Genomic DNA, 144,179 nt, shown 5'->3' with positions numbered 1-144,179 from the left:
CACCGGTGGTAAGAGTAATGTCCATACGGCGCTTGGTAATTACCAAGATGTCGTCGCATTAGCAGCGGCATGCCGACTGTGCGGCGCACTAGGCTCTATTGACTTCGATCATGCGCTCGACAGGGTGGATCATATCATTTTGTACGCAGTGATAGGCAGATTGGGAATCCCATAGGCCTTCATTCTAGTGATCATGCGACTGTTACACGGCGTCCAATCAAAGGTCTCACTGAATGGGTGGGGCATGGACTACATTGTCAGTTCTCGGTCAGTTCGTCAAGGTTGCCCCCTTCCGATATTTTTGCATGCGATGTCGTTGTAACCCTGCCTATTTGGTCTCCGAAGACGGCTGGAGAGAGTGCCTTTGCCACAACTGGCCTTTCATTGCCACGCTTATGTTGACGATGTGATGCTGATGGTACGGATAGGCGACGAAGTACGTACGGCGTTGGCATGGATATAGCGATACGGGATGGCGGTGGGAAGCGTGCTTAATCCACACAAGTCACGCTGCATGAATGTCGATCGAGGATTACAACCAGGAAGGAAAGCCCACTCACGTTACTTAACACCATAAAATGTTTAGGTGTTACGTTCCACACGGATGTGGAGCGGACAGCACCGGTTAACTACCGGCGCATATTGAAGCTGATGCGGACAATGGTTCTGTTACAGAAATGAAGAGCGTTGGATATGTTTCAGAGGGTGACCTGTTGTTGTTGTGGTCTTCAGTCCTGAGACTGGTTTGATGCAGCTCTCCATGCTACCCTATCCTGTGCAAATTTCTTCATCTCCCAGTAACTACTGCAACCTACATCCTTCTGAATCTGCTTAGTGTATTCATCTCTTGGTCTCCCTCTACGATTTTTACCCCCCACACTGCCCTCCAATGCTAAATTTGTGATCCCTTGATGCCTCAACACATGTCCTACCAACCGGTCCCTTCTTCTCGTCAAGTTGTGCCACAAACTCCTCTTCTACCCTATTCTATTCAATACCTCCTCATTAGTTACGTGATCTACCCATCTAATCTTCAGCATTCTTCTGTAGCACCACATTTCGAAAGCTTCTATTCTCTTCTTGTCCAAACTATTTATTGTCCATGTTTCACTTCCATACATGGTTGCACTCCATACAAATACTTTGAGAAACGACTTCCTGACACTTAAATTTATACTCGATGTTAACAAATTTCTCTTCTTCAGAAACGCTTTCCTTGCCATTGCCAGTCTACATTTTATATCTTCTCTACTTCGACCATCATCAGTTATTTTGCTCCCCAAATAGCAATACTCCTTTACTACTTAAAGTGTCTCATTTCCTAATCTAATTCCCTCAGCATCACCCGACTTAATTCGACTACATTCCATTATCCTCGTTTTTCTTTTCTTGATGTTCATCTTATATCCTCCTTTCAAGACACTGTCCATTCCGTTCAACTGCTCTTCCAAGTCCTTTGCTGTCTCTGACAGAATTACAATGTCATCGGCGAACCTCAAAGTTTTTATTTCTTCTCCATGGATTTTAATACCTACTCCGAATTTTTTGTTTCCTTTACGGCTTGCTCAATATACAGATTGAATAACATCGGGGACAGGCTACAACCCTGTCTCACTCCCTTCCCAACCACTGCTTCCCTTTCATGCCCCTCTACTCTTATAACTGCCATCTGGTTTCTGTACAAATTGTAAACAGCCTTTCGCTCCCTGTATTTTACCCCTGCCACCTTTACAATCTGAAAGAGAGTATTCCAGTCAACATTGTCAAAAGCTTTCTCTAAGTCTACAAATGCTAGAAACGTAGGTTTGCCTTTCCTTAATCTTTCTTCTAAGATAAGTCGTAAGGTCAGTATTGCCTCACGTGTTCCAATATTTCTACGGAATCAAACTGATCTTCCCCGAGGTCGGCTTCTACCAGTTTTTCCATTCGTCTGTAAATAATTCGCGTTAGTATTTAGCAGGTGTGACTTATTAAACTGATAGTTCGGTAATTTTCACATCTGTCAACACCTGCTTTATTTTGGATTGGAATTATTATATTCTTCTTGAAGTCTGAGGGTACTTCGCCTGTCTCATACATCTTGCTCACCAGATGGTAGAGTTTTGTCAGGACTGGCTCTCCCAAGGCCGTCAGTAGTTCTAATGGAATATTGTCTACTCCCAGGGCCTTGTTTCGGCTCAGGTCATTCAGTGCTCTGTCAAACTCTTCACGTATCTCCCATTTCATCTTCATCTACATTCTCTTCCATTTGTATAATATTGTCCTCAAGTACATTGCCCTTGTATAGACCCTCTACATACTCCTTCCACCTTTCTGCTTTCCCTTCTTTGGTTAGGACTGGGTTTCCATCTGAGCTCTTGATATTCATACAAGTGGTTCTCTTCTCTCCAAAGGTCTCTTTAATTTTCCTGTAGGCAGTATCTATCTTACCCCTAGTGAGATAAGTCTCTACATCCTTACATTTGTCCCTGCTTAGCCATTTTGCACTTCCTGTCAATCTCATTTTTGAGACGTTTGTATTCCTTTTTGCCTGATTCATTTACTGCGTTTTTATGTTTCCTCCTTTCATCAATTAAATTCAATATATCTTCTGTTACCCAAGGATTTCTACTAGCCCTCGTCTTTTTACCTACTTGATCCTCTGCTGCCTTCACTACTTCATCCCTCAGAGCTACCCATTCTTCCTCTACTGTACTTCTTTCCCCCACTGCTGTCAATTGTTCCCTTATGCTCTCCCTGAAACTCTGCACAACCTCTGGTTTAGTCAGTTTATCCAGGTCTCATCTCCTTAAATTACCACCTTTTTGCAGTTTCTTCAATTTTAATCTGCAGTTCATAACCAATAGATTGTGGTCAGAGTCCACATCTGCCCCTGGAAATGTCTTACAATTTAAAACCTGGTTCCCTTAATCTCTGTCTTACCATTATATAATCTATCTGATACCTTTTAGTATCTCCGGGATTCTTCCATGTATACGACCTTCTTTTATGATTCTTGAACCAAGTGTTAGCTATGATTAAGTTATGCTCTGTGCAAAATTCTAACAGACGGGTTCTTCTTTCATTTCTTACCCCCAATCCATATTCACCTACTATGTTTCCTTCTCTCCCTTTTCCTACACTCGAATTCCAGACACCCATGACTATTAAATTTTCGTCTCCCTTCACTATCTGAATAATTTCTTTTATCCCATCATACATTTCATCAATTTCTTCATCATCTGCAGAGCTAGTTGGCATATAAACGTGTACTACTGTAGTAGGCGTGGGCTTCGTGTCTATCTTGGCCACAATAATGCGTTCACTATGCTGTTTGTAGTAGCTTACCAGTACTCCTATTTTTTTATTCATTATTAAACCTACTCCTGCATTACCCCTATTTGATTTTATATTTATAACCCTGTATTCACCTGACCAAAAGTCTTGTTCCTCCTGCCACCGAACTTCACTAATTCCCACTATATCTAACTTTAACCTATCCATTTCCCTTTTTAAATTTTCTAACCTACCTGCCCGATTAAGGGATCTGACATTCCACGCTCCGATCCGTAGAACGCCAGTTTTCTTTCTCCTGATAACAACGTCCTCTCGTGTAGTCCCCGCCCGGAGATTCGAATGTGGGACTATTTTACCTCCGCAATATTTTACCCAAGAGGACGCCTTCATCATTTAACCATACAGTAAAGCTGCCTGCCCTCGGGAAAAATTACGCCCGCATCTCGTGGTCGTGCGGTAGCGTTCTCGCTTCCCACGCCCGGGCTCCCGGGCTCGATTCCCGGCGGGGTCAGGGATTTTCTCTGCCTCGTGATGGCTGGGTGTTGTGTGATGTCCTTAGGTTAGTTGGGTTTAAGTAGTTCTAAGTTCTAGGGGACTGATGACCTAAGATGTTAAGTCCCATAGTGCTCAGAGCCATTTGAACCATTTTTTTTTTTTAAATTACGGCTGTAGTTTCCTCTTGCTTTCAGCCGTTCGCAGTACCAGCACAGCAAGGCCATTTTGGTGACCTATGTTAACTTGTACCTAGCACCGAGACTCAATGACGTAGCGCATATCCTGCCTTTAACGCGCACAATGGCAACACGGATACAAGCAACTTTCGGAACTTACTTGAGTGTGGGACACCTGTGTAAGATCCAATACACAACGCTTACGCTACCACCTGGAGAGGGTAGACTTGGTCTGGGGAACGTACATGAAAAGGCACGGGCGTTATTCGTCAGTCACTTCAATGGTGCCCCCAGTCAATGTGGGCCATATTTTACCGAAGATGTCACATTTCAAGTCTTTCTTTTTGGAGCTTAGCTATGTCAGAGAAGCCTTCCCAACAACACGACTACCTACGACGCGAGATGTATACCAAATCTTACTGCGCCGGTGCCCCAAGAATATTCTGGAAAAGAAGTACCCAGACAAGAACTGGCGACAGATATGGCGCGTTATACTGGACGTTTACCTCCCAACGTTGGGACGCTCAACATGGTATGTGGTGGTAAACAGGAAGTTCGCAACGAATCAACGGCGGCATGCGATTCATTTGGCAGACACTCCACTATGTTCAAGCTGTGCAACAGTGGACACAGATGAACATCTCCGTTGTGGCACTTCGCACGACAGATATTGGCGTTCCTGTTACGCTCCGCCCCTCACACAATTTCATCGGACACACTTTTTTCCCCCCAAGAATCTTGTTTTCCGGTCCAGAAAACCAATGCAGTGACATGGGTACGGGTAATGGTTAAGGGCTTCATCTACAATGAATCGGAAAAGGACAAAATGGATTTTTGTCATTTTCTCCTGGATGGACACGCGAAGCTGCAATAGCATAAGAAATATAGGCAAGACTTCACTAATTACCTGCGACGGACATTTACCGACCCGCCGGCCAGATGGGGTATGACGGGTGAGAGATGAGATACACGAAGTAAGCCGAGACAGACATCGATCACTCTTAACGAAACCTTAGTTATTTTCGAGAAGACGACCCAGCGTCACGCCTACGTCTGGAGAACGTCAGGTGGTGATCAGGTGTCGCCCCCGACATTAATTTCATTTCATTGCTAGAGGAGCATGTTTCTTTTGTATTTGTACTATCAACGATGTCTTCATGTCTTTTTCATTTGGAAATTTTCAATTTTATTCATTTCCTTACTTAATTAATTTTCTAATTAACCACTATTTGTCAACATTTGGACATTGTAGAAACTATTTATGCGGTAGTGTACAAAATGCATGTCAGCAAAGTTTGTAAGCGTGACCTTGTAAAACAATTATTCTTTGTAATATATATAAAGGAAATGTGATAGAGCACTTGCCTGCGAAAAAATGTGGTCAGCGCGGCGGAATGCCACGCCGTTGGGCCCGGGTTCGATTCTCGGCTGGGGCAGGAGACTTTTTCCGCTCGGGGACTGGGTGTTGTGTTGTCCTCACCATCATTTCAACTCCATCTCCGACGCGCAAGTCGCCCAGTGTGGCGTCGAATGCAATAAGTATTTGCCTTCGGCGGCCGAACTTCCCCGAATGGGGGACTCGCGGCCCACAATGCCGTACGCTCATTTCCATTTTTTTTTTTTTTTTCGAGAGGTCATCAGTTATAGTTGTTGACGAGCGGTGGCGTACTAGTAAAAGGTTGTAAAAGTATTTCTGAAACACCCTGAATATATATGTATAATACGTGCTGCTGCCCCTACCGATGGCTTTTATGCAATGCGTAGCGCCTTAAAATACCACACACAAGATTTTCATGTTCTCTCATTTACTACGTGCGAACTATTAGCCCTACAGAAAAAATGGGCAAGACCTTCTAGCAGGAAATGTAATACACTCAAGAAAGCCGTACAATAGTGACTATCAAACGCGTTTTTCTTGAATAACTCGGAATCCCTCGTCTCCAACGAAAAAGTATTCCAGTACAAAATTTACCTACATTAAATTTCCTACATAAAACTCCCATTCGTTTTTTCTGTGGGAATAATAGTTTCAGCTTAGCGAGCAAGAGAATATGAAAATCTCGAGCGTGGTTTTTGAAGGCGTTACAAGTTGAATAAAGCCCACAGGCTGGGGCAGCTGAAAATATTTTGTGCAATGCTATACGAAACATGGAAAAAGCTAACTAACTCCAAGGAAGGAACAAGTAGCACAGAACATTTATCGATTATTTATCTTCTATTAAGTACAGTAATGTATTTGATTGTGTGGTAGGACAAGTCTTATGGAAGACGTGGTGTACCGATTCTCAGGGATGTTGTTTCTGCTTTACTTTATTTGACTCTCCATCTGCTTACTTACTCTTGTCTCAGTTCTTTACAAGAAAATTAAGAACATATCTATTATTGACAATTTAAATGATGCTACAAATCGTCCTGAAAATTTGAGAAACAAGCTGTTATGATTCTGACACTGGTTGAAACATTGGCAGTTAATTGTCTACTGCCACAAAAAAAATTAAATTTCGTCCAAACAAGCCACAGAAGGCCCAACAGTACCGACAGACCGTCCTCTCATCCTCACCTGACAGGCGTCACTTGATGCGGATCTGGATTGGTATGTTGTCAGCACACCACTCTCCCAGCCATTGTTAATTTTCGTGACCAGAGCCGCTACTTCCCAGTCAAGCAGATCCTCAACTGGCCTCACAAGGGTTGAGTGCACTCCGCCTGCCAACAGTGCTTGGCAGACCCGGACAGTTACCCATTCAAGTACTCGCCAAGCCTGACAGCGCTTAACTTCAGAGGTCTGACGAGAACCGGAGTTACCACTGCGGCAAGGCCTTTGGGCATTCCATAATTACAGAAGGTAATAATGTGGAAAGTAGTCTCTCCTCACATCGAGAAATAATAAACTGCACAGCACGTAGCGGTGGAGAAATCTGATCGATTGCTAATGATACAAAATCACTTCTTCGGAGGCAGTTTGTACGCCGCCTGAGAGAGCTGCACCAGATTGTCTCATCATGACTCTTACATGTGGGGCTCTTCGCAGACTGTCCGCAGGCCTGCCCTGCCTTGCGTTCTTCTGCAGATGTAGCAGATAATACCATCCTCTGGGTACTAGTGGTCAGGTGACCAATATTTCCTGACGTTTCGTAATCTTCACTTTTCAACGGAAAAGGTGTTATTCGCAGTCCATTGTAAAAAATGGAAGAACGTTAAGGATTTGCCGCTCCAGAAACGGCGAAATCAATAGAGACGCATCACAAGATCGCTAGGGCAAGAGTGGGGAAGTAAATCGTATGTGTCCTTCTGAAAGTAAACATTTCAGCATTTGCCTTTTTCGATTTGAGGAAACCACAGAAAACATACATTAAGATGACACAGAGATTTGAATCCTGCTTCTCCCAGGTGTGAGTCAACCGATATCAGGTTTTAACATGTTTACTACCGGAGAAACTGTTAGATAGCTGGAAAGTGATTCACCTGGTATTAAGATCAGTCAGATAACTATTGTTTCTACCAATTTCAGTGTTCAACAAGTGGCCAGGTTTCCATGGGAGCATCTGATATTTGCAAATCAATCTTAGAGAAAAAATTATTAGAATTATGCAGGATAAAATTTATTTTAAGCGAGAATCGAATTATTTCCTTGTTTTATACTTATAACGGGGGGTGGGGGTGCATAATTAGGTAGACAGTAGTACTATTGTTGTTATTTCTTATAGAAAATATCTTGGTAATGAAAAGAGAATAAAAAATTTATTCTGGAAAATTACCGAAAACGGGTTTATGAACTCACAATAAGTGCAATATCTTAGGTGCTCAATGTCTTAAGTGGTCAAACTGCTGGAATTCAGTATTTACAGGTCCCTATAGTCTGGTCTGCACACTCAAGCACACTTTAGCACAGAGTTCTTTATGGTATTAGGAATGTCTTGGCATGCTTCTCTTATGAATTGACACATATCATCTACCTTTTACGCTACATTCTTGTTCCATAGCTCATGAATAGGACAATTCGTAGTGATGTGGAACATGTCAGTTTAACATAAGGCTTCTTAAGCGATATAACTGAGTTAATTTTTTCCACTACTACTTCATATCTAAAAATTAATTTATTCAGTAGACAGAGCTGTAACTCAGAAATTCTTTTAATTTGTTTTTAAATTCTGATTGCCTATATGTTAGATTTTAAAGCTATTTGGTAAATGACCAAAGACCCCTATCTGTGCCAGATACAGATTTAACCCAGAATAGCGAAGATCATCCTTCCTTTTAGTGTTGTAGCTATGCCCTTTGCTATTATTTTTTAACTGGGATGGGTTATTAATAACAAATTTCATAAGTGAATATATGTATTGTAAAGGTATTGTGAATATCCCGAGTTCCTTAAATAAAAGTCTTCAAGATGGTCTTCGGCGAGCTCCAGCTATTATTCTGATTACAGGCTTTTGTGCAATGAATACCTTTTCTCTTAATGATGAATTACCCCAAAATATGATGCCATACGAAACCAGTGAATGAAAAAAGGCGTAGTTGGCTAATGTACTCATGCTTATTTAGAACAATTTCATGATATACACAGTAAAAAGCCATTGAGATATCACAAAAAATTCCAGTGAGTGATGTTCAGATTTTCGGTGCGTTTAATATTTGATCAGTGAAAGCATACATGGCATTTTCTGTTGAAAATCCTTTCTGAAAACTAAATTGACATTCTGTTAGTACCTCATTTTCACAAGTATGTAAAGCTAGTGTTACTTTTCGAGAATTTTGGATAAGGCTGCCAGAATTGAAATTGGACTGTAGTTGTTTGCATCAGACCAGTCCTCCATTTTATGCAACTGTTTAACAATAGCATATTTCAGTCTGTCCAGAAAAATACCCTGTTTCGGTGAGCTACTACATATGTGGTTGAGAATCCTACTATCTGTTGGGAACAAGCTTTTAGTACTTTGTTGGAAATGCCATCAATTCCATGGAAGCTTTTGTTTTTGATTGAATTTGTTATTTTCCTAATCTCAGTAAAAGAGGTGGGGTGAGTTTCAGTGTTATCAAATTGCATAGGTATTCCCTCTTCCATATACAGCCTTGCATTGTCTAATGAATAGCTGGATCCTATTTTCTCTACAACACTTAAAAGGCGATTGCTTTTCATTGAGACATAGAAATACAGTCTTCCCGCGCTCTCTGTTGCTCTGTTTGCCTTTTAACAATATTCCAATTGCTTTAATTTTATTATCAGAGATACTAATCTCAGGCATAATGCACATACTGCTCGAGTTTTTAATAACTTTTCTTAATACAGCGCAGTAGTTTTTGTAATGCTTGACTGTTTCTGGATCGTTATTCCTTCTAGCTGCAAGATATATTTCTGTTTGCACGGAGCCTCATAAGTAAATAATTCTTTCTCCACAAAACTATTATCTTGCTGGCGAACCCACTTAGAACTTTTAAAACTATGTTGAAAATCGTTGTCGTGTGTTTATTGTTGTATATAAATGTATTTGTATGAAGAATATGCAGAACACTTCTTTGGGTGATCCCAACATGTCTTCGTATTTGACGACAACTAGAATGTGAATTTATTACAGCAGTTGCGAGAACCACTAGTTCTGCAGCTTCATTGACAGCAGTCCTCCTTCGTATACGTATTCTTGGAGTAAAACTTTCAGTCCCGGGAAGTATTTTAATAAAATCAATGATGGCAGGACGAGCTGGACAGTGTGTATTTGGTAACCGTTCTGCATATAGTTCTGCTGCTCTTGACGCATGCGATGACATTCGTTACAAATTAAGAGCGTGACGATAAGTTCCCCATTAGTAACTGACATTGTACAGCTGAAAGTGATTTATATATTACTAACGATTACAAGCGAATATACTGTAAATGAACTGCAGCATTCTTCATAACGAAGTTGATCTACCGAGACAGTGGTTGCATTACATTTCATTTAACTTCTCTGAAGGGCAACAAACGACAGAAGCCAATCGCTTGTATCGACGGAATAATTTCCGTCGTGAGTAGCGTAAACATCACGTACCTAGTGCCTCGGCGGCACAAGTTACCTCGGACAGTGGGGTAAACTTCCGGGCGGCAGGCCATTCAACGGCTGCACCAACAGCACAAAAAAACCTAGATTCAGCGTACTTTTACCCTGTGATTTCTTGTAAGATTCACAAACGAGTAATATCATTCATTTATTTAATCGTATGGCTAGGGCCCTCCGTCGAGCAGACCATTCGCTGGCTGCCGGTCTTTCAATTTGACGCCACTGCGGCGACCTGCAGTCGATGAAGATGATAGGATGATGATGAGGACAGCACAACACTCAGTCCCTGAGCGGAGAAAATTCCCCGACCCAGCCGGGAATCGAAACAGGGCCCAGAGGATTGACAATCCATCACGCTGACTGTTGTGTTGGCAGAAGAGCCAACACGGTGTTACTAGTGGAGGCCGAAATGCACGCGTTTTAGCTTACGCAGGCTGGCGTGAGGAGGGAAGAACTACACTGACGTGAGGTCTGGAACATGACAAGGAATCATAATTCAGAAAGCGGACGTAATTAGTTTGATACTTTAATCCATTAATGATGAACGTCGCTCTTGACGGTACATGATTCACAATATTATCAGTAATTACAGTATCTGAATATGGCGCGTTGCTAGGTCGTAGCAAATGACGCAGCTGAAGACTATGCTAAACTGTCGTCTCTGCAAATGAGAGCGTATGTAGACAGTGAACCATCGCTAGTAAAGTCGACTGTACAACTGGGGCGAGTGATAGGGAGTCTCTCTAGACTATACCAGCCGTGTGGCGGCGCTCGGTCTGCAATCACTGATAGTGGCGACACGTGGGTCCGACGTATACTAACGGACCGTGGCCGATTTAAAGGCTACCACCTAGCAAGTGTGGTGTCTGGCGGTGACACCACACTGACCATTTTTTTTCCGGTATTGTTCGATGCGTTAGGTCTGGGCGCACGTAACATGATATCTGTTCAAGTTGATTGTTGATTCCTTCACTCAGTTTTTTTTATATCATTGACTTTGTGTAGTTGTGATCTACTATTCTTGAGGCAAAAAAATTTTTGATGTCTGTATCTTGGTCGCTAATCAGCTGTGAGAACACGTTGCTCTTTATTTCGTGAAACACTGGACACTGTTTTCTAGGTGGAAAAAAATTACAAATATATTTAACAGGTCAAAAGTAATTTTAGACGACAAAGTTATGCGCCTCAGCCTATATATCCAGGGTGTAAACAAACTATATATAAAAATTTGTAGAGTTTTTAGGGGTGTTAAAAGAAACACCTTAGTCGTCCCTCCATTAGCCATCAACAGCCCGTAAACATCAGTAGAAACTTTGATGTAAACACTACATAACATAAGAGATAATAATTTTATTATTTTCATGGGTACGTGGGCACTGCTAGCATCAATGAAAACTTACCCTTCCTAGCAGTAATCCGTAACTATGTTGCAGATTAGCTTCTGATGTCAATGTTTTACGTATGAAACAGTCAAAACAACTGTGAACATTGGTGTAAGGGAATCCAGCGTCAAACCTTCAATAACCACTAGTATGGAAGCGGAGCACATGTGACATTTGTATCACATAGTGAAAGAGTCTCTCCTTTATCTCCTCTAATAACTCTACAAAATTGTAGAGGCCTACGTAGTTTTTACATGCTTGATATGTAGGTTGAGGCGCATAACTTTTTCACATCAAATTACTTTTGACCTGTTAAAGAGATCTGTAATTTGTTTTCACTCAGGCAGTGTCCAGTGCCTCGTGAAAAAAACAGCAATGCGTCCTCACAACTTCATTAATAACTACGTAACGCGCATCAGCTTTTCTTTAGGAGAATTATGCTATTTTTAGCAGTGTTCACGTGCGTGTGTGCACAATGACATCATTATTGTTCTGTTATGTTTTACTTACGTGGAAGTTTGTACTGACGTTTACAGGTTCTTGAAGGCTGATTACACTCTGACCGAGTTAGCTGACACGTAACTCATTTACAGGGAGGTACAATGCAGCAGTGTAGCAGCAAGGCGCCTGTATGCAGAATGATTTCCAGGGAGGGAGTTACCACATCACGTCATATATCAGCGACTTGGTGGCCGACTTCGCGAAACAGGGTCCCGTAGACCAGATCGATGGGAAACTGGTAGACCTCGCAGCGGGCGAACCGTTCAGTTTGAGGAAGCTTTGTTCAAATAGTTCAAATGGCTCTGAGCACTATGGGACTTAACTTCTGAGGTCATCCATCAGTCCCCTAGAACGTAGAACTACTTAAACCTAACTAATCTAAGGACATCACACACACCCATGCCCGAAGCAGGATTCGAACCTGCGACAGTAGCGGTCGCGTGGTTCCAGACTGTAGCGCCTAGAACCGCTCGGCCACTCCGGCCGGCAGTAGAAGCTTTGTTACAGCTACTTCAGGACAACCCACAATTTCCATAGCTAAAGAACTAAATACTACCAACGCCAATGACTGGAACCCCGTGCAAGAAACAGGCATACATCCACTCCAATATTACAACGTACAAGACCTTTCAGCTGACGACTTCCCCAGTACACGGAATTCTCCAAAGTATCTACAACAAACTATAAACATTCGTGACTTCCAGGCGCGTGTTTTGTTTACTGACGAGGTTGCTTTGAGGAGGTAAGAACAGCCAGAGGGATGGGAAATAATGAAGCTACTAATGTGTTCCACCATTATCAGACATTTATCATACATGTGTGGGCTGGTATTGTTCAGGCCCGTCTGACTGGGTCATTTCTGCTGTCCAACATACTCGTTAGCGAAAATTACCTTATCTTTGTCCGTGAAATGCTACTGGAAATGTTGCATAATGTGCCACTAGGAATCAACAATGACCTTGGTTTCAGCATGACGTGGACTCAAAACACTTTGACTTTGATGTCAGAGGACATTTAGACGAAGTTTACCCAGCTATTGGATTCAGAATGGCAGGCCAGAATCGTAGCCACCACATTCACACGACCTCACTCTTGTGGATTTCTTGTTGTGGGGCAAGATAAATAGTTTGGTGTATGAGACACAGACAGACGTTCGACGTTCCAGAAGAGCCGGCTGTCACTTTGACTAAGCTGCAGCCATTGTTCGTGTAACACCTGGATATTTTGAGCTTGTTGGGCAATCATTAGCACACAGACGCCAGTTGTGCCTTAATGCAAACGGACGACATTCCTAAAACAATATTCCTCACGTAGCAGTCTGAACACCGTCTCTGAACGCAAACAGTGTTAAAACCTTCGTAGACCCTTAGCGGAATAACTGTACACCTCTCATATTTTTGTCTCATAAAAAAGTGTCTCACCGATGAGAAAGAGAAACTTGGCTTATGGAAGGTTTGGACATAAGAGAAGCAGTAGTAATACTACAGTTTCTAATGCAAAACTGCTATGATCAGGACAAAAATCCATAACTTTGTTTTACTGAATATGAAAAATCGCCGCCGTGGAGCCAAATCAGTTGTAATAAGGCCTGCATGCGCTGTAACTGATACGGTTAGTGGCAGTAGTGCGACACGGTCGTCTGTCTTGTCTCATTCTGGCGGGCCAGTGTCTGGTGCTGATACCGGTGTCATTGTCAAAGATCTTTCATCTCCAATTTCAAGTTGGTGTACCTCCCTTGAGACACATTACCGGCCGTATCTCTGTTTGATCTTTTTTGCTCCTTTCAAATTAACTGGAGAGGCGGGGAGGGGTTTTTACAGTTTTGGTATTACTTCTTATATTGCATTGCATGATTGGTTTACTTCGAACCTACGATTTTCAACAAGAAATATAATGATAAGACAAACCACAATATACCGTAGTTCTCAGTGTAAGAACTAAGGAAGTACTGCTGTAGTTAGTTATCTTCGTGTGATATGTGTATCACTAATTTCTGTTAATGTATGTCGATATTTTATTCTGGATAATAGAGGGAGAAATAAGCGCCGATGGAAATGTAGTTGCATTTAATGCATTCAACGACCTACGGGGGAGGGGGAGGGGGCGTACATTAAGTAATCAAGACATTTTTTTCCGAGAGCTAGTTAGTTTTATTCAGGATCTGAATACACCATATTATTCCTCACTCTTTATGCTACAAAACCCTATTTTTCAGCATCATCTCTGTTCATTGCGCCAGCCATAACCACTTTACCGGGAGGCACTGCATATCTATTGAACATGGTACCACTCATGTGGTCGATGTCGGACGTAACACCTTGCTGCATAAATATCTTCTCCCTCATCGACGCCGGAAGCTATGGCCGAGCGGTTCTAGGCACTTCAGTCCGGACCACGCGGGTGCTACGGTCGCAGGTTCCAATTCTGCCTCGGTCATGGATGTGTGTGATGCCCTTAGGTTAGTTAGGTTTAAGTAGTTCTAAGTCTAGGGGATTGATGACCTCAGATGTTAAGTCTCATAGCGCTCAGAGCCATTTGAACCATTTGAACCCTCATCGACGTACTGCTTCCCGTGGAGTGCATCCTTCTTTGCGTCAGATAGATGAAATTCGAAAGTGCGAGATCCGGGCTGTAGGGCGCGTGGGGAGGAGCAGTGCAATGAAGCTTTACGAGCTCCTCTCGGGATCGTAGACTTAAATGAGTCCTCGAGTTGTTATGGAGAAGAAGAAGTCCCTTTACATTTTAGTAGCGACGAACACACTGAAGTCGTTTCTTCAATTTCCTGAGGGTAGCACAATACACTTCAGAGTCGATCGTTGCACCATGAGGGAGTACATCATACAGGATAACCCGTTCAGAATCCCCGAGGGTCGTCGCCATGACGTCAGTGGCTGAAGGTGTGGCTTTGCATTTTTTCTCCGGAGGAGAAGTGGTGTGGCGCCACTTCGTGGAGATCGATCAGGTTTGCGCGACCTTGTTGCGGTGATAACAGATACCTCGCTCAACGACTCACTGTGCGTTTGTTCACTGCCTGGTCTTCCTATACATTCTGGAAGCGCCTCTGCGTATCTGGGATGCTCTGGGTTTCCACCAAAAGAAACTCAATGACAGCTCTCTGCTTGGGACGTATCTCCGATACAGATGGCATTTTTAACAGCTACGTACAGCGCCGCCACCTATCTGTACTTCACGGACCTATAGAGGCTGAAGCGGGGATGGTCCACGATGTCACACAACAAATTACACATTTTTTCAACCGAAATTACCCGAGAGAAAAATGTATTTCATTACCTATTGAACGACCCTAGTATAACATGAACCTAGTTTCGTCTGAGATTAATTCTATGGTTTACTGAAATGAAGCTGTCAATTTTGATTGCAACAGCTATAAAACATTTGAAGTTTCTCTTCGGAATAGGCCCAATGATTATGCGATTTGTCCAATGAAACGAAAGTAGCGGTATTTTTGGTGTTTCTGAATACTTTCGGGGTGAAATCCTAAATTTCCTTACTAGTCTATTTGATTTACGACACGACGGCGCCTCAGGTGACGCGAAGAAAACTTGTAACAAACAGCAGGCCTCAAGCATAGTAATTTTCTGAAGTGAAAATTACTTGCGCGAGTTTTGTTCAAATGGTTCAAATGGCTCTGAGCACTATGGGACTTAAATTCTGAGGTCATCAGTCCCCTAGAACTTAGAACTAGTTAAACCTAACTAACCTAAGGGCAGCACACACATCCATGCCGGAGGCAGGATTCGAACCTGCGACCGTATCGGTCGCGCGGTTCCAGACTGTAGCGCCTAGAACCGTTCGGCCACTCCGGCCGGCGCGCGTTTTGTAATGGAACGTTTTATGACCACTTACGTAGAAGGCAGCAAAATGTCACATTGGACTTGTATTCATGAAAAGCAAAGCTCGAAACAAGTGGTTGTACGCTTACCATAAGTAATCCGCTGTTTAATAACATCTAAAGCCAGGAAAGCAAGTATTAATAAGCTCTGCTTTATTGCTCCGCTACTGCTGCCTGGCTCACGCTGCTTCCACGACAGCAGAATTTTCCCACAGGGGAACCTGCTCACCTGTCGATGAGTTACGTCCACAAATAAGTTGTGAACCCTAGGCGGCGTGTCAGGTGGTGTCAAGGACGAGGCTGTAATTGGTTTATTAAAATAATTCCCCGTACAGCTAACAGGACTTGGCGGCCGGATAGTACAGTAATTGCCCGGATGACAAACTGCTGCAGGGCACGACCGGCTCCCAGTGGTGCGTGTGGGATGGGGCGCCCCAAGGCCGGGCAGTCCTGGTGCTCAGGACCAAGGACTCTCCGCATCAAGAGGACTCGTCTGCTTGCGCCGCGTGGGCCTCTCCACTCTGGCAGCAGGCACCACAAAACTGTCAGAGACCAGCCCACCCGGGGCCGGCACTGCTATGTTCGGCGTAACAGGTCCCCAACCTAAGAGAGCTGGAGCCGCCTCTCTGGGATTCTGTGCTCCACAGTGAAGGATTTTTACAAACCAGCAAACCCTCTCCATCACTTCTGTTGTAACCAGGCGAAACCACTTTCATCTGGCTACAATTATGGGGTTGACACACACAGTGGTTACGGTTACCACAAGCCACACCACAATTTGGGAAACGGGGGCAAATTTCTAGTAGTTTACTGTCGAGTTGAGATTTTCACAAATGTTTTATTCGTATCTTACAGAAACTAGCAGTACAGCAATAAACAGCCTTTTAAAACACTCCGCTAAAGCCAATCAAAGTAACTTATAGCAATACAACAATTTTAAAAAAATTTAAAGAACATTAGCAAACAGGCTACTAAAGTAAATACAGAACTTTGTTAATAAAGTACGATGAGGTAGTGAAGCTACCAACACCGCCATTAAAAAAAATTAAACAGGTCTCAGCAAACACACGATTAATGGCAATAAAAGGAATTTACAAACTTGGAGGAATTTTTAAAAAAATTTTAAACAAAACTGTCTTGGAATATCATTAGAACATAACGGATATGACGGACCTGTGAAAGGCGGCCACAAATCACCCACTCAGGGTTTCTCAGGCTAGACAGAATACTGACCAATTTAAATACGCCCGTAATCACAATTGCCACTCTCAGGCTGGTCACTGAACCGGCTTTTAGCCAGCGAAAACTTGTTATAAGATGGTTTAACTTGCTGACAGAATTAGAGCTAACCTCGTGCAAGGAAACACTACACCACTCAGTCCTGCATGAGCGACCACATGATCAAGCAACAAGAAGCATGAATTTACTCATAACCCATGACAGAATAGCGAAACAATTAAACTGCCAAAACTACACCTCCCATCGGACAGTAAGGAGAGGAGGAGGAAAGATCACTGTCTTCAATCACACCGGTGCCAGAGACAGGAAACCCGGTCGCCGGAGACAACAAGGCAGAAGAGGCGCTGGTTACAAAAAATTATTACTTAATGATTAAACCTTCCACGAACTTAACTTGCAATTATGCTCGAACAGGCAGTACACGACCTCCGATGGCAAGGATCCACACATCCGACCGCGCACGCGTCGCCAGCGTACCCAACACGCCACGGTCACGCGACAACACGCTCTGTCACCGGAGTTCACGTGCTCTCTGCAACGTTGATGGGTAGTGACCGCTCCTTCATGTTAGGTGTCTCCTTTTAAACTCCAGTGTTGAAACGGAGGATTTAAAGAAGCTTGTTAACGTCCCACCAAGGCGAAATGAACAGCAACTACTCGTGGGGCGATTCTGTATACAATGAACACGCGGGGAGCTCTTCCGTCAACTCGACCCGCTCGTTACACAACCGACATACATCACGTGGCGACTCGGTACAACCGACCAGACCTGCTTCGCGCTGGAGAGCCACACACTCCCTCCCGTGTCCACCACACTCTCTGCGCGCAACGCCCCTACTTCCACGCCACGACACGAGCTTCCAACTGGTCAAAGATCTCACTTCCTCCATAGCAGTTTCCCGGAAGCAAAAACGCAGATATCGATAGCAGAGGGAAAAGACAACCAAGCAGTCACTTAATGACAGACAACATATCAACAAACAATTCAAGGGAAGAAAAGGAAAACCAATGCAATCTAAACACAAGGTGTGGCACGAGTCGATACACGGCTCAGGGCTCCTTGGTTGCTCAGTGAGGTGCCACATGAAACTAGAACACATGCAATATTAGTTCACTTTATTAAAGGAACGAACAAAACAGTAACTTAACTTCGACACATTTCTTTGCCACAGGAGTACTGGGACTGTGGTCTCGATAGTTCCGGTGCCGGAGCGTAGGTGCACGCTCATGGGTTGTCACTACCAGAGCGGACGAACTACGCCGACCACAGCGCCCTCTAGCCGACGCTGTGGAGCTCAACGAGCGCCGATCCGCTTTCTACCCAGTTGATCAAGAGCAGACTACCAAGCAACTTAGCTTCTACATCATAGGAGGCTAGCCATTACAGACTTTGCCTTTGTTACTTCAATGATAGTTTGTCCAACTACTAGTAACTGTTAGCTTTGATACATGGACAACGGCTTCGCGCCTACGTTCTCATCTCTACCAAAAGTTACGTATATGTCATTTACTACAAGGGTCACTCCAAAAGAATTGTTTTAAAAATCGCCAACTGTGCTTTTTTTTAACTTTCTGGTGACTTTTTTAACTGTCCCCCATGAACGTCTACATGTCCATGTCTTTTTACTTCCATTTTCTCCCCTTACTCTGTTTTATGTTCCCCTTTTTTATCTCCTTATGTATGTATTATTTTATTCTTGTCTTAGTTGCCGTGTCACTCGGCTGAAGAGCGGGTGATTGTGCTGCTGACAGCCCTCCCCTGCCCATATGGGGCAGGGGAATGAAATCACAATAGAGAAAAAAAATCCAAAAGAATTGAACACTATTTTTTTTAAAAGTCCATCTTTTATTCTACATATTTGAAAGTTTTACGGTGTGTAGATACATCCTTTAGTAACAATATTTTCATTTCTCCACATAGCCGGCCGGAATGGCCTTGCAGTTCTAGGCGCTGCAGTCTGGAACCGAGCGACCACTACGGTCGCAGGTTCCAATCCTGCCTCGGGCATGGATGTGTGTGATGTCCTTAGGTTAGTTAGGTTTAATTAGTTCTAAGTTCTAGGCGACTGATGACCTCAGAAGTTAAGTCGCATACTGCTCAGAGCCATTTGAACCATTTCTGCACATAATTTCCATCCCTCTCAACTGCCTTACGCCATCTTGGAACCAGCGCCTGTATACCCGCAAGGTAAAATTCTAGACCAACCTGTTGGAGCCACTGTTTGGCAGCGTGCACAAGGGAGTCATCATCTTCAAACCTTGTTCCACGAAGAGAATCTTTCAGTTTCCCAAAGAGATGATAGTCACATGGAGCCAGGTCAAGACTGTAAGGCAGGTGTTTCAGTGTTGTCCATCTGAGTTTTGTGATCGCTTCCATTCTTTTTTGACTGACATGTGGCCGTGCATTGTCGTGCAACAGCAAAACATCCTGCTTTTGCCGATGTGGTCGAACACGACTCAGTCGAGCTTGAAGTTTCTTCAGTGTCATCACATATGCATCAGAATTTATGATGGTTCCACTTGGAATGATGACCACAAGCAAGAGTCCTTCAGAATCGAAAAACACCGTAGCCATAACTTTTCCAGCAGAAGGTGTGGTTTTGAATATTTTTTTCGTTGGGTTAATTTGCATGATGGCACTCCATTGATTGCCTCTCCGTCTCTGGTGAAAAATGATGGGGCCATGTTTCATCACCTGTCACAATTCTTCCAAGAAATTCATCTCCACCATTCATGACTGTTCCAAAAGTTCGCTGCATACCGGTTTTCTTCTTTCGTTGTGAGCCACTGTCAATATCCTGGAAACCCACCTGGCACAAACCTTTTTTAACTCCAACACTTTTAGTATTCTGCAAACACTTCCTTCCCCTATCCCAACGTAGCGTGACGATTCGTTCACTGTGATGCGTCTGTCAGCAGTCACCAATTCCTTAACTCTCTGCACAGTGTCTGGAGTGTGTGCAGTACGAGGCCTGCCGCTGCGAGGACAATCCTCAATATTGCCGTGCCCGCTTTCATCACGTAAACTCGTTGCCCACCGACTAACTGTACTGCGATCGACAGCAGCATCTCCATACACCTTTTTCAACTTCTTGTGGATATTTCCCACAATCTCGTTTTCACAGCAGAGGAATTCTATAACAGCACGTTGCTTCTGACGAACGTCAAGTGTAGCAGCCACCTTGAAGACATGCTGTGACGCCGCCACTCACGGGAACAGGTTGGGCTAAGTTTGAAAACAAGATGATGATGATGATGATTAGTGTTTTAGGGCGCACAACAGCGAGGTTATCAGCGCCCGTTGAAAACAAGCAGGAAGAATGTATCTACACACTGTAAAACATTCACACATGCAGAATGAAAACTGTATTTTTACAAAAATAGTGTGCATTTCTTTTGGAGTGACCCTCGTAATATTCTCTATTAAATGTGTTTTTACTTTACATGCAGTACGAAGTGCTTTACCTCTCCGGCTCCTACTCGTTTCCTTCATTCGGCCTATTTTGCAGATCACAGGAGCAGACCCACGCGCCGCCTTCCAGGCGGGATACAAAAGGGATAATTTACAACTGTTGTGGACTAGCAAAGCATCACTTGATGCACTAATCAACAAACAGTTCACTTGAGGTACAATGTTCAACATTAACAACACCACAGGTTCATCTGAGACTTTAACTACACGTTGGTGCTAGACGATGATGCTGACAGCTGTAGCTGAGTTCTCGAATTGGACTGAGGACAGAGCTCTTTGCATCCTCGACACTATATATACCTCAGTGCGAGGGGGCTGCTGTTCCTGAGAGGGAGGAGTGCTCTTCTGGAGTGCCTCCCATACATCGATGGGCATTACCTCGCTAACGTGTCTGTGTTATCGATTCGCGTTGCCGACTTTAGTATGGGACCACCAGCTCTGGATGAAACCAAAGGTTCTTTAAAGAATCTAACTGCCATATATATAAAGCTCCTTGAAACGTCAGATTACTTCACAAATGCGTCAATGCGTTAAATACACTCCTGGAAATTGAAATAAGAACACCGTGAATTCATTGTCCCAGGAAGGGGAAACTTTATTGACACATTCCTGGGGTCAGATACATCACATGATCACACTGACAGAACCACAGGCACATAGACACAGGCAACAGAGCATGCACAATGTCGGCACTAGTACAGTGTATATCCACCTTTCGCAGCAATGCAGGCTGCTATTCTCCCATGGAGACGATCGTAGAGATGCTGGATGTAGTCCTGTGGAACGGCTTGCCATGCCATTTCCACCTGGCGCCTCAGTTGGACCAGCGTTCGTGCTGGACGTGCAGACCGCGTGAGACGACGCTTCATCCAGTCCCAAACATGCTCAATGGGGGACAGATCCGGAGATCTTGCTGGCCAGGGTAGTTGACTTACACCTTCTAGAGCACGTTGGGTGGCACGGGATACATGCGGACGTGCATTGTCCTGTTGGAACAGCAAGTTCCCTTGCCGGTCTAGGAACGGTAGAACGATGGGTTCGATGACGGTTTGGATGTACCGTGCACTATTCAGTGTCCCCTCGACGATCACCAGTGGTGTACGGCCAGTATAGGAGATCGCTCCCCACACCATGATGCCGGATGTTGGCCCTGTGTGCCTCGGTCGTATGCAGTCCTGATTGTGGCGCTCACCTGCACGGCGCCAAACACGCATACGACCATCATTGGCACCAAGGCAGAAGCGAATCTCATCGCTGAAGACGACACGTCTCCATTCGTCCCTCCATTCACGCCTATCGCGACACCACTGGAGGCGGGCTGCACGATGTTGGGACGTGAGCGGAAGACGGCCTAACGGTGTGCGGGACCGTAGCCCAGCTTCATGGAGACGGTTGCGAATGGTCCTCGCCGATACCCCAGGAGCAACAGTGTCCCTAATTTGCTGGGAAGTGGCGGAGCGGTCCCCTACGGCACTGCGTAGGATCCTACGGTCTTGGCGTGCATCCGTGCGTCGCTGCGGTCCGGTCCCAGGTCGACGGGCACGTGCACCTTCCGCCGACCACTGGCGACAACATCGATGTACTGTGGAGACCTCACGCCCCACGTGTTGAGCAATTCGGCGGTACGTCCACCCGGCCTCCCGCATGCCCACTATACGCCCTCGCTCAAAGTCCGTCAACTGCACATACGGTTCACGTCCACGCTGTCGCGGCATGCTACCAGTGTTAAAGACTGCGATGGAGCTCCGTATGCCACGGCAAACTGGCTGACACTGACGGCGGCGGTGCACAATTGCTGCGCAGCTAGCGCCATTCGACGGCCAACACCGCGGTTCCTGGTGTGTCCGCTGTGCCGTGCGTGTGATCATTGCTTGTACAGCCCTCTCGCAGTGTCCGGAGCAAGTATGGTGGGTCTGACACACCGGTGTCAATGTGTTCTTTTTTCCATTTCCAGGAGTGTATTTGACGTTAAGTGCGTATGCGAGTAAAAGTTTGGAAAAGGTTTGAAATATGTGAAAAGTTCAGAGTTTCGCTGCCTCAGTTTTAACTTTAATACTTGCCTTAGTGTGTTAAAACTTCAACGTAAGACTATATCTCTTAATGAGAAGATCATGACATAACTTTAAATTTTTAAATTCGGTTCCTTATTAAATGGAATACCAAAAATCAAATTTTTGTTGACCCTGGAAGCCGTTAGATGTGCAACCTGCAACTGGAACTGTGCATCATGAACCAGATGAGCTGTTTAGTGATGTAGATGGCCGAAGAGGTTTCAAGAAGGTGCCGTAGAAACGTGAGGAACAGGAACAGTTTTATTTTATTTCAGTAGTTTCTGCTTTCTTCCATAGGAACACGGTACTTTTCCAGTCAATAAGGATGACAACAGTCACTGATAAATCTTAAGTTGTGCCTGAATTTCATTGGCACCCCTCTGTTACAATAGTGAAATGTCATTCCTAAAGGAAATTTCACTAATATGCATTGAGTACAGCCAAATTTGGCGACGGCATGCACAATTTATGAATAAGGATGCTTATGTACAGGGGTATAAATGGTCTACTAGTTGTAGTCTGCATAAGTCGAGAAACAGAGTAAGAAGAGAGATCCTTTCAACCGCACCTCAACGACTTCACTTCTCATCATAAGTGGTACTTCCCAATCAACCCTGCAAGAATCAGGCACTAATTACTGGAGAAACCACCAGTACTTTCCGTCACCGGGACATTTACTTTGCAATACGCTACCGCCCAATCAACCTAAATGAAATACTAAAATAGTCAGACTATCACTCGATCGTAAACCAATTGGGAATCTCTACCTACTAACAATCCAAAAGAAACCTGCAATACACTCAAATTATGGAAACTGGCTGAACACGGAGACTAGACTCCACAATCATTATCCATACATACAAAACCCTTACCTTCCCATCCTCACTGATCTATGTCTTACATGGACGTTAACTTCTCGAAGTTTTGCTGCTCCCTCGAAATCCTTGGACGATATGCACGCCATTTTTCTTTCAACTTCCGACTACCTTCTCCCATACCAGCTTACGAAGCTGTCTCGTAACCTTAAACACCTGTACCGTATCACCTTTGCCTGTTCTGTGCCCCAACACCTCATTTTGCGTGGAGGAAAGTTTCTAAATGTAGTAGATGCAGCGAAGTTTTAAGTGTATAGGTATTTTGACGATCAAGGGATGACCTTCCAAACACGTTAAATTGGTACTTTACATTATATGTGACTGAATTTACATTTTAGCTTTAGGAGAACGGCCACGGCCTCATATCCAACATGGATAAATTCAAAACTCACTTTACCTCCAGCTATTGACAACCCTGGCCTGTTATGTGGCCAATATCAGCATATTCCACTTCCGATCTTTTTCCAAACACTCCATCTTTCCTCCCAGAGCAATTACTCATAGAGTAACATGTGTCTTATAGACTATGAGATAATCGTTGAGATCTACCGGCCTACTATACGTAATCTACCCACCTGACCCAACACAAATTAAGGCTCCCATGTAGCGGCAATTCTACTACCCTCAATCCCTACATTCAAAATATCACTTGATTCCTCCATACATGTCTCACATCCTTTTTCATAACCACCCTTTCTAAATTTCCTACTAGGTAGTTACCAGGATGCCCTACCATGTTAAATGCCCTATGAGATGCCCTATCATATTAAAGATAAATTTTATTTTCCATTTTGAAACCCGAAGGCTGAAGAGAGATAAACTGGCCGTAAACAACTAATAATTTTTTAAGTATGTAGAGAACAAATAATTTTAAACCATTCGTTAGAAAGGTCTTAAGGAAACTATAACAAAAGAAACATTTTGTGATACAATTACTACATATACCACATACCTGAGGTCCGAGTACATAGTTTAATTCCCACATGAAGCAGGATAGTTTACGTGAGCGATTAGTTTTTTTTTTTTTAATTGAAAAAAAAATTGCCATAACTGTGAACAATCATAATGTGTGAAACTGTATACGAAAGCTCTCTGTACTACCGTAACACACATTCGCAACTCAGCAAAAGTTAAAGTTAAATGTTATGGAACTCTTCATTCAATGAAACTGTCCAACAGACGACATGTGTTGCAGGAAATTCTCATTACGACAGCGTGAACTTCATGTACCAACAACTGCATGTTCCACCCTAATTCCTTATTTCCGTTCGTGAATTGAATTCTGTAAGACAGCAGTGGGAAAGTGATGGATCGATCGAGGTGACGACTGTGACAAGAAATTTCTGTCGTCGCTTCCATTTTCTCCCAACTTAACGTAATGTGTTTTGTGTATTTCGGATTATGTGAAGTAACGAAGCTCTTGTTCCGTACATCAGCAACCTACCAGAAGTATGAGCTCTCATCAAAACCGTGTTAGCTATATTACTCATACTCCATGGACCCAACTGAAAGAGATCTCTGAAACATGGAAAAAAGTCTAAACTTTATTTAAATACGCTACCATGATATGACTTAACATTACGAAATATTATAGAATTACAGTGCTAATATTTATATATGTTTCAACCTGATACATTTTAAGAGTTTCTTTGACGGTACTTTTCAATGAAGTGAAAGGAGTTGCCAAACAGAAAGTTCCTTGATTTAGTTTTAAACTACACCTCTTTACCCATGAAACATTTAGTATGCCCTGGGAGGTTGTTTAATACATGTCTGTCGCTGTGTATCTGTTCTCTGTCTATACTAATATGAAGTCTTTCATGCTAGTACTATAATAATGGTTTGTTCTACGTCTTGAAAAACAAGAAATATTGGTATATCACCTCAAAACCCATCCTGTTGGTGTTTTGTTTTTTATAAGGCCACAAAAGCACTCTAGATGTCACCAAGTCCAGGCAATAAGATTTAAAATTTCGTAATAATCAAACAACTGAAACTGTATCTTCTTGATTACGTGAGATAGACGAACGTAGACGCCTTACAGAGAGAAATATTACCAAAGACTTTGTCTCATTAACTTCTCTCGCCATCAGCGTACCGAATGAGTGCGCCCTCATTTATGAAATTCATATTAAAAATAAGGCATAGACAAACTGGGAGATATTACAGGAAACAAGAATGGACGTAACTGAATATATACATGACGAAACAATTGTCGACATAGCAAGTCTTTCAGTCAGTTACTTGAGGCCACCAATTTCGGCAAAACTTGTCATAGGCCCTTTGCAGTTCATCATGTTGATGTTTCAGAGCAATATCGTCATCAAAAGCTTGGCAGTTTACGTCCAATCTGCATACCTTCGTCATTGTTTGACGACTTCATTCAAAACCAAGTGGAACAGAATCGTCTATCTCCTAGGTAAAATTCTGCAATTATTCCAAAGTAATCGGATACTTGGTTTCGGTACCTGAACCAAGCAGTTCTACCTTTCAAAGTTTCCCTCCCTATTCCAAGAGTGAGAAGGAATTTATTATCAAATTTTCCAACGGGTATGAAAGTTCCTGATGTGAGATCTTCTGTGTACGTTGGCAGAAGACGGTGACGTACAGCATCTGAAAGGAGACTAACAGGTGTTACACATTTAAACACGCCGAGGTTGCTGCTAAGCCCGAATTTTTGTGACACAGCTCTAGGGGGCAGCTTCCTGGTCATTAGAGGTTTTACTGTGGAGGAAGAACGCACTGTTACACTATGTACATACAACACGACTCTGGTTTCCTGGTGGGATTCTATGGAGACACCGAGACGATTCTTTTCCTCTTCAGGTGAAGAGAAGCATAGACATATGACTCGGCTTCTGTTAATGAGAAGTTAGGCACGTCAGAACATGAGTCCTGAATATGCTAAAACCCTAAATGAATGCTTTTCAGCCCTTTTAAGTTGCAGATCATGGTAAGCTCCTTGTCAGGAAACACGTCGGTAAATTCATCAGCTTTTTCTCCATGGTATTGATTCGTTGCGATGTTATCCTCAGTGGCTGAGCTATCAGCGTGCCTAATCGAAATACGGCAGACTCGGGATCGATTTCAGGTACCTGTAGGGATTTTTCCTTGGTAGGACAATTGAAATGGTGTGCAGTCGATCTTGTGATTTGAACCGAGTGAAAAACAGGTGCTCCAAAGTCTGCGAAGGCGATAACGGCTGGGAGAGCGTTGTGCCGGGCCCAAATTGGCAGACAATGACGTGGTGGCAGGTCGAAACTGAATTGTTCGTCAGGGCCGGAACGCTAAGCTATGGTCAACCATCGTGATAAGACGCTTCATTGTTATGAAATACAACTATCTCTTTACTCATTAAAAATATTCAGTGCTATTGACAAGGGATTTCAAATTCATTCCGTATTTGTAGATTTCCAGAAGGCTATTGACCCTGTACCACACAAGCACCTAGTAGTGAAGTTGCGTGCTTATGAAATATCGTCTCCACTATGTGACTGGATTCGTGACTTCCTGTCAGAGAGGTCACAGTTCGAAGTAACCGACGGAGAGTCATAGAGTAAAACAGAAGTGATTTCTGGCGTCCCCCAAGGTACTGTTATAGGCCCTTTGCAGTTGCTCATCTACATACACGATTTAGGAGACAATATGAGCAGCCATCTTAGGTTGTTTGTAGATCACGCTGTCCTTTATCGACTAATAAAGTCATCAGAAGATCAAAACAAACTGCAAAAGGATTTAAAAGCGATATCTGTGTGATGCGAAAATTGGCAATTGACCCTTAATAACGAAAAGTGTGCAGTCATCCGCATGAGGGTTATAAGGAATCCGTTTGACTTCGGTTATACGATAAATCAGTCAAATTTAAAGGCCGTAAATTCAATTAAATACCTAGGAATTACAGTTACGATCAACTTAAATTGGAAGGAACGCATAGAAAATGTTATGGGGAAGGATAACCAAAGACTGCGTTTTATTGGCAGGACACTTAGAAAATGTAACAGATGTACTAAAGAGACTGCCTACATTACGCTTGCCCGTCCTCTTTTAGAAAAAATACTGCTTCGCGTGTGGGATCCTTATCGAAAAATTGGGGAGAGAGTGTCACTGAGATGATACAGGATTTGGGCTGGACATCACTAAAACAAAGGCGCCTTTCGTTGTGGCGGAATCTTCTCACGAAATTTCAATCATCAACTTTCTCCTCCGAATGCGAAAATATTTTGTTGTCGCCAACCTACGTAGGGAGAAATGATCATCATAATGAAATAAGGGAAATCAGAGCTCGCACGGAAAGATATAGGTGTTCCTTTTCTTTCACGTGCTGTACGAGATTGGATTAATATAGACTTATTGTGAAGGTGGTTCGATGAACGCTCTGCCAGGCACTTATGTGTGATTCGCAGAGATGTAGATGTAGTTGTGGATGTAGGACTGTGTCTCGTTACGAGAATATGTGCGCTGCCTGTTGCGCTCCCGCTTCAGAGCTTCAACGTGTCGCAAATTTACATCTCCCAAACCCCACAGGGGCTCTTCCGTGGTATACGGGACTAACTGCTCTTGGAGAAGGATAAAGCGGAATTCTGAGTCTGCAGGTATCCGAATTCGAGTACCACTTCGGGTTACAGTTCAACGCAGTGACTGAAGAGTAAAAATAAGAGTTCCTCATTTCAGTAACAGCCTTGTCGCAGCCTTTAAGTGGAAGTCTCCGCTCTTTTTTCTCCCAAGATTGCTAATTCCTTCGAATCGCGGAAGAGCCTGTGTGGAGTATGGAAGGTTTGAAGACGAACCAACGGCAAATGAAAAGTTTGCGTCGATTTATAAGACTTTCACGACTAGCACTGACCACGAAAGGAATGAAACTCGGCTGGAATCTTCATCACGATCTGCTTTTAATATTTCCTCTTGCAGTAGGGTCTACCCGAAATGATAATGGAGATAATAAATAATAATCTGAACTCAATTAAAAGTAACTTCCGTTAACCATTCCACGTTACTGATCTCTCTCAGCAATATTCAACTGCATCTACGTGACTCTCAGTTAATATAATGGATATTCTATAATATATTTCCTGCCTCTGCTTATTACCTTCTTTTCCGTCCTGCTTGTCTTCTTGCTTTACTGCTGATGCATCTGGTCTGTTTCCATCACTATATAGTCCAGCTGGCCCAGCATACAGATTGCTTTTGTACTTTAAGCTACTTTGCCTAGGGGTGCCATGTTAAGAGTAACAGTGGCTTTGTGATATAATAGCATGAATCATCTACAAATCACTAATGAAACAGGCAGTTTTACTTACATAGTTACCATAGATCAAGAAATTTATAATTTATAATCTTCATCAAAATATACTGGTTATGTTAGGCTAATGTCTCTCACATATGTCTACACAGTGTACGTCACTCAGTTCATTATATATGACATTTTTGACGTCGTACCGCTCGCACTATCATCTTTGTCAACCTACAGATGATGCCACATGTAGATTGGCGTGGAGCGAGGATTTAGGTTGAGCGGTAAGCGCCTAAGCCACGAAAATGTTTAACAGAATTAAACAGTCTCTTTATTAATCCTTGAGAACATCCAGCACAAGTGAATAATGAACAAAGAAGACTACATCACATTACCAAATTCAGGATTTCATTATAGGAAGAGCACTTCAAATTTAATTTTACAATGATGCAGTTCCGACGCACAGGGAACGGATTCTCAGATTGCCCCCTTGGACAGTTAAGGCACAACTTACTTACCTACATACTTACTCACTGGTCATTCCGGACTCGAGAGTCCATTACCGCAGCGAAACAGAGAAAAAGTGGATAGTAAAAGATGCAAAACATTAAATCTTAAGGCAAGCCGGAATATGCCACGATGACTTAGATCGGGAAATTCTAAGGATTCCTTTTCACAAAAGAGCAAAAAGAACTTAAATAATTAAACTTTTAAGTTTAGCTGTAATAGTAAAAATTTTTAACACAAGGGACCTTAAAAATTAAGCAACAAGTAAAATTTAAGACCTGAGATCTCTACTGTAGATAATGCACTGTTTCAGAACATTTAAATAACACTGACCTACTGGAAAACTTCAGTTTTATAAATTTAACTAATCTAAACTTTAGTGGAAAGTCAGTAACTCTGTTGCTACACCACAGCGGACAAATAATTTATAGCAAACAGGTTACGTGGTAATGACCAACAATCATGAAATGAAGCTGTGATAGTGCACAACAGTTCATAATGAGATTAACAAGAAATTTGAGTCCCACAACTTACGGTTCGTGCTGAGATTAGTGTTCAACAACTTCAGTTAAGCAAAGATCACAATGGTCATCAGAAACTGATAATTGAAATCACAATAAAATATGCAAATGGTATTTCTCGTGAAACGTTAGAACAATAACACGCGGATATAGTGGCTGAGGCAAACAGCTCGTTCTCAGGCGAATGGCTCCTGCATCGAACACACGCTATGTTCACCTTTTGCAAACAGCACCCTGCCGAACGATGCGTCCAGCAGTTTGGGTCAACAGTTTCCGCAAACGACCTACTCACCTGCGGCCACCATATTGTATAGTGGCCGGCCGAAGTGGCCGTGCGGTTAAAGGCGATGCAGTCTGGAACCGCAAGACCGCTACGGTCGCAGGTTCGAATCCTGCCTCGGGCATGGATGTTTGTGATGTCCTTAGGTTAGTTAGGTTTAACTAGTTCTAAGTTCTAGGGGACTAATGACCTCAGCAGTTGAGTCCCATAGTGCTCAGAGCCATTTATTGTATAGTGTACCAGGTCACACCTTTTCCCAAAATGACGAAGTACGTTCGGTATACATCAAACATATTCGAATATGGACAACCATCAGCTGTATAAACGAATGACAATGAAAATTTGTGCCGAATTGAGATTCGAACCCGGATTTCCCCCTTATCGCGAGCGGGCGCCTCACCATTTGGCTATTCGAGCCCAAGTCACGGCCAGACCCAAACTCCCATATGTAGTCAACCATGTGTCCACATCCTGTACTCGTACATCCATTATGTATGTTCCCGTACAGAGGAGACATTTTACTTGGAAGTCGCTTGCCCAGAGACGGCGGATAAATACGACCGTGTGGTGCCTGTGTTATTCCTAATCACGTAGCTTGCATGTCCGAAGGAACTTTGCATCGTAATTCGGAGTAACAGAAGCACTGTAATATTGTATCGTAAGTACAGTCGACGTCGAACAAATGACTCAGCTCTACCAGACACTATCGCGTCACGTAAATCACAAGTGGTGCCGGATACGGGGACACACAGGCTACCCACAGCTGCGTGAGAATCAGGTTTGCCCCTGGCACTTAGCAGACTCTGACATCAGCGTTACCACAGCTGCGCCTACACTCCTTACGGACGCTGCGAGCAACTCCACAGATTAAACGTTTACTGATGCCGCCCACGAGTTACAGTTATGGGGCAAAATTTCACTATTTAGCTTCGCCGGTCGACCCCCTTTGCAAGGGCCTCAGCTCACTGCTGGAAGAAGCCTCGCCAAAACCCTACAGCGGCGCCACCAGAGCAGTTGCTGGCTACTTTAGGCGAACGATAGCACACGTAAAATCAAGTCGAGCTGTTGCACTCGTGACTGAGCAACCAGCAAAGTGGCTCTTCCTGCCCCACTTAAACAAGGCCACGGTAATGGGGAAGTGAGTGGGGTGAGGGAGGGGGGGGGGGCTTTACCTCACGGTGGAGCCTTGATCTGGCTTACATGAACCCGAGCTTGCTGCCCTATAGCCACATTCTAAACTAAAAACGAGACTGGGGTGGGTGTCTTAACAGTTCGGAATGTCTCAACAAATTTTAGGGGCATCTTAGCTTTAATCTTGCGTGTAGCTCTACTACACATTTAAAAGTTTTTAACAAGGACCTAGTCGCCAATTTTAAGAGAGATAGGACGCCTCCCACGATTTTACCCTTCTGCTTGCCAGTGGTGAACCAATTGAATGTTGTTGAAGGCCCTATTCCAGTTATTTCTGATGTTGGTGGCATCCACCATCTCAGGGAGGAGGCCGTTTACTCCCTACAGATTGGAAATGGGAGAATTAATGGGATAGGCTGAAACCAAGTTTGCTGGAACGGCATTATGTGGTTCGTGCACTGGTGTATCGAACGCAAAATTTAGCCAGTTAAGTTGTGACTGCCTCGCTCGGCAAAAGAAAAAAAAAATAGGCTGTGGATAATGGGGAATCGTGGTGCATGTTTAACAGCATTATGAAAGCAAAAATGCCTGAATTACCTAGGAACAACAGCAGGTGCATTATCACTAATGAAAACCCTTGGTGGACCAAAACGTGCAGGAATGCTTCCCAAATAGTCTAATGTGAGCCCACATTCATAGCCTTACTGGGGATCAGCCATGAAAAATGACTAAATGCGGCGACGACCACAAACACATATTTGCTACCATTCCTAGTACGTGGTAACGGACCCAAATAATCAGTAAATAACTTATTCATAGGCTTATCATCCCCATAAAGACTGAAACAAGCCTTGCCTGGTATTTGGATTGGGTTTCACACATTGACATTCCTGTAACTTTAACTTGCAGATGCCAGAATAGAGAATTGGCCAAGTTAATGCTCCTTAATCTTAGATATAGTCTTAAAGACGCCCAGATAGCCCATGCAGACTGACAGATGGAAACAGCGGCAAACGGTAGGCACTAAATTAGCCGGCAGACATATTTTCAATTTATCATCCCCTCTCGCGTGGTAGCAAAGCCATACTTTACAAAAGCTATAGGCTGCTAACTCGACCCTCTGCATAAACTGTTTGCCAGTACTAATAAGCTTGGGATCCTTTGCCTATTGTTCGACCAAATACAGAAATAACTCAAGGATTTCGCTGAGAACAGCCAAGTTGCACTCTGCTGGCTGCTTCATGTACTTCGCAACCTGCTCACTGTCACTAAACATTCTACTCAGGGCATCAGCCAGCTGATTCTCTGTACCATGAATAAGCCTAACAGGGAAGCAGACTGTGGGAATAAGGATGGCCCAGCATTCTGAGTTGTGCTTGGATCGCTCAGTCGGTAGACCACTTGCCCGTGAAAGGCAAAGGTCACAGGTTCAAGACCCGCTTCGGTAAAAAGTTTTCATTTGTTATGAAATATGAAATCAGCACACACCCCGCTGCAGAGTGAAAATTAATTCTGGAGAAGATCAGGAGAATTAATGTGAAATAAAGTAGCTAAAAGCAGAAAACAATTGTTTCTTTTTCTTTTGGCTACATCATATTAACGTACTTTTTGTTCTTTATTATTAACATTCATGAATATATCAAGAAATGACTTTCGATAATATGATGTTCTGAAACAAGTCATATGAAATAAAAGACTAAGTAAATAAAATTTATTTTCTGTGGTGCAATCGAAGAAACACGTTTAAAATTATACAAGACATTCTCCCTATGCACTTTTCCGATTTCTCGTTTTCCTCTATTTCTTACCGCCTCTGTATCTTGTCTACAAATGTTCGGGCGCATGGCTTATGTGAGACTGACTACGCCCTGCTGTTTCTTGTTATGTTCTGTGGTGATGTCATTTCGCACTTTGTAGATGGAACGTAACCAAGAACTAAATCACATCGTCAGTTGTCAACAAGCAAAATCTAAACAACATAATTAATTTAATGTTACATCTCTGTTAAGAAACACAAAGAACTGTGCCAGTTTCCTTGTAGAGACCTCATGTGAAATAAGATAACATTATAAATACAGGGAATAAACCTGATCTGAATTCGTGAGAATCGACAATAGTATTATCAGAACAAATGTCTGTTTATATGGCGTAGAATCAGGGTTCTGTCGCTAAAGTGATGTACTTAACCAAATTTCCCATTTTCCTTTCCGTTTTCAGCTTCTCTTTTACTATTTCCTCCTTTCCTACGTCCTCTTTGTGCTCTGGTGTCACGGACCATAGCCCCAAATTCCATAGCCTAGTTACACCCTATACTATCGCTGGATAGTTTTCCTAATTATGCGCTGATTATTTTCCGCGTGTCCTCTAAGAGTAAATAACACGTATCGCGATGGGACGCAGTTTCCGCGTGTCCTCTAAGAGTAAATAACACGTATCGCGATGGGACACAGTTCTCAACAATATAGGAGTCCCTGTGGCTACTCTTATCGTTGCTGAGCAACAGTTCGAGACGAGGCGATCGGCGAGCAACATGAATATGTCCATCCCATCTTAAGAAATTCGTGAAATGCAGTACGAGCACGGAGCAATGGCGGTAAGTCATCGACAATAAGGGCGTCTAACCAATTCTACGCTTCTTCTGAGGCACAATATCAATTCTCACAGGGTAAATTGTGCAATGATTATGGAGATCTTTGATACGGCAGTTATATTCAGAGTAATCTGATTTTGTAAAACAGTCATCTAGACTGTTTACCACTCCTTGTCTATAGCTGTTTGTATTGGAAGATCCTGAACGTTAGGCATATTGTATTTAACGAATAATAGATTAACTACAATTTACGTGATTTCTTGCGAAGTTTTTGTGTCAAGTGCTCTCCTGCATCCACTCGTTAAGATTATGTTAAGCAATCGAGTGTATCATCCTGAAGTCTAGAAACATGTATTTTCCATGCATTATCGTAACAAATAATACATTTTTTACAAGAATTCTAAAGCGTTATTGACGGATTTCATGCATTAGGCTGTTTTTATCAGAAAACTAAATTGCCAGTTCAATCAACTGATACTTGAAAGTGTAGGTATTAACAGAATAAAATTCGGTTTGAAGCTATTGTTTATTATGGGGTATAACCAAATAAGGTGGTTCAGCTCATCACCTCTGTTCCAGTGCAGTCCGCATGTCCGTATGCTCAATACAGGTGCAGCGGGCCCAAACTTTCATGGCTTCTCGATTCCCTAGAATCGGTAGAGGTCGCTGTAATAAGAATTAATAACATTTTAATTTCTCTCGGTGCCAACTTTGTCGATCAAAGGATATTGTGCTCAGTAGATCTAACACTGTAGTCGCCAACGTTCAATGCTGTGCTGCATTTATGTGACAATTTATAACAGTAAGCATCATTTGTTTTATATTCTTTTTTTTTTCAAGTCATCAGTCTTCTGACTGGTTTGGTACGGCCCGCCACGAATTTCTCTCCTCTGGCAACCTGTTCATCTCAGAGCAGCACTTACAACCTAAATCCTCAATTATCTGCTGGATACGGTCCAATCTCTGTCTTCCTCTACGGTTTTTGCCCTCTAAAACTCCCTCTAGTATCATGGAGGTCAGCCCTGATGTCTTAACAGATGCCCTGTCATCGTGTCCCTTCTCCTTCTCAGTGTTTTACACATATTCCTTTCCTCTCCGATTCTGCGCTGAACCTCCTCATTCCTTACCTTGTCAGTCGGCCGGCCGGTGTGGCCGATCGGTTCTAGGCGCTTCAGACTGGAACCACGCGACCGCTACTGTCGCAGGTTCGAATCCTGCCTCGGGCATGGATGTGTGTGATGTCCTTAGGTTATGTAAGTGTAAACAGTTCTAAGTTATAGGCGACTGATGACCTCAGCTGTTAAGTCCCATAGTGCTCAGAGCCATTTCAACCATTTTTTAACCTTATCAGTCCACCTAATTTTCAACATTCGTCGTGTAACAATTATATCGATTAGGAGTAGATTTATTTTAAGTAACTGTGTATCTGCAACTTATGCAGTGTGCATTCTGTGTTGTCTAAACTCCTTGATATATGGCAAAAAAATTAGAGTTTTGTAATTTACATACGAAAAAAGCAAAATAATATGTTGAAATTTTAAATTATTATAATATGAATATGTTTATGAAGAAAAGTATGTTTGTTAAAAGCTGGTTCATGCTTAGGGCACTTGTATTTGTAACATGTAGACGCTGTAGGGAAATCCCTCCGCAACGAAAGTGGCACGGCGCGATGTAAAAGGTGGGTTTGGCGGTCGAACTGAGCGGCTCCTTTGTGTGAACGGCGCACATTGTGTGGCTAGCCTTAGTACGGTACACCTCGAAGGTGCTAAGAGAGGCAATTGGAGGCTGCATTAGAAGGGATTTACCTCGGATGCGGATCTGGCTATTAGTTGGTATTCACGGAATAATAAATGGCTCTAATATGTTGAAAATCCGACGCCAAGAAGAGATAGAGCATTCCCACATCAAGAGCCGTGAGTACAGTTAGCCGCCATTCCGCCTGACACCAAACTTCGACACTGCTTCACAGACATCATAGATTCAGTTAAGTACTGTATATGGGCATGGACGAGTTAATTTGTATGTTGTTTAAATAATAATCAATTCGTGTTCGAAACCATAACATCAATCCTGACCACGATCCTACGCAGGTCCTTATCTAAGTGCTATTAAAACAGAGTATCCTGATTTAAGTGAACAATTCATGTGTTTAAAAGTGATATTTTTGTCTAAAGTAAAAGGAGTAGCAAAAGTCAAAGTAAGAGTAACATTTGGATGCTTTATTAAGGAACTACTCCAAGTGAAATTTTTAAGGTAGGAAGTTGAAGTAAAAAATTTAAAGATCAATTTACAGGAACATGAAAACCTTTATTATTTAAAAGCTAAAACCACAAAAGTGAAGTTGGATAGGCTTTTGCTAAATTATTCTTAGTTTATTATAAAATATAGTTTTGTAGGATTACAGTGTAATATTGTGTAAACATTATTGCCAAGAATACCTGCTTCACAGGTGATTAAAAGTTCAAGTACATATAAATGTTTAATGAACAGATTTACGGTGGTACTCTTAGAGGTGAAGATAGCACATTTTCAGAGATAGTGTAGTTTTGGTACCTATCATGAATGGTTCCTTTTCAAGTTACTTAAGCCCAGTGTTGTATTTTATTACCTTGCAAAGTAATTTAAGAGAATGATTAGCTTCTAGAGTTAGTATTTTCTATTGCAACGATCAAAGATCCTTGGTTAGTGAAACTATACCAGTTTATGGGTCTCCATCATATTCTCCACCTATTAAAAAAATTGAACTATAACTGTTACTAAGGAAATCTGCTACATGCAGAGGAGCTTAAGCAGTATATTTAAGATGTTCTTCATCTTTATTTGTGTTTTCCAAGTCAGTCAAGATAGAAGCCCCTCATGTCCAAAATTATGTCTGCACTTCATGCAGTGATGTTTCAGCATTTGATTAAATAATGCTCTTGAGTGTGGCTGTCATTAGTATGAGCTCGGTGCAGTTTTGCTCCGCATAATTTACTGGTGTGTGTTTTATTGGTAACTGCTGCTACACACAGTACAGAGTGCACTGTGTCAGTTTGTATCCTATGTGCTATTCAAAGGGAATTCTCAACAGAACTAACTTCAATAGCTAATATCCAATTTTCTCATATATATATTTCCAAATTAATGTGCCTAATTAGGCTGGCGACAGTTTATTTTTTTCATTCATTTACGATTTTTAACACTTCGTTAATTCCCAAAGTTAAAGCCCGTTTGGTTTTTCTGTTAACTTCAAAAATTTTAAATTATAGTCCGATACCCTTTTCCTTTAGACACACGCAGGTCGAAGTCTGAAATTCTCTCAGTGGGTAACATTAGCGTGTTTCACGGCATAGTAGTGTTATAGTCTGTAGAAGCACATCTCAGATGCTTAGATTCTCTTCTGTTCCGACTTTCCCAGAGTCCGTTTTACACTACCGAACAATGCTGTGCTCCAAACGGTTATTCTCAGAAATTTATTCCTCAATTTATGGTATATGTTTGATACTAGTAGACATCTCTTGGCGAGGAATGCCCTTTTTGCTAGTGCTAGTCTGATTTTGATGCCCTCCTTGCCCCGTCCGTCATTGGTTATTTAGCTGCCTAGGTAGCAGACTTCCTTAACTTCATCTACTTCGTGACTATCAACCCTGATGTTAAGTTTCTCGCTGTTCTCATTTCTGCTGCTTCACATTTCTTCGATTTACTCTCAATCAATATTCTGTACTCATTAGACTGTCCATTCCATTCAGCAGTTATGTAATTCTTCTCACTTTCACTCAGGATAGGAATGATGTACGGATTGAAAAGTAGGGGCGAAAGGCTACATCCCCGTCTTACACCCTTTTTAATGCGAGCATTTAGTTTTTGGCCATCCACTCTTATTACTCTTGGTTCTTGTATACACTCCTGGAAATGGAAAAAAGAACACATTGACACCGGTGTGTCAGACCCACCATACTTGCTCCGGACACTGCGAGAGGGCTGTACAAGCAATGATCACACGCACGGCACAGCGGACACACCAGGAACCGCGGTGTTAGCCGTCGAATGGCGCTAGCTGCACAGCATTTGTGCACCGCCGCCGTCAGTGTCAGCCAGTTGGCCGTGGCATACGGAGCTCCATCGCAGTCTTTAACACTGGTAGCATGCCGCGACAGCGTGGACGTGAACCGTATGTGCAGTTGACGGACTTTGAGCGAGGGCGTATAGTGGGCATGCGGGAGGCCAGGTGGACGTACCGCCGAATTGCTCAACACGTGGGGCGTGAGGTCTCCACAGTACATCGATGTTGTCGCCAGTGGTCGGCGGAAGGTGCACGTGCCCGTCGACCTGGGACCGGACCGCAGCGACGCACGGATGCACGCCAAGACCGTAGGATCCTACGCAGTGCCGTAGGGGACCGCTCCGCCACTTCCCAGCAAATTAGGGACACTGTTGCTCCTGGGGTATCGGCGAGGACCATTCGCAACCGTCTCCATGAAGCTAGGCTACGGTCCCGCACACCGTTAGGCCGTCTTCCGCTCACGCCCCAACATCGTGCAGCCCGCCTCCAGTGGTGTCGCGACAGGCGTGAATGGAGGGACGAATGGAGACGTGTCGTCTTCAGCGATGAGAGTCGCTTCTGCCTTGGTGCCAATGATGGTCGTCTGCGTGTTTGGCGCCGTGCAGGTGAGCGCCACAATCAGGACTGCATACGACCGAGGCACACAGGGCCAACACCCGGCATCATGGTGTGGGGAGCGATCTCCTACACTGGCCGTACACCACTGGTGATCGTCGAGGGGACACTGAATAGTGCACGGTACATCCAAACCGTCATCGAACCCATCGTTCTACCATTCCTAGACCGGCAAGGGAAATTGCTGTTCCAACAGGACAATGCACGTCCGCATGTATCCCGTGCCACCCAACGTGTTCTAGAAGGTGTAAGTCAACTACCCTGGCCAGCAAGATCTCCGGATCTGTCCCCCATTGAGCATGTTTGGGACTGGATGAAGCGTCGTCTCATGCGGTCTGCACGTCCAGCAGGAACGCGGGTCCAACTGAGGCGCCAGGTGGAAATGGCATGGCAAGCCGTTCCACAGGACTACATCCAGCATCTCTACGATCGTCTCCAAGGGAGAATAGCAGCCTGTATTGCTGCGTAAGGTGGATATACACTGTACTAGTGCCGACATTGTGCATGCTCTGTTGCCTGTGTCTATGTGCCTGTGGTTCTGTCAGTGTGATCATGTGATGTATCTGACCCCAGGAATGTGTCAATAAAGTTTCCCCTTCCTGGGACAATGAATTCACGGTGTTCTTATTTCAATTTCCAGGAGTGTATATTGTATATTACCCGTCTCTCTCTATAGCGCACCCCTATTTTTCTCAGCATTCCGAACATGTTGAACCATATTACATTGCCGAACGCTTTTTCTAGGTCGACAAATCCTACGAACGTGTCTTGGTTTTTCTTTAGTCTTGCTTCCATTATCATCCGCAACGTCAGAATTGCCTTTACCTTTACTAAATCCAAACTGATCGTCATCTAACACATACTAAATTTCCTTTTTCATTCTTGTGTATATTATTCTTGTCAACAACTTGGATGCATAAGCAATTAAACCGATTGTGCAATAATTCTCGCGCTTGTCAGCTTTTACAGTTTTCGGAATTGTGGGGATGATACTTTTCCAAAAGTCAGACGGTGCATGTGGGCTTAATTAAATGTAATGGAAATAATTTTAATTTTCAGTCGCTGTACTGTCCGATTACGCAAGTCTCGTAAACGGTTGGCCCTGACTGTTATTATTACGCTATCTGACTGCATAGAACAACAACAAAGAATGAAATGAAAATTTTCATTAACACAATTAATTAATTAAGTCCCCAGCAACTATAAAACCTACGAAACCAAAGCACAAGTGTAACTGTTCTGCGTGTGGAAGTATGACTCAACGTACGCATCTGGCACGGTTCTTCTTCAATAACACAAGAATTTTTAAATAACATTTATACTGAATTAGTTAAAGAAAATAAAAATACCATAATTACTCAAGAAAACCAGAATTACACTCTAACACAAGAACATAAGCCAGATGCTTCGTTGACTGAACCTGTAATGACGCATTATTTAAAACATGGAAATAATGAAAAATAAATCAAGTTTCGTTACCTTCATATATTGATGACAAGCACTCAAATTATTACAATATATCTCCACACCGACTCGCTATTACAACATCTCAACAAGAATTTTTCAGTATCACATCTCAGCAAGCACTCCCTACTAGCACATCTCAACACGAACTGACTACCACGAGTCCTGGACAAGCACTGACTTCTAGCACATCTCAATAATCACTGTGCCAGTGGAGGCGGCGGAACAATGCTCTCTAGCGATCTCTGGCGCTGTGGCTCAGTGTAGCCACCTTTCATATGCCCTTCCTCCACGGCTAGAATTTGATGGTATTTTTGCCAGCATTGGTGGTGAAAATACCACCAAATTCGTCAAAAAAATATAGACAAAAATAAAAGATAATATTAATACGTAAATATCATATAACTAGATAAAATTTTGGCTTTGCACTGACCTTTCAATAACCTATTATATAGAATACAGTAAGCAATACAAATTCTTTCATACATGTGACTTTACATAACAGTTTATACAAGTATTATGTGGTTAAACAGTTCAATCAATAGCGTCAGCAATGACGAATATGTGCAGGTAAGAGTCTCATAACTTTCCACAAACAGTAATACACAAAAAATCAGTTTATACAAATATTCACATAAACGCTTTCCATAGCCCAAGAATAAGCAGTTGACAGTTCCAGCAGTAGCACCCAGCAATGGTCAACAGGTGCAAATACCAATAAGTAACATTTTTTCAATAGAAGCAGTCCATCAGTGGTACCCAGCAATGTTGAGTAGGTGAAGACATCAACAGGTGACATCTTTTCAGTAGAAGCAGTCCATCAGTGGCACCCAGTAATGTTGGATAGGTGCAGACATCAACAAGTAACATCATTTCAGTAGGAGCAGTCCATCAGTGGCACCCAGCAATGTTGAGCAGGTGCAGACATCAACAGGTGACACCATTTCAGTGGAAGCAGTCCATCAGTGGCACCAGCAATGTTGATCAGGTGCACACAGTAACAGGTGACTTCATTTCAGTAGAAGCAATCCATCAGTGGCACCCAGCAATGTTGAGCAGGTGCAGACACCAACAAGTAACACCATTTCAGTAGAAGCAGTCCATTAGTGGCACCAGCAATGTTGATCAGGTGCACACAGCAACAAGTCACATTTCTCAGCAGAAGCAGTTCCATAAAATACACTGCCACTGATCACACTGTTCATCAGAGTTTATAAGCAGAAATTAAACATGTCCTAGTGGCACCAATATTATAGAAAAGGTACAAGTAACAGTCCATAATTTTTTACAATCACTGATCACACAGTTCATCAGCAGAAATTAAACATATCCTTGTAGCACCAATCATGTAGAAAAGGTGCAAGTAACAGTCCATACTATTCACCATAACTACTGAGACAGTTCAGTCATGAACAATAGTTTGAATGCACATACAATTTCTTTAACAAAATATAATCAATGCTCTTACACTAAACATACAAATCATAATAAACACACAAATGATATCAGGTAATTGTCACATTAACTATTACAGTACACAATAACAGTTAACCTATAATATTTATGGATGTCAGTGCAAGCCACAACAAACAAGTGAAATAATATTTAGGAGATAGGTTGGGATCACTTCTCTGGGATTATAAACGGAAAACACACAAAACACACTCACTCATCTTTCATCCACATTAGTGCTACTGTGTAATTGAATAGTGTTAACTGTGTAAATGCAATTCTGTCAAAATTTTATGTTCATCATGTGTATGAAGTAGTAGTGGCAGCAATGTATAACAGTCAATAATAGTTAGTCAATGTCATAGTCATCATGTCAAGACCAATGTTTGCCAAGCCAGATCAAAATGTACTGTTGCTGAACAACTGTCAGTGAGCCAATATATGCAAATACTTCCTCTCTCAAAAAAAAAGTATATACTGCTTAGCGATTTGACAAAGTGTGTGTGTAGGCAATCTTCTTTCTACTTGAGTGTTCTAGTCCGCCATCTTCATCCTCCTTGTTCCATATAAACCAACAAAAACAATATGCTCCTCATTTACTTTACCTCTTATCCACCAAAACTCCAATAATCATCAACTTCACCTAATCTCAATACCTCAATAATACGTCGATACATATAAACCTCAGCACCAATATCATTTCACTTCCATAACAACTCTTTCCTCTAGTCAGTCTCCTCGAACAAGTACAGACAAAATCCAAGTGCAACTTCAATTCATCATCCCATACAATCCGAAGACACAGTGTCCACACACAACCTCTGTGTAATCCATCTGACCCAAATTTTCTACTCATTATAAATTATAAGATACATTTTGGTTCCTTGTCCATCATTAAATAAAAGAAATGCATACATGACCTCTAACAGACTTCAGTTCGATTAACTCTCAGTAATTAACTACGATTACGGAGTGTGAATGATCATAATATTTCACAGTGTGTACACCACTTCAAGAATCATAGCAGAAGCAAACATGTGGAGTATTTTTTGTGTCAAGTGTCACTTCCTATTTCAATTGCTCACGAAAATGCAGTGTAATACTGTCAATGGTCTAAACCTAGTTTTGGTCTGTCATGTCGTTAGCTTCCTTCCTATTAGCATAAATTTATACAGATTCCATAAAACCTCAGCTCATGTGACTTCTATGACTTTCTTGTACTAATGTCGTTCGTCGAATTATAGCAGTTCATTTTCTTATCTTAAAAATATAAGGCACTGAGCGTAAGCAAAACATGCAATAGCGAGTAAATATACCAGTAGAGAACAGAATGTCAACAAGTGGATGCAGCACAATTCTTACAACGAGGCTCTGCCAAGCGAACAATCTATAATTAATACAATAGTGTGACCTAAACTCTATGTACGTACACAGTATATCAGCATTTCTATATTCTAAATTGAAGAGTAGTTATGACAACAAAACAGAAACGTGTAAATATGCAATCCATACGCACAGCAGCAAACATGCCTTACACAATAAACAGGTCATTAGCATCACATCGACATAAGCAAATAAATGTTCATATGTAATCTTAATAAGTACACATGAAGGCGCAAGCAGATAAATCACAAAGTGTAACCTACATACATAACAGCACAACTAATCAGGTGACAATTATAATTTAAATAAATAAGCACAGCAGGCACATAATAAAAAAAAATATGACATCAGTGAAAAAGCATAGCAGCCAAGCGATGCATAATATACACAAGTAATCACTGTTCATTAATCAATAATTGTCAAAATCAGTAAATGTGCGTAAGCACGTCGCTTCACTAGTAAATTCATAGAACATGAAATTAGCACAAAGTATGAATCACGTAATCGCGAGCAGCAAATTACGTCTAAAGTACGTACCTAAGTGGAATTATGTTACCTGAAAAATAAACTCAATTAACCGTTACCTTTTTTTTGTCTATTACTTTCTTCTTCGAAATGACATTCTTCCTGAAAATTTTCTCCAAAGCAAGTCGTCTTAACGTCGGACACGCACAGAATTTACCTGAAGGTCTTAAATACTTTATACAACCTTATCCTGAAAAATACTGAACGTTAATAACATAATTTATAAAGTCACCATAGCTTTATACTGAATTTAATCCGAGAAATTAGACTGTGTATTTGTTTACGTCTGTCAGTGCATTCGCACTGAGCGCTCGATCAGCTGTAGGCGCGTGACGTTGGAAGTAATTGTTTGCGGTCAACGACTGCCTTGTGCGGCGCGCAGACTGACTGTTGCTTTGAGTATGTGCCGCCGCCAAAACACAGCGCGGTATCCTTGTACTCTCTCCATGTTTACGTAAACTGTTGGTTTCTCACAAGTATGTCATTCCACAAGAATTTTTACGTTAGATATATGATGTATTCCTTTAGAGCGTCGTGATTTAAGAGTTTCTACTTCAACAGTGTTATCATGAATAATTTTGCGAACTCTATTTGTACCGTTATAAAGCAGAAAAAATTTGCGACACAAGCCTTTTCCTTTATGAGACAAACGATGAGACTTAATTAACACCTTCTGACCAACTGACAAGATTTTTAAACGACCAGGACGTTTAGCTGATTTCTCTCTTCTTGCAGCCGCAGATGCAATATTTCGTAGAGCCAGGTTGACAACTTCAGAATGCCGCAGTTTCCGTGAAGGCGGAAAAGGAACTATTTCAGAAATGCGATTTATCGGTGCTTTATTTTTAATATCAATAGAGGCGGTAAAGAAGTTGAGTCATTTGGAAGTTCATTCAGAATGTTTTGAAAAATATGAAGATACTGATCCCAAGTTCTGTGATTCTGATGACAATAAAGACGGCACAATTTATTGATTTCCTTCATCCATCTCTCTGAAGCATTAGACTGAGGGTGAAAAAGTGAAATGAAGATTGGTTTAATTTTCCGACGCCGTAGAGTACGAAGCCAAATTTTAGAGCGAAACTGTGATCCATTATCTGATATAACCTTAACAACATGACCAACTTCTTTAAGAAAATGTTTGATGAAAGCATTAGATACTGAACGAGCTGTTGCTTTGCGTAAAGGTGTAAAACACACATATTTTGATGTCAATTCCACTGCTACGAAAATGTACGCAAAACCATTAGTAGATCGAACCACTGGACCGAACAAATCAACTGCAGCCATCTCCTTTAATTTCGCTGGAATGATAGGAAACAACGGTGCTCTGTGAGAAACAGTTGGCGGTTTAGCCTTTTGACATAATTTGCATTTGGCTAGAACAGATCGAATACGTTTTTCCATATTACTGAAGTAGCAATTTTCTCGTAATTTATAAAAGCATTTTCTGGGACCAAAGTGCGCATAACTGAAATGTGTAAATGAGGTGTGGCCAAATCATCCAATCTAACAAAGCGTCTAAGAAAATTACAGACACCAAGGAAACTACGAATATCACGTTTTGTGGTAGGAACAGCATAATTACGAATAGCGTCTAGTTTTTCTGAATCAGGAAGAATACCTTCTGTAAAAATAATGTGACCGAGAAATTTCACCTGAGAACGACCGAATTCAGATTTTTCCAAGTTCACTGTCATGCCAACTCGTGCAAAAATACGTAATAATGAATCCAAAATTTTGTTATGCTCACTCCAAGAACGTTTAGCAATAAGAATGTCGTCAACGTGTGAAGTAATATTGTCACGAAGATAAACAGGTAAAATTTCATTTAAATTACGAATGAATGCTGCAGCAAATATAGTAAGTCGAAACGGTAATTTCCAAAGTCACTTTTGGGTAAAATCGTCATATCCGGTTAATCTTTACCTACTTTCTAGATAGATGGATAGTAGAAGAATTGTTTTTTATAGATGCAAAGAATAGTGAAAGAGTAAGCAGCGGTGCAGAAAACTAAAAGGGAAATAGCACCACTACAGCTCGGGGCCCTGTGATCGCTACGGCACATATTCACTTAGTGTAGTGAATCCCATGAGGACTTTAATAGCTGCACATAAATTTCAGTTTGCGACCTAGTGGCAAATTTGGCGGAAGTACGTACGTAAACCGATCCAACCATGAACATGGACGTATGTCATTCCTAGAATTGCAAAAGATCTGAAATTTCCGAACAGTCAAGAAGTGTTTACAGTCAAAGCTTCCGCCTCGCGGCGACAAAGACCTACCGCGTCTGTCCCAGTTTGAATGTCGATTATTGTCAAGTTCGCGCGCCTGGCGCTCTCTTGTTGCATCCCGTAAATGAAACAAATTATTTTCTTCAAACCCCTCTGGTATCTGTGATTCTAAATCTCTTTTGCCGTCTTTTCCTACGATTTCGCCTTCAATTTGTTTGACTTGCTTTTTTAATGCCTCAAATTCCCTTTTCACGCGTTCATTAAATTTTCCCTGATTTTCAACATGCTTATTTATGTCCTGATACTCTTCGGTTTCTGCAAATGGCAATGGTGCTGTATCATCTGAATCTCTGTCCCCATGTAAACTAAGATTTGTCAATTTATCTGAAATCTCCTCAACTCTTTCCGATAAGTCACCTATTTTTTCTTTCTGTTTACCTACGTCTTCCGTAAGTATCGCGACTCGGGTTTCAGTGTTGACACATTTGGTAGTTAACTGTTCATATTGTTGTGTTAGGTTATTTAATCTGTCATTTGGTACGGATTCCTCGATTCTCTCAAATATTTCTTCCTTATCGTGTGCACGTTGTAAATTTAACTCTGAAAATTTCTGCACTATCACGCGATCTCTTTCCTCCTGTTCTCTATCCTGTTCCCTTTGTCTAATCTCTACTGCAATTAATCTATTATTGTGAGCATTCAAAATCGGTTGTACTTCTTCTCTAATTTCTTTCTTTAATTCATCTTTCATGTTTTTGAAACATGTCCCTAGTCGTGAATCTAACCGTGTTTCCATTGTTCCCATCTCAGTTGTAATTGTTCCTATCTCTGTTTTAATTGTTCCTATCTCTGTTTTAATTGTTCCCATATCAGTTGTAATTGTTCCTATTTGTGATCCCAAGTTTAATATTGCACCCATCAACTGCTCCATATTAAATGGTTCAAAATTCTTTTCGCCCCTAACATTTCCCGCAAAACCAGTTTCCTTCGTCATGGCTGTAAAGCTATTTGTGTTCGATACTATTTCAGAATCTTCTGTCGTTAATCTCGAATTCTGAAAATTTTCTGATTGAGAAAAATTTTGAAATGGTTCTGGACTATTTTCCCGACTTATTACATTGTTTTCCACTTCATTATTCATCACACTGTTTTCCTCTGTTGGCGAGTTCGCCATGTTAACAATTTCGTCATTCTCACTATTCATCATTTTTGCCTTTTTCATTGATCGCGTAATCATTTACAAAATATACAAAACTCGTCACTATATGAAAATTACACACAATGACACTTTATCTCCAACAATACCATTCACACGAAATGTTTCCCTCAAACACGATTAATCGAACAATTGAAATAATTGCACTAAATTGTCAAACGCGTATACAAGACAACAAAATTAAATTCTGAAAAAAAAACCATTATAAGAATGACAATTACCAAATCTACACATGCAAAACAGACTATAATTACTAAACTACAAATTGCTACAACAATGCTACTGTCTACTATTTTTACAATCAGAAGATTCCAAGGGACGATCCGAAGCAGTGGTCGCCACGTGCATGTGGGCTTAATTAAATGTAATGGAAATAATTTTAATTTTCAGTCGCTGTACTGTCCGATTACGCAAGTCTCGTAAACGGTTGGCCCTGACTGTTATTATTACGCTATCTGACTGCATAGAACAACAACAAAGAATGAAATGAAAATTTTCATTAACACAATTAATTAATTAAGTCCCCAGCAACTATAAAACCTACGAAACCAAAGCACAAGTGTAACTGTTCTGCGTGTGGAAGTATGACTCAACGTACGCATCTGGCACGGTTCTTCTTCAATAACACAAGAATTTTTAAATAACATTTATACTGAATTAGTTAAAGAAAATAAAAATACCATAATTACTCAAGAAAACCAGAATTACACTCTAATACAAGAACACAAGCCAGATGCTTTGTTGACTGAACCTGTAATGACGCATTATTTAAAACATGGAAATAATGAAAAATAAATCAAGTTTCGTTACCTTCATATATTGATGACAAGCACTCAAATTATTACAATATATCTCCACACCGACTCGCTATTACAACATCTCAACAAGAATTTTTCAGTATCACATCTCAGCAAGCACTCCCTACTAGCACATCTCAACACGAACTGACTACCACGAGTCCTGGACAAGCACTGACTTCTAGCACATCTCAATAATCACTGTGCCAGTGGAGGCGGCGGAACAATGCTCTCTAGCGATCTCTGGCGCTGTGGCTCAGTGTAGCCACCTTTCAACGGTATATTGCCGGACTCATACATTCTACACACCAAAGAGCGTAGTCGTTTTGTTGCCATTTCCCCTAATGATTTTAGAAATGCTGATGGAATGTTATCGATCCCTTATGCCTTATTTGATCTTAAGTCCTTCAAAGCTCTCTTAAATTCTGATTCTAATAGTGGCTCCCCTGTCTCTTCTAAATCTACCCATGTTTCTTTTTCTATCACCTCAGACAAATCTTCCCCTCCCCCCCCCCCCCCCCATACAGCCCATCAATGTATTTTTTCCACCTATCCACTATCTCCTCTGCATTTAACAATGGAATTCCGGTTACACTCTTAATGTTACCACTCTTGCTTCTAATTTCACCGAAGGTTCCTTTAACTTTCCTACATGCTGAATCAATCCTTCCGACTATCATTTCTTTTTCGATTGCTTCACATTTCTTATGCAGCCATTTGGTCTTAACTTCCCTGCACTTCCTATTTATTTCATCCCTCAGCGACTTGTATTTTTGTATTCCTGAATTTTCCTGATCTTTCTAGTACTTCCTTCTTTTATCAATCAACTGAAATATTTCTTCTGTTACCCATGGTTTCTTTGAAATTAACTTCTTTGCACGAATGTTTTCCTTTCCAACTTCTGTGGTTGCTCTTTTTATAGATGTCCATTCCTATTCAACTGTACTGCCTACTAAGCTATTCGTTATTGCTGTATGTATAGCCTTATAGAACTTCAAGCGCATCTCGTCATTCCTTAGTACTTCCGTATCCCACTTCTTTGCTTATCGATTTTTTTCTGACTTATCTCTTAAACATCAGCCTACTCTTCGTCACTACTAAATTGGGATCTGAATCTATATCTGCTCCTGGGTACGCCTTACGTAACGGGCGTCCACAAGTTCAGCCACAGCGCCTCACACCACCCTCCACTGGCAATGCCATATGGTCCACAGGCTCCGTCAGCCAGCGTGGGAACTGAAATCTTACTCCTGATAGTGTGTGTTCTGCATTACCGCTTTATTCACTGAATGCTACATGATATCTACAGATGCGATACATTAGTATAACAGGATAACTAGGAACTAAAATGTGGCTTGATCTTACACTCCCAGGTCTTGCCAAGCAGTCCAATATCGGGTGTGGCTCTGAGCACTATGCGACTCAACTTCTGAGGTCATCAGTCGCCTAGAACTTAGAACTAATTAAACCTAACTTACCTAAGGACATCACACACATCCATGCCCGATGCAGGATTCGAACCTGCGACCGTAGCGGTCACGCGGTTCCAGACTGAAGCGCCCTTAACCGCACGGCCACACCGGCCGGCCCAATATCGGGTGTCTGTTACACCCTAGCGCCTAATAAATTTGGAAGTTACACGATTCGTCCAGCCGGCCAAATGGAGACCCCACAGTGGGGTGTTTTCAAAACGTGTTTTGTGCTGATAACGGTGGCCGCGCGGGATTAGCCGAGCGGTCTAGGGCGCTGCAGTCATGGACTGTGCGGCTGGTCCCGGAGAAGGTTCGAGTCCTCCCTCGGCCATGGGTGTGTGTGTTTGTGATAATTTAGGTTAAGTAATGTGTACACTTAGGGACTGAAGACCTTAGCAGTTAACTCTCATAAGACTTCACACACATTTGAATGTTCTTTTAATTTTTTTTTTTTTTATAACGATGTCTCACACGCCTGTGCGACATCTCCGTCTCCTTCACAGTAGTCACCTACCATCTTACCCTTATGCACTCTACCAGGCCCGGCAGCAACACTAAACACGAACAACACTAATGGTGACTGACGTTTCTACCTGTCACAGATAACTGCAACTCCTATGACACCTTGTATGTGTACTAGGTTACAGTGACATTCGACCATGTTTTCCCTGTGCTACACATTCTTTGTCGTTCAGTGTACACACAACTGTAACGTTCTGGACTCCTATTCTGGGAAATGATACATCATATCCGCAGAAATTTAGGTTTATTGCGAGTTTCCTAAATAGGTTAAGGCCAAAATAAGAGTAGTTGTTCTGAAAGGACCTGTTGATTTTAATCCAAATCCGAGCTCTTGTTCCGTCTGTAATAACCACGTAGTGGTCGCTAAATTCAGCCTTAATCTTCTTTGGTTGTCTGACGATTTTCATTAAAATTTTACAGCTCAGTACTAAAGTGATTTTACCCTTGTCCGTTGATTCTTATTCTGCGTGGTTTTCTGACTGTTTGGAGTCATTTAATCTACTTACACGGGTTAATTCTTTAAGACAACTATTTTCGTAAATTCTATGCTGCAGACTATATTATATTTTTCATTAACACCCAGTATGTTGCGTCCATAGTGCCAATTTTCGGAAATATATTTCGATGTCCTTAATTCCTTTTTCATTTATTAGTCTTGTGATTTAACTACATATAGTTACAGCATGCCTCCGAACTCTTGATGTGTCTATAAAAATATTATCAAAAGAAGTACCCCTGGTTCCCACAACTCTTGTTATGATTTGGACTTGGAATTTCCCCGTTCTGCTTTCCATTTTAATTTTTCCTTAGTTCTCATTTTTCTTCCTATCTACTAGGTTCCAGGAGCCACTTGTCGTCAAGGATTTTTTCCCGGTTGTCCAAGGCTAGTTATCCCCTTGTCCGGCCGGCCTAGGTGGTCGAGCGGTTCTAGGCGCTACAGTCTGGAACCGTGCGACCACTACGGTCGCAGGTTCGAATCATACCTCGGGCATGGATGTGTGTGATGTCCTTAGGTTAGTTAGGTTTAAGTAGTTCTAAGTTTCAGGGGACTGATGACCTCAGAAGTTAAGTCCCATAGTGCTCAGAACCATTTGAACCATTTTATCCCCTTGTCCTTAATAGAAAACTCATCAGCTGCTTCTACGAGTACATTCCCAATTTTTACTGTTTCATTTCATGTATCTTTGCTATATATCACACATGCTTTGCACACATATTTTCGAACTTGTGCTGTTCAGTTCTTCGAATCGCCGCCGAAGCTTACGACGCTGCAGGCATATTTGTTAATATAGGACGGTAAAAATTGTTGAGGGAGACACTCTTTGACTATCGTAAGCAGCGTTTTAATATTAAAACGCCGTGTTTACCTGCCGCGCCTAATGAGCTCAGAGCCTCTCCATACCGCACAGAGCTCTGCTAAGCACCGACGACGGGACGAGCCCCCAAGGCCTGAGGCCCGGCTGCTGCCCACGTAACTCCTGAATACATAAACAACGAGGGCGACCTTGGGTGCATTTATCATATTCGCAAGGCTGTGCGGCACTCTGCAGGGCGGTGGAGGAGGAGGAGGAGGAGGAGGAGGAGCAGCAGCAGGCTGGGACGGGACGGCAGGAATAACAGAACCTCTGCGCGGAGATCCCGTCACGTGACCATTCCGTCATCGTAAATCGACTGCACAGTATTCGCCAGTTGATGCCGCTTCCTCGAAGCTGGCCTTGAGTGCTGTACACGTCCTTCCAGGTAGCGCATGAATTATGAATTAGTGTGCTCAGTTATTGCCAGCTTAGATATGCAAGCGCCGCTTCTCGTGGGGAAATTCCCATTTCATGCGAAAATTAGCGTGGAAAACCATTTGCGTGATTCGAAGTAAGCATAGAGTATTATTGGTTTTCACTGAATCGTATTTTTCAGAAGTATAACAAACGTCATGAAGAGTACTGTGTTCAACGAGAAAATATTCTTCACGTTCCTTACAACAGGTGACATCACGGAAAACGTTATTTTATGTGTTGGAATACCCATCACGACAGTTGCTCACTGGAGAGGCACGTGCAATGAGAATAGAATGCAAGTAACAGTCAATAAGCTCTAGAGTTTTAGATGACACCATTAGTTGAAGAATATACACTGCTTGACAAAAAAAAAGTGAGGCATCGGGTAGACGTGGTCGCTTGTCGGTGGAACTTCACACACGTCATCACCATCACCGGATATGTAGTCCGCCCCCGGTAGCTGAGTGGTCAGCGTGAGAGAATGTCAGTCCTAAAGCCGTCGGCACACGGACCGTGCTGTCGAACGTTAATGTTGATCGTGCCAAGTTCAACGTGCTGCTGAACGCTCAGGAACGATGCGACTTGTGCATACGGTACGTGGGCCCTAATGTGGTATACGCGATCGCAACGCACTCCAGCGGCAGCTGAGGCGTGTTTCTAGTTCATAAATCACACTGTTTACTCAACGGGGGCGCGTAAAATTCCCACGTTAGCTCTATTAAAACGCACATTTCCTCCATCGTCCACGAAGAAAAGGAAAGTACCTTGTCCAATCAATAAGGACACAGACTTACAGAAGTTCCATTACAAACAGTGCGGTACACATTTGGAATACTTCTCCGCATAAGATAAACATTATTTTATCATTCCCACATTTTAGAAAAAACCCAAGATTAGACTTACTTCCTACCCAGTAGCAGAATCTTTGCAACATGTGAAGTACGAAGCGTAAAAGAAAAAGGAGCAAAACATCTTTATAAAAGTAGCGTAAGCTGTCCTGTAGATTAAGCCAATCGAACAAAGTCACCCCTCAAAAAAAGGTGAACTTATATTTACATAACATCAGATATTACAGCATATACCTATATTAAACTAATAATAATGTATCAGAACCTAATAAAAACGCGAATGTTAGGAAAAAGATTTGGAAGTGTTAAAACGCGAACAACGGTCCCAACAAAAGCTCATGAGTGGACAGAGACACTACTCAGTACGCTAAGCCAACAAGACGTTCCTTGCACATAATCATATTGTATTACGACTTGCTAAAAACGTTAATTGTAGATAATTATGTTACTAATTGAAATTTAATTATAGCAAATTGTACCAAGAACAATGCGTTTTTGGTGGATCTTCAGTGTGTCGCTCCCTTCAAACAGCCTACTCTCATAATACCCAAGTTACAATATCAGTCTTCTGACTGGTTCGATACGGCCCGCCACGAGCAGAGCAGCACCTACAACCTCATTCCTCAATTATCTGCCGGATGTATTCCAATATCTGTCTTCCTCTACGGTTTTTGCTCTCTACAGCTCCCTCTAGTACCATGGAGGTCAGCTCTGATGTCTTAACAGATGCCCTATCATCTCGTCCCTTCTCCTTGTCAGTGTTTTACACATATTCCTTTTCTTTCCGATTCTGCGCAGAACGTCCTCATTCCTTACCTTATCAGTCGGCCGGCCGTTCTGGCTGAGCGGTTCTAGGCGCATCAGTCTGGAACCGCGTGACCGCCACGGTCGCAGGTTCGAGTCCTGCCTCGGGAATGGATGTGTGTGATGTCCTTAAGTTAGTTACGTTAAAGCAGCTATACGTTCTAGGGGACTCATGACCTCAAGCTGTTAAGTCCCATGGTGCTCAGAGTCATTTGAACCATTTTTGAACCTTATCAGTCCACCTAATTTTCAACATTCGTCGTGTAACAATTATATCGATTAGGAGTAGATTTATTTTAAGTAACTGTGTGTCTGCAACTTATGCAGAGTGCATTCTGTGTTGTCTGAACTCCTTGTTGTATGGCAAAAAAATTAGAGATTTGTAATTTACATATGCAAAAAGCAAAAGAATATGTTGAAATTTAAAAAAAAAAAATGGTTCAAATGGCTCTGAGCACTATGGGACTTAACATCTGAGGTCATCAGTCCCCTAGAACTTAGAACTACTTAAACCTAACTAACCTAAGGACATCACACACATCCATGCCGAGGCAGGATTCGAACCTGCGACCGTATCGGCCGCGCGGTTCCAGACTGTAGCGCCTAGAGCCGCTCGGCCACTCCGGCCGGCCATCTAATTGGTCAACGCTCAGACGCACACTCAGAATATCTGACATGCCAGATATTGCTCTGCACGTTCGGAAAGACTCCCGAACGTGCTATTCCACGCTATGACGTCAGAAACTCGGCACGCTCAACGTTCGGATGCACGGTCCGTGTGCCGACGGCTTAAGAGCCCGGGTTCGATTCCCGGCTGGGTCGGAGATTTTCTCCGTTCAGGGGCTGGGTGTTGCGTTGTCCTAATCATCATGATTTCATCCCCATCGATGCTCAAGTCGCCGAAGTGGCGTCAAATCGAAAGACTTGCACCCGGCGAAAGGTCTACGCGACGGGGGGCCCTAGTCACACGACATTTACATTTACCAGTCATGTAAATGATTAAAATTGCAGTTCTCTGTGACGGAAAGAACGGCTGTGAATAGCGAGCCGAGTACTCGAATGAGACAGCGTTATTAACAGCTGACTGACACGGAAAGTGTCTCTGTTTAGTCGGCTGGTCCAAGAGTGCAGTGCCCAGGTTTGTGGAGCATTCGAATGTCATATGAATGCTTAGTGTCTGTTCTGAAAATGTGTACCGGACCAGGATTCGAACTCGAGATTTCCTGCTTAACTAGGCAGACGCGATTTTCACTGCGCCATCCATGACACGGCGTTAAGGCGACTGCGCAGGCTACCTCGGCACGCTTCACTGCCGATCCACATTCCAACCGAGTGCCGCCTATCCGAATTCCCTGTCCATTTTACTCCCGTTCGCTACTCTGAGATTCCAGAGGAGGTCGGGCGTATTTGTGCATCCTCACTGAAGAAGGTGGATCCATTGGCCAGCTAGGCGTATCAGCTATATGAATACTCTTCGCCGCTGATTCTGTATAATGTACCGCTGCAGCTGACAGCAGTGATCCTCTTCAATTTACATCTAGAGCATTCAGATGTGACAGGCGGCATCGGATTTTGAGGACAAGCATAATCATCGTCAAGATTCCGGTCGACCAGATCTGACCTCAACATGGAAGGATCGCCGAATTGCGCACCAGACACATAGTAATCCCTTCGCATCTGCACCCGACTTCCTAGACCCAGCAATGTACTCACTCACGCATTCCGTGTCAACTTGCACCACTGGTCGCGGACTAAGAGCAGCCCGACTAGAGAATTACCGATCTATGCGCAGGCTGTCGTTAACACCACAACACAAACGGCTCCGTTTGGAGTAGCGTTTTATCCGGGTTGAGCGGACTGCTCATGAATGACATCGTACTATGTTCCATGATGAATCGCGGTTCTGCACCACGCAGGATGATATTTGTCAACGAGTATGGCGGCAACCTTGGGAGAGGTCCCTTTATTCCAGTATTTTGGGGAGGCACAGGGGTGTTATCGTGATGTTAGGGGTTGGGGTAAAATAGAATATCTACATCTACATTCTCCGCAAGATACTGTACGGTGCGTGGCGGAAAGTATCTTGTACCACTACTTGTCATTTCTTTCCTGTTCCACGCGCAAATTGAGCGAGGGAGAAACGACTGTCTATCTGCCTCTGTATGAGCCCTATTTTCTAGTATCTTATCTTCTTGGTCCTGACGCGCAATGTATGTTAGCGGTAGCAGACGCGTTTGGCAGCCAGCCTAAAATTTTCTCAATAGTTTTTCTCGAAAAGAAAGTCGCCTTCTCTCCAGGGATTCCCATTTGAGATCCCGAAGCATCTCCATAACACTTACGTGTTGTTCGAACCCATGTGTAACAAATCTAGCAGCCCGCCTCTCAATTGCTTCGATGTCTTCCTTCAGTCCGACCCGGTACGGATCCCGAACACTCGAGCAGTACTCAAAAATAGGTCGCACCAGCGTCCTATACACGGTCTTCTTCAGAGGTCAACCACACTTTCCTAAAATTCTCCCAATAATTCGAAGTCGACCATTCGTCTTCCCTGCCACAGTTCTCACATGCTGATTGGAATCGCTTTGCAACGTTACGCCTAGATACTTCAAAGACTTGATTGTGTCGAGCAGGGCATTAGTGATACTGTATCCGAATATTACAGATTTGCTCTTCCTACTCATCCACATTAACGTTCATTTTTCCACATTTAAGAGCTACCTGCAATTCATCACACGAACTGGATATTTTGTCCAAGCCGTCTTGTATGTTCCTACAGTCACTAAACTTTGACGCCTTATCATACATCACAGCATCATCAGGAACCACCGCAGAGCACTGTCCACTCTGTCCGCCAAATCATTTATGTTTACAGAGAACAACAGCGGTCCTATGGCACTTCCCTTGGGCACTCCTGACGATACCCTTGTCTCCGATAAACACTCGCTGTCGGGGACAACACACTGGGTTCCATTACCTAAGAAGTCTTCCAGCCACTCACGTATCTGAGAACTTGTTCTATTTGATCGTACCTTCGTTAACAGCCTGCAATGGGGCACCCTGTGAAATGCTTTTTAGAAATCTAGAAATGTGGACTGCGCCTGTTGCCCTTCATCTTTGTTGTATAGCCTCAGATCATGGCTGGTAGTATTGAGGTAACTCTTGAGTGCACATCGGCACCTCTTGGACATCCTGGTCCTCATGCGTTACCTCTGACGCGATACTATCGAGGTATTTCAACAGAATAATGCTTGTCCTCTCATGGCATGTACTTCCTACAAACTGTCTGCGTGATGCTGAGGTACTTCCGTCGCTCCCGTGGCCAGCAAGATAGCTATATACGTCCGCGACAGAAGATGTGTAGGACCAGCTCGGACGTCAAATCCGTTCCATTGCCTGTTTCCAGCATGTCAAGGACTGGTTGCAACACGTTGCCAACGGAAATCAGTGAGTGCATTCAGGCCACAATGTTCGCAATGTCGTACTGATATGTGGGACCATACTCCCAAGTGCTTTGTAAATTTGACTCGAATTTGTATACAATGAAATAACATCACATATGCTCTAAAGCACAACTGAGTCAATGGCGTCGGACAAAACGTTGGACGAAGTGTAGCATAGTTAAGTGGATAATGCACAAAAACTGCAATCCGCATGTATGGCAAAAAAGAATGCAGAAGATGTTACGATGGTTACTATAGTTCTTCCTATACCCTCTAAAGCTCTTGCAACAATTGAAGCCGAGAGATCATGGTCGCTCAATGCTATTTTGCATCGCAATAACGAATACAGGCTGAAGAAATGTCACACTGTTGATGATGACCTGTCCGACGGATAGCTCGTTGAGCTTGTAAGTGGAACGGAGCTGTCTTTCATGTTAATTTCACTCCATATTTTTTCATGCTCATTGTTATAGTTAAACGTATGGTATAGTCACATCTAAGTCTTCATACATCCCCGTCAATCCAGGTGAGACTGGATTAATAAAATTTAGAGAAGAGGTAAAACAGCGATTTTAATGTTTCAGTTGCTCCAGATATGAGTACAATGCGCGTCACATTCACACCTTCTTCAGTTTTGATGTACGATCAGATACTCATTCCAGACTATGTCGTTCGTGGTAGGTTCGTGTTGATTACAACAAATCTCGTAATCCGTGACTTTTTTCTTTTTTTTTCATATCACTCAAGTCGCAGCAGGAGTCCACGCATGGTTAATTTGTTCGGCAGTCAAGACGTGCAGGACAAACTGTGCACACATATCTCTCTTTTTCAAAATATTGTGGAGAAAATCTTGAAAACTCGATTTAGAGATGTTCATTTCGTTCTCCCATTGCCGTTTGTGACATAATGAAGTTGACACACTACGGTCGCGTGTCCACTAAAACCTACCTCATAATGCCTACTCACAACTGAAGGTCGAAAGCACATCTTGTTAACAGTTGTCATTTCAAGCTGTCGTTGTAGTTACTGCGCTTACGTCGCGTGCATTCCAGTAAGCAAACCACTACTCGTAAATAAGCAAGGGAAAAACAACTACCTATATACTTCTAAAATATCCGGAGCTTCAAGTCCCCCAGTAGGTTCTCCGGGGCGGACAGGATTGGGAGAAGTCATTAGACCAACATCACAGTGCACATTATCCCTGCGCAGTGTAAGAAAGATTGCAACATGGAATGTGTGTGGGCTAATTCAGACAGTAAAACTTGCCATAGTAGAAAGAGAAATGGACCTGCATGGCCTGAATATTCTTGGGCTTAGTGAGACTCACTGGAGAGGAAGTGGCCATTTCGTGACTTAAGGAAGGAACAATGTGTACTATTCAGGGAGTAGTGACCAAAGTAAGAACTGTGCTGTGATAGTTGTTCCTAGAAATCTGACCAGCTGTGTTGTAGGTTACGAACCCATTAATGACAGGATCATCTCTATCAAACTGAATGTTTCTCCGTGCAGACTCAACATAATTCAGATCAATGCTCCTACAGCTACACCATCAGATGAGGAGACGGAGAAGTCCTGTGACCAACTGGAGCAAGTCCTTAGTAAGATCCCTGCCAAAGAACAGACAATAATCCAAGGGGACTTCAATGCTAAAGTTTGAGATACTACCCAAGACTCGCACTTACGATCCATCATTGGACTTTGTGGTCTTGGTGAGAGAAATGAACGAGGCTGGATTTCTGTGTGAGTGACGACATGTCCATCTGTAACACAATGTTCCAACATCACCCAAGACGACTGTACACTTGGATATTACCTGGTGATAGATTTAGAAATCAAATTGACTTCATCCTAGTGCGAAGACGTTAGAAGACTTCAGTCTTAGATTGTAAAACCTTTCCTGCAGCTGACTGTGGTACTGATCACATTCTGCTATCCATGAAAATGCGCATTAAGCTTAAATCTACCAAGAAGAGTGAAGAAAGACAGCTAAGACTGACACACAAGTAATCTATTCGCAAATCTGGTGAGCTTGCAAGACCAAAACTTCACTAGATCAGTTTTGATAGGGAACCACCAGCATCACAGATATGGAACCGAATGAAGAATGTTGTTTCCTCGTCACTTCCGACACAAAAACAATCACAGGGTGCAAAACATCCCTGGATATTGCAGTCCACACTACAGTTAATTGAAGAGAGAAGCCATCTGAAGAAAACTGGTATCCACACTACCCAGGATCAAGACAGATACAAGGACCTGTGCAGAGTAATGCAATGGAAATGTAGAAAGGACAAAGCACATTTCATTAATGGTATCTGCAATGAAATAGAACAGCATCATAATCGCAATCAGGTACGTGATCTCTTCAGCAAAATCAGCAGCATCACCGGTGAATTTAATCCTCGTACGTGGGTGATAGATGACGAGAAGGGTAACACTATCGAAGACGAGGATGACGTCGTTGCGAGGTGGAAACAGTACTGTGAAAAGGTGTACTCTGGAATTAAAAACAGTACGGACAATCAATCAGTTGAGCAACTTACTTTGGAACCTACAATTTTACGCAGTGAAATAGAGAATTCGATTAAACATCTCAAGAATTATAAAATCCCTGGTGTAGACGCTATATCTGGAGAAATGATCAAAGAAATGGGACAGGAAGGTATTAATGTGCAGCATTCATTGTTTAAAACAACATGGGACGCTGGGGAGTGGCCGGATGACTGGTCAAAATCTCTCTTCATCCCCTTAAACAACAAAGGGTCTATCAAGAACTGCTTCAACTACCGAACCATTGCCCTCATATCTCGCGCAAGTAAAATTTTGCTCTACATCCTGAACTAACGTTGAAGCCGCACATTCAGCCTCACATATCCACATAACAAGCAGGTTTTGTTGAAGGGAAAGGAACTCGTGAACAGATCCTCAACATAAGACAAATAATAGAAAAATTGTGAGAGTTCTGTGTTCCTGTTTTCATGTGCTTCCTTGACTATAGGAAAGCCTTTGACTGTGTTGTCTGGGAAAAGTTGTGGCAGGTGCTTGATAGCACTGATCAAAGTCTATACAATAATCACTTCGCAGTTATAAAGACAAGTGCTGGCACGTCTGATGGCTTCAGAGTATCAAACGGTGTGAGACAGGGTTGTGTCCTATCCCCACAACTGTACAACATCTATGCAGAACATATCATTAGGCCGGCCGTTGTGACCGAGCGGTTCTAGGTGCCTCAGTCCGGAACCGTGCGACTGCTACGGCCGCAGTTTCGAATCCTGCCTCGGGCGTGGATGTGTGTGATATCTTAGGTTAGTTAGGTTCAAGTAGTTCTAAGTCTAGGGGACTCATGACCTCAGATGTTAAGTCCCATAGAGCTCAGAGCCATTTGAACCATGTTATTAGGAAAGCTCTTGATGATTGGAACAAAGGCATCTCAATTGGTGGGAGAAATATCAGCTACCTACGTTTTGCTGATGACACTGGTTTTAGCCAACAGCGAAGATGAAATTGCTGAGCTACAAACAAAAATAAAGGACATTAGTCCAGCATATGGATTAGACATCAACTTCAGCAAGTCCAAACTCATGACAATTTATCGAGAAGAACAGATCCAGCTCACAGGTCGTTTAAAGGAACTGGAAGTCGTGTATTCCTTCATCTGTCTTGGGTGAACCATCTGCAGCACGGGAAGTTGTGAAGATGAGATAAGAAGACGGATCGCCCTAGGGCGAATGGCTATGAAGAAGCTCACCCAGATCTGTCAGAGCAGAGCAATAGCAAATAGCACAAAGATGCGGCTAGTTGAAACACTCGTGTTTTCTGTCTTCTTTCATGGTTGCGCAACATGGACACTCAAGGCCAGAGACAAACAGCGCAATGATGCGTCTGAGCTTTGGTGCTTGCGTAAGATGCTATGCATAAAATGGACCGAAAGAAGTACAAATGTGTCCATTATTGAACAACTCGATGTCTAGAGACGCCTTTCTTTTCGAGTCACCGAAAAAATTCTCCAGTTCTTTGGCCATATTGAGAGAAGAGACGGAGAAAATCTAGAGAAAATAATCTTGCAAGGAAAGATCGAGGGCACGAGACCAAGAGGAAGATCAGCGAGCAGATGGATAGATCAAATCAAGACCTCCGGTCTACCTCTTCAGCAGGCACTAAGAGAAGCAGGCAACCGTCCGGGATGTAGACGCTTGGTTCATGGGGTCACGACGCTCAGCAATGAGCACAACGACTTATGATGATATACTGCCGTACGAGCCGTAATGTATCTTATCTTCTCTTCGCACCATTTGCTCGAAACCTACGGTGACGGTAGTTCAATAGTACTGAAAATACCGGTTCTATAAAGTTTCTCAGTAGTGCTTCTTATCATCAACAAAAAATGGTTCAAATGGCTCTGAGCACTATGGGACTTAACATCTGAGGTTATCAGTCCCCTAGAACTTAGAACTACTTAAACCTACCCAACCTAAGGACATCACACACATCCATGCCCGACGCAGGATTCGAACCTGCGACCGTAGCGGTCGCGCGGTTCCAGACCGAAGCGCCTAGAACCTCTCGGCCACCGCGGCCGGCTATCATGAAGAGATTCCCATTTGCGATATTCAAACATTAGAGTACTGTTTTTTCTACTCGTTTGCATTAACTTAGCCGGCCGCGGTGGTCTCGCGGTTCTAGGCGCGCAGTCCGGAACCGTGGGACTGCTACGGTCGCAGGTTCGAATCCTGCCTCGGGCATGGATGTGTGTGATGTCCTTAGGTTAGTTAGGTTTAAGTAGGTCTAAGTTCTAGGGGACTGATAACCACAGCAGTTGAGTCCCATAGTGCTCAGAGCCATTTGAACCATTTTTTTGCATTAACTTACGTTTTTCTACGTTTAAAGCAAGCTGCCATCCAACAAACCAAACAGTAATTTTTTCTAATTCCTCTGGTATCGTCTTACAGTCACTCAACGACGACACTACTGCGCCATCAATAAGCAGTCATAAATGGCTGCTCATCCTCTTTGTCAGATCGCTTATGTGAATAGAGAGGAGTAAGCGTCCTATCACACTTCCCTGAGGCACTCCTGATGGTATCCTTGTCTCTAATGGACATTCGCTGGCCAGAACAACGTACGGGGTTCTATTACTGATGAACTCTTCTAGCCACTCTCATATCTGAGAACCAACTCCGTATCCTCAGACCTTTATTAACAGTTTGCAGTGGGGCACTGAGTCAAAGAATTTTGCAAATCTAGGAATATGGAATCTGGACGTTGCCCTTCATCCATGCTTCGCTGGATATCGTGTGGGAGAAAGACAAATCTGAGTTTCGCAGGAATGATGCTTTCTAAATCCGTGTTGATTTGTGAACAGAAGCTATTTTGTCTCGAGGAAATTTATAATATACTATAATCCCATATGCTAAAGACAGACTGATGAATGGTGGATAAGTATGAGACCAGTGACTATTGTACACCCATCTGTAGCTCCCCTTGTAGAACTTCAGTAAGCACTCTGTATCCGACACGTACACTTATGCTGTGAAACGCACTTTTTCTTGTCGAGTGCCGAGTGGCCCCCAAAATGACATCGTATATCGTGTTTATTCTTCAAGCGGTTTTTATAAAATAGGCTTCACCGTTCACAATCTTTTAGATAGCCTGTTACTGGTTGTCAAATGGGAGTGCTAATTCTTCACAGTGTTCGCTAACCATTATAGTTAGTGTGCTGCGGAGTGCTAATTTTTCACAGCGTTCACTGAGCATCGCAGTTAGTGTGCTGCGGTGCCTTCATTAATAGTTGACCCACTTGTATGACAGACAATAACGCGACCCATTTGCACACCTTACTCTGTAATTATTTCACAATTAATTCTTCTGCAGACTTGTTGCAACCAGTTGAGCAATAATCCGTGGTGTGCCTAGCCGCTAATGCTCGTCATCTTCCACGCGGTGTAATTTAAGTCCTCGATTTAACGCTCATGTTTGTATGAAACAACGCTTTGGACGACACCCATTCTTTTGGTCAAAATTGTCGTTCTTTAATAATGATTTATATCAAAGAACTATTCACATCATGGTCGAACCTGTACAGACTTCAAACCTACTGCTGCAGACAGCAGCTGCTGTCTCTTTCCCGCTTGCCTATATACTGTAATACATAACAATATCAGCGAAACGTGGAGAGTCTTACAGGCTGGGTAGGAACCACGATGCCATTCAGATGGAGCAGGTTATGCTCCAGCGCAAGGATTCACCTTGTTTCCCTTGATTCCATACTTCTCCGTAAGAACACAAACAAAACGTTAAACTACGCCAAAATCTATCCTTAGTGATCCGCACGATGCATTTCACGCCGCACATGAGTTAGCAGGAAGGCACCGTCAAATGACCATCATTAAAACCTTTCAAATACTGGAAAGTGTGAGTTGTGTACGGTAGTCAACCCTCATTGCCTGAGTATGATATTAATTTTTGACTCAATTAACGGCTTATTCAAAAATCTACGCCGTATCTATTGACCTAGTTGCCATGGGACGTTAATCTCTTTCTCCTAAAAAATGTGCGTCTTGATCGCATATAACAATATAATTCAGAATGACCGGTTTCGCCTTGCTGCCTTTATCAGATTGTTAGAAAATTGAAAAAAAACACTAATTTGAAAACAATAACCTCAAATGGCTGAAGGGAAAATTTACAGAAAGTCTAAGAACACATATAAAAAATAAAATCTAAAACTCCATTCCATTAAAAGTATCCCAGTACAGATTGTTGTTGTTGTTGTGGTCTTCAGTTCGAAGACTGGTTTCATGCAGGTCTCCATGCTACTCCATCCTCTGCAAGCTCCGAAAAACTATTGCCACCTACATCCATGTAGATCTGCTTACTGTACTCATCTCTTGGTCTCCCTCTACGATTTTTACCCCCTACACTTCCCTCCTATACTACATTGGTGATCCATTTATCTCTCAGAATGTGTCCTATCTAGCGTTGTTCACAAAGTATCGATACATTGACATTATCTCAAAAATATTGTTATATATCGTCAATAATTTCCCCAGATATATTTATATCAAAAAGGTAGATCAAATGCCGATATTTGTATTTTATATTTTATTTTTTTAGAATTTTCTGATAATATTTGAAGTTGTTCGTTTGAAATTGTAGTAGGCCATAATTTTACTTTCACTGTGTGAAGGAGTCTTACTACTTTTTGAGCTTTCATCACGTCCAGTGTTTCTGTTTGACTGTGTGAGGCAAGTATATGTGGCACAAAAGAACAACTCAGATTGCACCGCTAAGCTAGCGGTGTGAATGGATAAGGAGGTTCCCGATGTGAAGAAAACGCACACCAGTTGCGTTAGAAAACAATTTTTAACGCAATTAGTGTGCTATTTCTTCACATCGACATTCTTCAAAAACAGCTGCTGAAAATGAGGAACAAAAATCCAAACGACAAGATCGGTCGTTGCGGTTGGCGGAGGCGTGTGAGGAGAAATCTTGACGTTTCGCCGCTCGCGGCTACCAAAAGAAACTGATACATTCAGCTTCACCACGCACCACGCAATTTTGATACTAGAGCTGCTCGGTCGCTGGCGTTGGCGGAAATGAAAAAAACAGGGAAGTCGACATGAAGTCTTCCGGCCAAATCCGATATGTGACTTAACTGAATTATGGACCCATCAGACACTTTTTATTGTGCCGCTTACATGCAATTCCCATTGTTAGCACGGTGGTTATCGGCAAGCGTAAACGCGCATCGTTTTCCTTTCAATTCTTGCTCTAAGGGGAAAGAGAGGCTGCTAACTTGTTGATTTACAGAATATCTAATAATAGATCAATACTTAAACGTATAGCTCTAACATCGGTAGTATATTTACAATGTGCAACAGATACGTTTGTAGGCAGGTACGTCGACACATTTTCCACAGATATATCGATACCACATTATGATACTTCTTTAAATATCGATATATAGGAAACCCGATAAATATCAACTGTCCTAGTCCTATCAACCGGTCCCTTTTGTTCGTCAACTTGTGCCACAAAGTTCTTGCCTCCCCATTTCTATTCAGTACCTCCTCAATAGTCGTCTTCCCATCTAATCTTCAGCATTCGCCTATAGCATCACCTTTCAAAATCTTCTATTTTCTTCTTACCTAAACTGTTTGTCGTCCATGTTTCACTTCCATACATGGTACATGGTATGTGTATCAATGTCAAATAATGTATGCACTCTGGTACACAGCAAGTGCTGAAACGTCCCCTGAGAAAAATTATACATGACTGTGCTTAAACTGACACACAATATTTTTTGGCGCAACGCAATCTGACTTTCAAAAATCCCTACAAAAGAATGGCCCTGACTAACATTAACCTATACCTTTCACAAATCATTTACCTCACAAAAATCTTGGTTACTCGAACTACTGCAATACAGCGAGCGCCACTACTGCCAGCTAAATAAAAGATTCAAACTACGGAAGGCACTAACTACTGATAGGCATAGTTAGCAAATGAAAGATTTTAATAGAGAACAAACAATGTATTTACCTTAATAGTCATAATATATATAGCAGTTCATGACATCCAGTCTTACAAATTTCAAAACTCCGCCATTTCTCTCCCCACATCCACCACTGCTGGCGGTTCACCTCCAACTGCGCAACGCTACGCGCTGATTGCATCCAGTTGTCCAACACTACAATGGCAGACAACAATGCAAACTAGCCACAGACTGCACACAGCACAGCCAGTGATTTTCATACAGAGCGCTACGTAACGTCGCCAATAAGAAAACATAAACAGCCTACTTACAGCGCTAGCGATGGCTTGAAGGCGTCCCGTACTCACACTTTTACAAGCTACAGCCGTAGAGGGCGCTGATGCTGAGGAGGGCACCGGCAGCACGAAGAGTGGACCTCCTCCAACAAGCGCCATCACAGGAAATAATATTCCACAGAGAGAGCGCGTGTGGCGCCAGATAGACAGTGTTCTGAGGAGTGCACCATTCCACCACCGAGGTTTTCTTTTACTGTATTATGTACCAGGTTTTACATGTTCTACTCTGATTTTAAGTATGGATGTTATTTCTGTATATTGTATTCTATTTTATGTTTATTGCTAGACACACACGTTAGCAGTAAGAATCCATTTTCATTAATGACTATGAATGATCTATTTTAAGCTATTGATGTTAAGCCGAAACTGGCCATTGTGAATAGTATTGTAAATGCGATCTAGATGGACACTTATTAATAAAGTGCTAAGCGTGATCACGGATCTTTTACAGACGCTGTGTCTGCTATAGTAACAGGTGACACTAGACGACTGACATTGGGGCTACGATGGACTATTCATTTATCAAGCGTATTTTTCGTGAAAAATAAATTGTTGGCATGTCAGGGTATAGCACAGCAAGCCAACAAGGGCCGTCTTATTGAGCTCCGCTGGATCCCTTCTTTGTCATGTCATTGGCTGAATGAATAAACTGACATGTAACCTATGCCTTAACCAACACCATTCTGCATTCAAAATGAGGCTAAAATCTTATCTCTTATCATCAACACAGTTTCCCCCGCGGCGCATCCGAGCTGTTCTTCTTCTGTCCAACATCGAATCAGTATCTCTCCCCCATTTTCAACGCTGTCTTTGCTTTTCCCATCCCCATCTACATCTGTTATCTTCCTTCTGTCTCATCCTAATGTTTTTTGCACTTTCTCTGACCATTCAACTTCTTCTTCTCACTTGGCTCCTTCTGTACTGCGGTCGTACAGTTCCACTAAGCGTCACTACTCACATTCGGCAAGGATATGACGTCACTGCTTAATACAATGTTAATGAGAGTGAAATTTCTCAAATTCCACATACTCATTACGGTACCTATGATTATTATTACTATTATTATTATTAATAGTAGCAGTAGTAGTAGTAGTAGTATGTACTTACGTGCTGCTCATGTACTAGCATATTCTAACGTTGACTCACTGACGACGTCTGGTTAAATGTTAGGGAAGGCCTGAAGAGCCTAATCTTGCACGGTGAAGCTAATGCATAAATATATAAATAAGTTGTTTAGGTACCGTCCTTCGAAAATTTCCGTACGAGTGCTTTGTTTGAGAATCAAAAGTGTTTCTTGGAGTTCCTTTTTGAACACGTTGTCGACCAAACATACGCCATACATTTTCGGCAGGCGACACGTCTTGTCAACGATGTGTCCGAGAGAAACACAAATACCTGAAGCTGTTCGAAGAGAATTCCAGATTTCGTAACTCTGTCAGCCGCATATTGTATCACTGAAATTGGTCTGTACGTCTGACCCCGTTCCTCCCTGTTTTGAGGATTGATGACAGTATTGTTCTCAATAATTAAGAGTCCAAATCGCATTTGTTATATCCAATGGAACGACAATCAATACTACCCAGCACTTTCCTGTTGTCCCACTGAAGAATGCAGGTCGACAGACTGCTGTTACCACTGTAATACCTATGTGACCGTTACTATTACACAAGGTATAGTGATAAACACGGCATTTTGCCATTCTGGCCCGCAATGTGTCGATTTCACACTGAGGCGATTTTGGATTCGCAACAATGTAACTCAATGCAATGAGTGTGTACCACCAAGGAAGGAAAACAGGTTTTAACGTCCCCGTTGTCTGTAAGGTCATTAGAGACGAAGCACTGTCTAGAAGGGTAGGAGGTTGTGGATGGAAATCGGCCGTGTTCTTTTTAAAGAAACCATCAGAGCATTTGCCTTCAGCTAGCATGGAGCACTTAAATATGAATGGTCAGACGAAGATGTGAACCCTCACAATCCGGGCTGCGAATACACTATCTTGCCACCGCGCCATCTCTCTGGGTATGTACCAATAGTCCAGCCATCCATCCAGTGGCATCGAGAGGCAGAACACACCGTGGACGAAGTCACACAGTGCGTTACGGCCATATGGACAAGAGGGCGGTCATTGCTTTGGCCACTATCCTCTGTCGCCGTAGAGAAGTTGTTTTCTGTCTACTGATTCCAGACGTTTATCACTGGCACAGCGGCATGCCATGTACGAAAACGACTACTCTGCCCCCACGGCCGCGCGGGGTAGCCACCCCGTCTAGGGCGTCTTGTCACGGCCCGCGCGGCTTCCCCCGTCGGAGGTCCGAATCCTCCTTGGAGCATGGGTGTGTGTGTCGTCCTTAGTGTGCGTTAGTTAAGTTAGATTAAAATAGTATGTAAGCTTAGGGACCAATGACCTCAGCAGTTTGGTTCCATAAGACCTTACCACAAATTTCCAGTCACATGTTGATGTCGAAAACTTGCGGGCGAGACACACTGGAAGTTGTGCTATTTATATTTCGAAAGACGACTCCTCACTGAATGAGTGATGTCACAAAGAAGCTACGCAGGAGGACAGCAGCTCTCCTTTATGTTTCAGACTACGACTAGAGACATGTCTAGAGCATATTCCTTATGAAGGCCAGATGGACTTCCCAAGGTCCGCTCGAGGTATAGGTACGTAACGCGGAGTAGCGTTGTCAACAAATTGGGACCTCAGTATATCATCTAGCTTGATATATGTAGACTACTTAGTCTATGCGTTCGGAAAGTTGAGAACTATAACACGAACTCGAAGTCAATTGCTTGAACAGCTTGGGGCCTCAATTTATAATCTAGCTTAGTACAAGAAGACTGCTTAGTCTGCGCGTTTAGATCGCTAGATGATAAGCTGAGGCTCCTAGCTGCCGTAGAAGTGGACTTTTTGCAGTGAATTCAAAACCCTATTCTTCAAGATCAGAATATCACGGTCAGTTTTGATATGGTGTCTGTTGAGCAGGGAGCCACTGAAGAGGTCTATTTATTTTTATAAGCTAGAAATTTGACTAAGTGAATCTTTTCAAACATGTTCTGTCTTCAAATTGCTTCGTGTTCCAAGTACAACTTTACCTGCAGGGGGCAGATGTAGCCACAGCCAGCTTCCTCACACCAACGGTGGCCAACTCGTACATGTGGTACTTTCAGGAACAAGCAGTCAACCAGAATGAGCTGCTTTTTCCAACATGGAAATGAGAGAGACTGGCGATTTTTAGAAGCTCTCAAATCACTACATCCCAACATTATACTCACCATAAATTGGAGCGGGAGTGCCAATTGCCTTTCAGAGATGTCTCGTTTAGGCAGAAAGTAAATGGTTTTCTCTGAAATAACATCTATTCGAAATCAATCCGTCGATTTCTGCCCGCATTCTTCAATCTACCGTTATGCAGAGTAGGGCAGAGGGGCACTGTATTAACAATTATGGTTCACCGGACATACATTCTGTCAAATCAAGAGAACGTCACTAGTTAGTTCCAACATCCCATCAAAGATACTCATGGACAAAGCGAACTCCAGTCGGCAGATTCAACGTTCAGTCCGACGCGGCAGAACACAGCACACAGAGTATCCAGAAGGACAGTCACTAAAATCCGTAGCCTGCCTACCTTTGCCTGGCCCACTGTATGACAAGATGTCCACGATCAAAGAGCCCATTCAGACTACATCAGTATTCTCCACCTGCCCGACAACTCACTAGCATCAGTAGCAGCTGATGATGGCAGCAGGCTACGTCACTGAAAAGTTACATCAGTTAAATACTCACCCAGTTGCAAGTCTGCGAAACGGTTTCGTAGCTGCAGTGCCAGGAGATACTGATGCTGATAATTCACAGACAAAATAATGCTTTATCACAAGGAGACACAGAACAATGAAACATTGCTTGTAGATGTGAGATTAATGTATTTCAAGATGTGAAGGTCGTTACTCAGTGAGGTTTGTAGACTGAGAAAACACTGAAGTACAAAACACGTAATACTTAAAATATGGATCACTATAATTATGAAAAGTTGAAGAATTTACCAAGAAACTTCTGGAAACGAAAAATGTAGCAAAACAATCATCATCCAAAATGCAAAAAGAGCTCATGACCCACATGAATGCGCACACACAAGCTTGAAAGGGTCCTGTAGCCACCTTTCATTAGTCTGGTAGCCCATTTTCACTAGCATTTCTCTTTCTTTTCCTTGTTTATCTGTTCTCATAACTCTCATAGTGGTGTGATTGAATGAATGTGCTTGTGTGTCACGCTGCTAGACAGTGGCGTAGTCTGCTGCAGAAAGTCTGCGATAGTGATACAGATTCAGCAGCAATTGTACAGAATAGCCAACTCTCGTAGTGGTCAAGTAGGCAAAGAGGTTTGCACTACTTGTGAGAAATCCACCTGCGTTAGGTTGATGGCGGAAATGGCATCTTTGGGTTTTCCGGGCCACGCAGAGCTTGGAGGAGGCTGGAGAAGAAAAAGGGAGGCAGTCTGCCACCGGTACGGGAAGCGTCCACAGCTGTGCTCCAGTTGAAGAAGGGTGAGTTAGAGTGACCGCGTGGCACGTTGTTACTTGGCGAGGGGAGAGCTGTTAGCTTTTGGTCTCGCTTTTCAACTCTGAAAGATTTCTTTGCCTTGTCACAGCAAGGAATCCAAAACTTTGGCAGATTTTTGTTTTAGTAAATTTCTATAGCAGACTTGGATCCACCGGAAGAGCGCCACACAAAGGTGTCGATAAGAAGTGAGCACTAGCTTCTGTATGAATGTCTGTTTGCCTTCAGCTGTGCCTGTATAAGCTTTCATTTTTCTAAATATTAATAGCTTTGCCTTCTCGTAAATTTGCCTTGTTTTATGTATCTTTCGTCCGTGGGGAGCCGACCACGTGGTTGAACATTAAAGTTTGTTGGGCTACCGTCATCACTAACTGTCCGGTCTCATGTTTGTTTTAAAGAATGTTAACTGTTCATGACTGTGTGATGAGATATTGTTGCAACTTGGCCACGATACCTAGAAATTGCATCTCCACAAACAAAACTATGAAAGTTGTTCCTTCTGTATTCTCCACCATGCTTTAATGTTCGTTAGTGCATTTGTGTTTTTATCTATTCCCAAAATTAGGTGCTTATAGCCCTTGCATGAATTGGATTTATAGAGGTTAACTCATTAAAGTTGTTTATTTCTTGTTGTTTAGATATGGAGATGTTTTGCCCTCTCTCAACACTTTATTGATTGACTATCCGCCCTATGGACATTATGATTGTAACTAAGAAGGTTGGGCCTCATATATTCTTCGCCATGTTATTTGCTATGTGTTAATATTTGTAAGTATATTTGTGTTTTTATCTGTTCTCGTAATTAGGTGCTCATGGTCCTACGCGGGCTTGAACCGGCGTCCTGGCGAGTCCAGAGTGCTAACCACTGCGCCACCTCACTCGATAAGTAACGGGTGAAACACTACCAGCGGCAGCACACGACTGTTTGCGGCCGTTCTGCTTCATCCTAATGCAATGTATAAGCTTCCAGTAGAACTCTACTAGTACGTGGATCAGTGCAAATTTTAACTGGGTCAGTATGTTTATTGAAAGTGAATTTTGTAATACAGAACTTCATTTACATGAGTTACTGAATCTATAACAGGCCCCTTTAATTCTTCCTAAGTGGACCGTTGTCGTTTGACAAAAATAACTAACTCAGGAAATTAGAGCTTAAAGTTTCCCAGTAACTTTTGTTACTGCTATTTACAAAGAAGCACATTAGTTCATTATTTTTCAGTAATTTTTTTTTAATTTCAAAATTTTATTTTTCTTTCAGAAGTTATATGTTAATGCAATTCTTGCATTTATTATTTTCTTTCTTATGTTATCAGAAACGGCGATGTTCTGTTCGTTCTTACATGATAGGCATGAATACTGAAATATTGGTAAATAAAGCAATTGATCGAGGTGCGCTTGATTGTAGATAATCGCGACTTGTATAATAATTAGCTGACAAACCCGGCATTACCCGAGTATTCATTTTGCTAATTCTCTATTAGAAACGAAAACAATCAATGAATTGTGTTTTACTGGAGCATAAGAAAAAATTCATTTTCAGCTGTTTGTGAAAATACCCTTGAAATTATGAAACAGTCGTACAAAGATATACGCATAATGTACAAATATGTAAATGCGGTATTCGCATTAAGAAACGCGATTCGGTACAGCTTCTGTATGTCGGTTACAGCTGCTTCGCGTGCCCACAACGCGATTTTATAAAAGTCTCTATGGCAACGCCTCTTCATAGCCCTATAGACAGCTATCGAGTTTGCTTAGAGCGTTGTCAGGTGTCAGGGATTTCCTTCAGATGACTCGACTGTACGTGTTTTAGCAGTAAAGAATAAACGCGTTAAAACTTCATGCATGATGTGCCTTTTTTCATATATCTCAGTGTTTATGATGTCATATCTCTTGAATTATGTGTCGTATAATGACATATTTGTGTAGATACATTCAGTGGCACATGTGGAAACTGCCGAACGAAGTATATTAGCTATGTTAGTAGAAAAGAAATAATATATTTAAACAGAAGTTTCTCACGAATCTCAGTCTTTATGACGTGATATCTTCTGAATTATATGTGGTACCATGATATACTTTTGTAGGTGCATTTAGCGGCATGTGTGGATATTGTTCGCGAAATTTATTTCGAATACAGTTAGTTGCACAGAAGTAATACATTTAAACGTCATGCATGATGCGGACATTCTCACGCATCTCATTGTTTGTGACTCCATGTCTCCTGAAGTAAGACAGGTACGCGGTTCTTACCCCCAAAGCGATGGTTGCCTGACAGTAAGGGATATGTGTACCTAGTGGGTTAAAATCGGTCCCGACGACAGTGTGAAATAATCCAACCTGTCCACACTTTTCGATGACTAATTTACCTTCGATGACAAGTTATAAACAAGTTTTGAAATTTCAAAGCGTTTACCTCATTGCTTGTAGTAATTCAGGACAGAAACCTTGCTACAGAAGTAAATAAAATTTGCGGTTATAACCAAGTAGTTCAACTCAACGTGGTCCTTTCGAATTGACGACTGTTTATATTCCATATAAATTAAAATCATACAAAGTACCACTATTACAGATACCCTGTCGTAGCTCTCAGCCTATGTGTACTGTTATAGCACTAAAAGAACCTCCTCGTTTCGTTAGGCATCCCATTCAAGGTCAGTTTCAAAGAAAATTCAGACGTTTAGTAGCGTGTAGTAAGATTTGTTTAACGCGTATCAAAACAAGGTACGAATGTTGTAACATGCCCCAGGTGAAGCATCCCAAAACCAGAGGTTTATATTACATGATTGCTCTTCATAATACAAACGTACGAAAAGTTATACATTTCATGTGATTTTTTTAACTGATTGGACGTTAGTTGATTGTCACACCCCATTTTCCTTGCATGTTTTCGGAAACACCAACTTGCCGCTGTTATTGTTTCAAGAAAACCCAACCTCTGTATAATCAATAGAAATTGGTTAATTTTCAGTAGCAACCACCCCAATCCTGTGGCCTCGAATCTTTTTTCATCACAGTAACAAATAACACTTTTTGGGGTAAATATCAAAAGCTGAAGAGGAGTAATTACTTGAAGATACTGCCAAATGGAACATCATCAGCATGTTATGGTCTTAGAATCCTGTCATAAGTATGTAATATCCAATTGTAATAACTACATACTGCTTCTCAGCACACTCAGTGCTAAGTAATGAAAAAAATTTTGGTGAAATTTAAACACAATTTTCGAACTATATAAAAAGGCTATAAAAATAACAAAAAATTATGAATAAGCCAATCGTATAGCCCTTCAACTTGTGATGCCATTCACCAATCCATTATCTATGTCATGAAAAACTTATGCAATTATTACGCTAACATTTCTACCCGTTTTCAATCAACAACAGCCAGACTTAATTTATTTTCTTAGTAAGAAATAATAAATTAAAAAGCTTTCAAAGCTGCGTTTTCTACATAAAGTAAGGTTGTACAGTAAATTGCTAAGGACATAAGAGAGACAAATCAAACTACCATATTTAAATGACAGTTAATTCACATCCTTTCAGCAATAAGTACGAGAGAGTGTTGCATCTGGAAAAACACGATGTTTCCTGGTCGGTGTTTCGACGCAGTATCAAGTGAAGTAAAGCACACTAGAGAGTGCCATAAACAGTTTCTGTTTTTTTCTATTTTTTCTAATGTTGTGAGACATAAGGTTGTGTTTTGCGAAGCGTTTGTGTGTATAATGAGTTCTACACATTTAATTGCTCTATGACATTGCTAATTTGAGCATATTGTTAATTCTTCAGTTCTGGACTTTGAATAAAATTCTGTATATTTTTGGAACTAGTTACATAACGTGTGGACGGTTAAGCCATACTTCGTCAGTCGTGCACCATCTTGTAGCTTGAAACGGAAGGTCTTCTACCATGTGGAGACGTCACATTTGCAAGTGAACTGAATTTCTTTGACGTCTTAACAATTTTACCTGTCTTTAAAATAGAATTTTCTGTTAGTTGCAATAGTTTCTAATTCAAAGTATTTTTAACTTGTAACTAGTTTCTGATAATATGTCTTATTAATTTGATTCCACTTACCGATTAGTGTGTAGTAGAGTAATTATGTAACAGATAGAGTATTAAGTATGATGATGACAAGATTTTCCGATTGGCCCTCTTCTAAACTTGAATAGAATATTTGTTCTCAGGTATATGACCATGCTAAACCTCGGAACAGTTTCTCACATTTGGAAAAACTTTTCGTCTCTGGGGTAATTTTTGTAACTGATAAACCTGCTGCGCATATGATTTCAATATGGAATAAGAAAATGTATTAAGCTATTATTGCCGGACTGGCTACAGCCGAAAGCCTAAAAAGTACTTTCCCCTACTGCGTAGACAAAGGTAACTGGTATAGCACTAATTAGTACAAATAAAAATGTAATATAAACTGGTCAGCTATTTCATAATATAAGTAGGCTGTTTATGTTTTCTTATTGGCAACGCCACGTAGCGCTCTGATGAAAATCACTGGCTGTGCTGTGTGCAGTCAGTGGCTGGTTGGCATTGTTGTAATACTCGCCATTGTAGTGTTGGGCAGCTGGATGTGAACAGCGCGTAGCGTTGCGCAGTTGGAGGTGAACCGCCAGCAGTGGTGGATGTGGGGAGAGAAATGGCGGAGTTTTGAAATTTGTAAGACTGGATGTCATGAACTGCTATGTATATTATGATTTTTCAACACTATTAAGGTAAATACATTGTTTGTTCTCTATTAAAATCTGTCATTTGCTAACTATGCCTATCAGTAGTTAGTGCCTTCCGTAGTTTGAATCTTTTATTTAGCTGGCAGTAGTGGCGCTCGCTGTATTGCAGTAGTTCGAGTAACCAAGATTTTTGGTGAGGTAAGTGATTTGTGAAACGTATAGGTTAATGTTAGTCAGGGCCATTCTTTTGTAGGGATTTTTGAAAGTCAGATTGCGTTGCGCCAATAATATTGTGTGTCAGTTGAAGCACAGTCTTGTATAATTGTTCTAAGGGGAAGTTTCATATGTCGACCCTTAGATGACGATACCTCACTGGAATCTTCTGATTTTTTTCTTGTAGTTTGTGTAATTAGTGTAGCTTTTGTTTATTGCTAGCGCGTAATTATAGAGAGAATTTCCTTTGTAGTTGTAGTTTTTCATTGTTGTACAGTAAAACAGTTGTGGCATGCATGTAGATTTGCAGCAAGTATTTCGCAGCTGCGCTTGCAATTAACGAGATATTATTTTCAGTGCTATGTTAATGTGTTTTCTTATTTTACTCTTCCAATTGTGTTTTCTGTGTTATTGTGACAATAATGGCGTGTGAAAAACGTAATACTAGGCTGCAAAGTAAACTGAGAAATGACAGTGAAGACGAAAGCAGTGTGTTAGCGCCACCGAGTAATGAATTAACTAATGTTCAAAGTAGTAATTTGCTATTTGTGCATAGGGAAATAGAGCGGGCGGCAAATAATGGCGTAGACAGTGAAACAATTAGTGAATGGGGAAGCATTATCGATCGATCGGTCGGCAATAGCTCGCCTCAGGAATCCGAAATGACAGGACACAATCTCGCAAATACTGTAGATTCAGGTTTTGGGTCCTCACCGTTTTCTCAAATAAGTCAAGATACATTTTCTGCTTGTCAAAATGTGAATGTTGCCGGTGCAACTTCACTGTCGAAAAGCACTGAGGAACATGTTTCAGACACCAGTGCATTGTTATTACAGTTAATGCAACAAATGGGACAAAGGCTATAAAAGTTAGACACAACGCTTAAACAAAATCAGAATCAAATTAATACGCAACACCAAAGAGAAATCCGGGAAGTACAAGATCAGCTGACACAGGTAATACAGGAATTACGTATTTCAGAGGACACTTGCGCCCCAATACGGGAAGAGGGACATAGAAATACGGAACAGCCACAAAATAATAACACAGCGCATTTCGGAAATTATGAAAGAAATTGGCAAGGTGCACCGAATTTTGAAATGGAACCGCCGAAACGACGTAACAATGACCGACATGCGACTCGCCGACATGATGATTTTGACTATAAGCTGTTCATTACTACACGTAAATTCAAAACATTTCAGAATTATGGCAACGACATTCATCCACAAGCATGGCTCCATCAATTCTCTCATTGTTTTCCTCCCAACTGGTCGTTAGAACACAGATTAGAATTTATGTGTGGCTACTTAGAGAATGAACCAGCTGTAAGAATGCGATCGGTCATTCACGATTGTCACAGTGAAGGAGAATTTTATCATGCCTTCCTCTCAGCATATTGGTCTCAAGCTACACAAGACCGAGTAAAACATAGCATCATAATGATGAAACATTTCGAACAATCTGAATTTTCCAGTCTTGTGAAATATTTTGAAGACATGTTGCACATGAAACAGTACCTGTCAAACCCATACAGCCCCTCAGAACTCATCCGCATTTGCTTAATCAAATTACCTGAACATTTACGACATATTATTTTGGCAGGACGTTGCTAAGATGACATTGAAGCTTTTCAGGGACTCTTACAAGAATTAGAAATTGACACTGACAATCGCGGAACGCGAAAACAGGAACACAACAATTACAGGTCACATCCTTCGCAATTCCGCGATGAAAGAAATAATAACTGGACACGACAAGTCTATTCTTACAACGCAAATCGTGACCAAAACAGACACCACCCATATGACAACCACTGGCAGAGTAATAACAGTTACAGAGAAAGATCGCATTTCCGTAGTAATGAATATGACAGAGATTACCATAGAAACAGACAATATGGGAACCAAAATAATTATTATCAAGGGAGACAGAATAACTTTAGATGCAACGGTCCAGCGCGCAGTTACGATTCAGGGAGAAATTCTCCACCACATGACCGACAAGAATGAAACTACAGGAACTACCGACATGACGACAGACGATATAATCGTAACGACAGACGTGAATTTCATCAGAACTGGCGGGATTCTAACAGAGCTGGACCCTCTCGGCAAGGCGAATTTGTAGAAGTTAGGTCTCCTAATCCCAATAACAACGCGCGCCAACAAAGAGAAAGACAATGACTCGCGTCGCAGGCAGCCACGTGCGCCGGCTGACTTAGAGAAAAATAACATAGAAGCTAACCTTGAGAAAAATTCCAGTGTTCTTTACCGACGTATACTGCATGATAATTGCGTTCAAGCTGAAACTCTGAGTACTATGAAGAGTAAAAGATTGTACCACATTTCACATGTAAAACCATTTATTGAAAGATAATCTGCTTTTTAACTTTGTCTTTGCCATATAACTTTTCACTTTACATTACTAGTATGCTTTGTCAGACTTAGAATCTGTTAATATGCAACAATTTTTGAAGTTAAATATCCAGTCAAGAACCAAGAGAACTTATTTAAACAGAAATTACGAATGCATTGTTATTGTGAACAGACGACACAGTGTTATTGTGTGTCTACATTCTTGCTTGTTAGTTGCACGATTACGTAACGACTATAAGGTTCACATACTTAGAACATTTACCAGTACTGCTAATGAGATTTTAATGCAACATGTTGGTTTACTTGAAAATACATTCTGGATTTAAAGTACTTTCTGTGAGATACCAGATGACACAGTGGTTAGTTTATGTGACAGCTACACGATTTTATCACGACGCTACTAATGAGAGACAATTTACAATGTTGCTTTTGCGCTGTATCTGTTTTATATCTGCACAGTTTTTCTGTATTATTCTGGAAAGTAAAACATGTTTTAGTAGTAACTTTTGTGGTATAGCTACAATGAGACAGCCTTTCTTCGTAGCACAACAATACGTTACATTATAGTACTTTCTTGATCACGGTAAGGTACGTAATAACTACGATATCTATACGCAAAGCATTTCACTTTGGTTTATGATGAGGTAAGTACATTGACTTCAGCAGAACTTTGCTTACAGAGGACGATAACTACGACAGTTACACAGAATTATCTTACAGCAAGACACACATTTAGTGCTACAGGACACGCATTTGAGTGATTAATTTTGTACTTAAACCATTTATTTTTCAAGATTTTTGAATTACAAAGAAAGTTTTCCATGATACATTTCATTCCATTGCTGTAATCTGTAACACCTGAGTGTATAATTATATCCTCAGGGGGGTACACGCTTACTTTGTGTACCATGTGTTTGGAAAAGCACAAGGAGCCCTAGCTAATATGTTATTTGCTTATACAACTTTACACATCGGTACCATATTTCTCTAACACACAAATTACACAGCTATCTGATCATTTAACTGAGAGATAAACATTTTTTTTACTACATCAGTGACACATGTTTACGCAATTACACAGTTGGGTAACTTCACACTTATTATAATGTATTTTGTCTGTACTTTGTGAACTGTTCATATTTTTCGGAACGATTGTGATACTATGAGAGCTTTGAATGATGTATTTGGTAAGGGAGCATGATTTTAAAGTACGTTTGAGGTAGATAACGCTTTTGAAATGAGCAGAGAATTTTTTTTAGGTTTTAAAATATTCAGAAAGCTACGACGATTTTGAGATGTGATTGATCTGTTATGATGTTATTATTACGACGACGATGTGTATTATGCCGTTGAGGTATGTTTATGATCAATGAGATGATGCTATATGAGGAATCTGATTATGCTATGTATTTATTATGATGAAATATTGAAAACGTGTTGATGAATATATATATATGTTTAATAAGGTAAGGAATAAGGAGGAGTGGTTAGGGACTCTGACTTGTGAAAAAGGATGTTGGAAACCAAGAATCGTACTTTAAGAGTTATGAAATGTGTGTAAATGTGTGAATGTATCACAACGCCGGCGAAAATTTTTGGACACTGTTATATTTACAGGATTTTGTTTCTACACATTTGTAACGCAAATTCTCGACCTGTGAAATTTCTATATGAGACTGTCACTGCTGTCGTAAATATTTCGGTAAGAAAGTTAAGTGACCTTCACGTAATGCGTCGTGGATGCCCAGCTGTACCACCTGCCTGGAAAAAAGCCCTTAGTGTGTGCCTTTCAGAGGCACAGGTGGAGAAAAAAAAGAGGCCATTATCCTCGCTATTGACATTTCTTTGCAGAAAGCTTCGAAAATACGACACGCTTATTACTTGGAAACATGATTACTCGTACTTTGTGCTACTTACTGAAATGCTTATGAATTGATGGGAAATATTCGTACATCTGCACACCTGATTATGACAAGTGTCTTTCTACGAGAATTGAGAGAATTTCTACTGACTTATGAAATGCCTCATGACTACTGAATGATTATTTTATGCTTTACTTTGTACATAGTTGCGTATTTCATTTGATATCTGTTTTCCAGCTGTGTTGCAGCATTGGTTTTATAAAATAAACTTAAATGCATTTGATAATGTGAACACTTTCTGTCAACAGATCTATTAAATAATTATTTTATGATCCATATTCTTCGAAAAAGGAGCACTTGGAATGGAAAGAACAATAAGAAGGGATTAATAACAGTAACTGCATACATAATTTTGTTTTCAAGTACTTGGTAATTTCTTTTGTAGAATAAATTGTGATGCATCACTCTAGTATTAAGATGTGACATAGGTATTAAACATGGCCATTTGTACTGTAATATTTTTTCCGCTTGAGCTTTGTCATGTTTAGATATAAGTTATTGCATTTGCTGCTGCTGTTTGCCAGGCATAGTGCTACTGAATTTTAATTTGTGTTACTCTGCTAAGCCAGTTTACTACTGATTTATTTTTCTTGTTTGCTGCACATTGCCTTATATTAGTTGTAATATTGCAATTGCTTTGCTAATTTCTATAATGCTGCTTGCTTTGGAAATCTGAATTTCTTTTCATTGCTGTTTGTATTAATTATTTTGTGCTGCTGCATTACCTCGTCCCTTAGTTTAGCATCTGAGCTCAGTAGATTGAAGTTAGCTTAAGATGGGGTAGGCAATGTAAGAGAACAAGTTGTGATGAATTGGAAGAAATGCATTGAGAATCTATAAGCAAATGGTTTGGCCAAAAAAAGTATTTTGAAAGAGGATATGAACCAAAAAAGTAGGGTTTAGGGACAACAGGTTTAGGTAGGATTTTCTTGGAAATATTTTTTTTTATTTATTGATTTATTTAACCTGGCAAGATTAGGGCCATCAGGCCCTCTCTTACATCTAACCAGGCATTCTACTTATTTTACATTCATATGTTTTAGTAGGCATGTTAAACTACATCTAGTACAAAAAGTTAAATAAACAATTTGAAAGGTACACCTGGAAAAATACATACATATAGAGTTTATATTCTTAGATCACAAGTACTGTTATAATTAGACATTATTGAACAGACAGATTTGAGATAGGAGTGCTGGCAGCAGGGAGTATGAGGGAGACTCATGGTGAAGGGAGGAGAAGAATAGAGACATGATGAAAACATAATTAAGGAAATATAAAGGAAAAGAAGATTGCGTGGCTAATAGAGATAGATGAAGAGAAAGTCATATCAGGAGCAAGATAGGAGACGCTAGCTTTGCTATTTGACAGATGAGGGGATTGCCCTTGTACATTAATTTTGTGGAGAACTTTATGAGGATGATAGTAGGAAATGCTTCAACTTCCTCTTAAAAGCAGCAGGAGATTGAATTTTGCGCAAGGTAAGGGGCAGTTTGTTCCAGAGGCGGACAGCGGCAACTGAGAAGGAGTTTGCAAAAGTTTTTGTTTTGTGAGTGGGCACAGTTAGTATACCAAATAAGAGTGACCTCGTGTTTCGATTATGATGATATGACAGGTTTTTAATCTCTGAAGCAAGGTACTGGGGTGCCTGCGCGACGAGCAGTCGGTGGAGTAGACATAGAGTGTGGTAGTCACGCAATTTGTCCGGCCGCAGCCACCCTAGCTCGGAGTATGAAGCACTAACATGATCGTATCGGCGAATGTTGCAGGTGTAACGCACACAGGCATTCATGGTTAGCTCTAGCCGTCTTTTGTTTTCACTACTCATGCCTTGTTGAATCACATCACAATAGTGGAGGTTCGGTAGAACGAGTGCTTGCACGAGCTGGCGTTTCAAGTCCTGTGGAAATATGTTCCGAAACTTTTTGAGAGCATAGAGACAAGCAGACGTCTTTCGACACACTGCGACTGTATTCTCCGCCCAGTTGAGATGCTCATCCAAAGTTACACCCAAGTTCTTCACTGTTTTCTGATATGGTATTGGAGTACCGTCGAGCAGAATAGGAGGTAGCCGTTCGCGGAAATCTGAACTTATTAATTTCTGATGGGCTATTAAGATTACTTGCGTCTTTTTTGCATTTAGTTTAAGCCCCAGGTTTTTCGCCCAGGTCACTACTGAAGACAGATCATCATTCATCTGAGCGATTGCAGTGTTTACATCTTCAGGTCTGACGCTTAGGTAGAGCTGGAGGTCGTCGGCATAGAAATGATATTTACAGGAGGACAGAACCGACGAAATATCGTTTACATATAAAGAAAACGAAAGTGGTCCTAAGACTGATCCTTGTGGCACTCCCGAGGAAACATGTTTCCAGGAAGATTTTTCATTTACGCAGACAACACATTGCTGTCTGTCTTTTAAGTAGCTTTCAAACCATCTCATTGCACTATCAGAGAAATTAAGCTGTTGCATTTTTCTGAGCAATATGTCAAAGTTAACAGTGTCAAAAGCTTTGCTGAAGTCCAGTAGCGTCAATATTGTTGCCTTTCGATTGTCGATGGCATATTTCAGGTCATCAGTTACTTTAATTAGAGCAGTGTTTGTGCTGTGATGTTTACGGAAACCGGATTGAAATGTGTCATATAGGCTGAATTCATGCAAGTGTTCAGTGATTTGGTCATGAACAATATATTCAAGTGCTTTGGAAACAGCAGGCAGTATGCTAATTGGTCGGTAATCACTAGGCAGTTGCGGGTTTTCGATCTTAGGGATGGGTCGAATTAGGCTTCTTTTCCATGCAGTGGGATATATTCCGTTCACGAGGGAAAAATTAAATATGTCAGTTAAGACAGGTACTAAGATATCGGCAACATTCTTAATCATGGTTATACCGATACTGTCGTTGCCTATTGCATCAGAAGAGATTCTCATTATTGCTTTTCTTGCCGTATTTGTTGTTACATGTTTTAGATGGAAGCTATCGTTGTTAGTTATCCTGTTTGGGGATTCTTGTGGACGGTAATTATCAGCTGTGCTGGTATTCAGAAGTGCAGAGAAGAAATCATTTAATTTGTTAGCTGACACATGAAAAGTAGTTTCCGATTTTGTCTTTCCGACCCCCAAGCTACGGAGATTCTTCCATAGAGTCGTGGGCGTCAGGTCGCTGCATACAAGGGAGCGAGCGTGCCTGATTTTAGCATTGCGAATGCATTGTTTCACTCTGTTCCGTAGCTTTCTATATTCTTCGAAACGCTCGGGTTTCGGATCTGCCTTGAAACGCCTGTGGGCAGCATCCCTATTAGTCATCATTTGACGTAATTCAGCTGTCAGCCATGGAGCAGGAGATTTTCTTACACGGATTGTGCGCACAGGTGCATGTTTGTCATAGAGGGAAGTGAGTTTATCACCAAGTTCATTAATTTTGCCGTCGATTGTGGGTTTTCTGATTATTTGATGCCATGAGATTTCTGAGCAATCGGCTGTTAGAGCGTCAAGGTCAATACGTTTCATGTTCCTACAAGTTATGTAACGCGATTTGATCCTTGGGGGCTGCACAGAGTAGGCCAGGAATATTACATCATGTGCTGAGAGGCCAGGGGCCGATGTTTGACCAACATCTCTTACTTTGTCAGACTGTTTCGTTGCGATTACGTCTATAAGAGTATGACTGTGCGCCGTATGGTGTGTCGGTTGTAATGGAAGAATGTTCATGCTATTGCAACTAAACAGTCTTCTTAGGTTTATTGCGGAGGGAGTGTCTCTTAGCAGGTCTATGTTCAAGTCACCCATTACGATGACATGTTCGTATTGACACTGAAGTGAATGTAATTCCGACTGGAAGGAACTCATTGAGCTTATTTTTGGCGGTTTGTACACGACGCCAGTCAAGAATTTCCGACTTTGTATATTTCAATGAACATGAATTCAGCCTCTTTTTCTTCAGCAGGATTTGACGTACATAAGACTTTCGCTTTGAGATCTGTTCGTATATACGCGCCGACCCCGCCACCACGCTTTTTTGATCTGTCTGCCCTAAGAAATGTGTACCCTGGGAGATGAAGAGATGCAGAGGATATGTGTGGTTTCAACCACGTTTCGGATAAGAGGATTACGTGGTAGTTTAGTTGGTTGAAGAGGAGGCTAAGTTCTTCGTAATGTGCAGGTAAAGACTGGATGTTGCAGTGAGCTGCTAAAAGCTCTGACGCGTTCCGCTGAGCAGCCTGGAGTAGGGTGGCAGACTGGTTTGTCCCTTTGTTAGGCACTACCTGCCTCGAGGGGCACTGGCCGCTGCTTCCGCCAAGTGACATAACACAGGGGTGTCCGAGATTTTGCGCGCCCTGTTTGTGACACCGCGAGTGCCGAAAGAAAGGCGACTGCTAGAGATTTCCTGAGGTTGCGGGAGTATAGAAAATGGATTAGTGGTATTTGGTGCAAGGAGAATATGACCAAAATAGTGACGGCTGTGTGTCACTGTGTATCCTCTGTCGTAAGAGGAGAAATGTAATTAGCGTATTTGAAACAACTTAGGGTGGAAATAAGGGAAAAGGGAGTGATTTAAGAGGCCTATGCTGCCAGCAGAGAGAAGTAAATGATGAGGTAAGATAATGGAAAATAAATAATGAGGTAATAAATGTGTGAACATATAAATGCAGAAAGCATGCTTGGATAGGATTTTTTGGCTGGAGCAAATGTTGAAATAAGAGGGATGATCTATGGAATGAAGTTTTGGGTTGGACTGCAGTACCAAATGTTACACTCAAAACAAACCCTGTCCTTTCCTTCTGTGTTTATGTGTTTATGTACCCTTGTTTATTTGTCTTTTTCCTGTCTTTATGTGTTTAGCTAATAAGATTTACGTTGTTGAATTTTTCTAATACTCAGCTACATTCATTATGATGAGGAATACTGTTATCCTCAAATATAATTTGCATTGATAATATGTTATTTTCTTTGTAAAGATGTTTAGACATTATTTATTCTGTTTTGTTTTAATGCTCATGTGTGAAGTTGATGTTTCAAAAGTTATTCTGATCTTTTATGTATGTACTTATGTCATAATTCCTGTAACACTGAGGTATCTGTTTATTTCTATTCTTTTGTAAAGCCTGTACTACTACAAATTTATCTGAATTGTTATGTTCTTTAATGATGTATTTTGTACCTTTGTTATTGTATTCTTATGTTATAAAATTGTAATTGACACCAGTTCATCAAATTAAGTAACTTGTAAGTTACATTTCACTGCACACGTTTCTGTTGGTCATAGTATATGGACAATATGTGAGAAGTAGGGACTGATAGTGTTTGCACGTGTGTTAATAATTCAGCAAGGGACTGGATAACACCATTGCTGGTTCTAAGGACATTTCAAACAAATTTTTTGTGAGTGGACATGTGGTGGTTTATGGACTTGCTATATTCTCCGCAAGACTCTTCGATGGTGATTGTGCACCTGCACAGTCGCAACAGATGGCTGATGGCCATCTCTACAAGGACTACAGTGGGTCTGCATCTTTGATGGCCCACCAGCACCATTATTTCTACAAGGACTACAGTGGGTCTGCACGTTTGATGGCCCACCAATCCCATACTTTCTACCAAGACTATAGTGGGTCTGCTCTGTAATGACCTACCTACCAGTATTCTCAAAACTTCGACTGACTCTGCTGTGGGTCTGCTCTGTTGTGGCCCAGTACCTGTCTGCATGTCAAGAGTCAGCACTGTCTTTCCGTTGGGAGGACAACACTACTTCTTCAAGACTGCATGGAATTCCACTACTTCCGTGTGCATTCTCTTTTACTGCTCAGACTTTGAAAAAAAAAACACTGCAATTTTACTGTGATGAATGATCAGGACTGTCTTTATGGACTGTGAGAAAATTTTAGCTTTTGACCAACATTGTATCAATAAGTGTGTGCATTTGATTTCTTTGTTATTGCAATTATGAAAAATTTTATCAAATCATTATTGGCCACTGCCCAAAACAATTTGTAAAATTTTTTGTGGGGAGCATGGGTGCTATGTAAGTAGGCTGTTTATGTTTTCTTATTGGCAACGCCATGTAGCGCTCTGATGAAAATCACTGGCTGTGCTGTGTGCAGTCAGTGGCTGGTTGGCACTGTTGTAATACTCGCCATTGTAGTGTTGGGCAGCTGGATGTGAACAGCGCGTAGCGTTGCGCAGTTGGAGGTGAGCCGCCAGCAGTGGTGGATGTGGGGAGAGAAATGGCGGAGTTTTGAAATTTGTAAGACTGGATGTCATGAACTGCTATGTATATTATGATTTTTCAACACTATTAAGGTAAATACATTGTTTGTTCTCTATTAAAATCTGTCATTTGCTAACTATGCCTATCAGTAGTTAGTGCCTTCCGTAGTTTGAATCTTTTATTTAGCTGGCAGTAGTGGCGCTCGCTGTATTGCAGTAGTTCGAGTAACCAAGATTTTTGGTGAGGTAAATGATTTGTGAAACGTATAGGTTAATGTTAGTCAGGGCCATTCTTTTGTAGGGATTTTTGAAAGTCAGATTGCGTTGCGCCAATAATATTGTGTGTCAGTTGAAGCACAGTCGTGTATAATTGTTCAAAGGGGACGTTTCAATAACATATAGCAGCCCTCTCCATCCTAATGGCGACGCATCGTAGTAAGGGTTCGCGGGACACTGAAAAGCTTGGGGGAACCATCCTGATCCTCCATTCAACCATTGCCCAGCTAGAGATAGTTCAGAGTCGCTCCGAAGCGATTACATCTCGGTCGATGTCCGTCGAGTGACCTCGAATCATTCTGACACACTTCTGATGCGATAAGGCGGTGCATTATCTTGCTTCAGGTACAGACTTCCCATGAGGTGCTACAAGTGATCAAGAGAAATCCCACACAGTGCCTTGTAAACATCGCCCACACGAGAGTATCTCCACCACCACTCAGGGGAGTGTTCTGTTGACAAACGGAATGCATCTTCGCTATCTCATGCGTTTCGAGACATACAAGTACTGTGCCACAGGCAAAATGTAGGATATGGCCTAAAGGGATCCGGGAGGGGAGAGGGGGTAGGGTGGACAGGGGGGAGGACAACAACATTCCTGACATGGTTTGTCCAGGGTAGAGTCCCAACGTGAACACAATGGCACACCTTTGGGATGAGAAAGTCGACTTCGCTCCAGACCCAAGCATCTGATACCTTCTCAGGTTTCGTCTCTTGAGAAATAATGGGCTCCCATTCCTGTACAGACATTCAGACAGCTCACTGAAAGTTTCCTCAGCAGAGTTCAAGCCGTCATAAACGCGAAGAGTGGACACACCCTACCTTAAAGACTACTAATAGATGTCCGGAAACCTATAATCAGATACAGTACAAGTACTTTTAGTAAAAAAGCAAAATTGTGGGCAGAATGAGGGAGGCTACCGATACTTCCACTTCAGTACGCCCCCTGCCACCCCTCCTTCGTCCCCTCCTCACTACCTCCGATCCGTGCCTGCCCAGCAGGTGATGTGTACTGTGGTCTAACGAGGAAGGTCAGCTCGGGTGAGCTTTTCACAAGCTTCTGATATTCAGTAGCAGTGTTTCCGTGCAGCTGAATCTGATTTTTACCGGATCTGCCAGCTCACGACACATCCTTGACACGGTAGCACCTGAACAGCGAAATCCCTGCCCGACTTCCAGATAGTGTTTCAGTGCCAGTCCGGCAGACGATACAAATTTTGATAATACCCCATTCACATGAGACGCCGAGCTATTGCAAAAAATGGTTCAAATGGCTCTGAGCACTATGGGACTCAACTGCTGAGGTCATTAGTCCCCTAGAACTTAGAACTAGTTAAACCTAACTAACCTAAGGACATCACAAACATCCATGCCCGAGGCAGGATTCGAACCTGCGACCGTAGCGGTCTTGCGGTTCCAGACTGCAGCGCCTTTAACCGCACGGCCACTTCAGCCGGCGCTATTGCAATATATATATATATATATATATATATATATATATATATATATATATATATATATATATATATATATATCGGAGGTGACATGTATGCCTGTTCTCAGGCACGAGTTTAGCGGCGGGAGAAGGGGCGTCCCCATTTATAAGCACGCATAACGATGTTCTGCAAACTTGTGTTCACAAACATGGTGCGCAGTGAATTACATATAGTGATAAATGCAAATTTCAATTTTATATCGTATTAAGTATGACGTTTAAACATTGCGAGAGTTTGTTGATATTGCAATTCTTAATTCGACTGCACGACACATTTAATTCTCACATTTTTGGATGATTGCTTGCAAATGATGTATTTCTCTTCATTGCAATTTCTTGGAGGTTATACTAAAGTTGTGTACTTCCTACTGAAATAGACAAATTATTATTATCATATTAAGCACACCATAAATTTTAATTTTGGTTTTATTAAAATTTTATGTGTCTCTGGCATGCTATAAACGAGGGACGTTCAATAAGTAATGCAACACCTTTTTTTCCTGAGACTAGGTTGCTTTTATTGAGGATTCCAGTAGACCGTATTATCCAGTACACCATATTATTCACAAATCTTTTGGCTACAAAACACTATTTTTCAAAATAATCTCCGTTCAATGCGACGGCTTTACACCATCGTACTAGGAAGGCCTGTATGCCCCTAAGGTACCATTCTACTATTCGAGGTCGCATCCAACGTCTTTCCGCATCGATAACCTCTCCCATCACCCACGTACTGCTTCCGCGGAATCCATCCTTTTTTGGGCCAGACATATGGAGGTCTCAAGGTGCGAGATCCAGGCTGTACGGTTAATAAGGAAGAACAATCCAATGAAGTTTTGTGAGCTGCTCACACTTGTACACTTGTGTGAAGCCCTGCGTTGTCATAGAGAAGAAGTTCATCTCTATTTTTGTGGCGATGAACACTCTTTAGTCGTTTCTCCAATTTCCTGTGGTTAGCACAATACACTTCCGAGTTGATCGTTGCACGATAAGGAAGAACATCAAACAGAATACCACTTCAAAAGTTCCAGAAGACTGTTTCCATGACTTCACCGACTGAAGGTGTGGCTTTGAACTTTTTCTTCGGATGAGAGGTGGTGTGGCGCAACTCCATGGACTGCCGTTTTGTTAAACCCATATTTCATCGTTTGTGACAATGGTCTGCAAAAAGTTGTCACGATCAGCCACATAACACGCAAGCAATTCCTCACAGATGGTCCTTCGCTGCTCTTTATGATCTTCTACTTGGCGATGAGGCATACAGAGGGTACACACCTTAACTATCCCAACTAGTGAACGAGTGTGCCAGCCCTACAAACAGGCACGTCCAGTTAAGCAGCGAGATGTTTGATTGTGATCCGTCGATTACTTCGAACGAGAGTGTCCGCATGTTCCAACATTACAGTAGCCACATCTGTGCCGCTGCCCGGCACGTGGGAGGTGAGACAGGTTTGCACGACTTTATTGCGATGATGACAGACGCCTTGCTCAACGACTCGTCATGCTTTTGTTCATTACAAAGTCTCCGTAGACATTCTGCAAACGCCTATGAATATCTGCGATTCTCTGATTTTCCGCGTAAAGAAATTCAGTGACAGCTCTCTACTTGGATTGCACATCCATTACAGATGTCATTTTGAAGGCTACCTATCGAAACTTCATGAAACTAGAGGGCTGAAGCGAGAATATACCGTGATGTCCCACAGCAAATACCGCATTTCTTGAACTGAAGTCGGCCAAGATAAAAACTGTGTTGCATTACTTATTGAACGCTCCTGGTGCTTGGTTCGACGTCTCAATCGTTTTGGAGCGATGCAACTAAGATTTCATACACAAAAGTGGGAAAATGCAAAAAAAAGTAATAGAAAGATAGGTAGATTATCATGCTCCTCATTTTTCTAGATGCTCGTTTGGTTCCTGTGTACCAGCGCGCACAGCTGCAATTAATTTACAATTAAACAAAGATGGAACATTTTGGTCTCTAGGCGTCGGGACCAGGTTTTTCGCCGTGAGCGGCGGCTATCCCGAGTTACCTCGTCCTCCAACCTCTTGCACTCGTTAATGTCGATACCTGCTATGGCAGAATCGATGTCGATATCAGCAATCACAAGTTTACAACAATGTCCAAACCGAAATTCAGTTACAAAAGTGGAAGAAAGATCCTTGGTGGAATGGTTGTAAATAAGCGGTAAAATTCTGACGAGGCTTTCAGAACAGGCAATAAAAACAAATCAAAAATTTCATATTATACATTCTTGACATAAAGAAAAGATGCATCAAAATTAATTAAACATCAAGAAATACTATCTGAGAACGGAAAAGTACTTGAAATTACATTAGACTTCGAAAAATTAACAAGCGTATTTTCTATATGACTTTCAAAACAAAGCTAAGTGGGTGTCAACCCTAAAAATTCTGCTTCAAAAAGCAAAATGAAAATTACGAAAAACTGTGTAGATATTTGAAGAAACTACTAAACTGTCCTCAGTTCTACGGGAAGATTTGCACCAGGAATTCCTCACAAAATCAAAGTAGATTCACCATCAAATGAAAAACAATTTTTTTAAATGCTAAAAAGTAACGAAAGGCCTGGTGAAGAGATAATTGTTGCTTACGTCTTCACATCACATCATCCAAAAAGCATAAAAGAAGTTTCACTGGCCACGCGAAGCATTCAGATAATTGAGTACATTTATAATGACTGGATAACTCTTTTGATACAACCGCTAAATAAAGAAGGAGACAGAAGTCATAATAATTGTAGAGGAATTTCCTTCCATACAGCCACACAAGAAAGTTTATATCTCCAGGACCGAAAGCAACGATTTAAATTCAAATTTGGGGAACATCAAGCAGTTTCCACATAAATTTGAAATTGATCTTTAATTTTCAGATGTCAAAAATCAAAAACGAAAATGTAATTTTGTACCTTTGCGGATTTTATACACTGATGAGCCGAAACATGACCACTGCCCACCACGAGATTGAATGATAACCGTGACGTTGCGGGCGAGTGACGCGCTAAGGTAAGCATGTAGGAGGAGCAGAGACGAATATGAAATCATTCTAATGACTATATGCGCCTCAAATTGGGACTTCCACTGACTTAAGTGACTTCTACAAAGGCAGACAGTTGTGGCTCAGTGCCTGGGAATGAGCATCTCGCAAACTGCGAAAATGGTTCGCTATTTGGCTGTTCGCATTCTACTGTCACGAGCATCTATGCATATTATCGTCTACTGAAAGCTTTAATCGTAGATACATTATTAACTGGCATTTTATTATAACAAACTGTATCAAGAAAAATGCATTTCTTATGGATCCTCGGAGTGTCGTTGCCTTGAAAGGCATCTTTCACAATACACAGGTTACAATAATACATTCACTACAAATATGACGTTTCCCCCTATTTTATTACAACAAATCACCCCAAATTCGCACAAGCTCCACTAACTGTAAGCAAATCACTCACACTTGCAAGTCCATCGCTGTAAGTCGCTCATACCCATCCACTCTCACTTGCCCTTTCTCACTCACTCATGAGTCTCCCTCTTCCTCTCTCTCATTGTTAATATCTCATTCCTTCCTTCCTACCTCTGCTCTCTCTTCTCACTCTCAATATCTCTCTCTTCCTTGTTTACCATATTTCACTGCTCATAAGAACAGATTTAATGTTTTTCCAGCCGGTAATATTAAACTCGTTGTTATTGAACTAGTGTGGTGTCTCTGTTTCTATATCTGTGAAGTACAATGTTCCGTGCGGCGTCGAAGACTCTCACAATGTACGTAATTTCGTACACGTAGACAAGTTACTCTTGTGGTGGAGAAGCAGCTGCCGTTCATCAACGTACTGTTGGTCCAGATTGTCCCACTCATCAACGGCGATTCCGCCTAGATCCATCAAGAGTGGTTGATGGGTCACGTCGTTAATAAACAGGCCATTTCAATCTATTCCAGGCATCTTCGATAGGGTTCATCTCTGGAGAAAATGTGGCCACTCTAGTCGAGCGATGTCGTTATCCTGAAGGAAGTCATTCACAAGATGTGCACGACGGGGGCGTGAACTGTCGTCCATGAAGACGAATGCCTCGCCAACATGCTGCCGATATGGTTTCACTATCGGTCGGAGGATGGCATTCATGTATCGTACAGCCGTTATGGCACTTTCCATGACCACCAGCGGCGCACTTAGGCCCCACATAATTCCACCCCTAAACAGCAGGGAACCCCAACCTTGCTGCACTCGCTGGACCGTGTGGCTAAGGCGTTCAGCCTGACCGGGTTGTCTCTGACGATTGTCTGGTTGAAGGCACATGCGACACTCACAAGTGAAGAGAGCGTGATGTCAATCCTGAGTGGTCCATTCGGCATGTTGTTGTGCCCATCTGTACCGCGCTGCATGGTGTTGTGTTTGCAAAGATAGACCTCGCCATGGACGTCGGGATTGAAGTTGCGCATCATGTAGCCTACTGTACACAGTTTGAGTCGTAACACGACTGCTGTGGCTGCACGAAAAGCATTATCCAACATGGTGGCGTTGCTGTCAGGGTTCCTCCGAGCCATAATCCGTAGGTAGCGGTCATCTATTGCAGTAGTAACCTTCGGGCGGCCTGAGCGAGACATGTCATCGACACTTCCTGTCGCTCTGTATCTCCTCCATATCCGAACAACATCACTTCGGTTCACTCCGAGATGCCTGGACACTTCCATTGTTGAGAGCCCTTTCTGGCACAAAGTAACAATGCGGACGCGATCGAACCGCGGTATTGACAGTCTAGGCATAGTTGAACTATAGACAACACGAGCTATGAACCTCTTTCCTGGTGGAATGACTGGAACTGATCGGCTGTCGGACCCCATCCGTCTAATAGGCGTTGCTAATGCGTGGTTGTTTACATCTTTGGGTGAGTTTAGTGACATTTCTGAACAGTCAAAGGGACTGTATCTGTGATACAATATTTACAGTCAACGTCTATGTTCAGGAGTTCTGAGAACCGGGGTGATGCAAAACCTTTTTTGATGTGTGTACTTCAGTACTACAATTTCTGGCATGCTTTTCTAAAGGACAGAGCTAATTTGCATAAAAATCTATACCTATACCTTAATCACATACATATATAAAACGGATGTATATGTGTCTGTACTTATATACATATGTTCCACATACACCCCTAAACCATTGGGTTGAATTCAACAAAACTTGGAGAGCATAACAGTTATTGTCTAGAAAGAAGTACTGTGGGTGTAACTATCTCCTAGCTCCCATTGCGGTGGGAGTGACATAGGAGGAGAGATGGTAAACACAGGGAGGAAGAGGAGATGGACAGAGTTAGGTCACAGAATGAGGTATAAAGAGAGTGTGGGAGGAAGGAATGGACAGAGAGAGTAGGAGGAGTACGGGATGGACAGAGGAGAAGGGGCAAATGGACAGAGACAAGGGAGAGGAGGAGATGGACAGCGAAAGGGAAAGGAGGAGGTAGACATTTAGAAGGGAAGGGGAAATGAACAGAGATTGTGGGGAGGAGGATATGGACAGAGAGGAGGAGGAGGTGCATGAGGTATACGAAAGATGTCGAGATAGTCGGCAGGTGCAGAAAGAAGAAGTGTGAGAAGGAAGGTGGAATGGAGAAGTGTGAGTGTGAGGATCTATTTGGAAGACGAAATAAATAAATATCTGGATAAAGTCAGGTATTCGGCTTGTACTGTATATTATAGAAATGAAAGGGCACTATGTGATCAAAAGTACCCAGACACCAACAAAAACATACATTTTTCATATTAGGTGCATTGTGCTGTCACCTACTGCCAGGTACTCCATATCAGCGACCTCAGTAGTCATTACACTTCGTGAGAGAACAGAATGGAGCGCCGACCGCTGTGGCCAAGTGGTTCTAGGCCCTTCAGTTCGGAACCACGCTGCTGCTACGGTCGCAGGTTCGAATCCTGCCTCGGGCATGGATGTGTGTGATGTCCTTAGGTTAGTTACTTTTAAGTAGTTCTAAGTGTAGGGGACTGATGACCTCAGATGTTAAGTCCCATAGTGCTTGGAGCCAGAATGGGGCGCTCTGCGGAACTCACGGACTTTGAACGTGGTCAGGTGATTGGATGTCACTTCTTTCATATGTCTGTATGCGAGATTTCCACACTCCTAAACATCCTTAGGTCCACTGTTTCCGATGTGATAGTGCAGTGGAAACGTGAAGGGACACGTACAGCACAAAAACGTTCAGGCCGACCTCGTCTGTTGACTGACATTGACCGCCGACAGTTGAAGAGGGTCGTAATATGTAATTGGCAGACATCTATCCAGATCATCACACAGTAATTTCACACTGCATCACGATCCATTGCAAGTACTATGACAGTTAGGCGGGAGGTGAGAAAACTTGGATTTCATGGTCGAGCGTCAGCTCATAAGCCGCACATCACGCCAGTAAATGACAAACGACGCCTCGATTGGCGTAAGGAGCGTAAACATTTGACGATTGAACAGTGGAAAAACGTTGTGTGGAGTGACGAATCACGGTACACAATGTGCCGATCCGATGGCAGAGTGTGGATATGGCGAATGCCGTGTGAACGTCATCTGCCAGCGTGTGTAGTGCCAACAGTAAAATTCTGAGGCGGTGGTGTTATGGTGTGGTCGTGTTTATCACGGAGGGGGAGTGCATCCCTTGTTGTTTTGCGTGGCACTATCATAGCACAAGCCTACATTGGTGTTTTAAGCACCTTCTTGCTTCCCGCTGTTGAAGAGGAATTCGGAGATGGCAATTACATCTTTCAACTGGACCGAGCACCTGTTCATAATGCACGGCCTGTGACGGAGTGGTTACACGACAATAACATCCCTGTAATAGACTGGCCTGCACAGAGTCCTGACCTGAATCCTACAGAACACGTTTGGGATGTTTTGAAAAGCCGACTTCGTGCCAGGCCTCAGCGACTGGCATCGGTACCTCTCCTTAGTGCAGCATTCCGTGAAGAATGGGCCGCTATTCTCCAAGAAACCTTCCAGCACCTGATTGAACATGTGCCTACGAAGAGTGGAAGCTGTCATCAAGGCTAAGGGTGGGCCAACACCATATGAATTCCAGCATTACCGATGGAGGTCGCCTCGAACTTGTAAGTGATTTTCAGCCAGGTGTCAGCATACTTTTGATCACATAGTGTAAATCGTACACTACGTAACACAATTGAAGGATCACTTTTTCGTACCCCCTAATTGTTTCCCTTTGCGATGTATATCTTTGAAGTTTGGCTCGAAGGATCCTGCTACATTCTTCTATAACGACGGTAAAGTACGGCGTCCTGTGAGGTCACCATCGGTCTCAGCGACGCTACAAGCAGCAAGGTCTCGACACACACGAAATACAGGCCGCAGCTGGGAAGTTTATGTGAAATGTAAGGTGGGTCGATACTGTCACGTTAGCACCATATTTAACCATAATTCTGCCCAGCGTCACCATGGACTTGTCAGAGAATGGGAAGGTAAACGCACCCCGTCTTACCACATTTCACCCCTTCTTGTGACGTCTCAGTGATGGAGGTCAGAACCGCAACGCCCAGCGTTGAAATCATACGGTTCTCTTACGGGTGGCAAAAGTAAAGTTTTCAGTCACACGGCCGCTCAGAAAGTACACATAAAGTCCTTAACAGGTGGCATAAAGGACGTCAATGAAACCACGCCTTTCCTTGGGGTTCGATTCCCAAATTACAAACTTACGCAACGCAATAGGAGAGATTTACGGTGTTTCGAAAAAGTACTCCTTTAACTGTGTTGTGCGATGTTTGTATGTATGTTCAGCACCTCCTCCTAAAGCAATGGATCGAGTGCAACCGAGCTTGATACACCACTTACTCTCTGGAAGGAAACACTGTAGGTGTAAGAATACCTGCCTCCTATAGAGATCGGAGTGGTGATGAAAAACTGGTTCTTCCTTTCTGTAACGTATGCAGAACACTGCCGAGCGCCGCCTGTCCAATAGCGTGTGGGTAGTATCGGAATGTATTGCATGCAGTGTATGATCTGACTGGCATGGCTGCGCAGATAGAGGAGGGAAGAGGAGATGGAGGGAAAGTGAGGGAAGGAGAAGACGGATAGGGAGAAAAGGGAGGAGGTGATAGAGAGAGGTTTATGAGATGGCAGACACAGGGAGGAGGAGAAGATGGGGAAAAGAGAAAGGCAACATGGAGATGTACAAAGAGAGAGGGAGGAGAAGGTGTACAGAGAGAGGGGGAAGGAGATGGACAGAGAGGAGGGATGTGGAGATGGACAGAGAGAGGCGGAAGTAGGGGTCATGTAGGCGGCAGGTGGAACATGTAGAGGGGCAGTGAGCAGGTGGAAAAGGAAAGGAGTGAGGGTACCCAAGTTTAAAAAGGAGGTGGGTTGAGGTGTAAGGAGGTAGGTGAGTGAAGCAGGTTGTAAGGAGGCAGGTAGAAGACGGACAAAAGTATGATGAAGCACGTGGAAGTAATACATGATTCATTTTTGGTATAAAAGTAGTGTAGCAGTAAGGTACGCCTACTATCTGCAGGAATATGGATGAGAAATGAGTGATATGAAAAAAACGTTCTAAAAGAATCTGTTGGTATTTCTTTCCAGTATTTAGCTGACTGAATACTTTCAAAGTATGAAGAGTAATTTCTCTCTTCTTTGATCTGTTCAGTGTGTCCAATCAGGTTGTGAGAATGTTCACTGCAGCCAGCAAACATTTTTTTCAGCGTGTTTCAGGGGCAAAGATCATGCCACATGCATGAATACCACAGATAAATCTTAACATCCTCTCTAGAGTCTCAGGGCGTAAAACAGCATAGGTTCAGACACACACTGATCATCCAGAACATAATGACACCTTCCTAATAACCGGTATGTCCACCTTTGACTCGGATAACACTGGCTACGCGTCGTGGCATGGAAGCAATGAGGTCTTGCTACGTCGCTGGAAGGAATTCGCACCACATCTTCTCACACAAGTCGCCTAACTCGATTAAAATCCAGGGAGGTGAGCTATGAGCTCTGACGTCACGTTCAATCACATCCCAGATGTGTTCGATAGGGTTCAGACCTGGCGAGTTGGGGAGCCAGCACATCAATTAGAACTCGCCACTGTGTTCCACAACCACTCCTTCACACATCTGACCTTGTGACGTGGCACATTATCTTGCTGAAAAACGCTACTGCCGTCGGGAAACATGATCGTCATGAAGGGTTTACGTGGTCTGCAACCGGTGTACGATACTCCTTGCCCGTCATAGTGCCTTGCACGAAGTGAATAATGGAGCCATCGCCAGCATGTCTCTGTCCCACAGTACAGGTGTCAAGGAACTGTTCCACTGGAAGACGACGGGTTCTCTCCCTCCCAACGGTATGATGAAGAAGGTATTGGGCGTCATCAGACCACGCAACACTCTGCCACTGCACCAACTTCCAGTGCCATTGTGAAGTGACCTTTTCAGTCGCAGTTCCGATGTCGCGATGTTAACATTGGCACATGCGTGGGAGCAGTCAGTATGCGGAAAAACCAAGAAGTTTAATGTAGGAGGTCCAACGCAAGGAGTGTTCGGTGCATTGTGTGTTCAGACACACTTGTACTCTGCCCATCATTACAACCTGATGTTAGTTCCGCTACATTTCACCTCCTGTCCTGTCTTACCTGTCTGCGGAGCGTACAACGTCCGACATCTGTAATGAGGGGTGGCCGCCCAGTCCCACGACGTCTGGACGTGATTTCATCTTGGTTTCGCCACGTGTTGAAGACACTCACCACAGCACTTCTCGGACACCTCACGTCGTGCAATTTCCGTAATGTTCTTGCCGAGCTTCCGGGCATCACAATCTGCCATCCGTCAAAGTCAGATAGATCTCGCGCCTTCCTCTTTCTACACACGGACAGCACGCTCACTGATACTGCATGCACCGCGCGTGTGTCTCATTAACAGTCAGTCCTCGCCAGATGACGCTGATATCGCCTGGACAGGTTTATATCGATAGCAGGTCGGTGGTCATAATGTTCTGGCTGAGCAGTGTATATGTGATATGTGTGCGACATAATTGACGTATACATAGCGTTTTAGGGCTGCTTTGGACTTCTCAGTTTCTTTGAATACTGATTGCTTCATCTGCCCCGTGATGATAGCGTCGTCGGTCTCTGTATTCTCAGGAGAAGTAACTGCAAAAGGGACTGGGTAGTATCTGATACGATGGCGAAATGTTACTCTTGAAAACGCATGAGTACTGCAGTTACTTCTGTAAGAAAGTTAAGTCCTCTTTCCAGGACTTACATTAAGTGAGAGAAATTCATCTTCGTGCGGAGATGCAACGAATACGATTTGCGATTTGGTGCTTCCATGTTTCTTTCGCTTCCATGTTTCTATTTTATGGGGCTAGTACAATGTGTTGGCTTTTTTTTGCTGTGGGCGGGGGGGGGGGGGGGGCGTTGAGGACGTGAGTCTCCTCGAGACGCAGCTGTAAAAGTGATGAAGCGGTTTGCAGCATTACGTATGTTATTTAGAAGAACAGCTGCCCATTTTCATAAGAGACAGATTACATTTTTCTGATTCTCGATAGAATGGGTAATGTGAAATTCCTCAAGAAATGTTAAATCCTTCGCGCTCATTGATCGCACCTATTCCTGCTGTTTCCAAATCTCGAAAGTTTCGGACTGCGCTGTTGAATGATATACAAAATGGCAGGTTGATGAGGTTGGCGACTGTGTGACCCACACCGAGGTGACAAAAGTCATGGGACAGCGATATGCAGATAAACAGATGGCGATAGTTTCGAACCGCGCTGCTGCTACGGTCTTAGGTTCGAATCTTGCCTCGGGCATGGATGTGTGTGATATACTTAGGTTAGTTAGGTTTAAGTAGTTCTAAATCTAGGGGACTGATGACCGCAGTTGTTAAGTCTCATAGTGCTTAGAGCCATTTAAACCATTTTGAGCGGCAGTTTCTCGTACATAAAGTATAAAAGAGCACTGCATTGGCGGAACTGTCATTTGTACTCGGAGCTGAAATACTCACTTAGTTCGTATGGAAAGGTTTCCCACGTGATTATGGCCACACGACGGGAATTAACAGACTCTGAATGCGAAATGGTAGTTGGGGCCAGACGCATCGGACATTCCATTTCGGAAAACGTGAGAAAATTCAGTACTCCGAGATGCACAGTGTGAAGAGCGTGCCGAAAATACCACATTTCAGGCATCACATTTCACCACGGACAACACAGTGGGTAACTGTCTTCACTTAACAACCACGAGCACCTGCATTTGTGTAGAGTTGTCAGTGCTAATAGAGAAGCAACACTTCGTGAAATAACCGCAAAAATCAATGTGGGACGTACGGCGAGTGTATCCGTTAGAACAGCGCGGTGAAATTTGGCGTTAATGGGCAATAGCAACGGACGACCGACGCGAGTGCCTTTGGTAGCAGCATGACATCGCCTGCAGCGCCTCTCCTTGGCTCGTGACCATATGGGTCGGACCATAGGCGACTGGAAAACCATGGCTTGGTCAAATGAGTCCCGATTTCAGTTAGTAAGAGCTGATGGTAGGACTCGAGTGTGACGCAGACACCACGAAACCCTGTTCCCAGGTTGCCAAAAAGGCACTGTGCAGTCTGGTGGTTGCTCCTTAATGGCGTGGGCTGTATTTACAAGGAATGCCAGGGTTGTCCGGTCCAACTGAACCAATCATTGACAGGAAATGGCTATGGTCGGCTACTTGGAGACTATTCACAGCTATTCATAGGCTTCTTGGTCCAAAACATGTCACCGGGCCACAATTTCGCGATTGGTTTCAAGATCATTCTGGGCAATTCGAGCGAATGATTTGGCCTCCCAGATTATGGGTCATAATCGAGAGGTCAGTGTTTGCACAAAATCCTACACTGGTTATAGAGGCAGCAAGGCTCAATATTTCTGCAGGGGACTTCCAACGATATGTTGAGTCCATGGCACGTCGTATTGCTGCGCTTGACCGTTCAAAAGAAGGCCCGACACGATATCATGAGGTATCCCATAGCTGTCATCACCTCAGTATATTCATCACCTTGGGCGGTTTTCACTAAGGATACAGTTAAATTTCGAAGGCAGTAGAGCCAGTAATGAGAAGTGCCTTGAACAATTTTGTAGTAGTGATCAGTACCAATTAGCAGCTCAATGTGGAGATCAACTTATCATTCTGCGCGGTCGACAAAGTGTAAATTACTAATGTGTTGCCTTTTCAACTCCTGAGGTACTGGCGGAAGTCTCGAAAAGAAATGAAACCCTTCGAATCCGGTAACTGTAATATGACAATTGTTCCATGCTCTTCTCAGCGTCAGACGGACCAGATGACGTGAGTGTGGCGTAGCGAAAGGAGACTCAATGGCAATGATTGCCAGTGGGCGATTCGCTACAACATCTAGTTTTAAGTAGTTGATCAGTAATCTGATGATGAAGCTGGACTGGCTGGAGCATCTGAAACTTAGCGTGTAAGTGTGCTTACACCGGTGGACTTTGTTACATACACACGGGCCATTTGGAGGTAGTAATGGAACCCTAAACTTCTGGCGTTTTCATTGCCGACTATATTGTGATTGGCAGGGGCAGCCGATGAAGTAGAATATTCTGAAATGCAGCAGGCTGACGTGTCGTGGTTTTTTTCTGCAAAAGGGACAAAATGCTCACCTTTATTTATCAACTCTTTCACTGTGTGAGTCTAGCCGTGGCAAACAAAACATCTACTGCTGTTTCTCAGAATTCTGAGGCGATCGTAAACATATTTCAGTTTCTCGCAATCTTGTACCCAATGCCCACGCTGTTCGAAAAATACGCAGTAGGCTTCTACTTTCCATAGTGACCAGCATAGTGTACATCGTGACCAAGATCGAACGTTGACGGCTGCTGTTGACGGTACAAAAAATGGTTCAAATGGCTCTGAGCACTATGGGACTCAACATCTTAGGTCATAAGTCCCCTAGAACTTAGAACTACTTAAACCTAACTAACCTAAGGACATCACACACACCCATGCCCGAGGCAGGATTCGAACCTGCGACCGTAGCAGTACCGCGGTTCCGGACTGCAGCGCCAGAACCGCTAGACCACCGCGGCCGGCTGTTGACGGTACAATTTTAGTTGGGCTGCAAGTTACCTTATAAATCTTTTGCACCGTCAGTGCCCCACCTATTTCTTCTAAGATGAATTCTATCAGTTTTAGAATTCTCCCTTCTGACAATTGTTCCATCTTCTCGTGAATTATCCAGCATCAACATATGTTTTCTAGGAAAGTGCGATGTATCTTTGGAACTAAGACTCGACCATAAGCCTTCATGTCTTCCTCTAGCGCCTGCACTCATGCATGCAATGCACTCATTGCATTCAATAACTGTTATGTTAAAAGATTAATGTTACATAATGAAATGTACCAAGTGTGATGTCTTCGAGGTAGTCAAGATTCGCCTGAATAATTCCGTATCTGTCACTATAACGTGCATGTAAAATTTCTGTAGTTGTTTATAGCCAGCTCCAATTACAGAGACCCCTTGTACCAAATTCTTGGATTCCCTCTCAAGATACCCTCGACGAAGTACATTTTTGCTCAGCGTTCATCGCTAGAGGATTCGAACTGTTCCCAGAAATACGTCCAGTGATGAATGTCACTGGAAAATGGCTCTAGCCTGATCGGTGGCAGTCGAACACTGTAACTGCATGACTATGTGGAAACCCCAGAACGCGTCCTGTCTGCCGTGGCATCTGAAAGTCTTCCCTCAGTACTGTATTTTGTCTTGAGGATCACCTGCTTCATATATACTAACTATATGAAGTATATCTTGACATGCTAAGACGACGGCTTCGTATTCCACGTCGTCAGGTTAGTCTTGGATGGCGTTATCCAAGTTCATTGAACTAGCCAAACTTTCCTGCAGTCAACTTCTAGCGTATTCTGTATGGTTCTTAAGCGTGCATTAGTGAAACAAATGTATTTGATTAACCAGGTGTGTAGCGTTGAAATGTTGTGTTCCTCCTTTACGTTTCAACTTAGAAAGACGGTTGCTGATGTCAAAATTTTTTAGTTTAGTCGTAATTATAGCGTCGCCGACAGGTGGCAGCACATGCAAAGTCTTAATGTTAAACTTCCTGACTGGAAGTAAGCTACATACTTATCATATTAATTCAACAATCGTTCATCTATCCTCTACTCAAATAATAGTAATAAACTAATAAATTACAGCAATGAATGCAAATAAGCTGAAGGGCTCAACGCTTAAACGTCGTAGCTGAGATCGTGCGTTGTATTGTCTACATCTACATCTACATTCATACTCCGCAAGCCACCCAACGGTGTGTGGCGGAGGGCACTTTACGTGCCACTGTCATTACCTCCCTTTCCTGTTCCAGTCGCGTATGGTTCGCGGGAAGAACGACTGTCTGAAAGCCTCCGTGCGCGCTCTAATCTCTCTAATTTTACATTCGTGATCTCCTCGGGAGGTATAAGTAGGGGGAAGCAATATACTCGATACCTCATCCAGAAACGCACCCTCTCGAAACCTGGCGAGCAAGGCATTTAGTCGCTGGAAATCGATGTGTAAGTCCTCTAGAATTTTCTCAGTTGTTCCAGAGATTCTACAATTTCCAACTCTGGTGCTACCCCGAGTTTTGTCACCAGAAAAAGTGTGGGAGCAATTTTAAAATGATTTAACGTTAGTCAAAATACAGCTTTATTTACACAGACCCTACAGATCATTGGGTTACTAATCACCTTTAGTTACAAATAGAGAAATACAGATGCAATTGCTGCAATGCCGTTTAATGATTCCCCACATATGTAATGTGGACTGAAATCATATGTACTAATTTTCTAGGGCAGTTTCACAATGAGTCACGAAATATTCGTTGTACAGGAACTTGTTTTATGGATAACATCTGTTGTCCATCTCTGAACCTCATCCAGCCAATTTTTCAGATGTCTAGATGCACTCTCAATCACTTAACAATACATATATTGTCTTATGAATTTTATTGTGAAGAACCAGTCATAAAATCAAAATAATAACAGTTTTCATAAATATAGCATTAGGGATAAAGACAGCCTCCATTATTCTCAGCTTAACATTACGCATAGAATGATGCCATAAAAATATTGAAGAACCTACCTGCTGAATTAACAATAACATAGACAATGAAAACACTTTTAAAAACCAGTTGAAATCAATTCTGTTTCACAACTCTTACTCCAAAGACCAATTTCCGAGTAATTATCTCTTTGTAGCTAGGTAACGTTTATTAAGTTTTATTGTACATTAAAAGTAAAGTAGGAGTCGAACAACATAAATGGTCGGTATGTATCCATGTTGTCACTGAGCAAATGTTTGTTATTTGTGAACATATTGACATGTTCCACATCACAGACATTATCACAAATATATTCGACGGAAAATGCAAAACATTTGCTAATAAGCAATCTCATTGTTGGCTTCTGTGATATCTAGAGAATATTATGCGAGTCATATTAATTGCCATGAAATGACGCGAATCTGGACTAATTCAGACTTTGTTTTGCTCTAACGTGAGAACACTCTCATCCCCAGCGTAGATGGAACTATAGCAAATAAGCTACCAATACAGCTTCCAGTTCTTGTCACGGGGAAAGTTACCTCCAGAAACTCGAACAATACCAATTTGTAACTACCTTCAACACAGAATAAATGACCTACGTGGGAAATGCTTCCAATCAGATGATGATTTTATGAAGGGTAGAACTTGTTAGTACAGGCGCTAGGCAGCATGTTGTGTTATATGGAAGCTGTATACTATAAGTAATAACAGTGCCGCAAATGAATCAAGGCACGAAATTATTCTGTGAGCCTCATCCATCCGAAGAACAACGAATATAAAACTCGTCTGGGATACCGTACTTGTTCGAAACATAATAATTTTTTACTGATAAGAGACATCTATATCATATATCGTAATTCCCCTTTCTAACCGGGAATCATTTCATCGCCCGTTAGTTTTCGTGACCTTCATAGCCACTCTGCTAGGAATCAGAAACAACTACAATACAGGTCAGTATATTGAAACTAATTTTAGTTGGCTCCAAACGGTTTGCCTATAAGTTGAAGGCCAATAATTGTGGTATCAAGCGAAAATAAAGGAATTATATCTCGGTGAAACGATGTAAACAAATTGACGGTACGTTTTGTTTGACAGTGATAGAGGCATGCGGTACTTTGCTTCTTTTTCGCCTTTTCGAGCAGGTACCATCGTGACGGCGGGAATCTCATTTGAATACTAAATAAACGGAGGTAGTAATTACTTGTTTATCTGTTTGCACGGTGTGAGTCACAGTATACACCAGGTGACGTCAAAACTTACTTGGAGGTCCTTTACTGATAGGCTGTTATTTGTGAGGCTCTGTGCGCTGCTCTAAACACAAATTAAACAAAAAGCAAAGGAAATATACGTAAAGAAGAAAAAGTATGCTTGACCTTAAAGTTAAGATTCTCACACACGGCTCTGTCTCAGGCTGTAAGTTTAGTGTTTCATAAATGTTTATCGACATCAGCATCACTGTCTGAAGAACAAACAGATTACATCATTTAGTAAGTAAAGGACGAATCCGAAGATAAGGGAACCTTACTTCAAAGGCGAATACATGTTTTTCATTGCGTATTTGCACAGTTTTAAGCGAAGTATAGTTATATTTAAATTGGAATTAAGAGTGAGCTTTTAAAAAATCGCCTCACGCACTTTTTATCAATAAAATATCGCAGTCCAATACGTGAGTACGTATCCAATCAGGTCAGGCTCCTTACGTCGTAAAGATATTTCTAGAATCTGTTAATTCAACATAGGTTTTGCTTTATGCTACACATAAACGATCGGTTTCATTGTGTCGCTAGCATTGCATATATACTGCCGGAAAAAAATTTGTACGTCCTTTTAGAGGTTTCCACTTCACTTAAGATTTATTGTGGCGGAGTAAGCGAAATGATTGCATTTATAAATCAAAAACGCAAGCGATACTGAGGTACCAGGTATCGAACCATGCTGATTCAAATGGTTCAAATGGCTCTGAGCACTATGGGACGTAACTTCTGAGGTCATCAGTCCCCTATAACTTAGAACTACTTAAACCTAATTAACCTAAGGACATCACACACATCCATGCCCGAGGCAGAATTCGAACCTGCGACCGCAGCGGTCGCTCGGTTCCTGGCTGTAGCACCTAGAACCGCTCGGCCACTCTGGCCGGCGCACCATGCTGAAACACCCATATTAGTACGTTGTGTAGCCTCCATGGACAGCAATGCAGAAGTTGACTCTGGCAGCCAGTCGATCCTACAGATGGCGAATACCGTCCTAGGATATGTTATGCGACGCCTTCTCTAGCTTTTCACGTAGTTCTGAAAGAGTTATTAGTTGACGTGTCACTCGAGTCACTTTTCGTTCCATCATGTCTCACACGTGCTCATCTGGAGACAAGCCTGGACATTGTGCTGGCCAGCAAAGCTGCGGCACGTCTTGCAGAGCACGTTGAGTTTCATGGGCAGTGTGTGGGCGAGCGTTATCGTGTTGGAACAACACGTCTCCTTCCTGTTGCAAGAACGGTAAAGGAACGGGCCTAACAACATTCCGCATATACCGACAGCTGATTAGTGTCCTCTCCAGAAATGCCGAAGGTGAACGAGAGTTGTAGCTTACTGCACCCCAGATCATAAGGCCTGTGTTGGGGCCAGTGTGTCTAGGGCGAATGCACTCTACGAGACAGCGCTCGCTAGGTCTATGTCGCACGCTCAGGAGACCATCATTTGCGTGCAGGCAGTATCTGCGTTCATCGCTGAAGACCACAGCGCGCCACTCCATCTTTCAAGTGATCTTCTGACGGTACCAGTCGATCAGTGGACGGCGATGCTGTGGTGGGAGTGGAAGATGTCCTAGAGGTGTTTCTGCCCATAGTGTCACTACTAATAACCGGTTCGCAACAGTTCGTGTTGAGACTCATCTGGGCTCACATCTGAGCTGTGGAAACTGTATGATCTGCCACTGGTGCTATTACAATATGACGATCCTGGCTGACGCCTGTAGTCTGTCAATGTACAGAATCTCGCCTATTGGTGTGAGAATGTTTACGAGACCGCTGATACCATTATCGGTGGACAACTGACGCAGCACGTCCAACTTTTATAGCAATTCTGCGCATCAATCATCCCGACACTCGGAAGATCAATATTTGATCCCTTTCAAACGCGCTTGGTAGGCTGCAGGAAACACGAATGCATCTCCGGGGCATGGTTGCCTGCTTGCTTCACACGTTTGACCACACTGAGTGTTTTGTCTGTGAACATTCCCTATAAAAATTAGACACAGATGGCACACTGGTAGCTATGATCTTACGCTATATGTTGGCGGTTGGAACTGAATCAGTTACAGTACATCTACTATTCCCCAGGTGACATCTGCCGTCTTCTGATCGAGACTGACGTCGTCTTTCTACGTGTGCTAATTTTATTTTCCAGTAGTGTATGACGCCATCGATCAGTGTTTCTTGACGACTAATGCATTGTATCCTACCGAGCGAGGTGGCGCAGTGGTTAGACACTGGACTCGCATTCGGAAGGACGACGGTTCAATCCCGCGTCCGGCCATCCTGATTTAGGTTTTCCGTGATTTCCCTAAATCACTCCAGGCAAATGCTGGGATGGTTCCTCTGAAAGGGCACGGCCGACTTCCTTCCCCATCCTTCCCTAATCCGATGAGACCGATGACCACGCTGTCTGGTCTCCTTCCCCAAACCAACCAACCAACCATTGTATCCGACAGACAACTTCCCCCCAGCAGCACGTGGAGCCAATCTGCACTCATTATCACAAACATTTTCGTGTCTATAATGACCTTGATAATGAAGGCTAAACTCTAAAAAGACGGAGTCGCTCAACAGCATGTTAGCGAGATCACTAACATCAAAAATAGCAGCCATGAAACCACGATAATCGTTCTTATTTGATTAACTTGTAAAAGTTTTTTTAGAAATGTTTATGTTAAAAGAAAGGGTCGATGGAGTTACAAATATGTGTAACATTTCAGAAAGAGAATATCAAAACAACACATTCCGTCACTGTGTTCACGAAGGCACAAGACATATAGCCTACCTGTCATGCACGCGTGTCCGACAGACATTGATGAGAGCAGTTAAATACGTTCAGAATGTCTACTGTAAACGTAAAATGCAGCCTTACCGGACTACTGTTATGCAACAAGAATCCAATGACTATTTCTCAAGTGAAATGATTTGTTTTTTTATATTCAGGTCAAAAGTTTAAAGTGCCCACGATATTCTTCTTACTTTAGGACACTCAAGTAGACAGATGACGACAATGAAGTCGGATTTAATTCTTCAAGTTCTGGCGCTGTAATAAATTTTAACCACCATTATTCCAATGGAAATCGCACGAGACTTTACGGTGTAGAATTTCTGCTCACCAGACAGTGCGACGATGTTCTGACTTAAACTCGAAACCTCTATCAATTGCTTATTATACACTCAGCTCACAAAAGTAGTGGGGTGCCTTCAAATATCGCGTCGGACCTCCTTTTACATGGCGTAGTGCAGCAATTCGACGTGCCATGGACTCAACAAGTCGTTGGCAGTCCTCTGCGGAAATATTGATCCATACTGACTCTATAGCCGTCCATAATTGCGAAAGCATACCGGTGCAGTACTTCGTGCACGAATTGTTCCAAAAATGTTCGACGGCATTCATGTTGGGCGATATGGTGGCCGAATCATTCGTTCGGACTGTCCAGGAATTTCTTCAAATCAATCACGAGCAATTGTGGTCTGGTGACATGGCGCATTGTCATCCATAAAAATTCCGTCGTTGTTTGGAAACAGAAGTGCATGAACGGCTACAAATGGTCTCCAAGCAGCCGAACGTAACCATTTCCAGTCAATGATAGGTTGAGTTGGAGCAAAGGACCCAGTCCGTTCCATGTAAACACAACCCATACCAATATGGAGCCACCACCAGGTTGTACAGTGGCCGGTTGATAACTTGGGTCCAGGGCTTCGTGGGGTCTGCGCCACACTCTAACCCTACCATCAGCTCTCACCAGTTGAAATCAGGACTCGTCTGACGAAGCCACAGTAACCCAGTCGTCTGTGAGCCAACCGATATGGTCAGGAGCCAAGGAGAGGCGCGGCAGGCGATGTGCTGTTACCAAAGGCACTCGCGTCGGTCGTCTGCTACTATAGACCATTAATGGGTACGTCAATCGTACGTTCCACATTGATTTCTGCGGTTATTTCATGCAGTGTTGATTGTGTGATAGCACTGACAACTCTAAGCAAACGCCGCTACTCTCGGGCGTTAAGTGAAGGCCGTCGGCCATTGCGCTGCCGTGATGTGAGGTAATACCTGAAATTTGGTATTCTCACTACACTCTTGACTCTGTGCATCTCGGAATACTGGATTCACTAGCGATTTCGGAAGTGGAATGTCCCATGCGTCTAACTCTAACTACCATTCCACGTTCAAAGTCTGTTAATTCCTGATGTGCGGTCATAATTACTTCGGAAACCTTTTCACACGAATCACCTGAGTGCAAATGACAGCTCCGCCAATGCATTGCCTTTTTATACCTTGTGTACGAGAAACTACCGCCTTGCGTATATCGCTGACCCATGACTTTTGTCACCTAGTGTATAAGGAAATGCGATAATGATCCGTCTAGGTGACTTCTTTGCTCTAATCTCGATAGCCCTTTTCGCGCAATTCGAGAGCAGTAGGCTGTGAGCCAAAAGGAGATTTAACTCTCCCTCGTTCTTTTATCACCGTTAACATTCATATCTACATAAGCTTGAAACTTCTTACTACTGATCAGCCATCCATATAAGGCAATTGCACATCTCATCAACTGCCTACAGTTCGAAAGAAAGCAAAGACAATTAAGCTCACCCAGATCTTTCCAAAAGAACCACGTGTTTTCTCCCACACTGTCGATCGTCACAATTCCCAACGATAAACACTAGTGCTCAGCCATTCAGACAATAATTAGTTACTTCGTTTTAAGAAACAGTAACGTAAAAGCCACAATTCTGGGGAAAGAAATGGACTGACGTGACGCAGCAGAAAAGGAGAAAATCTGCTTAGATCTCCCAGCAGCTGGTTGTTTTCCAAAAAAAAAAAAAAAAAAAACTGCAGCCGCAGTAGATCAGAGACAACAATACATGCTTACGTAAATCGCATACTAAATAGTACCCGCGAAACTACTGAAAGTCACGACGTAAGTTCTGTACCCACCCGACTTCTAAAGGAATGGAAGTGTAGTTTCCTCATTTTCGACTTAGCACCACATAAATGGAACTGAATGATCTTAACGTTGCCAAAATTCGACCATGGGCTGGAACAGGACTGCCGCCATCTTCCACAAATAAAGCAAAGTTTGGGAAACAGTAAGCAAGTTTATCTAATACACTATTTTATCAAAAGTATCCGGACACCTGACTGAAAATGACTTGTAAGTTCGTGGCGCCCTTCGGTAATGCTGGAATTCAATATGGCTCTGGCCCACCCATAGCCTTGATGACAGCTTCCACTCCCGCAGGCATACGTACGATCAGGTGCTGGAAGGTTTCTTGGAGAATAGCAGCCCATTCTTCACGGAGTTCTGCACTGAGGAGAAGTATCGACGTCGGTCGGTGTGGCCTGGCACGAAGTCCGCGTTCCAAAACACCCCAAACGTGTTCTATAGGATTCAGGTCAGGACTCTGTGCAAGCCAGTCCATTACAGGGATGTTATTGTCGTGCAACCACTCCGTCGTAGGCCGTGCATTATTAACAGGTGCTCGATCGTGCTGAAAGATGCAGTCGCCATCCCCGAATTGCTCTTCAACAGTGGGAAGTAAGAAGGTGCTTAAAACATCAATGCAGGCCTGTGCTCTGATAGTACCAGCAAAGCAACAAGGGGTGCAAGCCCCCTCCATGAAAAACACAACCACACCATAACACCACCGCCTCCGAATTTTACTGTTGGCACTACACACGCTGGCAGATGACGCTCACCGGGCATTCGCCATACTCACACCCTGCCATCGGATCGCCAAATTGTGTACCGTGATTCGTCAATCCACACAAAGTTTTCCACTGTTCAATCGTCCAATGTTTACGCTCCTTAACCAAGTGAAGGGTCGTTTGGCATTTACCGGCATGATGTGTCGCTTATGAGCAGCCGCTCGACCATTAAATAGTTTTCTCACCTCCTGCCTAACTGTCGTAGTACTTGCATTGGATCCTGACGGAGCCTGGAATTCCTGTGTGATGGTCTGGATAGATGTCTGCCTATTACACATTACGACCCTCTTCAACTGTCGACAGTCTCTGTCAGTCAACAGACGAGGTCGGCGTGTACTCTTTTGTGCTGTACGTGTCGCTTCACGTTTCCACTTCACTAAACATCGGAAGTAGTAGACCTAGAGATGTTTAGGAGTTGGAAATCTCGCGTACAGACGTATGACACAAGTGACACCCAATCAGCTGACCACGTTCGAAGTTCGTGAGTTCCACGGAGCACTCCATTCTGCTCTCTCACGATGTCTAATGACTACTGAGGTCGCTGATATGGCGTACCTGGTAGTAGGTGGCAGCACAAGCACCTAATGTGAAAACGTATGTTTTTGGGGTTGTCCGGATACTTTAGACCACATAGTGTATGTTCCAAAACGCCGCCCATAAAAACACAAAAACACGATTTTACGGTGCTCATTCTTCGTGTACAGGGTCAAGTGTTTGGGATAGCCCTCGGGCTAGGGGCCATTTGTATATCTAACAAAAGCATCGGCTTGGTGTCACTATCCTAAAGTACAGGGTCAAAGTGTGAATATGACACACTTTTTCCTACTTAGACAAATGTAGCAGTTTGGTTGGTTCTTTTTGCATTTGATGTGGTCCAAGATGGGCTTGATGGGTGTTATGAAGGCACCATTGGTACATTGATTTTCCTCGGAAAACCTCAAGAAAAGTGGTTTTTGAAGTCACCAGTGGACCAAAGCCCAGCCGAGACTTCCAAGACGGCTATGTACAGAAAATGGCTGAAATTTTTACAATATATTTCTAAGATCCTTATCTCGAGTAACCTTGAAAATTTTCATGATATCTTTATCCGTGTCCAAGATACAGAAGCTCAAAGTTACCTTACTTCTACACGTAAAATCCGGTATCAAACGAAATCTAAATAATAAATAACTGTAGAAAATTGCTCGGATTTTATCTGTATGTTCTATAGGCATTTTTCTAGAAGAGCCATCGCCCCGTTTTCAAAAACCTTTATCCGTTATCGAGAAACACCCCATAAACTTGTTTTTGGATACCAAAACCCAGCTGCGGATTCCGAGACGGCTATGTACAGAAAATGGCTGTAATCTTTAAGATGTATGCCTAAGATCCCAATCTCGAACAATCTTGAAAATATTCTTTATATTTTTCTCCATTTCCGAGGGACAGAGACTGAATGTTACCATACTTGTACACGTAAGCTACCCGTGTAAAATCCGGCGTGAGAAAAATAAGTGATTTATAAAGTGACATAGCAAATTAAAATATGTTGTAAGATGTCTTCATTATCAACTAGAAGCCCCATGTTGTAGTACTGAAGCATCTGCATTTTTTAAGTAAAATCCGGCCTGACGTGTAAAATTAATTTTGCATTATTTCAACTTCACCTAAGTAAAGTATCTAAATTTTACTGACGAATACATTTCTTTTCATAAGAGCTATATGCACTGTTGCACAAAAAATTCGAATTTATTCCTGTTTATTTAAAAGACCGACTGAAATGTAGTGTGCCAACTCTACCTCCCTCAGCACCTTTAAAAAATTTACCCAAAATTTTGGCGTGCAAACATATTCGCACTTATTTATGCTGAGAGAGAAGAAAACAGTGGAAGTGCAAAAAGATAGAAAAGAAACAAATACTGGAAGCTAGTAGACAATGATTGTGTTATATATAAAGAGTGTAGGAAACAACGGCAGTGTGAAAGAGAGAGAGGAACACAGTGGCAGTGGAACATAGGTGACAGTTATAGAACAGTGCTGGCAAAGGAGTGTAGGAGACAGTGCCAGAGAGTGAGGAGGAAAGAGAGTACCAATGATGATGAGAGACAGAGTATATGACAACGACAACGAGGAAGAGAAAGATAGTGACAGTGAGATGAGTCAGCAGCAGTACGAAGGAAGGAATGAGATATTAGCAGCAAGAGAGAGCGAGAGGGAGACAGTGAAAGTGAGAAGAGACTGTAGTATTAGGGCAAACGAAGGGGACTGTGGCTGTGGCACCGGCTTGTGTGGCCGAGAGGTTCTAGGCGCTTCAGTTGGAACCGCGCGACCGTTCCGGCCGCAGGTTCGAATCCTGCCTCGGGCATGGATGTGTGTGATGTCCTTAGGTTACTTAGGTTTAAGTAGTTCTAAGTTCTAGGGGACTGAAGACCTCAGATGTTAAGTCCCATTGTGCTCAGAGCCATTTGAACCTTTTATTTGTGGCTGTGCCACAGGAGACAATGACAGAGAGACACATAGAGATAATGACAGTGAGTTTGGCTGAATGAGTGAGGGAGAAAGGGCAACTGGAGCTGGATGAGTATGAGCGACTTACAGCAATGAACTAGTGGATGTGAGTGAGTTGTAGTTAGGGCAGTTTGTCGGAGTTTAAGAGAACGAAGTAAATATTCCAGAATTCGAATCAAGAACAAATGCTAACGTGAGTAACTTTGAAGTAGATATCTCCATGTAGCAAAGCAGCTTAAATCCCTTAATAAAGGCGACGACTCCAGTCCTGATTGTATACCTTTCAGATTCCCCTCAGAGACTGCAGATACAATAGGTTCATATTTAGCAATCATATACAACCGATCGCTTGTTGAAAGATCCGTACCTAAGGACTGGAAAGTTGGACAAGTCACATCAATACTGAAGGAAGAGAATAGAAACAACCGTAAATTGCAGTCCTTTATCGCTAACGTCGATTTGCAGTAGAATTTTGAAACATACACTGTGTTCCCACATTACGAGTTACCTCGAACAAAATGATTTATTGATAATCAGCCAAAACGGATATTGAAGGGGGTGTCAAATTAATTCCATATTTTTAGATTTCCAGGAGGCCTTTGATACCATACGTCACAAGCAACTTCTAACCAAACTGCGTGCCTATGGACTATCGTCTCAGTTATGCGACTGGATTCGTTATTTCCAGTCAGAAAACTCGTAGTAACTGACAGATAGTCATCGAGTAAAACGGAAGTAATATCTTGCGTTCCCCAAGGAAGTGTTATTGGTCTTCTGCTGTTCCTGAGCCGGCCGCGGTGGCCGTGCGGTTCTAGGCGCTGCAGTCGGGAACCGCGAGACTGCTACGGTCGCAGGTTCGAATCCTGCCTGGGGCATTGATGTGTGTGATGCCCTTAGGTTAGTTAGGTTTAAGTAGTTCTAAGTTCTAGGGGACTGATGACCTAAGATGTTAAGTCCCATAGTGCTCCGAGCCATTTGAACCATTTTTTTGCTGTTCCTGATCTACATAACCGATTAAAGAGACGATATGAGTAGCAGCACCCTTAGCCGTTTTGCAGGTGATGCTGTCATTTACCGTCTTATAAAGCTATCAGATGAACAAAACAAATTACAAAACGATTTAGACAAGAGATCTGTATGGTTCAGGAAGTGGCTATTGACTCTACATAACAAAAAGTGTGAAGCCATCCCATGAATACTAAAGGAAATCGGCTAAATTTGATTTACGCGATAAATCACACATATCTAAAGGCTGTAAATTCAACTAAATGCTTAAGGATTACATTTATTAATAATTTAAATTGGAACGATCCTATATATAATGTTCTGGGTATAGCAAACCAAAGCTTATGATATACTGGAAGAACACTGAGACAGTGCGACAGGTCTACTAAAGTGACTGTCTATACTACAATTCCTCCTTCTCTGCAGTATTACTGTGGGGTGAGGAATATGCACCAGATAAGATCAACAGAGGACATGTAAAAGGTTCAAAGAAGGGCTGCTCCTTTTGTATTATCGCGAAATGGGGGAGAGAGCGCCACGGATATGATACGTGAATTGGGGTGGCAATGATTAAAACAAAAGCGATTTTCCTTGCGGCAGGATCTTTTCATGAAATTTCAACTTTCTCCTCAGAATGTGAAGATATTTTGTTGGTGGCAACTACAGAGGGAGGAATGACTATCATAATAAAATAGGAGAAATCAGAGCTCGCACCGAAAAATTTAAGTGTTCGTTTTCTCCGTGCGCTGTTCGAGAGTGGAACGGAAGTGAAACAGTTTGAAGATCATTCGATGAACCCTCTTCCAGGTACTAAATTGTGAACTGCAGAGTAATCATGTAGATGTCGATGTAGACGTAGATGCATGTTAAAAAGAGCGCCAATATGTTCGTATGCCAAAATTTTTGGAAAAAAAATTTTAAAGGTGCTGGGGAAGGTAGAATGAGGTAGCTGCTACCGCACTTTTCAGTCAGTCTTTTAAATAAACAGGAACGAATTCGCATTTTTTGTGCTCCGGTAGGAAGCGAAAACCCAGTAAAAAAGGGTTCACAAACCAACCGTATGCGAGATAGTTACGAGCAGTCGCCTATTTCAGTGTCCCAGCTAACGTAAACGTATTCGAAGTGTAAACTTCTAGATTATGCTCCTACCTAATTGGAGTCACGTAAGACCTACCATAACAAGAGATACAATACTACTTCAGCACGTTACGTCTTACAGTTTACGGTACAATCGTATCTGTTAAAAGAGCGTGATCCAAGTGTCGTCCTCAAATTTGTAAGCAATACTGCACTCATCTCTGCAACGAGCTACGAATTCTTTCAAACACTCCTGGATCATACCGGAAATCTTGACATGATCGTACAATTCGCTGCTTCAATTCTTCAATCGTGTAAACGGGAGTTCTCTATATGTCACTTTTGAGACGACCGTAGACAGAAAAATCCAAAGAACTCAGACCTGACCCTCTTGGACCATACGGACGCATACATCCGATGTCGTATTATATCAGCAGCAAAATGTGCTGGTGCTCTTCATGCTGGTTCCACATTCCCCAATGTTGCGGAAGATATGGTAGGTCATGGGTGAAATCTGAGCCCAATTACATGGGGACATAATCGAAATTCCGAGTACGTGTACAGTAACTTGGACATCATGTCTTACTGAAGGCAGCGGCAGCTCGTAGCCAAAGTTCACATTAGCTTTGCTTTTGTTATTGAATAATTTCACAGTTTCAGTTTCTTTGCTAAATGAGAGATACCCAGTATATAAACACTCTAAGCCAAAAACTAACAACGCACCACTAAGGAATTACCTGAATGCGACGGAAATCGGTACATGTGATGTACATGTACAACAAAATGATTACGGTTTCAGAAAAAATGGATGATTTATTCAAGAGAAAGAGCTTCACAAATTCAGCAAATCAATAATGCGTAGGTCCAGTTCTGGTTCGTATGCAAGCAGTCATTCGGCTTCTCAGTGATTGAAAGTTGTTGGATTTCCTCCTGAGTGATATAGTGCCAAGTTCTGTGCAACTGGCCCCTTAGGTCGTCAAAAGCCCTTGGTGGTTGGAGGACCCTGCCATTACGTTCCAAACATTCTCAACCGGGGAGAGAGCCCACGACTTTACTGGCCCAGGTGCACAAAGATAGCAATAGGAATTCTCGCTGTGTCCGGACGGGAATTATCTTGCTGAAATGTAAGCTGAGGATGGCTTGCCATGAAGGGTAACAAAACAGAGCGTAGAGTTTCGTCGACGTACTGCTGTGCTGCAGGTGTTCCACGGATGATAACAAAACGCGTCCTGCTACGAATTCAAATGGCACGCCAGACCATCACTCTTGGCTGTCGGGAAGTCTCAAGACACGTCTTCGCTGGTCATTGGTGCTGAGGTCGTAGCGGGACTCATCACTGAAGACAATTCTACTCTAGTCAGGGAGAATACAGGCCGAATGCGTCCGAAATACCGATTGTGCAGACGGGCTTGTTGGTGTACAGAGACCAACTGTAGTTGGCGCAATGGGCGCCGTGAAGTCAGCTCTCTTTCTGTGAGCCGCCTCATAATGGATGTTGTGGTCACTGACGCACCAGCTTCACGTTGGATCGATGAAATAATTAATCCGGGGTTCTTAGTACATCTCTGACGACAGTTCGATTTTCATGTTCTTTCGTTTCTCTACGTCGACCGCATTCTTCTCCACGCTGTGTTCAAGCATAGTTTACCCTTTCCTGCCAACATCTTCGTATAGTGGCATCGCTCCTATTCAAATGTCGAGCTACATCTACATCTACATCTACATGGATACTCTCCAAATCACATTTAAGTGCTTGGCAGAGGGTTCATCGAACCACCTTCACAATTCTCTTTTATTCAAATCTCGTGTAGCGCGTGGAAAGAACGAACACCTATATCTTTCCATACGTGCTCTGTTTTCCATTATTTTATCGTGGTGATCGTTTCTCCCTACGTAGGTCGGTGTCAACAATATATTTTCGCATTCGGGGGAGAAACTTGGTGATTGGAATTTCGTGAGAAGATTCCGTCGCCACGAAAAACTCCTTTATTTTAATGATGTCCAGCCCAAATGCTGTATCATTTCTGTGACACTCTCTCCCATATTTCGCGATAATACAAAACGTGCTGCCCTTCTTTGAAATTTTTCGATGTACTCCGTCAGTCCTATTTGGTAAGGATCCCACACCGCGCGACAGTATTCTAAAAGAGGACGAACAAGCGTAGTGTATGCAGTCTCCTTAGTCGATCTGTTACATTTTCTAAGTGTCCTGCCAATAAAACGCAGTCTTTGGTTAGCCTTCCCCACAACATTTTCTGTGGGTTCCTTCCAATTTAAGTTGCTCATAATTGTAATACCTAGTTATTTAGTTGAATTTACGGCTTTTAGATTAGACTGGTTATCGTGTAACCGAAGTTTAACGAATTCATTTTAGTACTCATGTGGATGACCTCACACTTTTCGTTATTTAGGGTCAACTGCCAATTTTCGCACCATTCAGATATCTTTTCTAAATCGTTTTGGAATTTGTTTTGATCTTGTGATGACTTTATTAGTCGATAAACGACAGCGTCATCTGCAAACAACCTAAGACGGCTGCTCAGATTGCCTCCCAAACCGTTTATATAAATAAGGAATAGCAAAGGGCCTACAACACTACCTTGGGGAACGCCAGAAATCACTTTTTTTACACGATGACTTTTTGTCAATTACTATTAACTGCGGCCTCTATGGCAGGAAGTCATAAATCCAGTCACATAACTGAGACGATATTCCATAAGCACGCAATTTCACTACCAGCCGCTTGCGTGGTACAGTGTCAGAAGCCTTCCGGAAATACAAAAATATGGAATCGATCTGAAATATCTTGTCAATGAATAAAGAGATAGATGTGTTTCACAGGAACGATGTTTTCTAAATCCATGTTAACTGTGTGTCAATAAACAGTTTTCTTCGAGGTAATTCATAATGTTTGAAGACAATAATGTTCCAAAATCCGCTGCATATCGACGTTAACGATATGGGCCTGTAATTTAGTGGATTACTCCTACCATCTTTCTTGAATATTGATGTCACCTGTGCAACTTTCCAGTCTTTGGGTACGGATCTTTCGTCCAGCAAACTACTCGCCAATTATTCCAATCGGTTTCTTTGAGCCCAACTACTCGTCCTCTCTCAAATGCCGGGGCATCTTTGGATATTGTTCACGTGTCTTTCTGCGTGGCATAGTTACTGTCCAGATGAGCACACGGGATGGAATTCGCAAAGACTTTATGGCCTGGTATCGGCATGTCCCCAGTTTACTATCCTTGCCAGCTGTGCTATGAAATTGCACTGCAGCGTCACACATTTATCCATCGGCCGCCAAAGTTTACAATTTTGCATTTTCCGTTGATTCCTGTATCGATATCAGTTCGTTACCAATTAACGTAACTCCTTCCCGGTACATAATAAAATGGCTCTGAGCACTATGGGACTCAACTGCTGAGGTTATTAGTCCCCTAGAACTTAGAACTAGTTAAACCTAACTAACCTAAGGACATCACAAACATCCATGCCCGAGGCAGGATTCGAACCTGCGACCGTAGCGGTCTTGCGGTTCCAGACTGCAGCGCCTTTAACCGGGTACATAATATTTTTTTCTTTTTCTTAAAGCGTGGCAACAAAATTTTTCCCTAAGTAAGTGTTAAAGATCTTAGGAATTATCTTAAATGGAAATTAATTGTTTCTGCTCTTAATATTTAGTACTAGAATAAGATGTGGAAATTTGTTTCTGTCACGGAGAAACATCTATGTAGTTAAAAGAAACGACAATTCACCTCCACGATCTCTAGATTTTGATTCATTTTTTAAGATGTTATCAAGAACCGAAGGACAGGTAAATTATGACTGAGGGGGTGTGGCGGGTCAGGAGCGGAAGGGAGACGGGGCGCCAAATGATATGAGCCTTTTTTTCCCAACGACCGGTGGGTCCCGAAATTAAAACCACAGTGAAAATCCTAGCAAGCTTTACGCAGATGTGTTGCACAATGTCTCCAGTATGCTTCTCGACCGTTTCACGTCGCACTTTTCGGTTCTCTGCCCGCCGTGAACACATGAAGATGCGTAGAACAATAGTCTCGCACCAAGTGTGAAGTGCGTGCTGTCATTCGATTTCTTCGTGCTGAGGGGTTCTGTCCGACTTCATGCAGCCCATATAACTTAACTGTCACACGAGACACCAAAGAACAGCAGTGGTACAGGAACTTTGAAGCAGGACGTACAGGCGTTCACTATGTAGGCGTTCAGAGATAAGGGAGTGAGTGTCAACCGATGATGTTGTTCAGCGAGTGGATCAGGCGATTCGAGAATATTGTCCACGAAGGGATTATAGAACAGGCGAAGAGGTATCGTGTCGTTAGACACAGTTCTCGTACGTGACAAGACAAATCTCGGCCGCACACTGCAGCTGCTACAAATACGCTCTTTCCGCGTTTTCGATGGGAAGTGTTTTGACCACCCACCATACAGCTTGGACTTGCTTCCCCTGATTCTCTTCTCTTTGCTCACGTGAAGCGCTAGCTATGAGGACAGTATTCTGGCACAGACAACGAACTGCAGCCCACCGTATAGAATTGCTACAAAGAATAGGCGGCTGTCTTCTATAACGGGAGTATTGGAAAGTAGGAACCGGTATCACGCGACGACAAATGTCTAAGTCGGAGTGACAACTATGTTGAGAAGTAGCTGGAAGGTGTAGCTAAACGTTGCACATAAAATACTTTTGATTTCCACTATGATTTACATTTCGCGACAAATGTTCACTAACCGGCCGTACCCGCAAGATACACATGAGATGTCCCTTTTATATCTGTCAGAACCTTTACTCGAATATAACTCAGCATTGTGACCGATTATAGCAATCTACCACCGATGTCATATTCAAAGTATGCCAACATTTCTCCTCTGTTTGCACTACCCTGATTATATTTCATTTTGCTTTTGAAATACGACGATTTTCCGCTTGCCAGACCTAATTAACCGCACCTAATCCCGAGATTACCGAGGAAACGCAGAAAACACCTCTGCGGAAGTGCTACAGGCAATCAAGGGTAAATAAATGAGTGTGGTGCTGGCAAGAGTCGTTACAACGCTAAACGGCTGTCATAATAGCTCATTACAGGAGGAAAGAAAGCATACTGCTCATGATGCAACCAAGCTTTGCCAAGAGTAACTCCTCTCACTTGCTGGGTTATCTTGTTTACAGGTGCTAAACGAGCACTGGTTGGTCTTTCTTTTTTTTAGCATAAATCATCTTATAGAATAAAGGTTTCACGCGGCGTTAATGATTACAGGTTGCGTGAAAAGATCTTTACAGTTATTATACTTCTAAATGAACTGCATTTTTTACACATTATCTTCTTCACCAGGAACTTCGGCCGCTGGTTCTTGCTTTAACATTCTACAAACTTGAAGAGTACGAAGTTCTTAAATACAAATATTGCATTATGCTCTTCCTCGAGACATAGAACGAAAGTTACGTGTCTGTCATTCCCTGGAAACTATCTATTCATACGTTGCAAGCAATGAAAGAAAATATTTAACAAATAAATTAGTGATCTGCCGTTCTACGTTAACATGAGTGGCAGACCGCAGCAAAGTTCATTTATATTAAGTTCCCTGGTACTGTCGAAGGAATTTTCCTTCAGATGTGAATAAAATAAACAATAATTTATTTGTTTGTAGTCCTAACCGTTCCCGGCAGATTGAAGTACAGCGATGAAACTTCTCAGTAATCTTAGTCAATAATTTGCACGAGAAATGTAGGAATATCTTATTTGCATCGCCACGTAAGAGCTACCATAGGTAAGTCCTTGATTTAGTTTATAATTATTACTGTCGTTCCTCTCATGCCTTTGCTTATGTCTTTGCTTCCTCTACTTAACTTGCTTTATTTGTTTTAACAAATATCTGATGTAACTTTAGTTACAATAAATATTCCAGATCTTTCACTTGGAGAAGAACAGATCGTAATTTCGTCCTTTTAATGACATAGCCGTTGTCTTTGCTTTTGAGGAAACCTTTCACGGAATTTAGCTTAGTTCTTTCTATAATTGTGGAAAATTAGGTCACTTTAATACTGCTTCGCATGCGTCCAAATACATAATGAGTCGTGTATTTCCACAACGAAGGGATTGGTGTCATTTTACACAAGTTGTTTTTTTTTTGTTTTTTTTTTCGGAACCGCTGCAATAACCTGCTGCAGGCACGCCAGTTTCTCACATAAAATTTCGCGTTAATGACGACGGAGCCACCATTCGTCTTCTGTCTCACAAACTGGTGTTGTAGTTATTTATTAAAACTATCATTTTTCTTGTCAACAGTGCTCAACAATTACAGAACTATTCCGTATTTTAATTAGAAGAATGAAATCTGTAAATACATGCTCTGATATTGAATAAAGAACACGAACCCTTCGTTAGGGAAGTAATGTTCTTGGTTCGTTTTATATCCATTTGGATCCGACTGCCCAACTTCTCAAACGTCGATCGTGGATTCTGACAGTACCATTGCACGTTGATAAAAGACACTGCTTTACCGCCGCGAAACAGGAACACAGTGGAGTGAATGTAACTTACGAAAAGATATATACCTAGAAAAAGTTGCAGCTTATTCATATAAGCTGCTTCCGTTGATCTGGGATTACAAATTTTACTGTTCTTGAATGAGATTTTCACTCTGCAGCGGAGTGTGCGCTGATATGAAACTTCCTGGCAGATTAAAACTGTGTGCCCGACCGAGACTCGACCTCGGGACCTTTGCCTTTCGCGGGCAAGTGCTCTACCAACTGAGCTACCGCAGCACGACTCACGCCCGGTACCCACAGCTTTACTTCTGCCAGTACCTCGTCTCCTACCTTCCAAACTTTACAGAAGCTCTCCTGCGAACCTTGCAGAACTAGCACTCCTGAAAGAAAGGATATTGCGGAGACATGGCTTAGCCACAGCCTGGGGGATCCCCCAGGCTGTGGCTAAGCCATGTCTCCGCAATATCCTTTCTTTCAGGAGTGCTAGTTCTGCAAGGTTCGCAGGAGAGCTTCTGTAAAGTTTGGAAGGTAGGAGACGAGGTACTGGCAGAAGTAAAGCTGTGGGTACCGGGCGTGAGTCGTGCTGCGGTAGCTCAGTTGGTAGAGCACTTGCCCGCGAAAGGCAAAGGTCCCGAGTTCGAGTCTTTTTACTGTTCTTGTTTGACTGACAGATATGAGGTGGGTATAATGTACGGAGATATAACGTCGACCAAAGAATGACAGTGAGGGTGGACTAACAATTTTAGAGAGCTGTGCACGTAAATTTATGCATATAACTAAATAAAAGAGCTAATAAAAATAACATGAAATAATAACAAACTTATGATAAATAAAAATAAAGTTATTAAAAATAAAGTGTGTGCGTCGATAAGTGTTCCTGCCTGATTTTTACAATGACTATAAATTTCGATCTCTTCTTGAATAATCATTTGCCTCCTTTTCTTTGAATGACGCAAGATTTGAAACTTATTGTTAGTATTTCAGAACATACACTGATGAGCCAGAACATTATGACCGCCTGCTTAATGGGTTGTTTCTCCGTCTTTGGAACAAAATACGTCACTGCGAATGCGTATCGGAGGTCCAACAGTTCGCTGGTAGGTTTATGGAGGTATGTGTCATTAGTTGTCTACGCAAAGGTCATGTAATTCGCGTAAATAACGGGCCACTGATTTACGTAAACGGTTATGGGGCCCAATATTGACCCAGATGGTTTCCATAGCATTTACGTAAGGTGAATTTGATCGCCGAGATGTGTGAGTTCGTCATAATACTCCTCGAAGCGCTGTAGCACTGTTCTGGCTCCGAGACGTGAACAGTTATACTGCTGACAGACGACGCCACCGCCGGGGAAGACATCAAGCATGAAGGATGCTGGCGGACCGCAGCTGTCAGCATCTCTTCCCATCCAGTTGCAGGAGAATGTCTCCAATAGCAAACTACCGCTCCGTGGCACGCTGCACGTTTCGAGCCACTGTCCACGTCGATGACGGCGTTTGTGGAGACGACTATCGACCTAGTGTAGCAAAACTGTGATTCGCCCGAAGAGCCGACACGATCAACCGTCGAATCCCGATGGTCCCTTGCCCACTGCAAACGTAACTGTCAATGTCGATGGGTCAAAATGTGAACACGTAGGTGTGCTCTGCTGTGGAGCTCCATGTTCAACAACGTACGATGAACAGTGTGCTCCGAAACACTTGAGTGTGCTCCAGCATTGCACTCTTTCGACAGAGGTGCCACAGATCACCATCTATGCTGCTTTACAGAGCAAAAAACCCTCGAAACCCAAATTTCTGTGAAGAGTCGTGGACGTCCAACCATGTAGCGCCTAGTGGTAGTTTCACTTTCCTTCTACCTCTTCCACGGATGCTCACAACAGTAGTACGTGAACATTCAACCAGCGTCACCGTTTTCGAGATACTCGTTCACTGGCTCTGCTCAATAATAATTTGCCTTTTGTCAAGGTCGATTACCTCAAAGTATTTCCCTATTTTCAGCCCAAATCTTCGCTAGAGTGATCCCCCTCCGTGTCTGCTCCGTTCACATATTTTTGTTATCGTGTCACTTACCCGGAACGCCACCTGGCGGCATCCAACGTCGCGATGGGCAGTGCTCATAATGTTTGCTATTTTTTGAGATCGCATCGATCGTGTCAGGGAAGATGAACTGTAGTTTGTCTGCACCTGCTGCAGTTGTTCTAGAGCTCAAAAATGTTCTACTTAGTAAAAACTTCTCATATTGAGGAGTGGCGATGTATCAGCTACTGAGAATTTTTCCGGGTTGTATGGCTGTGGTCCATCCCGGCGGAGGTTCGAGTCCTCCCTCGGGCATGGGTGTGTGTGTTTGTCATTAGGATAATTTAGGTTAAGTAGTGTGAAAGCTTAGGGACTGATGACCTTAGCAGTTAAGTCCCGTAAGATTTACACACATTTGAACATTTTCTTCAATCCCAGACGTTTCGTCCAAGGCTACGTTAGACATTGCAAGTAGGCTGTTTAGGTTGTGTATTTGTGTTTTTCCTGTCTTTATGTGTTTAGCTAATAAGATTTATGTTGTAGAATTTTTCAAATAATAAGCTAAATTCACTATGATGAGGAATACTGTTATCCTCAAATATAATTTGTATTAATAACATGTTATTTACTTTGTAAAGATGTTTAGACATTATTTTCGAAAGCTATTCTGATCTTTTATATATTTACTTATGTCATAATGCCTGTAACACTGATGTACATGTTTATTTCTATTCTTTTGTAAAGCCTGTGTTACTACAAATGTCATCTGTACTGTTATGTTCTTTAATGATGTATTTTGTACCTTTGTAATTGTATTCTTATGTTGTAAATTTATAATTGTATAGACACCAGTTCTTCAAATTAAGTTACATCTGCCCGCATCTCGTGGTCGTGCGGTAGCGTTCTAGCTTCCCACGCCCGGGTTCCCGGGTTCGATTCCCGGCGGGGTCAGGGGTTTTCTCTGCCTCGTGATGGCTGGGTGTTGTGTGCTGTCCTTAGGTTAGTTAGGTTTAAGTAGTTCTAAGTTCTAGGGGACTGATGACCATAGATGTTAAGTCCCATAGTGCTCAGAGCCATTTGAACCATTTTTTAAGTTACATTTCACTGCACACGTTTTTGTTGGTCATAGTAAAGGGACTGTTAGCATTTGCACGTGTGTTGATAATTCAGCAAGGGACTGGTTGACAGCATTGCTGGTTCTAAGGAGATACCAAAAAGTTTGTGAGTGCACAAGTGGTGGTTTATGGACTTGCTATATTGTCTGCAAGACTCTTCAATGGTGACTGTGCATCCGCACGGTCGCAACAGATGACTGCTGGCCATCTCTACAAGGACTACAGTGGGTCTGCATCTTTGCTAACCCACCAATACCATTATTTCTACAAGGACTGTAGTGGGTCTGCACCTCTGGTGGTCCACCAATACCATAATCTCTACCAGGACTACAGTGGGTCTGCTCTGTGATGACCTACCTACCAATATTCTTCAAAACTTCGACTGACTCTGCTCTGTTGTGGCCCATTACCTGTCTGCATGTCAAGAGTCAGCACTGTCTTTCCGTTGGAAGGACAACACTACTTCTTCAAGACTGCATGGAAATCCACTACTTCCGTGTGCATTTTCTTTTACTGCTCAGACTTTGTGCATAAAATTGTAATTAATACTGTGATGAATGATCAGGACTGTCTTTATGGACTGTGAGAAAATCTTTGCTTTTGACCAAAAGTGTATCAATAAATGTGTGCATTTGAATTCCTTGTTATTGTAATTATGAAAATTTTTTTCAAATCTGTATTGGTCACTGCCCAAAACAATTTGTAAAATTTTTTGTGGGGAGCACGGGGGCTATGTATGTATGCTGTTTAGGTTTTTATATTGGTAACGCCAAGTAGAGCTCTGTGTGAAAATCACTGGCTGTGCTGTGTCCAGTCTGTGGCTGGTTGGCATTGTTGAAATATTCTCAATAGTAGTGTTGGGCAGTTGGCTGTTAACAGCGCGTAGTGTCGCGCAGTTGGAGGTGAGCCGCCAGCAGCGGTGGATCTGGGGAGAGAGATGTCGGAGTTTTGAGAGCAGATGATCTGGACCTGTGTCCATCAGAGACAGTAAATTTGTTAGACTGGATGTCATGAACTGACATATATATAATGACTTTTGAACACTATTAAGGTAAATACATTGTTTGTTCTCTATCAAAATCTTTCATTTGCTAACTATGTCTATCAGTAGTTAGTGACTTCAGTAGTTAGAATCTTTTATTCAGCTGGCAGTATTGGCGCTCGCTGTATTGCAGTAGTTCGAGTAACGAAGTGATTCATGAAAGGTATAGGTTATTGTTAGTCAGGGCCATTCTTTTGTAGGGATTTTTCAAAGTCAGATTGCGTTGCGCTAAAAATATTGTGTGTCAGTTTAAGCACAGTCATTAATTAATTTTTCCAAGGGGACGTTTCAACATCTTTGGAGGTGCTGCTGGTTGTGCTGAGTCTTGCCCAATCAGGAACAGGAAGTGTTGAGCCACATGTGAAACGTCAACCACGACCTGCAACAAATGATGATGCCCAAGAAGGTGTTTTAGCTGCTGTCGCGGCTAAACCGCACATCAGTAGCAGGCAAATTGCGCGAGAATCGGGAATCTCAAAAACGTCGGTGAGAATGCTACATCAACATCGATTGCACCCGTACCATATTTCAATGAGTGGTTGTATGGATGCCTTAGACCCGTTATGCTATTTTACACAGGACCAGAATTTTTCTAGGTTCTCTTCCACATCTTTAGCCAAGGTATGACGGTGGTAGCTGTTGTATGCCTCGCGCATTAATGTTTTCACAGACGCACGAATCTCCACTAATCTTCAACATGGTTCAAATGGCTCTAAGCACTATAGGACTTAACATCTGAGGTCATCAGTCCCTAGACGTAGAACTACTTAAACCTAACTAACCTAAGGACATCACACACATCCATGCCCGACCGCAGCAGCAGCGCGGTTCCGGACTGAAGCACCTAGAACCGCTCGGCCACAGCGGCCGGCCACTAATCTTCGTCTACCGTTATTTGTGCGTCCTCTTTTGAATCGAGAGTGCAACAGCCTTTTCTTCGTAAGTATTTTCCGAATTTCGTTATTAAACCAACGTGGATCTTTTCCGTCCTTAATCCACTTACTAGACACACACTTGTCCTGAGCACGATTTCCAATCTACACTGCTGGCCACCGTAAATGCAACACCCTGAAGGAAGCATCCGAATCAAGTGAAATTTACACCATGGGTTTGCAGCGATGAGATATGCAACTGATTAGAATTTCAGCGCAGACGCACATCACGCGTGCCTGTGGCGCCACCTCATAGCGCCATTTAAGGCTTGGCGATTTCGACGAGTGTACGTTCGGCACGTGTGTTTACCTTGTGGTTGTTTCACAAGACGATCAGTTATGCCTCGTAGACAACAGCGAACATCTTTTGATCAAGTATCCGAGTTCGAAAGAGGAAGGATAGTGGCTTACAGAGATTGTGGATTATCATACAGAGAAATCGCTAGTCGTGTTGGACGAAACCAAACAACTGTAATGCGGATATGTGACCGTTGGATGCAGGAGGGTACGACGGACCGACGTGGTCGATCGCAATCACCTCGGTGCACCACTGCACGTGCTGATAGGCAAATTGTGCGCATGGCAGTCACGGATCGCTCAGTGACATCCCGAACCATAGCACAGCACATTGCGTCTGTAACGCATCATCCAGTGTCTGCGCGTACCATTCGACGCCGTTTACAGCAGAGTGGTCTGTCCGCAACACGTCCATTGCTTCGTCTACCATTGACGCAGAACCACAGACGTCTCCGTCGCCAATGGTGTGATGACAGACGGCTGTGGACGGCAGAATGGAATGACGTTGTCTTTACTGACGAGGCACGCTTCTGTCTGCAGCACCACGATGGTCGGATTCGAGTGTGGAGACACCGTGGAGAGAGGATGCTGGACAGCTGCATTATGCACCGCCACACTGGTCTTGCACCGGGTATTATGGTATGGGGCGGTATTGGATATTACTCTCGCACGCCTCTAGTACGCATTGCCGGTACTTTAAATAGCCGGCGCTACATATCCGAGGTGCTGGAGCCAGTTGTCCTTCCTTACCTTCAGGGCTCGGCCACAGCCATATTTCAACAGGATAATGCGCGACCACACGTGGCACGCATTGTCCAAAAGTTCTTCGTCAATAACCAGATTGAATTGCTTCCCTGGCCGGCTCGCTCTCCGGATCTTTCGCCGATAGAAAACATGTGGTCCATGGTTGCTCAACGAGTGACCCAGATTACATCCCCAGCTGCCACACCAGATGATCTTTGGCAACGTGTGGAAGCTGCTTGGGCTGCTGTACCCCAGGAACACATCCAACGTCTCTTTGACTCAATGCCGAGACGTGTGGCAGCGGTGATCTCCAACAATGGCGGCTACTCTGGCTACTGATTCTGGCAGGAACCACATGTCACAGACGTCTGTAAACGTAATCATTTGATACTTGGTCAACATGTTATCTACAAAATAAATCTTGTTGTGCTACGTCTTGTCTTTCTTGGTGTTGCATTTACGGTGGCCAGCAGTGTATTTAAAATTTTCCCATAATTGACCTGTGCCCATCATTCTGGAACTAAATGATTTCATTACTTTTGAATACATTATGGGAGTGACAGTGATCAATATGTTACAAATATTTACTATTAAAAACAGTCTTGGACACAATTTATTTAGTACGGTGACTGGTTTCGACCACTACTGTGGTCATCTTCAGACCTACAAGTCGTATACAGAGCTTTAAAAACCAGTAACCCACTACAGATGAAACTGAAACACACAGTTGGGGAATCAAATATATACCAAAAGTCATGCGTTTACAAAATATTATGTAATGACTGTGAGAAACAGTACATTGGCCAAACTGGCCGTAACTTTCTAACACGTTTTAAAGAACACGTACTGCACGTACCAAATCAATATTCGGTCAACATCTTGATGGATACAATCACTCTGTGGGTTGCATCTCTGACAATTTGAAAATATTACGTACTGTGCCAAAAGGACTACTGCTAAATACTTTAGAAGAAATTGAAATCCTTTCACTTCACAAAAGTAATCCGTCATCTGTTTTAAACGAACAACTTCAATTCAAAGACAAACATTTCTTTGACCTTTTCGATGATGTGCTTTAGAATGTTCACTCTTCTGTCCTTCGTTTATTAAATTTTTAAAATTATTAAGACTTTTAGGAAATATTTTATCTTTACTTTGTATTTTTATTTCACCAAACATTATTTTATGACTGACTATCTGTTTTAGAATGTTTGCTTATATGCTTTTAGACTGTATATTGCTAATTCACATCCTTTTATTTTAGACACTACGGCTTCCATTTTCATTATTTTTATTTGTTTATAAGACTGGCAAGCAACATAAGTAACAGCAATGCCTTTTTTTAAAATTGTCACATGTAATTAAAAAAATTGCAATCTACATACGAACTTCATAGGCAATATTTCATAAATATGCACAACTGCTTCGTATCGTATCTGTGCAGCATGTCAGCTAAGGATTATTGCAGCCTACTCATTGAAAATCGTTTCAATAAAGACATGTTGCTGCTCAGTAGTACATCATTTGACGTGAAAGTCTTTGCCATTCCACTTTCGCAACAACTTCGTTAGAAAGAGGCCTGCTGCCACATCTTTGCACTGGCGTTTATCTTCACCATGGCAACCACTAGTTTGCCTATTGACTTTACAACTTCTGTGGAAAGAAGCCTGCTGCCTCATCTTCACCATGGCAACCAGTGGTTCCAAATGGTTCACTAACAGGCCTTGAGAGGGCAACTCATGTTCTGTCAAAACGAAGTACATTTATCCTACATGTTTAAATATTTTTAACGCTTCTTAGCTGGCAATAGCTGTTAAATAAGCTAAGTTTAGTGTGTGTTTATTTTTATTTCTTGACAATGTTCTTTTAACTAAGAAATTTTACATTGTTTTTCGACCTATAACTCATTGGTTAGTAATGACATCATACCGTCAGAAGTGGGCGGAGCTTCCATTATATATAGTAAGACGTACACTGGTTTCTCCAGTAGTGATTCTCTAGCAGAAGAAGGTTCTTACTCATTGGTAATTCATCGTTTTATAGCTTTATAACTTTATGTGTTTCCTTTAATGTATGTAGCCCTCTAATTAAAGCTTTGTATACGACATGTAGGTCTGAAGATGACCACAGTAGTGGTCGAAACCGGTCACCGTACTAAATAAATTGTGATCAAGACTGTTTTTAATAGTAAATAAATTATTTCAGTTCATTGTCTAAGTGAGATGCTATTCCCTACTCTTTTGGCTACAAAACAGTATTTTTCAACATAATCTCCGTTCAATGATACGGCCCTACGCCACCTTAAGGGGCTCCTGAAAGCCCTTTCTTTACAATGTTAAAATAGCGCTTATAAATTACATGTTTCCTCAGAAAGTATTTCAGCTAGGAAGTTGACATTTTTACCAGTTTATATTGGCGTATTGGCTACAACTTAACACATGGCTTTTTTAAAGATTTGAATTCTGTTGTTAGAGATTAATTCTTTCTATTGCAATGAAAATTCACTACTTTTTGTGTCTTTTTTTGTATATAAATTCAGCAGTATACAGGTTTGTGGGAAAAGGCTGTGTTAAGTTACGCAGAAGGAACTGTGTAACATTTCCTGAAAATAAGAAGCAAATTGGTTTGGTAGATCCTGAAGAAAACATGTAATTTGTATGAAAAAATAAAAGTTTTGGGAATCGAGCGACAAAGTTTGAATTACCTTTTTAGTTCATTCCGGGTCCTTAGGATGGATTATCTTCATCTTCTGCAAACTCCTCCTCCAGCTTCCTCTTTGTCCTACTCCTGATTACTCTCGCTTATATTCCTAGGCTATTTACGGCCCTGTCAGCAGCATGAAGACGTTCTTCGTCTAAAGCAAGCATCGTTCGTACCATGTTGAAACCTGTCTTCGTCCCCTTATTTCGAAATACTTTGCCCCTTACAACGTTGCCATCACTGAAAGTAGCAAAACCGTCATACATACAAAAGTCTTGGAGATTCTTGGCCATGTAACACTATTTACACTTCCAATGGTGTTTTGAGTTTTTCCATGAACACATTTTTCAGCAGTTCAAGTGCCGCTAAATCTCTGAAAATACGTTTTATCTGCCGGCCGCTGGTGGCCGAGCGGTTCTGGCGCTACAGTCTGGAACCGCGCGACCGCTACGGTCGCAGGTTCGAATCCTGCCTCGGGCATGGATGTGTGTGTTGTCCTTAGGTTAGTTAGGTTTAAGTAGTTCTAAGTTCTAGGGGACTTATGACCTCAGCAGTTGAGTCCCATAGTGCTCAGAGCCATTTGAACCATTTGTACGTTTTATCACCTCCATTACCGCATCAGGCAGACTGTGTTTATGAGTGTACACTTCACCAGTTAGCAATCCCTTGTTGCACTTACACAAACTGTTTTCCCCTTTGGGACACAAGTAATGATGGGGATTTTCATCGGTTGAAAAAGTATGAAAAAAGAGCCGAAACGACCTTCTTCATTTCATCGACGCTGTGTGTGTTTTGCCTAATAGCCATTCCATAATACTTCGGTACTTTGTCAATTCAATGTCAGTTAACCTTCCCATACCAGCCAACCCTTTAGTATCACTGACGTGATGACTGGGTGTTGTGTGATGTCCTTAGGTTGGTTAGGTTGAAGTAGTTCTAAGTTCTAGGGGACTGATGACCATTGATGTTAAGTCCCATAGTGCTCAGAGCCATTTTAGTATCACTGAGCTTTTGTTTTTTGTACAAATCTTTCAGTCACCGAAGTCTTGATCCCATTCGTTTCTGTACAATTCGTTCTGCACAATAGCATCAACACTAAAGGACTTTATTTCTTGAATATGTTTGAAACTTTGAGAATCGCCGTTACCAAGGTAATTCACGTATCGTACTTTATTACGCGCAACAGAACGTTGAAATATACTAGCAACACCAGCCATTTCCATTCCTCCACTACTGTCGTACAGTTAGCTGTGCTATCATTTTCATTTTTTTTTTTTTGTGGACACCTACATTATTTAGATATTACTGCTACATCTAAAACTTTCCCTGTATACATACTGGTGGCAGATACTACACCATGAACAGATGTGTCTCTGCGTTTATGCCAGGTGCCATCGAATCCTGCAGTCAAGTCTTTATTACCAGTATTTTTTATATTGCCTCTTCCTAGCTTTCTTTATAGCCTGCATACATCTTCTACTTTAGACTCTATAAATCTATTACACTTCGTAAACTTGGTTAGGGGATTTGGAAGATTTATCATGCCACAGAAAAATGCACCTGCGGTAGCACCCTTACCAGTAGTACGCAAGGCATGAACAAATCTAAAGTGGTGTTCATAGTTTTTGATACAATTTTCTTCATTTGGAGTTACTGCAAAATTGTTCCAAAAGATGGTCATGTATGAACACATACCATACTTCAGTTCCATTTTACTGGCAAGTCCTACGTGATTTTTTATATAGAGTTCCAGACCGACTTCACTATATCTTACACAGCTTGCAAAAATTCCATTGAGAACTGACGAATCTAATATTTCATTCACATCAGATTCGCACATAGAACATTCATACTTTTCTTTAACTGAACCAAACTTCCTCTGCGAAGTACTTTCTTTCTCACTTTCATTGGCAGCTGTACCAGCAAGGTTAGGTTCACACACTTGGTTATGGTCTTTATAGCTTGCGGTAATGACACCTACCTTCGGCTTCCCAACATTTCTCCTTTTCTTAAAAGCCTTCAGAAGATTTTGAGTGATTTTATGTTTACCCATGATTATCCTTCAATAAAACAGAGACTTCAATGAACAGAATTCACTACGAATATTTTCAGGATTACAGGAGAGTAAATAAACATGAAACACACGACAATCGAGCGAGCTGTTATATCGAACTATCAGAGGTTGGCCACAACACTTATTTTGTAACACTTACTTTCCGTCACATCACTAAAACGTTCACGACGAGCACCTAGGTTCTTGAGTATAACATTTGACAGCAGTTTAACAGCGCCACAATGGGTCACGCCCGTGCAGAACATACACTCCTGGAAATGGAAAAAAGAACACATTGACACCGGTGTGTCAGACCCACCATACTTGCTTCGGACACTGCGAGAGGGCTGTACAAGCAATGATCACACGCACGGCACAGCGGACACACCAGGAACCGCGGTGTTGGCCGTCGAATGGCGCTAGCTGCGCAGCATTTGTGCACCGCCGCCGTCAGTGTCAGCCAGTTTGCCGTGGCATACGGAGCTCCATCGCAGTCTTTAACACTGGTAGCATGCCGCGACAGCGTGGACGTGAACCGTATGTGCAGTTGACGGACTTTGAGCGAGGGCGTATAGTGGGCATGCGGGAGGCCGGGTGGACGTACCGCCGAATTGCTCAACACGTGGGGCGTGAGGTCTCCACAGTACATCGATGTTGTCGCCAGTGGTCGGCGGAAGGTGCACGTGCCCGTCGACCTGGGACCGGACCGCAGCGACGCACGGATGCACGCCAAGACCGTAGGATCCTACGCAGTGCCGTAGGGGACCGCACCGCCACTTCCCAGCAAATTAGGGACACTGTTGCTCCTGGGGTATCGGCGAGGACCATTCGCAACCGTCTCCATGAAGCTGGGCTACGGTCCCGCACACCGTTAGGCCGTCTTCCGCTCACGCCCCAACATCGTGCAGCCCGCCTCCAGTGGTGTCGCGACAGGCGTGAATGGAGGGACGAATGGAGACGTGTCGTCTTCAGCGATGAGAGTCGCTTCTGCCTTGGTGCCAATGATGGTCGTATGCGTGTTTGGCGCCGTGCAGTTGAGCGCCACAATCAGGACTGCATACGACCGAGGCACACAGGGCCAACACCCGGCATCATGGTGTGGGGAGCGATCTCCTACACTGGCCGTACACCACTGGTGATCGTCGAGGGGACACTGAATAGTGCACGGTACATCCAAACCGTCATCGAACCCATCGTTCTACCATTCCTAGACCGGCAAGGGAACTTGCTGTTCCAACAGGACAATGCACGTCCGCATGTATCCCGTGCCACCCAACGTGCTCTAGAAGGTGTAAGTCAACTACCCTGGCCAGCAAGATCTCCGGATCTGTCTCCCATTGAGCATGTTTGGGACTGGATGAAGCGTCGTCTCACGCGGTGTGCACGTCCAGCACGAACGCTGGTCCAACTGAGGCGCCAGGTGGAAATGGCATGGCAAGCCGTTCCACAGGACTACATCCAGCATCTCTACGATCGTCTCCATGGGAGAATAGCAGCCTGCATTGCTGCGAAAGGTGGATATACACTGTACTAGTGCCGACATTGTGCATGCTCTGTTGCCTGTGTCTATGTGCCTGTGGTTCTGTCAGTGTGATCATGTGATGTATCTGACCCCAGGAATGTGTCAATAAAGTTTCCCCTTCCTGGGACAATGAATTCACGGTGTTCTTATTTCAATTTCCAGGAGTGTATTTAAAAAATATTTTTAAAATAGTCGTAATCTTTTGAAATTAATAAATTGTACATCAATTGAAAGGGGAAGGTCTGTAGATTTCTAAAATGCAAAAAAGTAAAAATTGAACATTTCATGATTCCGAACCTTTCCGGAGCCTCTTAACGAGAGGACGTCTGTGCACGCATGGCACCAGTCGACTGGTCGACGTCAGATCCAACGTTTACTGCATCGGTAACTTCCGTATCATCCAAGAACTGCTTCCTGTGGAGTGCACACTTCGTTGACCCAAACAGATGGAAATCTGAACATGCGAGATCCGGCCTCTGGGCTGGATGACGAAGAACAGTCAAAGAAGTTTTGTGAAGTGGAATAATCGGGTCTACTGCCGGATGTTTGTGTCGCTCTGGCACAATATTTCGGCCAGAGCGACACAAACATCCGGCAGTAGACCCGATTATTCCACATGTCAAGATCTCGCCGGGAAAGCCTGAAGAGTTACAACAAGTTTTGTGAAGTCCTCCGGGTGTGCAGACTCGCGTGGGGCCTTGCGCTGTCATGGAGAAGGAGAAGTTCGTTTGCATTTTTGTGGCGACGAACACGCTGAAGTCGTTTCTTGAATTTCCTGGTGTTAGGACAATATACTTTCGAGTCCATCGTTGTACGATGGGGAAGAACATCAAACAGAACAACCACTTCAGAATCCCAGAGGACCATCACCATGACTTTACCTGCTGAGGGCGCTTGTTTGAATTTTTTCTTCGGAGGAGAGATGGTATGGCGCGAGTCCATGGATCACCGTTTTGTATCCATTCCGAGCGATGAAGCCATGTTTCATTGCATGTGACGATGTTCGACAAAAAATTGTCACGACCAGCCTCGCAAACCGCAAGCAATTCCGCACAGATGGTCCTCCGTTGTCGCCGGCCGGGGTGGCCGTGCGGTTCTACGCGCTACAGTCTGGAACCGCGTGACCGCTACGGTCGCAGGTTCGAATCCTGCCTCGGGCATGGATGTGTGCGATGTCCTTAGGTTGGTTAGGTTTAAGTAGTTCTAAGTTCTAGGGGACTGATGACCTCAGATGTTAAGTCCCATAGTGCTCAGAGCCATTTTTTTCCTCCGTTGTCCTTCACGGTCTGGTGTTAGGCGGCGAGGAATCCAGCGGTCACTCACCTTTGATACCTCAAGTGGTGGACAAGTGTGTTAGCAGTCCAAACAGAGCCGTCTGCTCGTGCAGTGAGGTGTTTGACTGTGATCTGTCGATCGCGTAGAATGAGAGTGTCCGCACGTTCCAACACTGCAGAGTCACAGCTGTGTGCGGCTGGCCGGCACGTGCGAGATCGGACCTTGTTGCGTTGATGGCAGACGCTTCGTCCAACGACTCATTGTGTTTTCGTTCACTACCAGACCTCCGCAGACTTTCCGCAAGCACCTATGAATACCTAAAATGCTCTGGTTTTCCACCAAAAGAAACTCAAAGACAGCTCTCTGCTAGTAGCGCTCCTCCGTTACGGACGCCATTTTGATGACTACTTATAGCGCCATCACCTATCGGAACTTCGTGAAACTGTAGAGACTGAAGCGAGAATATTCCACGATGTCCCACAAGAAATTCCGCATTTTTGAACCGACATTGGCCGAGAAAAAATTGTTGCATTTTTTTATTGAACGCCCCTCGTAGTTATCGCAGAGTCTAAAATGGACTCATAAGCCAGAGGTAGCGACGGCCGCCAGTACGAGCGGTGGTTCGGCGCCGCCCCAGGGGGCAGGGGGCGGGGGCCGGTGGCTGGTAGCTGTGCGTCGTGTCGTGTTATATAAGCGGAGCGGCCGGGCGGGTCGCGTGAATGTCAAGTGTGCGCCCCGCGGACCGGCCAAATGTCAATGTCGCCGTGCCGCTGCCTCCGCCTCTGCCTGCCGCTTACGAAAGCGGCGTTCCTGCCGCCACTGGACGCTGCCGCCGCCGCCTCCGCCGCCGCCGCCGGTCGCCGACTCTTCACAAAAGCGTGGCCGCGGAGACGAATCCAGTGGGCGGAAGTCGCCGTCCGTCTGAATACTAATGAGCACAGCGACCGGTTCTGCAGGAGCAGCTGCCCTCTCTAATCTCATCAAGATGGATAATACCACTCGTTCAACTGCCATTAGAACGCCTTTGAAGTGTGAAGCGAAACGTTGAAATATCCAGGAGAAACTCTTTATCCAAATCCTCATCTACTTACTGAAGCTTCCAACATGGGAACTGCATTTTTCTGTATCTTCTACGACCACAGCTACAAAACCACGCCCTTTCTTATTCTCATAGATTACAGCATCCCCTAAAACTCTACAAAGCTCTCCAAATCCTTGAAAGCCATATACCTCGCCTCATTTTCCACATCCATTGACCTCCTCAACAGACACTCTTTTCTAACTTACGAAGTTGTCTTCTCATCCTTACAGATCACCTGTGAAAATTAAATACATGCCATAAACTTAATATTCAAAAACCGACGACTCCTGCCAGCGTTTCCAATCCTCCCACTTTGCCTCATGTATACGACATATCTCTCTGATCTCCCAGAACCAATCTTCAAGCGTACATTATTACCTGACAACAAGATACTTTATAATAACTATTCATCCCATCCTATCAACTTAGCCGAGCGTCTCTTTTCTTTCTCTCTATACTCCCCCATTCCTTTCATTTCCTTCACTTGCACACTTCAGACGCTTGTCCTGCTAAAATCTACAGTCATTCCTTTCGCCCGCGCTGCTGTTCCTTCTCACGATATCCGCGCAACTGTGTTCTTCCAGTCAGCCCATTCCATCTATAGATGATAACCGGCAAACTATTTACCCCACCGCATTTTCTTACGAACTTTTCATCCTCTGAAATATGTCTAATCATAAAATCACATTCTCAACAACCACTAAAATCTTCATCTTTCGAAAATAACCCTAATATCACCACACAATTTTAACAAAAATCAACAAGAAAATAATTTATTTTTAATTATAAACTCACAATCATCTACATCAGTAAACTCTCGGGCTGGCGTTTACTTATTCTTTTCTTTTAGAATGCTGTTTGCCTGAAGATCGGGATTTCGTATGAAAAACAAGAAATCGGCAGAATCACAAAATATATGCCACCTTCATAACTGCGAGTGATATATTGTTATAGAACCCCAGACGTTTTAGTTAGAAAAAGAACCAATCTAGTCTTTAAGTACAAAATGTTCATATACATTATAGCGTCAGAGAAACTGGTATAGGCATGAGTATTCAAATACGGGGATATGTAAACTCGCAGAATACGGCGCTGCGGTTCGCAACGCCTATATATGACAAGTATCTGGCGCAGTTGTTAGATAGGTTACTGCTGCTACAATGGCAGATTATCAAGATTTAAGTGATCCTGCAAGAACGGGACCAACGACGACTGGAGAGAATCGTTTAAGGTGACAGAAATGCAACCCTTCTGCAAATTTCTGCAGATTTCAGAGCTGGACCATCAACAAGTGTCAGCGTGCGAACAATTCAACGAAACGTCATCGATATGGGCTTTCGGAGCCGAAAGCCCACTCGTGTACCCTTGATGATTACACAAAGCTTTACGCCTCGCCTGTATTAGTCAACAACATTGCACAGTTGATGACTGGAAACATGTCCGATCAGAGAGTCTCGTTTCAGATTGTGTCGAGCGGATGGACGTGTAGGAATATGGTTACAACCTCGTGAATCCAAGGACCCTGCATCTCAGCAGGGTACTGTTCAAGCTGGTGGAGGCTCTGTGATGGTTCAAATGGCTCTAATCACTATGGGACTTAACTCCGAGGTCATCAGTGCCCTAGACTTAGAAACTACTTAAACCTAACTAACCTAAGGACATCACACACATCCATCTTTAATGTTAATCTGTCAGTCCTCAGTGCAGTGACCGTATGTTGCAATGACAAGTAGGAATTTTAGCATAGGGTGTGGAGTTCAATCAGATATTGGTAGTACGACACTAATCCTCCATGTCTGCAGAGCAATTAAACCAATATGGCCATTACTCCACAAATACAAAGTAACGCGTGAAAATCATCAGAACAAATAATCACAATAAACACCTCACAGCTGTACAATAAAACTGTCACATTCAAAAATCCATTGCACAGAGAACACACACACACACGAATACAAAATTTGATCAGAGATATCATAAAATACATTCCACAGTTAGCAGCACTACATACCATTAAGCAGTAGGACGAATGGTGAGCAGTTTGTGTCGCGTGCTGAAAACTGTTTTAGTGTTAGCCACAACAACAGCCTCATCATCAGTACAGCAGGAGAACATGTAGAGGAATATCAACAAATAACTGTATATTGAAAATACAAACGTAAATGTATGTGTATTTCAGGCCACTAATGATGCGTTGATAAACTGAGGCGAGATGGTTCTGGAAATACAAATGATGCGTTTACATGGTTGCACACAGTCGGGCTCAACCCAAAAATTATTCATAAGACTAAATGACTGAGGTACTTGATCGGATGCTATCGACTAGGACAGAGATCACCATTTCAGAAATATTTGAACTTTATCCAGTGGGACTGGATGAATCAGTCTAATATTCATGTTTATTGATTCTTGGGGCTACAACGCCCTCGACGTGTGTGCTCATTCACAGGAACTTTAAAACTGTTGGTGGCGTAGCTTGAAGAATATTTCACACACATCGAGTCAGTAGGAAGGTGCCTTACCGAAACTCTTACGACAAGAGATCTACTATGAAAACATTTTCATTGCATGTCTCTTTCTATCTGAAACGCATTGATGTAATATAAACTACTCCAGAAGTGAAAATAAATCTTGGCCCTGTCTCATGAAAGCAGCTGCATGAAATTCAAATTTATACCGCTTTCCCGTCGTCTTGTATATTTTTTTTTTCTATTTTCTTTCAGTCTGTCATTTAGATATAAGAACAGACCAGATGTTGCACATTGATTGGAATGATCAAAACACGTAATATTTTAACATAATTTCAAATGTATCAGTGTAACTAAGGGTTGTAGTGTTTAGGAGAAAAAATATACATAAAATAACTGCATAAAAAGAAAATTATGATTTTAAAAATCTGCATACTACCCTTTGGCCAACTGGCCCACCTTTATACACTGATCAGCCAGAACACTGTGACCACCGACCTATTATCGGAGCAGCGCGGGGTAGCCGCGTGGTCTCGGCCACCTTTCCACGGTTCGCGCGGATCGCCCCCCCCCCCCTCCCCACTGGAAGTTCGAGTCCTCCCTCGGACATGGGTGTGTGTGCTGTCCTTATCGTAAGTTAGTTTAAGTTAAATTAAGTAGTGTGTAAACCTCGGGACCGATGACCTCAGCAGTTTGGTCCCATTGTAATTTACCGCCATCTATAATCGAAATAAAGCTGTCCACGCGATAGCAGTACAACCTGGCAAGGAATGACTGCTAGTCAGACCAAGCACGGTGCATGTAGTATCAGTGAGCGTGCTGTCCATGTGTAGAATCGGAAAGGCGCGCGATCTGTCTTAAATCTGACCGACGGCAGATTGTCATAGCCCGGAAGCTTGGTACGAGCTTTCCGGAAACTGGACGATTTTCCAAGTGTTGGGGGAGCGCTATGGTGTCTTCAACATGTGGCGAAACTGTGGAATCCTGCCCACTCGTCTCTTCTAGGGTGCCTAGGAAGCTGTTTTCTCGGACAGCTAGACAACATACAATCAAATCATATTAATGGTGTTTATTACAGTAATTGAATTGACAATAAAAAACTTGCGTATGTACAAGGTGGTTCGCAAGCAATTGGCGACATGCAAATAATCAGTGTCCCTCGTTATACACTATGTCCATGCAAGTAATTGATATGGATTACAAGTCACGGCTCTTCTAGTGCGACTTTTATAATCCTCTCTTCTAGTGCGGCAGTGACTAGGCGGCGTGTCGCTTTTATACTCTTGGTGTAGATGCCGCTCCTGTCGTGGTGACGCCCTAGTCGACGTGCTATTGGCTGACGTCGTCTCAAGCCCTCTCTGCTGTATCGTTCTTGACCTTCGTGCCGGCGCTTGTCGTTACGCCGGAACAGAAACCAAGCTGAAACCACGTCCACATGTCGTGCGGTTGGGCGGCCATCCCTCATTACAGATGGTGGACATTGTAGGCTGGGCAGACTGGTAAAACAGGTCAGGTGGTGAACTGTGGCGGAACTAACATCAGACTTTAATGCTGGGCAGCGTACAAGTGTGTCTGAACACACAGGCACCGAACACTCCTGATGATGGGCCTCCGCAGCCGGCAACCCATGCATGTGCCAATGTTAGCGCCACGACACCGGCAACTACGACTGAAGTACGCACGTGACCATCGGCACTGGACGTTGGCGCAATGGCAGAACGTTGCATAGTCTGATGGATTCCGTTACCTACTTCTCCTCGCCGATGGAAGGTAGCGAATCCATCGTCTTCCAGAGTACAGCTACTTAACAGCTGTACTGTGGGACGGAGATAAGCTGGCGACGGCTCCATTTTGCTCTGGGAAATACTCACGCGGGCGTCAAAAAATGGTTCAAATGGCTCTGAGCACTATGGGACTTAACAGCTGTGGTCATCAGTCCCCTAGAACTTAGAACTACTTAAACCTAACTAACCTAAGGACATCACACACATCCATGCCCGAGGCAGGATTCGAACCTGCGACCGTAGCAGTCGAGCGGTTCCGGACTGCGCGCCTAGAACCGCGAGACCAGTGGGCGTCCATAGGTCCAGTCGAGCTCGTGCAAGGCAACATGACGGCCAAGGAGTATCGTACACTGGTTTCAGACCACGTACACTTCCTCATGACGATCATGTTTCCCGACAGCAGTGGCATTTTTCAACAAGATAATGCGCCATGTCAGAAGGCCAGGAGTCTGGTGGAGTTTTTCGAGGAGCACATTTGCGAGTTCCATATGATGTGCTGGCGCTCCGGCTCGCCATATTTGAGCCTGATCACACACATCATGGAGTCAGAGCTAATGGCCCCCCTCCCCGGAATTTAAGAGAATTAGGTGACTTGTGCGTGCAGATGTGGTGCGAGCTCCCTCCAGCGACCTACTAAGGCCTCATTACTTCCCTGCCAGGACGCGTCGCCGCTGTTGTCCGTACCAAAGGTGGACATACCGGCTATTAGGTAGGCGCTCATAATGTTCTGGCGGATCAGTGTATATTCATCCGGAATTCAGAGGCCACAATTACTAGTCTACTGTGCTATGCTGCATTGCTGCATCACAAATTATGTATTTTGTAATTCTGGACAACACTACACGGCCCTACACTACACAGCACGACACCACACAACTGTACTTCATATCAGACCCAAACTAGATTTTATCATTTGTCTGAGCAGTTAGTCTATGGCGCGCTAAGACACAACTCAGGATTCACAGGAGATGTACTGCTGTGCCATCCAAGGTGTAGATATTGGGAGATGTCTGCCAGGGTTTCAGAAAATTCTTGCCGGTCCTTCCCAAGGTTCGCCTCCTCACTGCTGTATCTAACTTTTCCCTAGTGAAATATGCTCCTGAATCCTGACATTTGTCCTCTAGCCATTCCTGCTGCCCCGTTTTGCACTTACTGTCAATCACATTTTTAAACGTTTGTATTCCCTTCATTTGATGCATTATTGTATTTTGTCCTTTCATCAGTTAAATTCAATATCTCTTGTGTTATCCAAGGATTGCCACTAGGCCTTGGCTTTGTACCTATTTGATCCTCTGCTGCATTCACTATTTTATCTCTTGAAGCTACCCATTCGTCTTCTGCTTTATTCCTTTCCTCTATTCTAGTAAACCATTTTCTAATGCTCCCTCTGAAATTCTCAACAACCTCCTGGTCTCTTCCGCGCATAGAACCTTCTTTTATGACTCTCAAACCAAGTGTTAACGATGATTCAATTACGCCCTGTGCAAAGCTCTACCAGGCGGCTTCCTCATTCATTGCTTTCCCCCTGTCCATATTCACCTACTATTTTTCCTTGTCTTCCTTTTCCTACTATCAAATTCCAGCCCGCCATCGCAATTACATTGTCTCCTTTTACTATCTGAATAATTTCTTTTATCTCATCATACATTTCTGCAATCTCTTCGTCATCTGCGGAGCTAGTCGGCATTTAAACTTGTATTATTGTGGTAGGCGTGCGCTTCCTGTTTATCTTGACTATGACAATGCGCTCACTATTCTGTTCGTAGTAGCTTATTCGCATTCCTATTTTCTTATTCATTATTAAACCCACTCCGGCATGACCCCTTCTGACTTTGTATTTATAACCTTGCATTCAACTGACTAAAAGTTCTGTTCCTCCTGCCACCGAACTTCACTAATTCTTACTATATCTAAATCAATCTGTACATTTCCCTTTTTAAATTGTCGAACCTTCCTGCCCTATTTACGGATCTAACATTCCACGGTCCGGTCCGTAGATCAGCAATTTTGATTCTCCTGATGACGACATCCTTCTGAGTGATTCCAGCCCGGAGATCCGAATGGGGGACTATTTTCCCTCTGGAATATTTTACCCAAGAGGATACCATCATCATGTAACCATACAGTAGAGCTGCATGTCCTCGGGAAAAATTACGGCTGTAGTTTCCCATTGCTTTCAGCCGTTCGTAAGGCCGTTTTGGTTGACGTTGGAAGGCTAGTTCAGTCAATCATCCAGATTGTTTCCCCTGCAACTACTGAAAAGTTTTCTGACCCTCTTCAGGACCCACATGTTTGTCTGGCTTCTCCTTAGATAGCCCTCCGTTGTGGTTGCACCTACAGTACGATGTATTGCTGAAGCACGGAATCCACACCACCAACGGCAAGGTAATGGTTCACTTAAAGCTATATCTACGATATTATGCGCTACTGCTGTCTGGTAGATTATAAATCCCAGCGGTGAATATAACTTCGACAATGTGGATTTTCGATGGAATCATATACAGACTGGCTTGAAGACAACCAGTGAAATTGTTTGGTTTGGGCTGATTTTTCACTCGTTACATATGAAATAGCTCTGTTATTTCGCTATCTAGCGTCCGGAATTCAGCATTTCATGCAGCTAAGATACAATTCGTTGTGTGTTAACGGCTGCGCTGTGACAGAACTCATCAGTAATGTTGCGTTCTACCTCGACACTACGGCGGTATTCTCCTCTCGTTCAACAGTAATGGGAAGTATGGCCCGGTGACCGAATGAATAACTGTCATACTGCAAATGCAAAGGTCTGGTGTTCAGTACTAAATCACTCCTAGGATTATTTCTGCCAATTATCATTTCTTTCACCTCTGGGACTTTTTAATGTAATAAAATGCCAAGCTACAACGTGGTTCGAATGTAGTAAAACTTCAGGATGAACTGCAGTTCAGTAAGTCATTTCATTGGTCGGAGGAAGTCAGAAGCATATATTCTCATAAAAAGCACTATGGTGTCCAAACCAGACTTCAGAATAAGGACAGCTTTATTTACTTGTCAGTATGCTATTCCATGGACTTTCACCAAACTATTACAAAATACTCGTCAATTATGGATTCTGTCCATAGGATATTGTCGAAGGAAATATCTACTGGAACTGTGAATCTACGTAAATGTGTGGCATTCTGTTCATATCTTCATTCCTACTTTCCATTGCGCAACGCAAAGTTCAATCCACAAAAACGATTCGCCTTTGTAAAACAATGCACCGCTCCCGTTAGCTATATGAAAAACAATTCCAAGGCAGCTCAACGGTACCAGCTGTGGAGTAGTGTCCTTACCCGCAGTAAAAGAGAAAGTGGTTCTTGTAAGCGATTATTCTGAAATTTCCGTCGACTGAATACTCACAAAAAATAACAGATATTTTTTGTATATTTTACCTATAAAGAGTAAACTAATGACAGTCACGCAGAAATATTGCATGTAGATATTAACATTTTTGCTTGGTTTTGATCGTTTAGAGCACTCAACATCGTGGTCATCAGTGCTTGACTTCCTTATATACTCTTAGTCATAACACCTAAACAACGTAAAACACAACTAATCGGAAAGTGATATCTCAAAGGTGATAAAATGCGACGTCGAAATCCTTTCAAAGGGGAAGTGCGTGACCTCGAACGCCAAGAACCGCAAGAAAATGAGCTCAGAATACAAATCACGCTTTCCCAAAAATGTGGTCTGAGCCATTCCCGTGCAAAGCTGCGCTTCTTACCACGAGAGACTACAGAACGGTGATCTTTTCAAAATCTGTCAACGCAAAGAAACGGAATATCCATATAATTGGATCAAAAACACACATATTTCAGTGTCGTTAGTTACTGGTATATGTTCCCGTGCTTGAAATAATTACACTATGTGAACAACAAGCTGTTTCTACTGATCAGATAGTACTGCACAGTTGTTCAGCCTTGAAACTATAGGCGCGGGATTTCAGTGAAGCGACCCAAGCAAAGTGGAACAGAACAATATGCATGTCTAACTAAAGACACTTTTTCACGTTCAACGTAACTTCTGCATTCAAGTAGACGAATATGATCGTTGAAAATGCAATTGGTGTGAAGTTTGATATTCGACTGCTTAAATGCAGAAGTGAAGCTGAATGTGTTACACAGATGCGTAAATTATTCTGTAGCACTCCGCTTTGACCACTTCACTGAAATCACACAAACGCATTTTGAAGACTCAACAGCTGCGCAGAACTATCAGGTTAGTAGAATAGCTTGTTGTTCAGGTAACGTAATTATTTTAAAAAGAGAGAAATACAGCAATAAGTAACGACACTGAGATTTTTGTGTATTTGCTCCTACACTCCTGGAAATGGAAAAAAGAACACATTGACACCGGTGTGTCAGACCCACCATACTTGCTCCGGACACTGCGAGAGGGCTGTACAAGCAAGCAACGATCACACGCACGGCACAGCGGACACACCAGGACCCGCGGTGTTGGCCGTCGAATGGCGCTAGCTGCGCAGCATTTGTGCACCGCCGCCGTCAGTGTCAGCCAGTTTGCCGTGGCATACGGAGCTCCATCGCAGTCTTTAACACTGGTAGCATGCCGCGACAGCGTGGACGTGAACCGTATGTGCAGTTGACGGACTTTGAGCGAGGGCGTATAGTGGGTATGCGGGAGGCCGGGTGGACGTACCGCCGAATTGCTCAACACGTGGGGCGTGAGGTCTCCACAGTACATCGATGTTATCGCCAGTGGTCGGCGGAAGGTGCACGTGCCCGTCGACCTGGGACCGGACCGCAGCGACGCACGGATGCACGCCAAGACCGTAGGATCCTACGCAGTGCCGTAGGGGACCGCACCGCCACTTCCCAGCAAATTAGGGACACTGTTGCTCCTGGGGTATCGGCGAGGACCATTCGCAACCGTCTCCATGAAGCTGGGCTACGGTCCCGCACACCGTTAGGCCGTCTTCCGCTCACGCCCCAACATCGTGCAGCCCGCCTCCAGTGGTGTCGCGACAGGCGTGAATGGAGGGACGAATGGAGACGTGTCGTCTTCAGCGATGAGAGTCGCTTCTGCCTTGGTGCCAATGATGGTCGTATGCGTGTTTGGCGCCGTGCAGGTGAGCGCCACAATCAGGACTGCATACGACCGAGGCACACAGGGCCAACACCCGGCATCATGGTGTGGGGAGCGATCTCCTACACTGGCCGTACACCACTGGTGATCGTCGAGGGGACACTGAATAGTGCACGGTACATC

The sequence above is a fragment of the Schistocerca nitens genome, chromosome 5 (assembly GCF_023898315.1).
Source record: "Schistocerca nitens isolate TAMUIC-IGC-003100 chromosome 5, iqSchNite1.1, whole genome shotgun sequence".
NCBI classification, from domain to species: domain Eukaryota; kingdom Metazoa; phylum Arthropoda; class Insecta; order Orthoptera; family Acrididae; genus Schistocerca; species Schistocerca nitens.
Note: the sequence above shows the minus strand (reverse complement) of the source record.